The 144179-nt window shown below is 43.6% G+C and overlaps 5 protein-coding genes and 1 long non-coding RNA gene across 10 annotated transcripts in view; 2 read left to right on the forward strand and 4 right to left on the reverse strand.

The window, feature by feature from the left end:
* Window positions 1-3454, reverse strand: part of LOC134633576 (hepatic leukemia factor-like) — a 15770-nt gene extending 12316 nt beyond the window's left edge. Inside the window, exons 1-2 of one of the 2 annotated variants that reach the window (XM_063482436.1) lie at window positions 2991-3454; window positions 318-674 (exon numbers count right to left, since the gene is read on the reverse strand). In XM_063482436.1, the coding sequence (XP_063338506.1) occupies window positions 318-674; window positions 2991-3123 (490 nt within the window). In that variant the 5' untranslated portion in view covers window positions 3124-3454. The remainder of the gene's footprint in view (window positions 1-317; window positions 675-2990) is intronic. The other variant, XM_063482437.1, reaches the window with a different exon arrangement.
* Window positions 3455-20458: 17004 nt separating this feature from the next.
* On the reverse strand, window positions 20459-61638 carry stxbp4 (syntaxin binding protein 4). 3 transcript variants are annotated; one of them, XM_063482425.1, is made up of 21 exons: window positions 61392-61638; window positions 51104-51177; window positions 50833-50928; window positions 50658-50727; window positions 48918-48992; window positions 43866-43951; window positions 42967-43120; window positions 41667-41799; window positions 41242-41348; window positions 40768-40993; window positions 40386-40467; window positions 38784-38863; window positions 38269-38365; window positions 37354-37478; window positions 36205-36294; window positions 36044-36109; window positions 28433-28612; window positions 26922-27035; window positions 26461-26510; window positions 22196-22332; window positions 20459-22053 (listed from the first exon to the last, which is right to left on the reverse strand). In XM_063482425.1, the coding sequence occupies exons 1-21, from the start codon at window positions 61445-61447 to the stop codon at window positions 22040-22042; spliced, it is 2112 nt and encodes a 703-aa protein (XP_063338495.1). In that variant the 5' UTR covers window positions 61448-61638; the 3' UTR covers window positions 20459-22039. The 3 variants fall into 3 exon arrangements, with proteins under 3 accessions (XP_063338495.1, XP_063338494.1, XP_063338496.1); XM_063482424.1 differs by having other exon boundaries at window positions 26922-27038; window positions 61392-61637; XM_063482426.1 differs by lacking the exon at window positions 61392-61638 and adding an exon at window positions 51464-51606 and having other exon boundaries at window positions 26922-27038.
* Window positions 22342-36114, forward strand: LOC134633571 (uncharacterized). The gene is made up of 3 exons (XR_010094767.1): window positions 22342-25592; window positions 26698-26806; window positions 36015-36114. It is a non-coding gene; the product is annotated as an uncharacterized LOC134633571 (long non-coding RNA).
* Window positions 58463-69263, forward strand: LOC134633570 (hydroxycarboxylic acid receptor 2-like). 2 transcript variants are annotated; one of them, XM_063482427.1, is made up of 4 exons: window positions 58463-58479; window positions 66014-66126; window positions 66855-67422; window positions 68377-69263. In XM_063482427.1, the coding sequence occupies exons 3-4, from the start codon at window positions 67030-67032 to the stop codon at window positions 69061-69063; spliced, it is 1080 nt and encodes a 359-aa protein (XP_063338497.1). In that variant the 5' UTR covers window positions 58463-58479; window positions 66014-66126; window positions 66855-67029; the 3' UTR covers window positions 69064-69263. The 2 variants fall into 2 exon arrangements, with proteins under 2 accessions (XP_063338497.1, XP_063338498.1); XM_063482428.1 differs by lacking the exons at window positions 58463-58479; window positions 66014-66126 and having other exon boundaries at window positions 66750-67422.
* Window positions 69264-79587: 10324 nt separating this feature from the next.
* Window positions 79588-88434, reverse strand: LOC134633572 (microfibril-associated glycoprotein 4-like). The gene is made up of 7 exons (XM_063482429.1): window positions 87724-88434; window positions 86008-86061; window positions 83017-83172; window positions 82647-82682; window positions 80687-80783; window positions 80401-80568; window positions 79588-80177 (listed from the first exon to the last, which is right to left on the reverse strand). The coding sequence occupies exons 2-7, from the start codon at window positions 86014-86016 to the stop codon at window positions 79924-79926; spliced, it is 720 nt and encodes a 239-aa protein (XP_063338499.1). The 5' UTR covers window positions 86017-86061; window positions 87724-88434; the 3' UTR covers window positions 79588-79923.
* Window positions 88435-110348: 21914 nt separating this feature from the next.
* On the reverse strand, window positions 110349-118674 carry LOC134633187 (neoverrucotoxin subunit alpha-like). Its single transcript, XM_063482057.1, has 3 exons — window positions 118584-118674; window positions 113424-114875; window positions 110349-111167 (listed from the first exon to the last, which is right to left on the reverse strand). The coding sequence occupies exons 1-3, from the start codon at window positions 118672-118674 to the stop codon at window positions 110620-110622; spliced, it is 2091 nt and encodes a 696-aa protein (XP_063338127.1). The 3' UTR covers window positions 110349-110619.
* Window positions 118675-144179: the final 25505 nt, after the last annotated feature.

Here is a 144179-nt window from a genome sequence, read left to right on the forward strand (position 1 = left end):
TGGTTCTTACCTTATGATGGTTCTTCAGTCTTTGTAAACAGTTTATTATCCTCCAGACAGATACTTTATTCATCCCCTGCTGGATATCCACAATATATATATAAATATATCTTTTTTAGAGTCCTTCAAGGATCCATACTGGGCTCTGCATTATTTCTGGTTTAAATTCCCATAATTCACTGCTATGCTGATGACACTGTGCTTTACCTGCACCAGGTAATACTCTGGTAATAACCACAGTGATTCATTTGAACAGCTGCAAGTGTTAAAAACATACAAAGTCATAAAGTTAATAAAACCAGGTGTGCTGGTGTTACCTGCTGCTGCCGGGCTGCCGTGCAGGCAGTTCGGGGAGACGACAGTCGTGTGCACAGAGGTGGAGGCGTGGTTGCTAAGGTCAATCACTGAGGGTGCTGGCGTGGGAGGGGCCGGTGTCATGATTGGCGGCTGGCGTGGTGGAGCGTGTGGTGGGTGGTGGTCGTGGTGGTGATGGGAGGGGCTGGAGGGGATCCCGTTCTCAGACAGAAACTCCTCCAGGTCCATGTACTCCAGCTGAAAGGTGTCTCCATCGTAGGGGAGGGTTTTGTCCCACAGCGTGGGGCCCAGGAAGGCCGACTGGGGGGCGCTGCGCTCTTCTTCTAGGTTTTTCTCCTTCTCGTGCTCTTTGCTGAAAGCTGCACAAGAACATGGAGAGAGTGAATCAGTGACAGTGTGCACAAAAACAACTTTTAGAGGTTTACAGTACAGAGCAAAGGTCTGCACTAAAAAAAGCACCAGGTGAGAACTGTGGGATCATCAAAACCGCTCAGAAGAACATCCAAAGGAGAACCTGGAGATCCTCACAGAGATGACAGAGAGCTGCTCAGAGACTGAGCTGAAGGATAAATGTGCTCAAGCTATCTAGAGTTCAACAAACTGTGCTTTAGTGCTGTATTTCAGTGTGTGTTTGCACGTTTCAGTAAACCTGCTCCTCATATTCTGTGAAATACAAAGAAACGAGGAGCGGATCAAGACTATAAATACGAAGAGCAACTGCTGCTCTCAGAATTTGTTCAGATCAGCATTAGTCACTCTGTGAAGGTGTTCTCTGGATCTATAAAAAGATATTTTGGGTTAATCTCTGTGAGCTGGTAGCTGCTGCTTGGTGTTCCACCTTTAAAGCTTTCTGGTATTTATGAAATGACTGAGAACCGTCAAACACATCTGAATTCATTTTAGGACGTTTGCTATGACAGGAAGCTGAAGCTGAACTCACTGACTCTTCTTTCAGCTCCATCGCAGCAGATTGTACCTGAACGTTTTCTAATCTCCCGTTTCAGGATGTTTTCCTGCTGCTCACATGACTCTCGTCTTATTTACCACAAACGATGGTGAAGGTTTGGTTAGGTTTGAACATAAGAAGTGCTTTGTCTGATTACAAGGAAGTCATTATCAAATATCACAGAGCTTTGTTGACCCGTCCACCACCCTGGCATCAGCACCCTGCTCTTCAGAGGCTGGTGTAGAACCAATTTTACTAAAGTTGCACTCACTGAAGTCACAAGTGAGAGTTACAGCTAACTGTGCATCAGGTTAACTCAGCATAATACAACATGGAAATGCGATTACGTGTTTTTAGGCATCTGAACAAAGAAACTGTTTCGAGGGGATAAACAATAGTAAAATAGTCAAAGACCTCTGAGAGCTTGAAAAACTAAAGTTCAACTTTTTTTCATGTGAACATCAAATGAAAAAGTAGAAATCTGAGTCATCGTTCACGGCGTTTCAGGTCTTTGACATCATTTAAAAAACCTCCAAACAGGAAAAGGTTATGCAGATATAATGACGGGGAAGCTGTACTTACTTCATCGCCCTCGGAGCATGACACGTCTCCAGAGCAAAAACTTGTTTAGCAGCCTCAGACCGCCGAGGTCAGGATGGTTCAGCGTGACCACAAGAAATCAAACATGGGCGAGGCGACAGCCTCAAACCTCCAAATACTCCGAACTCTGATGGCCTGAACCAGCAGCTGCACAACGCTCTCAATAAAGTCCTTGTTATTAACCGAGAGGCTGGATAAAGTCCAATCACAGACACCGACTCACACAAAGCCCAACAGAGTCCATCAGGAAGAGCACACACAGGTGCTGCATTACCTGAGCTTCAGTAATAACTTCCTAAAACATCTGAGATGTGAAGAAACAAGAAAACTGAGCTCTGGAATATTTTCTTCTGTGTCTTTATATTAAAGGACGCTTCCAACATGGATTCTAATCGGAATTCTAACAGTGTCAGGTAAACCTGGAGGTCATGACGTCATTTAAAGGAAAATGAAGCCGCCACGGGCTCACCATTCACTGATCGGAGCTCACGTCTACACCTGACGATACAAACTCATAAACATGTCATAAACATCACGTACAGGCCAGAAGAACAGGACCTGTGAATGACTGCGACCGGAGACTTTCACGTGTCTCACGGCGCGTTCACATATTTGACTTTCGGGCAGCTGGCTGCAGAAAAGAAGCATCTGAAGGAGAATATCGATATTTTCCGATCACTCTTCGAATTATGAACGATCAGCCCGAGCCGGGTAACATTCAGACGCTCGTTACGCAACATGAAAAACAGAAGTTCACAGCTGGGCGCAGCACGGGGCCACTTTCCTAAAATCCTCCAAAAATGACACGGAGTCTGGTTGGCAGAAGCGTCCCCGGTTCCTCGCGGGGAATTTGCACTTGTGACCTCCGTGTTTGCGAACTTCTCTGCGTGAGAAGCGAGTCTGACACACACCTCAAGTTAAAATATTGCCACACACACACATAGTCAGAGGTGTGTTTGCAGGTGCTTGTTTGTCACGGTGCGCGTGTGACCTCGGCAGACACGGACTCTTCTTTCTCCTCCTGCTGTGGAAACTTTGCTGCTGACGCACAGTTTAAATGTGACACACACACACACACACACACACACACACACACACACACACACACACACACACACACACACTTCACCTTCGTGCTGCAGCGGCAGCTTCACTGGGTTCTCCAGCAGCGACTTGAGCACTCCGTGCGTGGCCGTGGGCAGGAAGCCCGGGCTGAGCGGGCCGGGGTGTCGGGAAATCTTCTCCATCACGCCTCCTTGCATCGGGACTTCAGTCTGGGGAAACGAGCCGAGCAGAGCCGCAGGTGTGACACGGTAAGGTGAGCGCTGTCCTCGCGTTGTGTCCTCACATCCACGCGGAAAGAAATCCTTTCAGAATAAAAGCTGCTGCTCTCAGCACACACGACCTGCTGCGTGCGCGTGCGGCGGTGCCTGACCGGGCTGCGGACCGAGCACCGAGTCCATGTGTGAGAACGGAGGACTGCTGACGTCAAAGCTGGAGCTATAACCCCGCCCCGCTCTCTCTCTCTCTCTCTCTCTCACACACACACACACCTTTGCTGAGCGTTCTGCGCATGCTTCCTGCGCAGCGACAGCTTCATGTTGAGAATGTTTCCCCTGTTGGAAGTGAAGTGAAACATCTCCGGAACAAATTCTGTGATTTTCTGGAACCTGTGGAAAGTTTTTGCTCTGAAGGTGAAAAAAGAGGGCGGGGTCAGAGCTGAGGTTCACCTGAGGACTTAGGCTGAAAGCAGCTCACTGTCCGATCTGTCAGGAACTACAAGGCGCCCTGTAGGTTTAAGGGAGGTGAAACCCTGCAGTGTTGCTGATGTAATAGTTTTCCTCTTATTTTGCGGTCGCTGACAGCACGGCGACATCCAGCCGACCGCGTGAGTTATGCCTCAGTGGGAAATCTACGTTTAAACTTCCGACCTAACCACAAACCGCTCCTAACGCTTCCACGTCACATGAAATTCACATCCCGAGAAACGTAACTACGGGTCAGGTGGACGCAGCCCGCAGCCACGCCGAATGGCGAGGATGAGATGAAAAAGAGCTTTTATTTGTCAGTTGCAGTTGCCCACAACCGACATGACAGACCTCACCGACCGTACATACAATACACAAACATCACATTGGGGAGACAGGTCAGGCTAGGTAGCAAAGGAAAAAAACAGTGAAATGTGTAACACAAAAGGATATCCAGGAATGCACAGATATCAACACACCATAACACAATAAAACACAGACAAGCAACATGGGAGAGTATTCCAGTGTGTACAGCTGATCTGGGACCGCTGCAATCTTTGATCGCGCCTCCAGCTGATCCGCTGTCCACATCGGATGGGAGGTAAGCATGGAAGGAGGCGTTGGATTCGGGGGAGGGAGGGTGATAGTGCGTGTACGTGTGCGTGTGTGTGCATCCCGTGTTCAGCTGAGAGAAAGTGTCACCACGCCTGGTTAAGTGAAGGTCAACAGTCTCCAGTGGACCCAGGTGGCCTTGAAGGAGGGACAAAGAGTTCTGACAACAATCCTGTTATCATGGAGAATTTTGTGGTTCCAGTCAGCTTCGACCTTGGCAGGCCTTCAGCTGGTGCCAGTGGGATATCCGCATGAGTGAAGATGGTGAATGTTTGGGTTTAGTGCGAACAACTGCATCCAATTTCTACAGTTGGTCTAATGTCCGTCACTGGTCACCAGGTCACCAGGTCTCTCAATTCCCGTTCTTCTCCGAGATCTTATCCATTAAACAAAGTCTGAGTACTCACAGTCCTGCCCATCGTCTATCATGTTCGCCAGCCTTGTGGGATTTTGAACAGCTGTAGCTGCTTCTTGTTCTTCGATAAGCCAGGTCCGAGCCAGCTCCAATCAGCCAGAACTCTGTTATCGTGGTTCCGAATTGGTAGATGTCGTTCAATGTCCTCCATCGAGAGTGTCGCCAGACACACGACGCAACCGACCATCGAGTATCCGGCAGCAAACGTCTCCGCAGGACAATCGGGCTCTCCCCGGCCCAGCAGGGTGTCAATTCCGTTATGGGACCAGTTGATCAAATCCATAATTCTTCTTTAGGTTTTGGAGAACAAGACTGAGAAACTCTCTGAGGGTTAAAGTTAGGCGAGACTAGACAAAGACATAGAAGCAGCAGCAGGGAAGATAAGGGAGGGAGAGGGTGAAAGATGCGTCTGCCTCCCCCGAGAGCCAAAGGGAGAGGAATGGCGAGGAAGGTCACGGCGTAGCGTTAGGAGCCGTTTGTGGTGGCGTCGTAAGTTTAAACGTAGATTTCCCGCTACGGTATAAATTGGGCAAACACGCGTCTCCGCTGCAGAGGAGTGAGCACCACCCACACAGCGCCTGCAGGTCAGCGCTGGGGCGCGGTTTACTGACTCCGCCTCTGTTACAGGTGGAGACGGGCGGCTCTGTGCGATCAGTGTTGATTTTTGGATGTTTATTAGTTCAGTTCTTGTTTTGCTCAGTGTTTCCTTCTTCACTTTACTTCCTGTTTTATTTTCCCGTCTTTGACTTCACCTGTTCCGTGTCATCCCTGAGTCGGGCTCAGGTGGGCAGCACTTCTGTCTGTTTCCTTCCGTTAACGCTCATTCTGAGCGAGCTGCGTTTGGTTAATCTCTTAATGTTTCTGATCTGCAGACTAAACATCCAGAAACTTCCAGGAACAACCAAACCCTGTAAGTGTTTTCATCTCTCGTGGAGTTTAAACTTCTCTCTGCTCTCAGCAGTTAAACCTTCGTGATCTGCAGACGTGCTGACATTTTATCTCTGAAACCTTCATTCAGGCCTTTTTTATTCTTATGACATCTGCTTCCTTTAAATTTCACACACACACAGCCTGCAGAGGTATGCTGGGTCACATGAGTGGGCCGGCTTGACCTACTTTTGTCCAATGAGAGCCCGCCGTGTCCCGCTCTTCTCCCCCTCCTCCCCGCCCCTCTGTGGCCTGGTCACATGGAACCTGGCGTGCTTCAGACAGAGAAAAACAAACGCAGCCCAAGGAGGAGACAAGATGAGGGAGGGAGGAAGGAAATGAGGAAGCAGAGAGAGTTTAAGACATTAAAAATGTCAGATGAAACGTTTCAGTGAGGGAAACGTCTCCGGACTCAAACCTGCAAACATTTAATGAGCTTCAGTGATATATGTGACGGTGAGGTGTTTGGAGAATCAGGGTCGCTCAGGGCTCCGCACTGATTGGTTCAGGTTTGAAGAACACGGTTGCTCCTCTCAGACCTGCAGACCCCTCACACAGGTCCCTGCTCCAATCAGGCTGCAGCTTCAGAGCCCAGACCTAAACCCTGAACACCCCTCTGTCACTTTATTCATGCAGCTTTAATGCAGCTTCATGTCTGTCTGTGGATGGTTAGGTGTGGGTGGAAGGAAGGAAGGAAGTGAGAAAGGAAGAGTGGAGGTAAGGAAACAAGTCAGAAAGGAAGAGTGGAGGGAGGGAAGGAAAAGAGGAGAGCAGATTCTCCTTCAGAGGAGATGAAAAAAGAGGTGAGACGAGCAAAAGAGGACAGTCGTGGCACATGTAGGGACATCTCGAAAGAGTAGGAATGTTCTTCCTCCCCACTGTTGCCAACTGGTGCCCATAGGGAATCAGTGTTGTGGTTTCTCTCTGACCACCATGAACAGCATCAGAAAGTCATTTCTTCTGTCCTGGACTTTGGAGCCTCGTGAGGCCTGATCTGATGTGAAGCTCGTCTTACATGCAGCCATATGTGACGGTGGACAGAAACAAACAACAAACCCCTCTCAGCCTCGCTCTCATTAAAAGCTCCTAGCAACAGCGTTTGCTAAAGGACGGGGATGTTGTGATGACCTTTTTGAGAGGAAAGTAGGGCAGCGGCGAGACACGCCTGCTTCAGAGCGGTGACTGGGCCAAACACGGTTCTGACTCATCCCGTTAACACGCACGCTGCACCTGTGAGCGCCTCGCTAACACACCTGCTGAGGACACCTTCAGGCTGCATATTAAGGCTACGTCCACACTGGCCCGGATAGATTTGAAAACGGCGTTTTCGTCTGAAAACGCTCCGCGTCCACACTAGCGTTTTCAGTTGTTTTCACAGAGTTGTGCGTCCACATTGAAATGTCCGAAAGCGTTTACGTTCCAGTCCTGCGCATGCGTGAAACGCAAGAAGATTCGGCCTGCCTCATTTCTGTCTGCTGTTTATTTACTTTCAGGCTCTTTGAAACGTCGCGGCCAAATGTCGAGGACAAGCAACGAGTTTTTAAAAAGGACTAACAATGAGGTGGAGTTGTTGCTGCGAGTAACACAAAAGTACAAAGTTGCAAAAGCGAGTGAGAGTTAAAGAATTTGAAGAAAAGCTATCTGGAGCATGTACAGACTGATATTAATCTTTAACAGGGCTGTCAAACAAAACAGCTGTTGTATAATGCCCTCCACTATCTTAGTTTAATTGGTCACATGACTGCATCATATGACTAACATGCGTCATCGTTTTAGAAAGTCTCCGTTTTCACTGTCCACACTGCGACGGGAAAGCACCGTCTTCAAATGTGTTCGTTTTCGAGAGCGTTTCCAAAACGCTGCGTTTTCCTTGGGGAAACGCCGTCTCAGTGTGGAGGGGAGGTCAAACGGAGAGAAAACGATGCGTTTTCAAACGAAAACGCTTTAGTGTGGACGTAGCCTAAAGCTGCACTGATCAACACTAACACCTTCATAACGAAGTGTTAGAGCCCACACGGACTGATTTATGAAAATTCAACAATGCTAACCCTGTGCGCTCTCTGGTGTCCAGCAGGGGGCGACTCCTCTGAGTCTGATTGTGCAGAAGTGAGATCAGCTGTGATTCTAGAGACCGCATTACAGCGTGTGTGCGTAGGTTGAAAACCCTGTGTGTAGGCAAACAGACACAACTGTATCTATAAAAAATTGGTATTTAATGCTAAATAACAGCCTTCAGCTCTGTTACTACAGTGACCTCCCAGCAGCCATGTTATTGATCACATGATGTCATTAAAAATGTTCAGGTGAAGCTGGCCGCTACAGCTGCCTGTGTCACCATCCACCTGTCAGTCAATCAGGCCACGCCCCCAATAATGCAAACTTCACGTCCTTATACAGTAAACATGTTTATTTCTGCTGTAGTGTGAGCGTTTGGGGATTGACCCCTGCTGGATGTCAGAGGAACTGCAGGTTTGATGGTGGGTCAGGTACTGATTTTGTCTCCAGGATTTCCAGGAGCTGCTAATTGTGATCGCCTTGTTTTGTTCCCACATTAGCTACGCTGCAGCGGACGTGTGCATGCGCAGGTCCGCTCTTTGCTTTTGTCCCAACAGTTTACAACCAAATCTGCGGGACATTACACAACCTGCAAAGCCTCAACCTGGATGCTGAGAGGTCACAGATTGCATCAACCTCTCAGTTAGGCATGGATTAGAAAGCCGGGCCCAAACAGATCAGTTAGATTGGCCTGCTTAATAACATCAGTGATGATGAGTCTTACAAGGTACCAGCAGGTCAGCGCTCCATTCAGGCCAGCTTTGGTTATGTAAAGCAGAATTTCAACCCTGCAGCAGGATTATATGAGCGTGCTGTTGTTTACAGAGAACTATTAAAACTGAGCCATAAACAAGGCCTGCAGTGGAGGCGAGCTCTGGGCCTCAGAGGGAGGATGCACAGACTGAACAAATGGCTGATCCATTTCAGGAGTGCAGTTTCAGAAAGCTGAGACAAAGACAGAAGAGGAAGAGAAATATGTGATGGAGCAGAGACGGAGAACTTTGATGGGAGGAAGCAGGAAGTAGATGAGACCGTAAACCTGCCCGAGTCCAGAAACGAGTCTGAATCCGAGCAGCAGGGCTTTCGAGCGTCAGGCCGTGTTTAGCTACTGTTATGTGCATGTTTCACATTATTACTGTTTGCAGCAGCAGCACATATTCAGAGCTGCACTGAGCTGGAATCGAAGCTTGAGCCCGAGGCAGGAAGATTATTGGCTCGGCCCTCGCATGCACTATAAATACTGCCATTCAGCTCACACGGCAGCACATTCGTGCAGTCCACGGGCGACGAACACACACATCCATATGCTGCACACGACTCGCCCAATCACGTCTTCACTCTGATTAAACTCATTATCCTGCAGACGAATCAAAGCATAGAGTCCAGCGTGAAATGGAAAGACTGCGCGCGAGTATCGATCCACAGCGATGACATAACACTCCGCAGTCCAATAATAAAGCAGCATGTGGGACGGCACAGCGGTGAAATCATTCCGGCGTTTCATTCATGCTTTCTGATTGTCTCACATCCCACCACACGAACATGACGAGTCTTCACTTTCACAGGAAGTTACAGTAAATCTGTTTTTATGTGTTTCTCCCTTTTTTATTACCGACTTCTGATGAAAAATTTAAAGATTTTTCTTGGTTCTTTTTCTTCATTTTTTGTTGTTGTCCCGTCTCTTGTTTGCCTGAATTCTCATCTTCGTGACTCGTGGCTTTGGTGGAAATTTAATTCAACTTTAAACAAAATGTCAACAAACACCTGCGTGTGTTTTAATTCACTATAACCTGAAGTCATGAAGAGAAAGAACGTACAATTCAATAACATCTCAACAATGTTTATTATTTATTTTCACAGTGATCTGGAGGTTTTCATCATAACAGAGTCATATTAAAATAATCTTCTTTTATATTAGGAACAGCTGTCTGCAGATAAAGGTGTAGTTTAACTGCATGTACATGAAAACACCGTCAGCTGTGAGCCCTCTGCTCTCCTCACAGACGAATCTGAGGAAATGATTTGATTGGCTAAAAGATGTCATGTGGGATGGGTTACAACGCACGTCACTGGTGTGTGACCAGAAACAACACAAACACGTGTACGAGCGAACTTGAGCAAAACAATCTAGTTATAGCTCTGAGTCCATATAGAGCCGCGTCCAGACCCAGATCTGGACAGAGGTCCGCCTATTGGTGACCCTGACCTGACTGCTGGTTACTTTAGACCAGGAGTGGGGAACTCCAGGCCTCGAGGGCCGGTGTCCTGCAGCTAGGCTGTCGTTATCACATGACCAAACGAAAGACGACTGCAGTGATGCCAAACGTGACTCTGGTGTTCAGCAGCCACGATCCTTTTAGTCATGCAGAAGAGTTCATTTAAATCACTTTAATATTCCAAACTGATAATGTAGCCTAGCTAAGCTAGCTGGTCAACGTCGCCGCTATCAGAGTGAAACTAATTACTTCATATAAACTTTTTGTTGATGCCAGACAGCAGTGAGCCGCCCTCGAGGCCTCATCGCATCACTTCGGTCACGACGATACGCGAGGCCTGCTGGGCACTTTGGCTTTTCAACATGAAATCATAAAGTTGTGTTTCTACGGTTCTGAATAAAAACTACCGATTTGATGTATGGAGTCGCTGCTGTTGTTTAACTCGTGCAGAGCCGCCTTCTGTCCTTCTGTTCTCCGTCTGATCGATCGTTTGGATCCTCTGATGTTCCCTTTCAGGCTGCCGTGCAAGCGGCTGCAGCCAGAAAAACACTTCCTGTTAGTTTGAACAAGTTTGTGGCAGCAAACGTCACAGTGACCCTGAAGGACAATTCAGAAGCAGGAATGTCGACCTTCTCAGATTAGCTGAGCTCTCAGCATCCACTGACAAAACCTTCCTGTTGCTGGGAATAAAAGCATATCGAGCGCTCGGCGAGGCTCTCCGCGACGAGATAAAAAGCCGGAAACTGAGCAGGGACAAAAAAGGAGGCAGAGGAGCGCTGCAGCAATTTAAAACATAATGAAGGAGAGTTGAGACGGGCTGAAGTGGTCAAGAAAGAACTGCGCTCACACTGAATAGAGACAAATTACATTCCCAGAATCCTCAGACCTTCATAATTCTTCATTTTTAATGCATGAAGATTAGGGATGAGTACCGGTGTCCGGTGCCATTATAGCACCGGTTCTGACATAAACGGTAGTAACCAGACCGAAAAGCAGCGCACATTTCGGTGCTTCATTTCGGTGCTTTTTTTTTTTTTTCCTGAGATGTCATACACTTTGGATTCTAGCCAATCATTTTACCTTTACAAGGATAGTAGGCGGGCCCAGGTACGTACGTTCTTTTAGAGCAGAGCTACAGATTAAAAATGCCCAAGGTGAAGCGGTCAAAGTCTGGCTGTACTTCACAGCAAAAGATGCAAACTCAGCAGCCTGCAACAAGTGCTTTAAGCCCCACGCCCCCGGTACCGCGAGCAAAAAGGAGGAGATCACGTTTAATCGGTTATAACACGGGGTGAGAAATATAAGTCCAGACATGTGTGGTATCCACAGAAACCTCTGAATCTCAGCTAAAATGTCATATAAACCATTTCTACAACCACCAAACTCAACGAAAACAAGCCATGATTAAACGAGCAGTTATGTAAATGCGCACAAGTCCGCTAAACAAACAAGGCGAACCAGAAATTCTCCAGACTTCATGTAACCGGCTAAAGAAAAGCTGGTTATCTTCCAGAGCTATCACCAATTCCAAACACCAAGTTTCACCACACTCTGACCAAAATTCACTAAATGAGCCGCAAAAGAAGACTAGAAAAACACACCGCGGCGCAAATGCGCTAAGACAGAAATTGGCTTACCCTCCAGATTTCCTCCGTTATTTTCGCCGGTAGCCGGTAGCCACATGATTATCAGCAGTTACCATGCCTACCTAGCCGCATCAGAGTCGTTTTCTGTCAACAACCTCCATTTTAGACCCACCTATAGACACGTGACTGGACAGACGTCACATGCAGTAAATTTGGGCCCACGTGGGTTTTGGCCTTGGAACGTCTGATTGGTTGAAGTAACGTGAACGTGGCATCGTTACTGTGACTCTATTGGCTAAAACAATTAAAAAGAGGTGTCAATCATGCAAATTGACCAAAAGAAACCAAAGTTACAGCCCCTCAGAGTTTAAAGGGCCAGAGGCCAATTAAGCGCTCCATGGCAGAAAAGGCCCATTACCATGTAAATGTGTGGTTAATTCTTCAAAAACGTATTTTAAAAAAAGCATTTTTAGGCATGTTAATAAAATTAATTAATGTCTGCTCTTAAATACCTAAAAAAATCAACTGTCATGGTGTCCAATTGTGTGCCAGAATTGGACATTTTTGTACAACGTCTGGATATTCATGTATTGACAGCGCTGTAATTTTTCACTGTTTTACTTTAAAAACATAAATCTTTGCACAGATGATGTTTATATGTTGTTACGGTTCTCATCATTTTGCAGAAAAAAAGAGACTGCTAAAAATAAAAACATGAGAGGTTTTTGGACGAAGTTTGTGTTCTCCATTCTTTAAGCACCGGTTCGAGCACCGTTTAAGCACCGGCACCATTTCAAAAGTACCGATTTGGCACCGGTATCGGATAAAACCTAAAAGATACCCATCCCTAATGAAGATGTTTCGGGAGAGAATGACGCGACCTTCACAGAAACTAAAGTGCTTTTAGTTTTTCCATCATGGTGAGCGAGATGCTGCCGAGGTTCAGAGAACGTTTTACACGGCAGTAAAACAAACAGAGACACCTGCAGACGCGACTCAGGGCGCGAAAGTTTAACCTAAATGTCTTTGTGTTCATGTCAGAGACCACAAAGCTTTCTAATGCAGGTCTGTGGGACAAATACTTCTGAGTCACCAGTGCAAAAAAACCTGCAACATTAATGAAATGCAGAGCTTTTATCTCGTTAGCCTGTTTGCTAATACGTGTCTTAAATGAGACACAGTTTTGTAGTGTTTTATAGTTTATAGTGCTCATAGTTTACTGACTTTTCTGAGACTCTGAATCATTATCACAGACTTTATGTTTATTATGAAAATCCACGACAGGAACAGGAAATATGTAACAGGAAGTGAGCAGAGGAGGAGGTTGACTTTCAGGAAGTCGTGATGCTTAAGTCATGAGGCGGCGCTGACTGTAGCTCGGCTAACATCACGTGCCAAAGATGCACCGAAATGTAAACTGAAGCTCCGCCCAAAACGTAAAGCCGGGCTGTTTGCACATTAAAGCTAACGGCTAGTCGTTACTCCTGCTGCACGAGTAACACACGTGAAACAAATATCTTATTTGTTATGTGTCTTTATTTATGAGTTCTTTTTAAGAAAATATGCCAATACAACTTAAAACATCAACGAACGCCCTCTGATGGATAAACTGTGCGTCGTCAGTGCTAACATGAAGGGTGTCTCTTCTTCACTTTCTTGCTGTTTAAATGTTGACACTAGCTCACCGACGAGCCCGCCGGGCTCTTGTTAGTAACCCTGAAATGATGTTTGCTCGCAGACATACATTTACACTTTGAATTGCTTTATAACAGCTATAAATGTATATAAATATAAGTGTCACATGACTGCAGTAATGATGGAGGAGGTGGGGACGGATGGCGAATCTGCTCCTACATCTTCATCTCTGCGGTCGGGTTCTGTCTCTGCTCCACTGCCTCTCCATCACGCCCTTCCTCCACCTCTAAAGTCTCCTGAGGTGGAGGCGTCAGCTCCGGGGCGCCGCTGCTCGACCCGGGAGGGCTCCATGAGGTCGTCTGGTTCACGTGACTGTCAAAACAGAGAAAAAGCAGCTTGCTCAGCGTTATCGATCGTAGGAGGAGGAGCTGTTTTGTGAAGTGAAAACTACGAAGTGTCTTCTGGCAGCAAAATGAGATTTAAAGTTTGACTAATGTGAACTTCCTGTTTCACAGCGAGCTCTGCAGGTACGCCGTAACTCCTCTGAAACCTTACAGTGGATTCAACACTGTAACACAACACTGTGGCTGGGATCGTGTGTAGTTCCACTTTATCCCGACGTAACGAGGCCAGCAGCTCACCAAACACACAAATATCAAGTTTCTATTCAGCCTGAGAAGCTCCGCTGCTCCATAAACCCTGTCACCCCGAGACTCCACACTGACCTCTGCTCTCACCATATGGACAAGGAGACAATAAGTCGCTTCACCTCGTTTCAGAAAACAAAACAGGGCAAAGTTTCAAATGCTGCCCAGAGGACATCAGAGCAGAAACTGACACCAAACGTCTCGTTCAGAGAGTGGAGGGTCTGTGGTGATTCACGTATCACTGATGTGTTTGACAGGCTTACCGACATTCCCCTGTCCTCCTTCTGTCCATATCCAGCTATCCGTCCTCAATACGTGTCTCTCTTTTTCACTATTTGCTACATTTGCAATATTCTGTTTAGCCAGCTGGAGGATAAAGTGACTGTAACCGTACCTTTGCAGATATATTATTACTCCATCTATCTTCTCATCCTCACTAATGTGCACAAGCGCTGGTTGTTGATTCAGCAGTAACCTCTGAAGAAATAAATAAATGATGGCAATGTAGAAATGCCAAAAGCTGCAGTTCCTCTAACGTCCACTGGAGGCTCCAAACATGAGTCAGTCCTCAGAGACAGATGTAACACTCATGATGTCACCCCAAGGGCGTAGATTTGGTTTTGGCATTGGTGGGGACGGATGATTCAACCATCGAACCCTGCCCGGTTTCTTTTTTTTTTTTCCCTTTTTGTCTTTGCTTCTTGATTAAAAAAAGGAGAAATATACTTGCCTACATGAACCATCAAGTCATCATCCAATTTCACCTGTGATCTTGTATCACCATTACTCTCTGAGCTTTGTGTTGGTTCTTCTGTCACCTGACAAATAGGACATACATGACAATAAGAATAAAATGTGTAGCTGCTTCAGTGTTTCTGTCAATTTGTGCAGATCTTGACTCATCAGTAATGTTTGTAGGGTGAGTGCATTTTTAAAACAATTTGTGCAAACTGCACTACAAGGTGGAATATTTGCAAAATCATGATATTTTGTCTCAAAAATGAACTCTATGAATATGTCAGTGCCATTAGGATGAAATTATTATGTCACCAACATTATAACGTTAGACATAATTTTAAGAGCCTCTGTAAACTAATATCCTGGCTTGCTCGAGGCTCCGTTTTCTCTGACAGTTTCAATCAAAATTAGAAATGCTGCTCTGAGACTGAGAGAACTAATAGTGCTGCCTGTTGTGCAGTTAGTTTCCACAAACACGTTATTCATGGTTACATACAATTTTAGACTGATGTGGGCCAAAGCCTAGCATAGCCTGTAACGTTATTATGACGGACACATTTTATGAGTGAACTTGACTTTAAGTGACTTACAGGTTTCTTTGATAAATACTTTCTTATATCGAGGTTCTTCCTTTTCGCTGCCATCCTCCTCTCCTCCTCGCAGCGCAGGCTTGCTGCTGCTAAAACTAAACAGAGCTCCCTGAAAGGCACAGCCAATCACATTGGATATATTTGTCACATGAGGTAGGAGAGAACGTAATTTAACTCTTTCTGCACCGCTGGGTGAATGAGACGTTGACAGATCGTTTTTTTCTTTCTATTGGGTTTGTTTTTCTTTACTCGAAGAGATCAAATTATTGGTGGGGATAATTCAATAATCGCTGAATATTGGTGGGGACATGTCCCTTCCGTCCATGCCAAATCTATGCCCTTGTGTCACCCACTGGTTCCCGGAGTCTGCTCTGAGATGAACATTTCCACAATCATCGTCATCTTGGTTCCTAAAACCTGGACGTGACCACGAGGATCTTTCTCATTGGTTAATTACTTACCAATTACAACTTTTCACAGCTTCACTGCAGCTAAACAGTGTCTAAGTTCATCTCTTCCATTCAAGCTGTGACTGGACCAGCATGCTAGCAATCAATGCAATCACATGGAAGTTGTTACCAATCAGTTGGGGAATACTGGGGAATATTAATGGTTGCCAGGAGCTCCCTGATCAATCTGTAGACCTGTGAGACTTGAGCAATAATTTTCCCACCAACTGCCATCAACCTCCAGCAACCACTCACAATCAGCCAGGAAATACTGATTTTTCTCCCATGACCGGAGGTCACCAGATGGTTGCAGACCGGTCTCTAGACCTGTGTGACTGAGGCTTTACTCACTCGATCTTACAGGATTGTCACACATCCAGAACGGCAGATATGTTAACATCACGTAATCCTAAAGACACAGCTATCGCCATCTGGTGGCCTTCAGATGGAAGACAATTTTCCTCCTTTCAGAGCAATGTACCTGTTTAAATAATTACACCTGGATAGTAAAAGATGCTTCACACACTGCAGCTAGCAGGCAGTGCGTGCCCCTGTCCACATCACCATGTGCAAACAGGCTACAGTTCTGTAAAAAGGCCCAAACTCTAACCTTACCCACCATCGATTAGTCCCGTGTGTGCGACAGCTGTGTAAACGAGTGTGGTGTCTCGTCTGTATGACGCCGTTACCTCAGGCATGAACGTGTACTACTACGACTACACAGGAACGCACTGAAAAACGACATTTGCAGGAAAATCCTCCCAACCCCAGAGGACGAGCTTGAAAATGCTGATGGGGAAACACTTGACTTACAGCCTGCAGTCACCACAAACGTCGGGCTGCAGCATCCCATAATAAACAGATTGTCCATGTTATTGTTTTATATAAAACAAACGCACATTTTTGCGGTCTCACAGACACGAATTAGAGGACACAGGTGTCGTTACTGGATGTAATAAAACGTTCCCACAGAGCTGTGTCAGCCTGTTTCTGCCTCTGTGCTTCCTCTGCAGGCCGTCACATAATCACAATAATCTGCATGCGTGTGCACGGAGACGGCTCAGCGCCAGAACAGAGACACCTGACCTGTGGGTTTCACCCCGGCGGCCTGAGCGCTGCAGGGAGGCCCGAGAGACGGGAGGCAGGAGGGGGAACATCGACGAGGGACTGAGCAGCTCCTGGAAACAAACGCTCTGCAGTCGCAGTTACATGTTTTTATGCTCGACCTCCACACGACCTCAGTAAAAACACGCAGACAGGAAGTGAGAGCGCATGACTGCTGCAGGAGGAGATAATCATGTTTTTATCATGCAGCATAGTGTGTGTGTGCAGCTGACTCAGAGTGTGCGCATCCATGTGGGTTGCGGTGGGAAATCATGAAGTTTGTCAAAGCTAAAGCCTTATGTTTAAGAATAAAAACTAAAAAGATTTTTAAAAACTGGGAGCGCGCTCCTGACTCGTCCACTGAAAACACAGAATTCCTGTCTGAAGCATTTTGGGATGGACGGAGGCTCTGCTCCCACATCTTTGTGTCTGCAGTTGGGTTCTGTCTCTGCTCTGCTGCTGCTCCATCACGCCCTTCCTCTGCCAATTTGAAGCATCGAGGGTTCCTGGAGCTGGCTCGAGAACCCGGGTTGGAAAGTCTCATGGGATCAAAGTCCCGCTGAACTCTGAGACAAAGTCAACGTGCAAAGTCTGACCACAAGAAGGAGGAGACAGACGTGTGTGGAAGCTGTTTTAGCCTTATGTTTCTTGAACTTTGGGTGACTTGAAGATTGAGGATGAAATGGTTAAAAAACATTAAACAGTTAAAACTTTGGTGTTTGTTAAGGCCCGAAAAGAGAATATACACCACAGGAAGACCTGCAGAAACCCTGGAAGTGAAAATGATCGGGTCGATGGTGATTTTTTTGCCTTCATTCATTTCACACTCCGTGGGAACAGTTCCCTTTCACTCAGCCATGCTGCCGGTGAGGTTATTCATTTTTAACGTCCACAGCAGAGTTCAGCAGGGTCATTCAGACTACGCTGGGTCCATGTGGTGGTGGATGCCATCGCCACAGTTAACCATCCAGACTTTAATGATAACGAGGTTTAAAGCTACAGAGCATTGCCTTCTGAGCGCACGATGGATCTCTAACGCTACACTTCTGAAGCTTTGGACAGATCCATTTCAAACACGCAAACATCTTCTGCAGCTGACCAATCACATTAGCCGAAGATGAAGTAAGGAATGACCAGCTTCCCTGCAGATCTGTCCTGCTCCAGTTCAGGAGTAACGTCTATAAAAAGCTTCCCGTGTACCTTCATGGCGTATTAGGTTCAGAGAACCCACGATCTGGGATTTATTGAATATCCGGTGTCCTCCTGATCCCACCTGTGTGAGCACCTGTGAGGATGACGTCACACAGACAGGAAGCTGAGGCGGCGCAGGCCGAGACTTGGTCAGACGCACAGAGTAACTTCACACAGATGCATTTTGGGAGGCGAGCTGAATGAACACGAGAGTAAGCCATAGGAGGCATTGTTGTCATGGTAACAGTGTCTAAGTCGTCACAAACGAGGAATGAATGAAGCTGACGAGCCTGCTGATTGTTTCTCAGGCAGGGAGCGTGTGTGTGCGCCAGGTTTAGACAGCTTTGTGAGGACGCCGCTGCACTTATAGGGACCAAATGCAGGTCCCCACGAGTTTGCAGGCATGTTTGAGACTCACAGTGTGGTTTTAGTGGCAGGGTTACAGTTGGGTTATGGTTAGGGCGAGGGTTAGCGTAAGCGGCTAGGGAAAACATTATGTCCCCACAAATGTATGAAAACGAGTGTGTGTGTGTGTGTGTGTGTGTGAGATCTGATCCTGAAGGTCTGCGGTTTGTCTCCAGTGGTCAGATCCTCTGGAGCGATAAAACTAAACGAGAGCCAGCGTTCTGATTTTAAAGCCGAGCAGGTTTCCAGGCAACCAGCGGTGTGATGAAGATGAGCTACAGGTGAGCGTGATGAAGCTCCGGATCAGACTGACCTACTTTCTCTGCTGATTATCTCTAACAGGACGTCTGTGTCCCGAGCCGTGGTTGTTAATTATGTAACGGCGCCCACGCGCTGATGGAGGGAAATTAGGTGACTGTGTCACAAACCTGCTGAATGCAAAACCAAAGAGCTTTCTCCAGCAAATACACAGAGCCCAAAGCAGGACTCCATCACATATATAAATCTCAGTCAAAGCAGCAAGGCAGAAGTTCTAGTTAACGGTTGTAGCTGCCATCGCCTCTGAGACGAGGTTTTTCTGTTTTTTTCAGCAGCTCCACACTTAAAAGATATGATATTTTCTGTGAATTGACACAAAATGTGTATTTTTATTCATTTTTGCTTTCAGAACAGAGTCTTTACTGGTTTTACTGGAATTATAGATGCTTATCTGTTGAGCTTGCAGTTAAAGAGCCACGATCTTCTGATTTTCAAGGTTCTAAGGAAATAGGAGGAAATAGTTTGTATCTGCTGGTTTATGTGATGTCAGAGTTTAGATTAATTTAGCGAGATGGTCGTTTTCCTTGAAATAATCTCTTGTTCTTGAAAGCAAAGAGGCTGCAGAGTTGTTGTAGCTGTTTGTGCTTCTCCTGCTGTGCCCACTTTTCCACCAATCGGCTGCTAACCTGCACAGACAGCAGCACTGCCGCTGTCCTGCTCGTGGTTTGTTGCACAGATTCCTGCGCCCTGCGTAGCCAACGACCAACACAAACACAGAGCAGTAACTAAAAAATGCTCAAAGACACCAAAACAAATGTTCAGCTGACTCCAAGGCTCCACAGCATGTCTTTATCCTGTCTTCCTTCTCTCACCCCAACCAATCACAGCAGATGGCCCCGCCCCTCCCTGAGCCTGGTTCTGCTGGAGGTTTCTTCCTGTTAAAAGGGAGTTTTTCCTTCCCACTGTCGCCAAAGTGCTTGCTCATAGGGGGTCATATGATTGTTTATCTCTATATGTATTATTGTAGGGTCTACCTTACAATCTAAAGCACTCTGAGGCGACTGTTGTTGTGATTTGGTGCTGTGTAACAAACATTTAATTGAATGAAAGGTCTGAACAATAACATTAAAATCCGAAGTCAGATCTCACAGCAAACTGAAGCCTCGTCCTGTTTCTGAAGTACTTCTTAAATGGACTCAAAGACAGAACTATCCGACTCTCACACTTTGCATTGTGATGGACTCATTAATTATGGATGGCCCCCAGTGGCCCCGCGTCTGTTAAGTCCAGGAAGCCAATCAAAGCCCGACCTGCTTTGTTGTGGCTGCTGGAGGAAATAAGGAACTTCTGGGAGCTCGGGATTGGCCATTCAGGAGTTTAATTGTCCCATGGCTCTGTGTATTTGCTGGGGTTAAGAACTATACAACTAAATATAGGCTTGTGTATTTTCTGGAAATACCTCAGTGCTTTCCCTGAACTGTTAGTTTGTTTTGGGCAGTTACAGAGCTGTGTGAATCTCACAGCTCTGTGTGTTTGCTGGAAACGCTTTAAATACCCACACACGCCACCCACTTGTTTCTCACCTCGGTGTATTTCCTGAATACCTGTCATTCTTCTCGGCACCACAGCGTACCTGAGGCTTCTCCTTCCTTCTCCGCGAGTATCACCTGGAAACACCTGTGGGAACTACATCCTTGTTCCCGTGACAAACACTTCCTGGTGGTGCATTCAAGGATGCTTGGAGAGTTACCTGACAGAGTGTGTTCTGTGTTCGTTTCCTCCAAATAGACAAAGCCCTCGGGTCATTTAGAGTCTCTTAGTCTTTGATTTTTATGTATTTGTGATCATTTTGAGTCTCCTCTGGTCTTTCTGTCCCTCTGTGGTTTACTGCGTCAGCGTGGTGGCCGGCCCGAGTGAAGATGATGTGATGCTAATGAAATGCATCCAAGATGAAGAAGAATTAAAATGTTGTTGGAAATATTTGAGATAATGGAAGCACAAAATATTCAACAACAGTTCGGTCGTTTTCAGAGATTTTAATGTGGGATTTTTTTTTTTACACCTTTTACCCTTAATCTAAAACTTCTGTCAGTCTTTACGTCTCAGACAATTTCACATGAAAAATAAACCCTTTTTAAAAATCTCAGTCGCAGCCCAGCTGTTCAGAGAAAAATCACGACCGTACGTTTGAGAGCGGCTGATCCTTTTTCCCAGAGAACGCCGCGGGATCTGCAGCTTGTTCCTAAAAACACAAACAGCAAAACCTCCAAACACCATCGAAGGCCTCTTTAATCCAAGAGTTCCCGTTTTAACGCGGCCTTCGTCCTTCCTGACACGGCGTTCGCGTGCGGGGCGGCGTGCAGGTTTCTCCTCCTGTACTGTTCGATGATGCTTCGCTGGCTAATCTACTGCACAAACACGAGCGTTCAGCCACTCAGACACTAAACACTGAGCAATGAGACAGAAACTACAGTAAGTTATCTAAGCTGTATGAGCGCGCTCGTGGCGGAGCGGCAGCTACTGTACATGGCAACCTTATGATACTGTAATGTGTAAGTTTATATTGTTTATACTGTTTGTTAAATGAAGATATTTATTGAGACAGAGGCAGGGCAGGAGTCACAGGACTACATGAATGTTTTATCCACCCATCAGGTTAATCGTGAGTTTTGGCGCCATTATAACAGGAAATGATGGAAAGATAAGACTCAGATGGATTTAAACCAAAAAGAAATAACGTCTAACTGACCAATAATAAAGCTGCTGTGTGTCTGCATGTCGCCTGTCTCCTCTTTAATGGATAGACCAATATGAACTTTGCATCATCATCATCATCATACAGTGATTATTAACACCTATATGTTTTTTTAAAAAACATTTATTATACATTTTAATTCTGTGGATTTTCGTATTCGTCCACCTGAAAATGTGACGTCACGTTGAACCTGCATCGCCTGTTAATTAACGTTCACTTTTTTTTTTATGCGTTAAAATTTTGTGAAGAATCTGAAAAAGCGCCGCAGAGCCGACCTTTAAATGTTGGTCTTTGAAATTCTGGGCTTTTATTCGGATGTTCCTCAGCGCTAACTAGCTGATAATGCTAACACTGAGGGCTGAAAATGGTTACAAACATAATGTTAATTAGCAGTTTGACAAAGAAAAGTAATGATATTTAAATAAAGCTGAGTTCTATTACGAATATGAACAATATGAAAACTTTCTCTTCAGGCAATTAACAACATTTCATTGTGAATGTGGAGCTGCGGGTTTTGGTGCCGTTTCTCTCATCGATGGCCAAACTTGAAAACATTCATGTAGCCGCTCAGCTTCACAGACGCCTTCATCGAGTGAGTTAACCTGCACCAAACTCTCTCCTGTTGTGTTTCCAGGTGAAACACCTGACCCGTTCTGCAGCGAACACAGGTTAAAACGCTGGAATAAAGCTGCTGTTCTGTGTGCAGATGCTTTCATGCAGAGTTCTGACATGGCGAGTCCTTCAGCAGGAGCTGAGGAGGTGTCGGGGAGAGAGCGGTGGGGATCACGGCTGGATGGTGAAGTCCGGCCGACATCTCGACGACTTTGTTCTCCAACAGTCGGGTCGTCTAGAAGGTCAGCACTGAAACAGGGAGGACAGTCGCTCACAGCGGTGGGTCGGCGGGATCGTTTGTTTCGGCTTCATGCGGGGCGGCACACACAGACAGGAGGAGCAGGAGGAGGAGGACATGCAGACCGGCGTGCGTGGAGCTGAGATCACTTACAGTCGACATCCAGGATGGCTCTGACAGTCCGAGTGAGCTCCTGCGCCTCCTGGGCGAGTGTGGCCGCCGTCCACGGGCTTTTCTTGTAGCGGGGAGCGAGACCTTGAGACGACGCCCCGACTTTTACGTCTCCGGAGCTACAAACAGAGACAAGGACGAGTCAGAGGTGAAGTAACACAATGATCACTAACTCGGTCTGAGAGGACCTTCGTGGAGGTCGTCTGCAGCTGCAGAGCTCACAGAAGTCCTTTCATAACAAAATCTCTTTTTCTACCAAGAGAGGACAGAAAGCCCAGAGAGCGTCTCAAACAGACAACGAAGCCTCGGCAGGTCGTCCTCGCTGAGAGCACTGTGTGTTGTTTCAGGCTTCAAATACTCGATTAGTTGAGTCGAGGGTGAAATGATTGATCAGCTAATTACACAATCAAAGTCCCAGCATGGACTAAAACACAAACCAGCTGCTACCTTCTTCTTCTTCTCTGGCTTATTTCAGTTTTTTTCAGATATTTGCAGATTCGGATTTTCTAAGAAAACTCACTGACAGCAGATAAAAAAACAAACTCAGTTTTCCTTCAATGCAAAAAGTTTTGATTGTAAAAGAAAAGATTAAACTTCACAAGCTGCAGGTTGTTTTCTCCCTGAGATCACTGATAATGAGGAACTGACAGATCTGACCAAACAAAAGAAGCTGCAACAGACTTTGTATTAAATACATTTCAGGTATTTTCATTATTTTCTGGCACATTTAGCAGGACATCCATCCGTGTTTTCCCTTTTTGTCTCCCTCCCAACTGTTTCGTTGCTCATACCGAGGCTACTAGCTTGTAGGTGGCTCTCAGCCCTACTTTAGCATTAGCTTCTTTTGAATGTCCATGTCAGCTGTGTGAAGGTGATTCAAGCGCCTCATCTGGTTTGTTGTTACGGACGTTTCCATGGCGTTTCCTCCCGTTTAGCGAATGTTCTCTTTACTGGCAGCGAGGAGCTTCCACGCTAACAGCGTGTTAGCATGTAGTTGTAAGTGTGTGACTTTTTACCTGCACTGCTGTGTGTGTGCTCAATATCAGACGTACGTGAGGCTGACCGAGTGGTGACCAATCAGGACCGATTCTGGTCCCAGTGGGTTGATCGGTGCACTCTTCAAACCCTGCAGACGCTGCGTGGACCAAACTGTCAGGTCACTTCCTGCCATCTCACAGCGCTCTACTATCCTCCCCCCAGTATGAACCTGCTCCTACTTCCTCAGGGACATTTCTTTCTGTCAGTACTGTGGCGCTTATGACTAACGACCTTAATAAGACTGATATTCATGATTCAGAAAGTCACTGAGTCTGCATCAATGAGCCTTTATTTCTGACAAAGAGGACTCAAACCTCACGCCTGCGTCTCTGGACGCAGTCACGGAGGCGCTGGCTGACATTTTAGCTGCCTGGTGGCCCAGAAACAACCAGACAGGTGAATAAAAGGAAAAGCTGGACCCGGTGGGGGGGTCCCACGGTTATGAAAGACGAGTGGAGGTGTCCCACTGACCTGGACTGAAATAAAAGGAAGCAGGCAGGAGGTGTCCGAGCTGATAACCTGACCGAGTGACCCGATTCACTGAATCAGAGTTACACAAGCAGCCAGAAGGAACCGAGGAAACCACGATGAGGAGGCGATAAGAGGAAAACAGAGAGAGGAGGCAGGAGAAATCGAATAAACACTGAAGAAGAAGAAGAAGAGCTGGGGGGTTAAATTAGCGCTGAGAGGAGAAGAAAAGGAAAGATGACAGTAATAAAGGGCACAAGGAAAGATGGAAGACAGCAAAGAAGGAAAGATAGAAAGAGAAATGGAACAAAAAAAATTAGAAAGACAAAGGGAAAGACAGATGACGGGGAAAGACTTAAGGAAAGTCAGAAATAAGGAAAATGGAAAATAAGGAAAGAAAAGTTGGACAGGAAGGAAAGAAAGAGAAACGTAAGGCTCAGAGGAAGTGAACAGGAAAATGTAAAGGAAGGAAAGACGGAGACTGATGGATGGAAATAAGGAGTGAGAGGAGGAGAAATCTGCAGGAAGGAAAGGTTGTGAGGAAGGAGAGTTAAAATAGAAAAGACACGTACAAGATGAAAAAGGAAAGAACAAAAAAGAAAAAAGAAATAGGAATAATTAAAAAAGGAAGTAAAAAGAATCATAGAGGAAAAGGAAGGATAAAAGGATGGAAAGGATAATATGAGGAAGGAGAGAGGAAACAAGGATGAGAGTTAGAAAAAAGAGAAAAGATGAGGAAAAACGAGGAAATGAGATCAGGAAGTGCTGTAACGTGTGACCTACTCTTCTTTGTTGGTGTCTTTGTGGAAGTTGATCAGATGATTGTTGATAACGAGCACAAAGTGACCTCACACACGGTCTTCATTTCATAACGCCGCCGCCTCACCGCCGCTCACTGCGGGCGACCATTAACAGGAAGTAACTGCTGTCCTACCTGCACTGAAGTGGGTCAAGCTGGACCGCTGAGTGTGAGAGTGTGTGTGTGTGTGTGTGTGTGTGTAACCTGGACTAATGGGCTCTGCTCTCAGCTGGATCATTATGTGACAGACTGAGGTGTCGGGGTCGCAGTCACAGTCTATTGACACACACACACACACACACATGCACACACACACAAACAGACACGCACACACACACACACACACACAAACAGACACGCACACACACACACGCACACACACACACACGCACACACACAAACAGACACACACACACACACACACACTCACACACACACACACACACACACTAACCTGTAAACATATCACATATACTGTGCACACACACGTGAGCTGTCCTGACGGGTCAAACTGAGCCGTGTGTTTGATTCAGACGTAAACACTAAACTCACAGAGTTCACCAAGTTTATCTTGCCACTGAACCACCCTGTTCAGGTAAGGACACACACACACACACACTGATGTAAATTCACACACACAGTAATGAAACATACAGATGAAGGCTGCTTGTTTCTATAGCGACCACTTTACCAGCTCACACTGAGCAGATTGACTCGTTAGGACGGCCACCGCGTCGCTAACGAACAGCAGGCTCTCAATTATCATCAAACACACAGGTTTGTGATTCAGCTGCCGTTGTGGGGACCCTGAGCACCATAATAATAATAATAATAATGATGATGATAATAATAATAATAATAACAGTAGGAACTTGTTACCTTCACCCCAAAATCCCTCACCCCTGACCTAAACATGCCCCTAAATCCTGAAATAAAACCTTCAGCCTGCATATTTGACATCAAAACACCTGAACATGTTTGTTTTTCCACTGTGGAACAGAAAACATCACAGGTCGTCACAGCCTGTGGAGCTGGCAGCTGGCACATCTGGAAAAGCTCCATCAGTGCTGAAAGGTATGAACAGGTTTGATGCAACATGTCCTCCATGCACACGTGTTCTTCAGGAAGGCCTTCATGTTTCAGGAGACCACGCTGCATCTGTTCAAACAGCATGACTTTACAGTAGAATTCAAATTCAAAATGAGCTCATATTTTTTATTAAAATGCATCATTTTCTTAGTTTAACCTTTCAAAGTTCTACTGTGAAGAGAACATGAGTTTGCCCCAACTTCTTTGGAATCGGGTCCTTATCATCCTTATGAGGACCCTGATGAACCGTAATAATAATAATAATGATAATAATAATAATAATGATAATAATAATAATAATAATAATGATGATGATGCACTCTCAGGCTCTGTATAAGCCCATCTCAACCAGTGTTATTACTGGATTAAAAGGTGTTGGCACAAGAAACAATGACAGCAGAAAGTCAATAAGATTCAGCGACCGATGAGAGAAACCAGGTGAGCAGAGGAAGTGACCAGCTGGTTGCTGGTCGTTGCTGATGGTTTGTCCTTAATGGACTTTCCAGGATGTGGTTGCCTAGAGAACCCTCTAACCTATTTAACACCTCCTCATATGTCTGTCAACAGCTTCTTAATCGCTCGTCACCCGTTAACTTCACATTGCCATTGATTCGTTATCACTGACTCTATGTGCTCTGGTCAGCACGTCACTGCAAACCTGCCGCACATTTAAAGCATTACAGTTAGTACTGCACATACTGCAGTACATTAACATACACTACTCTTTTACCCATAGAGTTTACTGCAGTACTTTTGCTATAGTACATTTACTGAATACTAACAGTGAAGTCCTTTATCACAGTGAGGACCTCACAAGGATATATTTACAAGAACACACACACACACACTCTACCTGTAGCTCTTTGGGGGGCCGTGACTTTCGAGTAGGAACTCCTGAACATTCTGCAGAAACAAACAAACAAACAAAAAAGAAGGTTGTTTGTTTTCTTCTTTGTCTTTTATTTTGTTTTCCAGCTGCACCAAAAAATTATTTCATAAACGGAAATAATCCTGCTGAAAACATCTTTTCATGTAAAACGTCTCCTCGGTATGAGAGTTATCTGAAGGCCATGTTTTTCTCTGTCAACAGTCAACACTGATGAAAGGATCTGATTTCAAACCCACACCAGCAGCGAGCGCATCTCTTACTTCTTACTCTGTGATCTCCACTCAAAGCTCATTGGTTCCTGCTTTTAAAGGTGAGGTTTGCCATTTGGGCCAATGTGAGTCCTTCCCCTACAAACAATGACTGTGAATGAAACTATTTTTGAAAGTGTGGCTGTATCGTGATGTCTGAAAGCTGAGAAGTTTTACCTCCACAAAGCTCAGCAGTTTTCCCGTTGACATCTCGAAACCCTTCTTGGCCGCCTCGCTCTTCCGCAGCTGACACTCCAGGACGGCCGCTCTCTTCTTCAGCTCGTCCGACTCCTCCTGAGATCAAAGCAAAAACATTCAGATTCTGGTCATTTATGGTCTTCGTCTCCTCGCGTTTCCAGCTCCATATTTTTAATGCTAAACCCTAATGGAGTTTATTTATCTCGCGTTGGCCTGCGTTCATGCTCTGCATGTCTCTTTGCTCTGATTGGTCGACTTCTGGAAGTCCGTCGAGTACCATCTTTTCCGAAGTGACCCGTGTACTCTGGACAGCCTGATGGGAATAGAGGACTGATTCCATCTGGGGACATCTCGTCACGTCTTGTGAACTTCCTGTTTCATATCTCGTCCTTTAAAGAAAGTAGTCCTTACTTCCTGCCCACAGTTTTCCCCACTGTGATTACCTGCTGAGTTACCCCCCCTCAGGTGTCACCGCTTCCTCCCTGTCTGTTTAAATACTTTTGTATCAAGCTTCTCTTCAGTAAAACAAAAAGCTCATTTTTGGCTTCTGTTTCTGCTTTAACTGTAACTGGCTGTTACACGTCCAACCTTTTCAGTTTCCTTTCTCAGCGATTTTTAAAATGATCATAAACATGTTAAATTAAAAGACCCTGAAACAGGTCATTTAACTGTAAATTAGTGTTCGATGAACTGGTTCACGGAGACTAAAGCAGACACCACAAACACAGACAGGAGCCAAAGAGGCCAAACATCTTACAAAAGTCTCATTTCCTGTGCTTGTCTTTGGTGCGTGAGGAGTAAAAGCTGTTAATGAAAAGGAGGAGTGTTTGCATGCAGTCGTGCTCTGGGAGGCTTGGCGTTTGGACAGAAGCTCTTTGTTTCCAGCGTGAGCGCTTTTGTTTCTTTCTGCAGACTTTTGTTTTGTGCCGATGGCTCAGAGAAACAACGCTGAGCGGATTTCTGCAAAACCTACGTCAGAGAGGGAAGCGGCTCTGTCACCAAATACACCTGACCCACATTCAGGCCTGAAGACGAAACCAGGACCAGGAGGGGGAGCAGCAATAACCAGGCAACAAAAAGCCTGTATTTTTAATATTCCCCCTTCATTGTTCCCGTGTTGAGAGACAGAAGCTCAGGCTGCAAGCATGCTGCACTAAAGTAATAGAAAAACCATTACATGACAGAAAGGTTGCTGTTTTTTCACCATCATCATAGAAATGTTTGATTTTACGATGACTCAGCGACGATCTTTGTAGTCTTGGGTCAATGGGTTTGATTGGTGGCTGGTTGGATGGTGCAGTCAGCTGCCTTCCTGCTTCCTCATCCTTACAGTTTTATAAATGTCCCAAATAACTGAAGCTGAAAATGGTTTCACACATAATATAGAGAAATAAAAGTATTTAGCTGACCGGGACTCTGCGGTAATCGGACCGTCAGAGAGCGGCTCTGCTTGGTGCCTACCATGAACTGATCCATGTGGTGTGAGTCACCTTGTTGGCTGATGCCTGGTGCTCCATCCTCTGAGTCTTCAGCTCTGCGATCTCAGCCTCCAGCAGGTGGATCACCTCCTCGTAGTCCATCTCCATCCCTCTGGCCTGCTTCTGGGCTGCTTCAGCCAGCTGGATTCGAGTCCTCAGAGCTCGGCTCTCCTCCGCGCTGTGTTTCACTTCCTGTCAGAGAGGGTGGAGGAAGAGGAGAGGGGGAGGATGGGGTAGAAGGAGAAGATGAGGGATTACTCGGCAGAGTTTCAGTGGTGCTTTCAGGCCCTGCTCAGTGCTTTTGAGAGGCCTCCCAGGTGGTCGTGCCATGATTTGGGATTCGTGGTGTCAGGATGAGTTAGTGTGATGAGGCTCTTTGCTGTGGCCTCGGGGACGTTTCCCTGAATCAGCAGGCTGTGCAGTCGAGTCCCAGCAGGTCTGTCAGCGCTCAGCATACCTCTGTCTGTGATAAGGTTACCTACGGTTGGAGAGCAGCATTATCATCGAAACAATAAAACAAACCTCCTGCAGAACCAGGCAAGAAAGCAGTCCTACATATTTGTGCATTAAGTGCACTGAAGGACGTTTCCTGATCAAGGTCCCTCACAGTGTTACCCGAGGCCGAGGTCATGCCCTCCAGAGTGAGCAGAGTCTGCCAGCGGTCAGCATCAGTAGACGTCATCCTCTGAGGACCATGAATACAATTATAACATTTCATGACGGTGCATTGACCAGTTGATATTTCATTGAGCACTGCAGTCGCTGTTAAGACTCAGACGTCTCTGTGCAGTCACACTGTCAGCATGAGATGAGTAATGCTTGAGCTAAAAATAAAAAGTACGTCAGGTCATCGTCGCTTTTTGGCAGGTTGTTTTTGTTGGTGGTGTTTTTCTTGGAATGAGCTCTTATTGTTTGATTGTGTGTTTTAAGAGCGAGGCCGGGCCCGACTGACTGGCTGGCGCTCTCTTACGTAACAATGCTGGAACAAAAACAAGACACAGAGCTTACTTCATGTCCTCGTTTCACTCCTGGCTAATTATTTTTCAACGGAACTACAAAACGTCAGCACAGTGCCCGATCTGAACTCTGCAAAGACCACAAAGCCACATTCAGTCAGGTCAAAGTGAACAAGGCTGGGCTCTGTGGACCATTTTAAACACAACACACACCTTTCACCAGCTCAGAGTGACGCTGACATGCTGCTCTGCAAACAAACATTTTTACTTCTGTGTCAATCAGAGTGTGAACGACAGCCGTGTAACAATGAGTCACGATGTTTCTAAACCCGTTAGTTTCTCTACAGAAGCGAAGCACAACGAATGCTGCCTCCATTTTAGTCATATTTCAGTTGCACCTGTCAGCTTTTCATTCACAGTGAAGCCCAAACTCTTTGTCCACTTATCCACCTCCTGCAGCTCTAAGAGGGAGATACGAGTAAGAGCTCCCAGACCAGCTAAAGGACATCATTTCCTGCCCCAAGGCCAGTTGGACATGTCTCAAACACCACACCAACGAGGCACCCGGGAGGAACCCTGGTCAGACACCCAAACCACCTCCACTGACTGAAGACCCCAGAAATCCAAGCTAATCTCCCTTCGTAGTGTTCGGACACCCTTCAGAGGAAGCTTGTATGTCGCTGCTCTCAGCTCGTTGCTATAGGTGCAGAGTCAGCAGACATCACCCCAACACTCGCCCGAGACCCCGAGACACTCAAACTGCTGTAGTTTCAGCAGGAACCATTGCCAGAGTGGGCGCTCCACCTCTTCATGCTGACCACCGTGGCCTCAGACTTGGATGAAAACCATGAGAAATTTGGAGCTCCTTGTTCGATAAAGCCAACAGGAACACGTCACTACGTCACAACTCAAGCTATATAGATGAATAAAAGCACTACAGGCCAGAGGGAAATATGTGCTGGTATAAAGGCCCAGCTGGGCTTTGACCCCATGTGATTTTAATGCAGAAGGAGAGCCAGTCTGTACCGTGGAGGTTATGTAACTCTCAGGGCAGTGAAACAGACACCAGCAATAATTAGACACTCATAACTGGAAGCAAGTACAGTTGGCACACTGGCAGCCAATAACTGTAACCCTGCAGCGCTGAAATAAACATCACACGGTAAACTGATCTTTGGTGGCACTAACAGATCGGAGTGAACGCTGAGTTTTGTCACAACACTCAGTGCAACACGAACCAGGAAAGAAACACTGCAGGATTTCACCGGGGAGCATGCAGGACACCACGGGGCCCCCAAAACTCCCCCTCATGTAAAGATACTCATGCAGGCAAAAAAGAAATATATTTATCTGCTATAATGAGAACAAATTGTCTGAAACTGAGGGTTTACTGAGCTCTGAGTGCCTGAGATTACACACACACACACACACACACACACACACACACACACACACACACACACACACACACAGTCGAGGCAAAGAGGAAGCAGACTGGGGAGAATTTGGCAGCTCTCATCCTCCTGCTGCGACATCATATGCAGTGGAAGCTAACAGAACACACATGGAGCAAAATACGATGATTTATGAACAAGATTCTGAAATGCTGGACACACACACACACACACACACGCGCGCACACACACACACACACACGCACACACAGAGTGTGTGTCATCCATCTGTTACCTCCAATTTTCTCTAGGGCATGCATGTAATTAAAAAATCTGCAAACTGCCGTTTCAAGAATGAGATTTATGTTCATGTCCACCACTCCAGCTCTGTGGGGACCAATTTCAGGTTTTAACCTTTGGAGCGAGGACATTAATGGAAAGTAGGGACATCAAGCAAAAGTAATGAATTGGTTTTTTGTGTTGAATGGGGAAAGTTTTGGGGAAAAAAATATTTTTTTGGAAACTTTGAAAAAATGTCTTACTGGGAGACTTCAACGCTTATCTGGTCAACAACAGTGAGACATGGAGGGGCGTGACTGGGAGGAATGGCCTCCCAGGTCTGAACCCGAGTGGTGTTCTGGTACTGGATTCCCATGCAAACCACAGTTTGTTCATTAAAACACCATGTTCCAACATAAAGGTGTCCATAAGACTTGGGGACCATAGCGTCGTTTCTTGGAGCCATTTCCCTCATTGCTGGGTTTCAAAAATGGCAGTTTTGATTTTCATGAACGAGATGCTCTCATGACTTATTGAGTGACGCCACTGACCAGCCAATTGGCGCCATGCAGTCTGACGACATCACATTTTAGTACCTGCTGGAATCGCTTTGGAACCCCGGGCGACCAGGTACTAAAATAGCACCTGGTATCACCCAATGGAAAATCCTGAAAACTGTGGAGAACCGAGGAAAGTCAGTCCGAGTAGGGGCTTAAGTAGGTGTGCGTTGGGAACTCCTGGCAGAGTTGAGATCTTCAGCTTCCACCTCTGGCAGAGCTTTGACAGCATTCCAAGGGAGACTGGGGACATTGAGTCTGAATGGACCATGGTCAGCACCTACACTACTGAAGCTGCTGCACTGCGCTACGGCTACAAGGAGGTTGGTGCCTGTCGTGGTGGTAATCCCCTCACAGGTGAGGGGAACGGCTAAAGAAGAAGCACTATCCCGCTGGGATACCCTGTGGGACTTTGGAGGCAGCCAATAGGTGCCGACATGGCTCTGGATGTTTTAGGGCTGTAATGGTTGACACGCCTCTACAATATTGCGTGGAGATCAGGAGCGGTACCTCTGGATTGGCAGGCTGGGGTGGTGATCTTTAAGAAGTGGGACTGGAGGGTGTGTGCCATCTATAGGGGGATCACACTCCTCAGCCTCCCTGGGAGAGTCCATGCCAGGATGCTAGATAGTCTGTCTCTCTGAGGGCTCTGTCGGAGGTGCTTCGGGAGTAATGGGTGTCCTTATACAGCTGTTCAAAGAGCTGGATCCACATAGCCGGCAATAAGTAGAACTCGTTCCTGGTGGGTGTTGAACTCCGCCAGGCCTTCCCTTTGTCACCGATTCTGTTCATAATTTGTGTGGACAGAATTTTTAGCCGTAGCCATGTGGAGGAAGGCTTCCACTTGGTCGGTGTCAGAATCGTCTCTGCTTCTTGCAGATAACGTAGTTCTGTTGGCTTCATCAGGTGGTGGCCTCCAGCTTGCACTGGAACGGTTCGCAGCCAAGTGTAAAGCCATGGGAGTGAGAATCAACATCTCCAAGTCTGAGGCCCCATGGGAGACCCAGGAGAGATTATATCTCGGCTGGCCTGGAAACGCCTTGGTGTTGGAGGAGGAGGTTGCCTGATGAGAGGGTGGTCTGGGCCTCTCTGCTTCAGCTGCTGCCCCGCAAACCGGCCTCAGACAAGAGGAAAAAAATGGGATAGATGGAGAAATGATGGAAACAACTTTCCATCATTCCATCCAATCTGTCATGACTAACAGATGGATTCAAGCGCAGACAGTGTTCTGGCAAGCAAAAAGGTGACAATTTATTAGCACGAGTGAAACCACATTGATTTGTATGGACAGTGAGTGGGGTAGGTGTCCAGGGGATGGAGGGGAGGAAAATCCTGAATCCTTCTGGCCTCACTACAGCACAAGACACTTTAACACCCTCCTCACGCAATGTACACAAGCTGTAAATTTCCAGATTGTTTTATTTTATTTTATTTCTATTTATATAATGTACATAACTCACACACTTGCTGCACATAATGTCTTCCTTGTATATACTCATTCACTGTATATAAAGTTCTGTCTGTCTCTGTTTTTTCTTTGCACAGTCGAGGAGCGTATCAGGTCACATTTCACTGTGTGTTATACCTGTATAACCATGCACGCGACAAATAAAGAATCTTGAATCTTGAATCAACGTTCCAGCGCCGACTGCTCCGTGCAGCCATAAATAGGCAAAGGGAATAGTTGCAATCTTAACTACATTACAAGGCAGACTTCTTTACCTGCCACTCCTTCCCATGCAGTATATGAATAGTTACCTAAAATGAAACAACAGTGATAACTTTAAACTTTCTCACAACTGCAAAGGTCATGTACATCGACTTAATTCAGCACATTACCTTCGCACAGGAGCTTCCAGGACTGAAATATAAACCCAACGTGGAATTACTCAAAAAAACTGCAGTTCCTCTGATGGCCACTTGAGTCTCCAACAACCCAGAGAGCAAGTGTCGGTCCACACTCACTTCTATATATGGTCCAAATAACAACATTATGACAGCCAAAATGCTAACGAGACCAAAACCAGTGGTGACTACATCCATCTTTTATATACAGGCCATGCTTCACTCACTGCCCTCATCATAAAGAACATAATTACTGGGTTTTCTTTAAATGAAACCACGGTCCACGGGCAGCGTAATAACATCGCTGTGCATGAATGTCCTCGTTTAATAATGGAGTCCAACATGAATGCAAGTCTTTTCTTTACTTTGTGCCTCTGGAGGACATCGTTTACTGTAATTTGTGCTTCACAGTAGCGCAACACGCTGTCCAACAACACAGCACATTAAAGTCTGACCATCAGAGCAGAGTGGCTCAGAACTGGGACACACTTGCTGGTAAAATTAGACTCCTGGATGGTTTCCAGTGTAGAGTGTCCACTAAGTGTGGAGATGAGGTGTGAGTGTGTGTCTGTGTGTGTGGCTCTGTGTGTGTGGTGTATGGTTGGGTAACTAATGGTTCCCAGCGTGAGCTCTCTTCCCTCCAGCTGTGGCTTCAGGGGGGCCCGAGGGGCTCTGAGAGGCCCCCCGTCTTAAAGGCTGACTTCCATCTCTAATGAAGGAGCATGTCAGCCCGCTCTCCTCCGCCCGCCTGCTCGCTCTCCAGAAAAGGCAGCACAATGGAAGAAAAATCCCTCGCTGTGCACAAGCTGTACAGCCTGGCAACGCGCGGCGGAACAAAAGAGCAGTGGCCGGTCCCGCTTCTACCCAGACGAAAGGTTTTTGTGCTCCCTGAGAAACGACACTCACATTTGCACCGACGGCTGCTTCCTGCTTTGTTTGACTGTTATGTAATAATAACATAACGTCTCCATCTCGAAGCTGGAGGCTGCGCTGAAAGCTGCGGCGGAGCCGGTAAAATGCCACGCTCAGACAAAGGATATTAAAAGCACTTCACTTATTCAGGAGCACCAACGACTCACACCTCCATCGACTTTTACTGAAAAGCAAACACCATGTCCAAAACAGGCTGAACCTGGATCCGATTATAATAATAATAATAATAATAATGATGATGTCCAGGTGATTTATCTGCATGCAAACACAGTGTGAGTGTGGAAGGCTAAGTGACTCCAGCCTGGAAACCTGATCAAATCCTCCCTCAGAGGATTAAAGGCTGTCAGCTTAATTCAGCTGTGCAGGTTTGTTAAATATGCAGGCAGCGCTGAAGCTGACAGTCGTGATCTGCGCCCTGATGTGACTTACTGCAGGCAGCCAGGACATGTCTGAGCAGCTAACGTTGCTTAAAACCTGCTTTTATACCAGGACAGATGACAGAGACGTAAAGTAGACTTCAGAATATTTTAAAGTGTTCTTAGAGTTTGTGAGTCGATACAGTGTCTCTGCACCTCAGGTGCACACTGAAGTGGCTCAAATGGATATTTTGAGTCAAGTTAATACTTTAGTCCTGCATTCCTTCTGATGGTCAGCAGGGGGCGTTTCCCCTGGATGTTCATTAGCATGGCCAAAGTTTCTAATAGTGAAGCCACTGGATGAACAGACTGCTCTGACACTCAGTTCCACACAGTTTTTTTTTACTCTTTTAACTGTATGATGTCATAGATGGGAGATATCCCAGGACCCACCCATTAGCCTTTTGTTCGCAATGGGCGGGGCTAAAATAACCTGTTTCAGACAGAGGATGAACTGAGGGCCTGCACCAAGGACCAGAATCACATAAAGAATGATTATTATGAACTGTGTGTCATGCAAAGCTGCTCTGGCAGAGTCCAAGAAGAAAAAGGTTTCACTATGAAAAAGCAAAGAATAGAGAAAGTCCAATGTCTGCAAACCTGCCAGCACTCGGCGAGAAGCTAAAGGTGCGACTGCAGAGCAGGAAGTGAACGCTCAGCTCTGCGTCCTCCTCATCTGCTCCTCGGGTCTGAAACTCAGATAAGGAAACGCCCCGTCGGCCTTTGTTGTTATGGTGCACTTGTGGGCTAAATGTAGATATTGATTGATTTATGCAACCGAGCGGGAGCGAGAGAGGCCGAGACCCTTCAGCTCTGAATCACAACAAACACAATGTGGGGAGGAGGAGGAGGAGGAGGAGCTATTCTAGAGCCCAAAATAAAAAAAGATTCAACACGGGGCTCACAGTCCTCCCACACACACACACACACGCACACACACACACGCACACACACACACACGCACACACACACACACACACGCACACACACACACACACGCACACACACACACACACACGCACACACACACACACACACAAGCTCTTTATCATCACACCTGCAGGTCGGTTTGTGTGTGTGTGTGTATGAAGGGCTCCACCTGCTGATCTCTTTTAAAAGAAGCACCTCGTCTCACACACACTCCTGACTCCCCCCACAGCCACTGACCAAAGCATTACCTGTGTATGACTTCCTGTTTTCACACATGTGCACAGGTCGGATGAGTGCAGCAGGCGTGACTCACCTGTTTGACCTTGCTGAGCTCCTCCTCCATCTGATGGTGGACTCTCTGAGACTCGACCAGCTGCTCCTGCAGATCAGAACAGACACATTAGAATATTTATTGAAGCCGACTTTTCTTTGGATATGATTGAATTCTACAAAATGACTCAGGTGTGAGTCTACCTGCAGCCTCTTGATCTCCCTCAGAGCCTCGATGTGCTCCTTCCTGAGCCGCTCCATCTCCTCCAGGTCCTCTGAGTCCGACAGTGACGGCTGCACAAACACACAAACACATCAGAACGATTCGTTAGCATCTCGTTAGCGTCCCTCAGGTGAGTGTCAGGCTGAAAGTGCCATAAATGATGAAGAACGAGTGAAAGCAGCACATTGAGGCTCGTGTGATGATGACCTGAACATTAATCACGTCTGTATCCTCTCACAGATGCAGCTGCTGTTGCTCTCAGGTCCATCGAACCTGTGTGACCCCACGTGACCTGTGTGACCCCAGCACAGCACACGCTCTGCTGATAGGACCCTCCTGTTCAATGACAGTATCCACAGTGGAGTGGACGTGGAGTCATCACGTGCTCCTGTTCACTGGAACCTGGATGATCCTCAGTCTGATTCATTGCTAAGATTCCACCTGCTGAATCCAGGTGATCTCAGAAAACCACCAGAGGCAGCAGTGAGTCAGTCCCCATAGACTCCCATATTAAAACTTTACAGCAGTGTTTGTTCTGTTGGAGACTTTGGGAGCATTTTTAATGACATCATCTGATGACATCATCACTCATACTGTACTAACAGACTTATAAATATAGCGACTGCTCACCATGTCCACGTTTTTTATTTTGTTTATAATCATCAAAGTAAAACTGGACTTTTAAATGCGAGAGCTTTAAGGTCACTTTTTTTATTCTAATAAACAATAAAATGAAATGATAAAAATAAACAAGCAGAATCGATTAGAAACGCCGCACAGGGAGCATCGTTCCCACCCACACCTTCTCCAGGTGTTCACTGCTCTGTTGCTGTGACCGCCTCCACCCTCTCCGTGCTGTAGGACTGACGGACACTGATGACCCCCCCACACCCCCCACATACTTTAACATACTGTAATATTCTACAAACACTGTTTGCACTGCAAAACTGAAAACTGTGTATTTAGTACTCTGTTGTGTTTTTCCTGAAGGCTGCATATATGTGCATAAATACAGGAGGAGTCACTCAGCATCTTTTCTATGAGTTTAAAGTAAATTACAGTAAAAAGTTGTTTATGAAGTTCAGTAACTGTGTGACATCAGACGTGTGCGCTGTGCTGCACGCTCCTACCCTCGGGTCGCTGGGCGACTCCAGCAAGCTGAACAGGTCGTCGGACGTGAAGCGAGACCCGAGCTGCGTGACGCCCAGCTCCTCCAGCTGAGGCTTGAACAGCTCCTTGATCAGGCTCTCGAAGTCTGGGAACAGAAAACAGACGTGTGCGCTCAGCAGGAGGCAGAACGCCGACCCGAGCCTCTCTGAGGCCGAAGCAGCGACGAAACCTGCAGATCTGCGTCCTGCACTTGACTTTCATCTTTAACGCTGCCGCGCCACATCACCAAGCCTCCTTTAAACTGTGCAAACAGTCAATGAAAACACGATATGGATCATCTCTTTTCTACGTTTCAACTCTGATGTCCAGCAGCAGACAAAGACATTTTATTCTTTCTACTGAAGCTCTCTGCTTTTCCTTCACTTTTTCAAACAGTCCAATAAAACCCACAAAGCAGAATAAAAGCTCTAAGTTAACACAAGTGAGCAGAAAGTGTGCAAAGCTCGAGTCACTGCGACGTCAGAAGAATCGAGTCTCAGTTTCCCAGTTTCACTTTGTGAAAGGAAACTGAGAAGGACACAGGTGAAACCAGCGAGGGCACAAAGGAGGGAAGGAGGCGAGTAAAGCCGAACGCAGTTGAAACAGAACTCCAGATAAAAACATCCAACAAGGACACAACAGGAAACCTCCTGACTGCTGGAGACCAACATGGTCCAAACACAGCAGCACAGTCATCAGTTTACCTCAGAGCTGCGTTTAAAACCTTCAACTATGAAAAGAAACAAGAGCTAAATACAAATAAAAGAAAATCAAGTACTTTAGTAAGTACTGCAAGTACTTTAATCTTCCACTCCACATGATGTACTGCACAGGTGTGAGGATGAGGGACACCTGCAGGAGGACAGCCACAGGTGAGCTGAGCGATGATGTCTTACCTGTGAAGGCCACCGTCCCAGCCGGATCAGCTCGCAGTCTGGACCGGAGCGCCTGCCGCTGAGCGTCGGAGGGCTTCAGGCCAATCAGCTCCAGAGCCTGGACACACACACACACACAGATCGATACACAGCTCACATGGTGCAAACACACACTGACAAACAGCCGCTGACCAATGAGAAGAGAGTATCGGCTCATGAATTGGTTCAGCTGACGCGACCTTTAAACAGTCTGGGTGTTGTGTCGTGATGAAGTACACAAACACATTTTGTGTTTTGGTTGGATTTGGGAACAAGAAGGTTTTTCCTCTGTTCCCATGAAGCTGAATGATGTTTGTGGCGTTCCCGTCAGCGTGCAGGGAAATCATCACCTCATTCTGTCACACTGAGGACTCCATAGTTTCTGTGCAGATTTACGCGTTTGGTTGTTTTCTTGCCTCCTGGTTGGTTCATCCTGCTGACTCTGCTGTTTCAACGTCAGCGTGAAGCGTTCAAAGGTGCGAACCACAAACACTCACCTGCTCCAACCTTTCTATCTTGAGGCGACAGCTGTCGCTGAGGGAGCTCTTCCTCTGAGGAGGCTGACTGCTCGGAGACTCTGGAAGCAGAGGAACACACACAGTTACTGCAAAGACACAAAACAACTACAAGGATCCAACAAATGCTGATGAAACGGCAACACACACAGAAAACAGGGAGAGAATGACACGAAAGACGTAACAGTCCACAAAGACACAAAAGAAAACTCAAAAACGGAATAAAAATACACAAAATATCCACAAATCAACTACAAAATGATGCAAAATGACCATAAATTGTGACAGAGAGATGCAACAATCACAAAATGTTCAAAAATAATTACAAAAGATATTTAAATAAACAACATGAATGAACCATGAGGAGCCAACGAGTATAAGAATCACATGTTTACTACCACGTAACCACAAAACCTGGAAATTTGAATTTAAAACGATCGTGTAATATTATTCATTGATACATATTTAAAGGTCGGTGCCCTTAAAGGAGGAGGTAACAATCGCAAAGAAATCATGAAGTCATTTTAAATATTGAAAGAAATAACGAGATAGTAAGTAAATGTAAGTTCTGCCTAAATTCTGTGTATTTTACAGGAAAACAGACACGAATTATACTTTAAATAACTTTTTAATCACTGTGTAGTTTCATGATAATTTTGCAGAAAACCATCTCCTTGCATCTTGTACTCTCTGTGATGCGGCTGTTTGATGGAGCAGGTTTTATTTTTCCTTTTATGTTCTGTTGTCCTTTTCTTTTAGTCTTACTCACTACTTACATTTGTTACAGTTTCATTATTATTGTCATGAATTATTTCCTGTATAAACCTGATTGTGCCCACCTTTAAACATTTGTAGGTAAATATAATGAAACTGTAATTGTAAATAAAATACATTGGAATTCTGTTCATTGCAGGGCAGTTATGCCTCCTTTATGCCAGATAAATAACAGAACACAACCCCCCTGTGTCTCTGCAGGTGTTGTTACAGGTGTGTTAGCTCTGTGACCCTAACAGCATCTTCTTCAGCCTCAGACATCACCATGGAGACGCCACAGGTCAGACTGGTTTGCTGGGACAGCTGGAGCCTCAGGTCGTCCATCAGACAGAACGATTTCCCACATGGACAAAGACCTCAGGCCTCCTCACGAACCCAGTGATGCTCCGCACCTCTTCAGCCAGTCACAGGCCAGACCTCCACTTACCTCACTTCCTCCTGTGACAGGAGGACGCACCATCTGCCCCCCAACCCGTCTTCCAGACATTTATTAACAGCTCACGGCGGCTCGTCTGTGCACACACATTTGCCTGCATATGTTCACATTCTCCTGATGCTGCTGTACGATTTCCTGATGTCGCAGACACCTGTGCATCCAGAAATGATGTCACAGATTTCCGTACTGCGTGAACTTCGGGTCTGAGCTACTTTATGCAAATCAGAGCTGTCGAGTGTCTGGAAACTCTTCCAAGTTCCTAAAACTACTGAAAACCTCTGGTCTCCATCCTGCATGGTGTTAAATGCTGTCACAAAGCTGCAGGTGAACAAAGTGAATAAACCACAGACGTTTCCTGAGCGGTGGATACGTACCGGGGTTGGTCTCAGGCAGGCTGTGACTCTCCGGAGGCGAGGACACACGTGTCTGCTCTGCTCTGCTCGGAGACACTCGCACCTGCATTCACACATTAACAGAGCATGTTAATGACTGTGTGTGTGTGTGTGTGTGTCAGACGTCAGATATGCTCACGTGTGACTCTGTTCTCACATTAAACTGACAGTTTAAATAAAGAAGTCGCTCTGATGATCAATGAAAAGTTTTCTGTGTTTTTAACATGTTGTCTGTAAATCTTTGATAAAGCGGTGCTGAGACGTCCTGCTTCCTCTCTAATCTAACTTTAAAGAAGGGAGAGCTGAAATCTGTGTCCTGTGTTTGTACAAACTTTTATTTGGCTCTCAGAGTCGACGCTCTGACCTGGGTGACGTTGACCGACGGCAGAGTCTCGCTGGCGGGGTTTCGGCTGGAGGTGATCTTGGTAACCACGGCCGGCTGCTGAGGCACGGTGCCCAGGACCGGGGCCCTCATCTGGGGTCCACCCCCACCACCAGACCCCTGCAGGGAGATGGGGCTGTGGGGCCCGCTGCTGGAGCTGGAGGACGACCTCCGCCTGATGAAGGCAATCTCCACGGTCGGGTCGGGTCTAGAACACAAGAGTTAAACGTCTGGATTTAAGTGATCAGAGACAACCTTCAGTTTATGTTTCTATTCAGTTTTTATTATTTACTAATATTTTCGATCTTATGGTTTCTGAATATTAAACAATGCTGTATCTTTGAAAAGCACCTGAAACAACAGCAGCACGCAAACAGCTGCGCTGTGTCTTTATGTCCTTGCTGTGTGCTATCCTGTCATTTGCATAATGTATGTTCGGTATCAGGTGTGCCGTACCTGAGTTTGGTACGTGTCAGGATGCCCCTGGCCTCCTCGTATGTCACTCCGATCAGCGACTCTTTGTTAATGGACACCAGCTGGTCCCCAACCTGCAGCCTGCCGTCCTGAAGCAGCAAAGTCAGACAGGAGCAGTGAGACCGCGTGTTCAGCAGCATGCTCACAGAAACACTATCAATATAAGTTGGTATGATTACTATTAGATTAGCATAAAACGAGTGCTGTAGTCTGGCCTTTTGCTGGCATGAAGTTGAGTCTACTGAGGACCGACATGTCACCTTATCTGTTATCAACCCACTGAATCACCAGTGGATCATATCAGATGCATTTTTACTGTCCGCTGTAGACACAGCAGGCTGCCCAGTGGGGTTCTCACTGAATCCAGAATGATCGGAATCAAACCACCGGACCACAAAGATGCTGACCTTCTGGCAGTCTCCTCCAGGCGCGATTTCCTGAATGAACACCATTGGTCCTTCGGGACGGTTGGCTCCGCCCTTGATGATGAGCCCCAGGCCTGTTCCCTTGGCGACACATATCAACTGAATGACACTGTCACTGAGGACACAGAGAGAGAGGCGGTATGACAGAGAGCGTGATTAAAAAGCACGCTGTCATAATCTCTAACCCTCCTCCAGCTTCAAACTGCTGAAGAGGCTTTTCACTATTTTTAGTGGCTGCTGGTGTTTCCATGCAGCTGAATCATAGTTTATTATGTAACAAACTGCCTGGAACAACTCAATGTACTCGTAGTCAAAGTACTGCAGTACGGCAGCTTGATTATGGATGTCAGTACTGCGTTCTACTAACATGTTATAACTACAGCTAACCAGCCTGCAATGCTCAGGCTGGGACATTAAACTGATATATACCATCATTAATCAATAATATGATCCAGGCTCCATCATCACGAGTACTTGAATAGATGTGGATGCTGACTCTGCTGTCCTGGATGAGTTTTAATAAAAAAAGTCTAAACTGATCTTTTGCCGCTTTGCTCTGGTCTGAGAGCACGTCGCTGTTTCTACATCACTTTAACACTTTTTTATTTCTGTCTTTATGAATGTCATGGTTCCCGTTTTATTTTGATAGTCCCTGTCCTGTGTGCAGTGTATCTAGTTTTGCTTCCCCTTGTGTCGTTAGGTCTCATTCGTCCCACCTGTTCACGTCCTCTCATTTGTCCTTGTGTTTCCTCGTTAACCCTCATGTTCCCTCTCCGTGTGCTGTGTATGTCTCATCATGGTCCCAGGTTTCCGAGCTCCACGTTCGTTGTTCCTAGTTTCTTAGTGTTTTCTAGTTTTGTTTTTGTATTCAACCTTTTTCTCCAGTGATTAAAGCTCCATTATCAGTTTAGCCTTCGTCTGAGTCCTCGTCCTGCTGCCACACAGCGCTACATGACAGATGTGACGCAGGGGCAGCGTGTAAAGAAGGAGACGCACTAAAACACCAACAAGTGGCAAAGAAAGGACTTCACAGATTAGCAGCTGTGTTGGTTTTATTAAAAACTCTGAATAAATCAGCTGGAAAGTAAAAATTACTCATGAAGACTCACTGCAGGACGGGTTTAGCTCTCTATGCGTTTTTATGTCTCTGAGACTATTTGAAAATGTATTTTAATAGTAAATATAAAACAGCCAATCAGAATCTGTGTCGAATGTTTTGTGGTTTGCAGGGAAGTGAAGGCATCACTGTGAGAGGGAGTTATTTCTGTTCTTTAGATCCTACCTGAAGGCGTGCACAGGCGTGTGCACGGCGTAGGCGGGGTTAGCGGGGTAAGGGGCGGTGTGGGTGTAGGCCGTGACCCCCTCTTTAGGACTGAGGAGCTGGGGGCTCTCTGACCGGGAGGAGGAGGAGGAGGAGGCCGTGTCCGTCAGCTTCCCTTTAAAGAAACGAGAAGAAGAATGAAGAGAGGTGAGCAGGAAGACGTGGGAGAGAGAGAGAGAGAAGAAATGGAATGGCAGAGGGAGGTGGAGGACGATGGGACGCGGCGGGATGGAGAAAAACTGGAACACGGGATCAATTTAGTGACTCAGGACTGAAACTTTGTACTTTGTGAGGGCCAGACTGACTTTATTTTAGAATAACAGGATTTTTAGAGTGTGAAGATATTTTGGGAAAATGTGGAGATTTTTGAGAAGTGGTGATGTTTTTGGAAAGGAAAGTCGGAACACCTTTGCAAAATTATTATTTTTACTTCTTTTAGAACTTGGGGACATTTTTGGGTCAGAACATATTTAGTGAGGATGTTTTGTCCACAGTTCTGTGGCCTCTGTGCTCATTTAAAATGAACATGTGGTGACCCGAGACTGAGGTCAGCGTTATGTGAAAGCAGCTCGCAGAGTTATTAGCAGTGCGTATTTATCATTTTATAGATGTTGCTGTTAATCTGTGAAATACTAAACACAATGGAAATGAAAAATTTAACTTCTAATGGACTTTTTTTTAAAGGACTGTTAGTTTTGGAAAGTAACCACAAAGCGATTTTGTAACATGCTGTGAATTTTCAGGCATTTGAGCTGTTGGAGTAAAGTCGTGTCTATCGTCGTCACGTCTTCAGAGGGCTGTCTGAGGGTTCGGTTTGTTCTGGGTCGAATGTTCATGTCTAACGTGATGGTGGGTTTTACCTGTGGACAGCTGCGTGGGAGAGATTCGTCCTGAAGCCGTGATGTGGTTGGAGCTGTACTTCTCCATCAGCTCAGCGAACTCCCTCCTGAAGGACACATGAACACATCACAGCGCCCTGTTTCAGATTCACTTCTCAAAGACCCTCGTCCTAACCTCAAACCCAGTCCTTGTGGTGAAACTGAAGGAATTAAGGACATTTCTGTCTTCTCCAAGACTTTAATTCACATGTAAAAAACATAAAAGAACTGCTAATAACTGCTAAACCAGTATGGATGTCTATGCAGTTTATTCACAGGCCTGGATTTAAAATATCCGTCTGTCATTAGTTCATGAACACGAGTTTTTCTGAAGCTGCACATTCCAGGAAAAAAAATGGGTTCCAAGAATGTCTTGATTGGACGATAAGTGAGAACTCGGACAGAGTTGGGCTTTCCTGGAAATATGAAGATAAGCACTCAATGATGATTGTTGGAGGCTGTGAGCTGACATACATTAAAGATGTGCTTCATTTAAATGAGGTTCCTGCTGCGTGCTGAATGAGCTGCAGTACACGCTGACCTGCGCTGGACGGCGTTCAGCACTGGGGCGTTTGAGGTTTGAGGAGAGCGAGCTGTGAGATCTGTGAGAGTTTGTCTCCCTCACATGGACACCGAGGAAACCGGACGTCAGTCTCACTCAAACCATCAGCCATCACGGTCTGATCCGATCAGCTGTTAATGCCTTTTAAATGGGATCTGCACGATCATTGAGAAAAACCATTCAGAGATCAGACGTCTGTGGTTCCATCCACCCTCAGCTTTCATTCAAACAGCTGCTGGAAAAACTGGAATTCTTTAATTATCTTAACCCCCCCCCCCCACAGAAAACATAAAGCCAGAAGTCTAAACTGCAGCCGTCCACCGTTTCCTTTTACACCACTAACCAATCACATCAGAGATCACCTGGAGGAAAACCTGGAATCAAAAGACAGAAAGCATTTCATGAATCAGCAGGTCGACGCTTCACCCCGACGTGACGACGGAGTACATAACAGCGTTTGTATCTGTGAGCGCTTCAGTGGCGATCAGGATCAAGCTCTAAATTAAATGTATTTGAAGGATGGGGTCAAACATAGAGCGTCAGGCAAAGCAACCAGGAAGTATCACATAAAGGTCAGAGACCAGGACGCCATCCTGAAGACCTGAAGGTCATAACCTCAGAAAAACGATTCCTCACCCTCAATAAACACAAATCAATGATTCAGAGTGAAAATCAACTGAAATGTAGGAAATCAGACGTTTATTCATTAAAATAAGAAAAATGTGCTCGGAATAAACTCAATGTATACAAATCAAATTTCATTTGAGCAGACGCCGTTAAATGTAACAGTTCACTCTGTAGTTATTATAATATGGAAAATATAATTGCAAGTTAGTCAAAGTCAGCGTTTTTGGGCAGTTTTATTTTGAGTGTAAAGGCGGAGACGAAGCAGGAATACCGACGCTGGAATGAAACATGAAAGGAAACAGTGACAGGAAAAAGTCACATGTGTGTGGAGGAAAACTAAGAGAATGAGGAGGTCGAGGAACAACGGAAACATGAAACCCAGAAGCCGCAAGTTCCCGTCAGGATTGGAACCAGCTCCAGGACCAGCTCGTGAACAGCCAGCCTGCAGTGGGACAGCTTAAAGACCTCGACCAGGAAGTGAAGTGAACGACTCGGAGCTAACGTTTAGATTCTTCTGTGGGGGTGGGGGGGTTGGATGATGGGGTGGTCATGGACTGCAAAAACAGAGATCTAAATGGCTGTAGCTCAGGAGGTAAAGCAGGTCACATACTGATTGGAAGGAGCCTGGTTCGATCCCAGGCTCCTCCAGTCTGCATGTCAAGTATCCTTGGGCAAGATACTAACCCCAAGATGCTCTCGGATGCATCCATCAGAGTGTGAATGTAGTTAGAAAGCAATAAGTACACAGAAAGTGCTTATGAGAGTGAATGTGGCATGTTGTTTAGAGCGCTTTGAGTACTGTGGGAAAGTAGAAAACGCTTTATAACAATCAGTCCGTTTGCCATTCACTCAAAACATGAGAGAAACTCATCAGATCAGTGATCGATTTTTAAACGTGTCCTCAAACCACCCGAGGATCCGCCCCCCGACCGTCTGCACAACAGCTTAAAAATAATCTTCCACAATATTCCCTCCAATTCAAGCCTCCATCAATGAGCTTAAACTCCACGCTTGTTTTTCTGGTTTTCTCCATCCACCCCCCTTCCCTCCCCCCGCCTGATTGCATCACGGCGTCCTCAGCAGGAACCCGCCGTGCGGCTGCAGATAATCATCATCATTAGTTTTAGGTGTGAAACAAACGTCGGCAACATTGGAGGTCGAGCTGTGAGGCGAGTATACACACACACACACACACACACACACACACACACACACACACACACACACACACACACACACACACACACGTTTCGTAACAATAGGGATGAGAATGAAAATGTGCCAGAGGTGGGACGACCTTTCGTCTGCAGTCACAACAACACGTCACTTCCTGTCAGCTGCTGTAAGCTGCTGATCTCTTTGTTGTTCTTTAAATCAGCTTCTGTTCCTCCGCGGGCTCTGACCCGCCCCCGTGGCCTCTGTGCTCATTTAAAATGAACGTGTGGTGACCTGAGACTGAGGTCAGCGTTATGTGAAAGCAGCTCGCAGAGTTAATAGCAGTGCATATTTATCATTTTATAGATGTTGCTGTTAATCTGTGAAATACTAAACAAAAACCATTTATAGTTTTATTTTAACACCAATCTGTCCCCATAGATTAGCTGCATTCAGCCAATCGTACACAGCAGAGGTGTCCAACTGGCTGCGAGGACGCGGAGCCTGCAACATTGTCGACCTCTGAGCTCGACCTCAACACTGATGATTTTAAAGCGACTGCACCGGACGTCCAGAGTGACTGCAAACTCAGACATATCAGCAAATGTCTGCAAATACCTGCAATCAATCTGAGTTAGTCTGCAACAGGAGACGCAGCTCACCTGTGTTCTGGTTGTAAGGTGCAGCTCCTGTTAAAGTGTTCCAGCTAAATCCTGCAGCACCGCGTCACTATTTCTGTTTGACCTTTGAATTGTTGTTTCAAACCTGCGAGCTTCTGGCTGGACTCAGAATGTAAGGAGATACAGTGGCTTGCAAAAGTATTCGGCCCCCTTGAACTTTCCCACATTTTGTCACGTTACAGCCACAAACATGAATCAATTTTATTGGAATTCCAGGTGAACGACCAATACAAAGTGGTGTACACGTGAGAAGTGGAACGAAAATCATACATGATTCCAAACATTTTTTACAAATAAATAACTGAAAAGTGGGGTACATAACATTTCTCTGTTAGCCAAAATTAGCATCCCTTTAATATGACTGTAAACTGTGGATACAACTTTATAACTAAACTAGCTAGTTAGCTAATTCTCCAGCTCTAATTAAGTTGTGTTGTTAAAAAAAGCTGTCAGTACATCAAAGAACCACCTTACCATCACCTACTGGATTTACAAGGCTCCTGTTTAGAGTCCTGCTATTAGCATTTTCCATTTTGGTTCATTTTAATTAGTGCTGTCAGCGTTAATCTCGTTAAAATGACATTAACGCCATAACTGTATTAACGCGGCAAACCTCCATTAATGAGTTGCCGCGGATCGCCCTGTGCGTGGGGCTGGACGGCGCCAAGATGCCAACGTGCTAACGTGCGCAAACTCATTGATACTGTGCAGCCCCACGCACAGGGCGATCCGCGGCAACTCATTAATGGAGGTTTGCCGCGTTAATACAGTTATGACGTTAACGTCATTTTAACGAGATTAACGCTGACAGCACTAATTAAAATGAACCAAAATGGAAAATGCTAATAGCAGGACTCTAAACAGGAGCCTTGTAAATCCACTAGCAGGCTTGGCTGGAAAAATGTGTAATAAACTGTACTACTGCTCCACAAAGCAACAGCACCTGTCACTCAAATAGGCCACGCCCCTAATGATGCAAACTTTAAACCTATAAACAGTCGAGCTATTAAAACAGGTTATAACCATGTTTATTTCTTCTGTAAAGGTTTAACATGGGAGTCTATGAGGTCTGACTCGCTGCTGGAGCCTCTGCTGGACGTCAGAGGAACTGCAGTGTCAGTGACATTTTTCATGTTTGACCCTTGTAGTGAATCCAGTTCATGAAAACAAATAAAACCTATATCCTGCTTTCACAGACTGAGGGTACAGTTTCATGACGCAACTGTCTCCCCACAGAGTCTGCTGAACGCCCGGCGAGCCAGCAGGATGTCACCAAGGCGGTCTGATCCCTGGTCATGTCTCTGTGCTGAGCAGCTGCAGCTCTTTCCCAGAGCAGAGACCCTGTGGACAGACAGTCCGGTGTCCCTATTGTGTCACGCTGTGTTTGAGCTGACGTGGAAAAGCACAGGGGCCAGCAGAGTGCCAGGTCAGTTTACCTCACACATCACCTCACAGCTCGCTCCAAGGACGAATCAAACCACTGACGAGCCTCGTTTCCAGGAGCACGGAAAGCTGAAATCCCATCCTCAGAGCTGCAGAACGTCAGCGTCGTCTCAGTGGGAATAAAAGCAGATTCCATCTTTATGAAGAGCCTCTTTAGAAAAAGCTTAAAACCCGACTTTTCCTCCACTCACACTGAACGAGGGAGCGTAAGAAGCTTAAATGATCCATTCAGTCATTAAAAATGTGACTGGAGAAGTGTCTGCACACCTGAACTTGTGACCCTGAACACTTTAAGGCTCACTTGTCTGTCCACCCGCTGCAGGAATATAACCCCGACTGTCAGCATCAACCCCCCAGCCTGGCAGTCACCCCTGCAGCTCAGCTCAGATGTTCTGTTCTAAGATGACTTTCAATCAGCTGCTCTGCTGATCACAGATCATCACCGTCAGACAAACCAAGTTCATCCTCAGATAACCTCAGAAAACTTTGAAACATGCTCAGCTCAGCCAGACAGAGAAAAAGCAGTCAAATCAGAGGGATAATTTCAGAATAAAAGCACCTCCTTACCTGGATTCCTCATCTCTGGCGATCAGCAGGGACATGTGATTGGAGAGCGAGGCCGTCCTTAAGATCTCCACCGCCCTATCAGGAAGCAGAATCGAGCAGTAAACATTAACAGTGTGTGATGGAAGAGAAAGAGTCCATGTGTGAAACTCAAGGACATCTCTGCCTGTTAGAAATGTCCTCTGTGGACCTGTTGGACAAGTAGACTGCAGTACCACCGACAGCCACTAGATGCTGACAGCAACTGACTCGAGCCCAAAAGTCTCTGTTAACAGTAACCTAGTCATCATGAACTAACCTCAGTCCTGCAATAAGTGGGCTGGTTGTTATTTTGGACATATTTTGCTCCTACTTAAAAGTTCAAAAGAACTTTAGTATCTGTCGTGTGGCCGATGATCGATAGCTGTGATTGTCGTTCCATCTACGACTTTCGAGCCTCTGTTTAAAGAATGAAACAGATTTTTAAGTTTAACTGGAACTGTGATACTTGGTTATCATCAGTGTTTATGACGTTGGTGTCTCCAGCTAATAAAAACCATACTTCAGCAGGTAGGCCGAGTACCATCCAGTGTCACTTTTGACCAGTAAGTTTCATCATCGACATTTTTTCTGATGAAAACAAGATGATAACAAAATAAAATCTAATCACAAGGACACAAACTGTGATGAATCAACACTCTGTCAACGAATAAAAATGAGATGAAAATATTCTGGAGAGACAAGATCCAATCAAAACTGATTCAGCTGAGCAGAAAGGCAGGATGAGTTTGGAAGTTATCCAATGAGAAGTAATCTCCTGGTGCGGCGAGGTTAGACCTGCATTTAGACTTTAGTCACCTGAATCAACTTTAGATTTAGTCAGCTATAATCAAAGTTTGCTCTCAGAATGAACACTTGGGCTGCAGTTTAAATTATCTGCAGTGTTTTAAATGTGAAGGTGAGGCTATTGTCTGTCATAGACAAAAATCAGGATCAGAGAACTGCTGCGTTTAGCGGTCGATGCTAAACATGACATAAAAAACATGAAATAGAAAACTTCCGGTTTTCCTTATTTCCTGCACATTAACTGCAGTTTCTCCCTTCAAAGAAACAGTAGGGAGTGTTTCTATAGGTCACCTGTTTAAATTGCATTAAGGCTTGTAGTTGCATCATTAGGGGTGTGGCCTCTTTGAGTGAAGGGTGGATGGTGACACAGGCGGCTGTAGCTGCTAGCTGTCTGCTAGCTTTACCTGAACTGGACCTCTGGACCATGTTTGTGCTGTCGGAGCCTTTTTAATGACATCATGTGACCAATAATGTGGCTGCTGTGAGGTCACTGTACTAACAGCTTTGGTGCAGTACATGTTTATTTTGACGTTAGCAAGATTAGCAAGTATCTGTGTCTATGCTCCCATACACTAACTCAGGTTCAAAAGGGAGTTTTTCCTTCCCACTGTCTCCAAGTGCTTGCTAATAGAAGGTCATGTGATTGTTGGGGTTGTTTTCTCTGTATTATTGTAGAGTCTTAATTTATAAACTAAAGAGCCTTGAGGCGATGTCATTTTTACTCAAAAATGCCAACATGTTGATGACCTTAAAGCAGATGTTGAGGCTGCAAAAGTTCACGTGCAGCATTCACATAAAGTGTGATGGACACCAACACTCTGCAGTCCGTGCAGCTTCACAATTCAAACAGTGCAAATAAACAAGTGATGTGAGACCGCCATGCTGCATTTTCTAAAATACCTCAACAGTGAGACTCACCTCTCATTGGTCACCCCTATCAGGCTGATGTTATTGACATCCAAAATCAGGTCACCTGACTTAAGCCGACCTGGAACAGAGAGTGACAGACAGACGGACGGAGAGAAGGCAAAGTGAGGGAGGATAACAGTGTCTGTAGTAACCGATGCACAAAAAATACCAGAAGAATAGCTACCATCCAGAGCGGCCAGCCCACCAGCGATCACTCGCTTTATGTAGATACCAAACTCCTCTCCTGTCAGCTCTCTGTAGCCCCCAATTATTTTAACACCTGTGAACGCACACAGATGAGCTCCAGTTAAAAAAGAGCCTGGCTTTCAGGCTGTACTGGCTCTTCATCTAGTTGTAACAGGCGATCGCAGCATTTTCAGATGCTGAGCTGCGGCTGAAGGAGGAGCGGTTAATAAGGATTCAGAGGTCAGTAAGGTCGAGGGAAAGATGCTCACCGAGTCCCTTCTTGCAGTCGCAGAACTCCAGCCTCTGTACGGCTCGGCTGATGCCGTGTGGGCCCATGATCGTCCTGGCAACAAGCAAAAACACAACAGATTTAAACACATATCAACATCCTCCCTCAGCCAAAGCCCCTCTCGCTCTGTTTCCTCAGAGCGCCGCTGCACAAAATAATCAAATCATCACAGGATTTTGGCATTGTCTCCCTCCCTCCCTCCCACCTCCACCCGGCTACGTCCAACCAATAAAATCTGTCGCCTCCTAAACGACGAGGCGGTTGAACCATGTGGCGACCTGGATGTTTGGAGGCTCGGGCGGACACAAACAGTGATTAGAAATAATCAAAGGAACATTACGGAGCAGTTGTTTTGTGCTTCTGCCGAGAGATTTGTGGGTGAGAAGGTTTCAGATTAAAGCTGAAGAGACTCCTCCGACATGGTGAACATGATCCTGCTGTCTGCTGGTCGTTCTCAAGTCTCAGCTCAGAGTCAGCTCAGAGTCAGCACAGAGTCGGTCTGAGCGGCAGTTTGAGTCACATGCCGGTGTCTGAGCGTTTCAAAGGTTCGTGTAGAGGCAGCAAAGCCTGTCACAGACAGACTGACATGAATACTCGAGACTGGGCCCAGAGGTTTTTTTTAAATCTTTGGGCTCTAAGCTCAGTTTGATGCCTCCCTCAAACGCCCACCAAAGACATCGAAACAGATGCTGTGTCAGTTTTATGGGAGTAACAACAAGAGAGAGCTGATCCTTTAATTTGGGTTCACTTACACTCAAAATAATCATGCTGACCACTTCCAAAAATAGCGAATGAAAGGTCACATGGTGCATCTGCTGTTTTTTTTTTCTCTCTCTCTCTCTCTTTAGTGACACACATCTCTGCACAGATGACACGTTTTTTCATACAGCGGTCATGAAAAGGATCCAGTTAGTTCTTTGTGTATTATATTGCCCCCTTGAGGACTGACAATAATCACTTCCACCTAAAAGTCTTCAGAGGTAAAACCAAGGACCAAATAAATTCTGCAACTTTACCTGGAAGGTCTTTTTTTTAGGTTAGGAAAGGTTTATGATACTGTGCTTCCCTGTTTCATTTAAACTTAATTTACCAACCAGCTGCGAAGAGAACGCTTTGCATACATATTTTGATTTAACAGTCATGTTTGCAGTTTAGATGGTTAGGTGGATGTTTGGATGGTTGGTTGATTGGATGTTTGGATGGATGTTTGGATTGTTGGTTAGTTGGATGGCTGGTTGGCTAGATGGATGGTTGGATGCTTGGATGGTTAGTTGGATGGTTGGTTGGATAGTTGCATGGTTGGATGGATGTTTGGATGGTTAGTTGGATGGTTGGTTGGATAGTTGGATGGTTGGATGGTTAGGTGGATGGTTAGTTGGATGGTTGGTTGGATAGTTGGATGGTTAGGTGGATGGTTAGTTGGATGGTTAGGTGGATGGTTGGATGGATAGTTGGATGGTTAGGTGGATGGTTGGATGGTTAGTTGGATGGTTGGTTGGATAGTTGCATGGTTGGATGGATGTTTGGATGGTTGGATGGTTAGTTGGATGGTTGGTTGGATAGTTGCATGGTTGGATGGATTTTTGGATGGTTGGTTGGTTGGATGGCTAGGTGGTTAGTTGGATGGTTGGTTGGATAGTTGCATGGTTGGATGGATGCTTGGATGGTTGGTTGGTTGGATGGTTAGGTGGTTAGTTGGATGGTTGGCTGGATAGTTGCATGGTTGGATGGTTAGGTGGATGGTTAGTTGGATGGTTGGTTGGATAGTTGGATGGTTGGATGGTTAGTTGGGTGGTTGGTTGGATGGATGTTTGGATGGTTGGTTGGTTGGGTGGTTAGTTGGATGGTTGGTTAGATAGTTGCATGGTTGGATGGATGGATGTTTGGATGGTTGGTTGGTTGGATGGTTAGTTGGATGGTTTGTTGGCTGGATGGATGGTTGGATGGTTAGGTGGATGGTTGGGTGGTTAGTTGGATGGTTGGTTGGATGGTTAGGTGGATGGTTGGTTGGATATTTGGATGATTAGGTGGATGTTTAGTTTTATGGTTGGTTGGATAGTTGCATGGTTGGATGATAAGGTGGATGGTTGGATGGTTGGTTGGATAGTTGCATGGTTGGATGGATGTTTGGATGGTTAGTTGGATGGTTGGTTGGATAGTTGGATGGTTAGGTGGATGGTTGGTTGGATAGTTGGATGGTTAGGTGGATGGTTGGATGGTTAGTTGGATGGTTGGTTGGATAGTTGCATGGTTGGATGGATGTTTGGATGGTTGGATGGTTAGTTGGATGGTTGGTTGGATAGTTGCATGGTTGGATGGATTTTTGGATGGTTGGTTAGGTGGTTAGTTGGATGGTTGGTTGGATAGTTGCATGGTTGGATGGATGTTTGGATGGTTGGTTGGTTGGATGGTTAGGTGGTTAGTTGGATCGTTGGTTGGATAGTTGGATGGTTGGATGGTTAGGTGGATGGTTAGTTGGATAGTTGGATGGTTGGATGGTTAGGTGGATGGTTGGTTGGATAGTTGGGTGGTTGGATGGTTAGTTGGGTGGTTGGTTGGATGGATGTTTGGATGGTTGGTTGGTTGGTTAGATAGTTGCATGGTTGGATGGATGGATGTTTGGATGGTTGGTTGGTTGGATGGTTTGTTGGCTGGATGGATGCTTGGATGGTTAGGTGGATGGTTGGGTGGTTAGTTGGATGGTTGGTTGGATAGTTGCATGGTTGGATGGTTAGGTGGATGGTTGGTTGGATATTTGGATGATTAGGTGGATGTTTAGTTTTATGGTTGGTTGGATAGTTGCATGGTTGGATGATAAGGTGGATGGTTGGATGGTTGGTTGGATAGTTGGGTGGTTGGATGGATGAATGGATGGTTGGAAAAAAAACAAACAGCAAAGATCCAAAGCAGCATTTGCTTTTGGAAGCTGTTGCTGTGAACCTACAAGCTGCAGGTAAAGAAGCTCCCAGAGCAAGAGAAACAGGCCAAACTGAAACTGTGCAACCAGAATGAGGTTCCTACATCTTGGAACTAAAGAACACATGGGTAATATCATCGATAGAAACAGGCCACAGAAGCAAGACCCAACCAAGTGAAGCCCACTCTCCAGGAAGTAGACATACCATTATCCTGGTCTACTGTAAAGAAAGGAGAGTGTCCCACAGTTTGACAGATGAAAGTAAAACCATCCAGCAGAATAAATAGAATAAAGCAAAACAACTTTAAGGTTTTGAGTGGCTCATGATCAGAGTTACAGAAAATCATTCCAATGACACTGAGTCACTGTTGTTTAGTTCATTCAGATTACGTTGGAACATAGCTGCCCTGATACAGCGCGGGGAATAATAATTCCATCTCCTGCTAAATCTGTTTATTTCTCAAATTTTTATGGAAGTTGTATTTTAAGAGCGATACAACCAAAAATCCAGAAAAAAACCCCCACATAACATAGAAATTATAAATTGCTTTTAATGCATTTGATCTCCAAGCAAAACATGACTTAGTACTTGGTGGAGGAACCGCTGCTTCTGCACAGCAGTGTGATGTTTCTTGTAGTGGGTCTCCAGATTTGCTCACATCTTGTCTCTCTCTGTAGAAACTCTCTGAATCCTTTAGGTCTCTTGGCTGCTTGGAAACTTGACTGAGCTCTGGGGACTGGGTTAGTGGTAATATGCTTCTTCTTTAGCCACTCCTTTGTTCCCTTAGTGGTATGTTTGTGTCATTTTTATGCTGGTGAATAAAACCAACCACTATCCATCTTCACTGTTCTGGCTGATGGTACATCGCCTTGTCAATTGGCTCCTCAATGTGGTGAAGTTGTTTCTCCAAAGCCTTCTCCGAATTATTTAGATGGTCACTGATAGACGTAAGACAGGCCTGTACATGTGTCGTCTTGAGTGTGGGTACTGCAACACTTTAGTCCATTATGGTGCAATGTGTTACCAATGATGTTCTTGGCCTTCAGATCATTACCAGATCCTCCTGTGTAGTTTTGGGCAGATCCACCACTCATCTTGCATGGAGCTCCAGACTATGATGCTCATTTGATGCTGACGTCCTAAGACAGCTCTTTGGTCTTCTCCGCGGTGTGAAGAGGCTAGAATGGATGAAACTGATTCTGTGGACAGGTGTGTGTTATACACACCAATAGCGATTTGGGATCAGGAGGATCTGTAAGTGACTGATTGACTGAAGTCTGTGTGCCACATGGGTTAAAAGCCAGTCTGTAGGAACGTGAATTCTGGCTGGTTTATTTCACACACTGACATGTAAATCATTGTATAATTTTTATCTAATGCATTTCCTCCATCAAAAACTAGCATAAAAATCTGTCTGTGAAGGTTCTCAGTCATCCAGGTCATCGTAGTCTTTCCAAGCTCCTTAGACTACCATAAAAATCGGAGACTGTTCATTTTTCTGTAAGTAAGCAACTCAGCCGGGATTAAATAGTTATTTCCTCCACTCTGTGTGCTGAGAAGCATTTGAGGATGTCTACCAGGTCCTGAGACGTCGCGTGAGGACGGTTTTAAAGCTGTGATATTATCTCAGTTCTTCAGAAGCTTTGAGCAGCGCAGCTTTCAGGGCGACCCTACATATACTGTGTTATGTAAGGGATAATGTACAGTGAAGTCAAGGTCACACTGTGAAGAGGATTAGTTTGAAATCATAATCCATCTTAAGGAACCAAATATATTGTAAGGAGACCCGATGCATGCACATCATACAGCCGAACAGTTTTCTAAGCAGCAAATGTCAGTCGAGCAACCAGCTACTAAAAATCACTTCTACATATGCTAACCAACTATTTCGAGATGATTCATCAACAAAGTAGATCAATAATTAGCAAAATAAAGTCACGCAAAAACCAAATGGACTCAGTCGATGCTGATAAATGAGAGTCTACGTTTGTCGAGTTACTCGGCTTGAACAGAAACTGACCAACACATTGGGACCACAGACTCTTTCCCACCATCCCAGATGAGTCAGTTTTTTTGTTTATTGTACTGTAACTGTTAGATGTTAGCTGAGGGCCATATTGGAGTCTCCACCTTTCTCAAAGGTCATCTTTTTCTTTTTTCCAGACTTCACAAAAATTAGCACAAAACCACAAAAAACATGGAAGCCTCTTCATGACAGCTAAAAGAAACGTAGGTCATTTCTCAGCAGCTGTTTCATAAACTGAAATAAATTTGGTGTGTAGACCCGGCACTCTATCTGCTGTTAACGATGAAGCGTGAGTTGAGCAAGTTTTTCCAATTGGTGCTTAAATCAGGTGACCAGCAGGCTTCGTTAAAAAATTAAGCCAGCGTGAACGCCTGCAGCTCCTTTAAAGGCGACTCAGTCATGTTAAAATGTCCAATCATATGGCTGCTGTACGGCTAACAGCTCCAGTTTTGGTGCACAGTGAAATTCTGTGTCCTAAAGATGGTGTGGAGTCTGGTTTTATTTCATTTATAGATTTCCATTATAGTTCATTTATAGTTTGATTTTTCTTTTGGCCAATGAGAATCTCTCCTGTCAAATACATCAGTGCACACATGAACTCAGATCTAAATGCTCAGACTCACTCGGGTATTTGATGCATTCACTGTAAGCCTGGATCAGTACAGCAAGACGCTGCCAGATCTGATCACTCTGCATAACCTTTGGCTTCCGCCTGCCCCCAGCTCAGCGATGAAGAGTCATTATCGTGAGTTAATCTACTACAGGTAAAACAAACGTACCTTTCCACATCAGTAACCTGACAGCAGCAGCTCCCCCAGCCCCACAAACAGACGACAGCAGCTGACAATGTGCAGCGAAGCCAACTGCTGGGACACAAGGGAGCAATTAAACTGATCACTTAATACCTGATAATCTGCACGACCTGTCGCAAATGATTAACATCCCACAGAGGCCGGGCGCCAGCGAGGACACGCTAACACCGTTGCAGAGCCTCCGGACCACCATCGCCTACACCTACGCACCTCATCTGTAGCTTTACCTGCAGAAGAAACAAACCTTCCACTTAAACCTGCAGTATAGTTTACTGGCTGCATCAATGAAACTGAAAGAGATGTCCCTGAGGTTTTGTGCTGTTATGTAGATATTAAACAGATCCATGTGTCACAGTTTTAACTGACTTTTTTCTATTTTTAGTAACTGGTCATTAATGAAATAATGGACCTTTCACCAGTTTAATGTTGCTGGTTTAAAGCGATCGATTCCATGTACAATAAAATTACATCTAAAGAGAAGCCTGGTCACATATTCTCCACCTGAAAACGTCTTTTACTCTCACTTCTAAAGTGAGGCACATACTTCAGATGTTCCAACATCTGACAAAGTTTTATCATTAACTGAGCCCACCTCAGGGTCTTTGTCCACAGGCAGCTGTTTTCGCACAGATGACTGAGCGTTTTACCTGATGGTAGGTTAAAGTCTTCTAGCACTTCCTTCACAGTCATCATCAGCTCTTTGTCCACTTGTTAAGGCCTACAGAGGAGTAGACTACACCCCTGGAACCTCCGGTCGCTTGGGAAAAACGTGTGTTCCCGGAGTGGTTGCGGATGGTTTCAGGAGGCTTGCTGGGTGAGATCGGTTGCAAAGAGGTTGCTGCACCAAAAACCTTGCAACTGCTTTGATCACAGGCAGACTGCTGCGATCAGCTGAAGTTTTTAATGGAAGATGCAGACCTTTCTGCAAAATATTAACATTTACACTCTGAGCAAAAGTGTAATTTTAAAACATGCAGTGCAAACCAGCAAAGGTGGAACTTTTACTTTGAAAGTGAAAGGTCTCCAGTTTGTGTCAGCATTTTCACAGTGTCACTAGCGCTTGGTGAATCATTCTTCCACGTGATGCTGATTCTGCTAGAGACCAAAGCAGCACCGTGCACCTCTCTGCAGCAACCAGCTGGAGAGTTACACCAACTTGTATCTGAGACGTCACATTAGCAAAATGCTTCTTTAAATCCAAAAACCAATGAGGACTGAGAACTGAAAGGCAAAAACAGCCGAATTCTTATTTGTCTTCTTCTTGATTAGCTGCATCCTTGCACTGTATGATTTCATCACACAGACTAATTCCACTTAGTGAAGTCTCCTCTAAAGTTTGGGGAAATAAACTCAGCTGGACAATAAGGTTTAAGTTCAGACGTAACTTCTGCTGTAAAGTTGGACATTTTAAGCTGAACATCCTTTATGTGGACATTAAAAGAACTGCAGTTTCTGTCTCTTTCCACTTCATTTTTCAGCCCTTGAAGTTGCTGCTTGAGCGTCACCCCACCGGCCCCAAGAGCTTTGAAAGCCAGGATTCAATTTCATTCAAATGTTCCAGCAAAGAGAGGATCACATGAAAATGAAGGAAGAGAAGGAAGTGAGTTCAGGTTTGAATGTTTGCTTTCAGTGTTGTGTTAAATATCTGTGCAGCCAAATGAACAGATAACTTCTTTTCTTTAGTCTAAACTGATGAAAATGCACGCTGATCCGTGAGCTATGCAAATGTGCAGAGAGCTGCACCGCGTGAGGATTACTGTTTGGTGTTTGCATATTTAATCTGCTCCTGTCTGTTTGCCGTCATTCTCTGTATGTTCAAGTGTCAAATAAAAGCACGAGAGTGGGAACACAAAGAGGAGACTCCCTGCGGTGAAGCGCAGCAGATGTGTTCCCCAGCATGAGTGATGGTTATGGATCCATACGCTGACAGATTATTAGCAGACACAGGAAGCTGTGCAGGAAACCCGAACTGCTGGCTCACGTTTCACTTTCATGTCTCATTCATAGCCAGTACATAAAAAGAAGTAAGGGATGCTTATCATGGAGTGTGTTTGTTTGATTACCAGCAGTAATGCTGTTTAATACACTCGAGCTGAATACTTCATAACGCTGTAAAACTGCAGTTCCTGTTTTGATTTCTCCAACATTCAACACTTCAATGTGTTTCCAGCACCTTGTTGAATCTGTGCCATGGAGAGTTAGTGCAGTTCTGTAGCCCTAACACTGGTCCTAACATGGTGTGTATAATAACGGTGAGTCTACATTAGAGCTGCTTAACCTCCTAAGACCTGAACTCTTCCATGGCATGCATTTTTAATTTCTCTTCGATATTTGGGTATTTTGGGACCCGATAAATGTAAAAACAAAGAATCACCAAATTTTTTTTAACCAATTTTTGTTTCTAAGAAAAATGAGAGCCACATATGAGGATATTCGTTTTAAATTTTGATAAAACAGAGGCAGTATAATGTCCTCGTAGGTGGATTTCAGGCCCTTGAAGCAGAAGGTTTTCACAGAACTGCAGCAGAAGTTCTTCACATTTGTAAAGCTGTGTCTGAATAAAGCAAAGTCTTCTGCAGTGAACAAGACCAGAGTGGAGTTGTTTGTCCTTAAGGCACAGCAGCATGTTTGGATGAAACCAAACCTCATACCGACCATGAGCACGGTGGTGGAGGGATGATGATCTGAGTGCACCGTAAACTTCTTTGTATACCAAAGTAATCTAGAGCCAGTGTGAGGCCGTCTGTCTCACAGCTGAAACTTGGACCAAACTGGGTCATCAACAGGACCGCAGCAGATTTCCAACAGAACAACTGAAAAAGAAAAGAACGGAGCTGCTGCAGAGCTCAGAGAGCTGTGCATGAATGAATGCTGCAAACCTCAATGAAATGAAGCAACGCTGAAAAGAAGAGTGGACCAAAACTCCTCCACAACCCCCTGATAGACTGATGAGATGACACAGAAACTATCACTGCAACGTACTGCTGTTGAATCGTGGGATGGACTCAGTTTTTCACAGGATGGCAGACTGTAAAGAGTTTCTTTCTCTGAGGAATGTAGTTCTGCTCTGTGGAGACCTGGTGTTGTTCTCTCAAATACATTCCTGCAATAAACCATCAGTCGATCTGAGCTAACCAGGTGATATCCACGCATGTGTTTACGCCTAACCTGGCGAGTCTGTCCATCAGCAGCAGGTCCCTTTACAGCCGTGCATTTTTATCTCTTTCTAAACCCAGAACGTGGTTGTTGTTTATTTCAGTTCCAGCTAAAATAATGGAGGTTAATAACGTTCGTCCAGAGGAGGCAAAACCAAAGCGTTCTGTAGGTGAAACCATAGAACGACTGTCACTGGATGTCTTTTCATCAGGGTCACTCAGGGTTTGATCCCTCGATGCTCCAGTCTGCATGCCAAAGTGCCCTTGGGCCAGACACTGAACCCTGATGGACACTGTGACCGTGAATGTGTGCCTGCATGTTTTAGACAAAACATCGATTCAAATGTGCGTGAGAGAAGGTGTAAGGATCAGTTAGAGTAGAAAAACATTACATAAGGACTGATCCTGAGGCACGTGAGCGTGCTGATCCCTGTACCTCTCTTCACCCCACTGCGGAGGTAGACCGGCAGGAGGTCCGGACTAATTCCTGACCCTATGTCAACTTTTAATGCCTTTAATTTAAATTATCCTTCCACAACTACAGATGATATGATTGTTTTCCTACAATCAAGCAGCTGTCCTGTTAGAGGGCTGATGACGCGTTAAGTTGTAGGTCTGTGACCTGAGAGATGGTGGTCAGAAATGGACTATTTTATAGTAGCAGCCCATAATCTCAGAGTCCGTGCAGCTATTAGTTTGTTCATTTTAGAATAAATTCTCTGGTTTGAGCTTCTCGGCTGTGCACGTTTTGTTAAACTGTGCAGTTCTAACTTGGCCTATCGAAAGCTTTCATGCATGCAAAGCGATGCAAAGACGAGTAACAACAACAGAGAAAATTCACAGGAATAAAAAAATTAAAATTAAATTACAGGATTAAATCATCTGTACTTGCAGCCAAACTTTGGTTCTCATTAGCTAAGAGTTCATTCTGCTCGCTCTTTCACCCGACGACAGCAGCACTGTTTTATCTGAAATGTTTGACCTTCAGGTGCAACATGAGTAAATCAGAGCACTGGAGTAAAAAAAGTATGTGCCACTAAAATCTGGTGGAAGGCAAAACAATAGAATAAGAATGGAAATCCGTGCGGAGCAGCGAGCGCTGCATTGTCCTTTAAAGCGTCTCTGACCCAGAACTGCGTACAAGCATGTGGACTTAAACTCCGCGGCATCTGGCGCCAAACAGCCTGTAAACCTGCTTCACCTCTGAAGTCTGCGACCCACATGAGCAGAGAGCGAGAACGAGGCAGAAAAACAAAAGCACTGAAGCATGTACAGCAGACAAGTTTCTCCATTAAAACAAAAAGAGAGAGAGAGAGAGGATGGAGGAGGAGGAGGAGCAGAGGAAGAATTAGCTTACCAGTAGAGTAGAGACAGCCCATCGAATCGCTCAGCGTCCTGGGGGAGGAATGGCATCGCACGATGGCCTCAGACAAACAAATAAAGAGCTCTCACACACAAACACACACACAAAGAAAAAAACACAGGAGCGAGACGAGCGGCTGAGAGGAGGAGACGATGAGATGAGAAGAGACGGCGGCGGCGGTTCAAACCGGGACGGTGTGTGTGACCGCACAGAGAGGAGAGGAATGGAAATCCGCCTAGACAGGGAGAGACACGCTTACCTTTACTCACTAATCCGCGCTGATACCCGTCCCTCACACACACACACACACACACACACACACACACACACACACACACACACCAAACTTTAAAGTTTCCTTCAGCTGCAGGATGAGAGCATTAAACAGGAGATTAAATGTGTTGAAATGTAGCCTCTGTGGGTGAAGATCACCTGTAAGGCTCACATTTAACCTCCAGACAAATGTTGGAGACGGTTAGGATGCTCTCCTGGTTCATACGTCATCACAAAGTTTGAACTCTTTACACCACTGCAGCTGAAATCTAGGCCCAGTCCTCGTTAGCTTCCCTCAGCTGTAATAACAGCAGTGCGAGCTGCTCACATCAAACTAAAGTGTCAGACGTGCTTACTGTTTCACTCCCAGCTGCTGAGCAGTGACTCTGCTGAGCCTGATACTCACATCATGACTTTAAAGCAAAGACTGGACTTCTCCTTTTAAATGTACGTAGTTTGTTGTCCAAGATGGACTTTTTTCATATTTGGGTATAATCCATGACTCAACACATTTATCACTGACAAAGAACTTAGCATTGAAGCCAGGGCTGCCCTTTGTCACCGATTCGGTTCATAATTTTTATGGACAGGATTTCTAGGCGCAGCCAAGTGGCAGAAGGCTTTCACTTGGGTGATCTCAGAATCTCATCTCTGCTTTTCGCGGATGATGTGGTTCTGTTGGCTTCATCGGGTGATGGCCTCCAGCTGCACTGGAACAGTTTGCAGCTGAGTGTGAAGCGGCGGAAATGGGAATCAGCACCTCCAAATCTGAGGCCATGGTCCTCAGCCGGAAAAGGGTAGAGTGCCCACTCCGGGTCAGGGACGAGACCCTGCCCCAAGTGGAGGAGTTCAAGTATCTCATGGTCTTGTTGACGAGTGATGGGAGAAGGGAGCCGGAGATCAACAGACGGATTGGTGCTGCGGCTACAGGGATGCGGACGCTGTACCGGTCTGTTGTAGTGAAGAGAGAGCTGAGTGTACAAGCGAATCTCTCAATTTACCGGTCGATCTACGTTCCTATCCTCACCTATGGCCACGAGCTGTGGGTAGAGACCGAAAGAACGAGATCACGGATACAAGCGGCGGAAATGAGCTTCCTTCGAAGGGTGGCTGGCCTCTCCCTTAGAGATAGGGTGAGAAGTTCAGCCATCCGGGAGGGGCTCAGAGTAGAGCCGCTGCTCCTCCACATTGAAAGGAGCCAGCTGAGGTGGTTCGGGCATCTGACAAGGATGCCTCCTGGGCGCCTCCTGGGTGAGGTGTTCTGGTCATGTCCCACCGGGAGGAGACCCCGGGGCAGACCCAGGACACGCTGGAGAGATTTTATCTCTTGGCTGGCCTGGGAACGTCTCGGTGTTCCCCCGGACAAGCTGGAGGAGGTGGCTGGGGAGAGGGAGGGGTGGGCTCCTCTGCTTAGGCTGCTGCCCCCACGACCCGGCTCCAGATAAGCGGAAGAAGATGGATGGATGGCTATAATGTATGTAACACACTGTGTCATTGCTACAAATATATAGATAAAAATTTAAAAACCAAGCCCTAAATTATTATTACATTTTAACTGCTCATTATCTACATCTTTTTGAGGTTTGATCATTTTTTGATCCTGCTCCCTTGCAGCACGGTGGCACGGTGGTTAGCACTGTTGCCGCACAGCAAGAAGGTCCTGAGTTCAATTCCAACATCAGGCCGGGGTCTTTCTGTGTGGAGTTTGCATGTTCTCCCCGTGTTTGCGTGGGTTCCCTCCGGGTACTCTGGCTTCCTCCCACCGTCCAAAGACATGCAGCTTGTGGGGATAGGTTAATTGGATAATCCAAATTGCCACTAGGTGTGAATGTGCGAGTGAATGGTTGTCTGTCCCTGTGTGTTGGCCCTGCGACAGACTGGCGACCTGTCCAGGGTGTACCCCGCCTCTCGCCCTATGACAGCTGGGATAGGCTCCAGTGCCCCCCGCGACCCTGAAAAGGATAAGCGGAAGCGAATAGATGGATGGATGGATGCTCCCTTGACGTGATTAAAGGTGTTTCCCAGGGTTCAGTCCTGGGGCCATTATTATTCACCGGATATGTTAATAATGTTGATCAAGGAGTATCGAACACTAATTTCCATTTTTATGCCGATGACACTGTGATGTATTCCACACCTCAGCTCCAACAATTATTTAATACTGTTCAGCAAACTTTGTGCCGTTCAAAATTACTTTTCAATGCAAAAAAACAAAATTCATGTTGTTTCCAACACTAAATTAAATTTTTTGACTTTTCCACCTATCACAGCTCTTCGCGGTTGGAAGATTGATTTGGTATCTAACTCTTGACTGGTGATTCTCTCTCCTCCCTCCAAGTCTCAAATCAAACAGCTGGTGTCATGAACGGCTGTGTGCAGGCAGGATAGGACCCAAATGCAGACTCAAAGGCGCGATGTGAACACAAAACACGCAGCTTTATTTTCTGGGAAAAAGGCAATACAAATCGAAACTGGAAAACCATGAGGGAGATCGCGACACGGGACTGAGGGAGACACTGATATAAATACACAGAAGGATAACGAGAAAGAGAAAACACTCGGGGAACACAGCTGACATGAATAACCATAACGAGACAGGGGAACCAAAACTGAACAGAATGAACATGGAAACATGAGCCCTTCACAATAAAACAGGAAACAGAGGAACATGATGCAGGACAGGAGGAGAGGCAGACGAGAGGAAGCGAGGGAACATGAGGGAGAGAGAGAGCAGACATGACGGGCTGGGAAACAGATAAACATGGCGGAGTAAAACACAAGGAGGGGAAACAAGGCCCAAGAACTCACATAAGCACAAACAGACACTCAGAGGGCAAAGACACAAGGAGGAAACGCTAAACAGAACAACCTAGGTACTACAGAATAACTTTAGACTAACAAAGTGGACGAAATGACAAAAACACCAGAGAACTCAGAACGCTGGGACCCTGGACCATGACAAGGTGGAAAAAAACTGAAACTGAAATTCAGATTTGTCTTTTGAGTGAAGTCAGTGTGAAAATTAAACCATTAGGATATTCTCATTTAAACAAATGCTTAATATTTGAAACACTCAAAGATCTGAATGCAAATGTGTTGTTTGTTGAATTATTTGGTGACACTGTTGAACTTTTTATTTATATTTTTGTGATCAATGATGTTTCATAATTTGTAAATTTAGTTTTTTTCAGGTCACCTTGTAAATGAGATTTTAAATCTCAGTGGGTCTTTCCTGGTTAAATAAAGCATTAATAATATAATAAAACATTTATGACGTGCTTAAATTTCAGATTTCTTATGAACTCTTTAACGTCCAGCGTCTTTGTTTTCACTGAGACTGAAAGCTTGGAGTTATTTTTAATGCTGCTCTTTACAGACGAGTTCAATGAGACAACAGAAAAGGACACGAGTGTTTTACAGCTTCACCATCTTTCTTTTATGATTTTACAGCTTTATTATCAGTTTCTGTTTGAGCAGCAGTGTGTCCTCTTTTATTTTCAGCTAAACTCTGAATCTTATTTTTATTATTAATCTCTGGTGCTGGTGAGTAACTGAACAGTTTTTAGTTCCTTCTTTAATGTAATATGAAATATTTCCAGTTCTGAGCTGATATTTATACAATCAAACACTCATCTGTGTGAGTCACAGGAAGTGTAAAGCAGGAGAAATCAGTCTTAGAAGCTCCACACCTCTGTGGAGCCGGCCAACCCACAGCTCAACAGAAACACCGAGATTTCGACACATCCTCATTCTTCATCGTGTTTGTCCCCACAGAAGGAAACAAGTTTCACCCTCAGGTCATCAGCAATGACGCATCAAAGACGACGGCCGGCGAGAATATCAGTAAATGTGACGACCTCTGACCCAGAAACGCGCGAGCTAAAACCACAGAGGTCTGTTTGTTACCTGGTTCCATGGTAACCAAGCAAACTATTAACAAATCTGGACTGTTTATGAGCGCAGATTCACGGGTCAAGGAAGTGTTCGTGCTCTTAAACACTGATAAAGCTCACGTATAAACAAAGCTTTTTAATATATATCTAACTTTATAACAACATCATGAGGTCAGAATCATGGAAAGCAGCTCTGGTGGAGTCTTAGAGAATAATAAAGAGCAGTAAAGCAGTGAAAAGCAGAACAGGCTGTTAAGTTTTCAGTAACTTGGACGCCTGGAAAGGATTCCCTGTAAAATCTAAATATTTGTATAACCAGTTAAATGCTGGTGCTAAAGTATGTCATGTTACTGGTAGCACTCTTGGCTGAGTAGTTTTCCTCGGCCTCTCAGTTTGTGAAATGTGTTGTGAAATGTTTTTGACTCTGACTTTGTTCACACTCTGTACCAGCCTCTGTGGCGCAACGAGCTGACCAGGAAGATCCTCCTGCGGGAGACATAAATACCCGACAAAGATCATTCCTCCTCGGACACTTTATGAATGAACGGCTCCTGTCAGGACTGGTGAGTACTGGATTCATCTAATCTCCTCTGATTGTCTGGATCAGATGTGGAAACATACACAGTCCTGTTTAATAATCTGTGCTGACATTCTCAGTGTAGACTTTTTAAAATGCCACATGCAAACTATAAATAAATATCCTTCCATGCATGTTTTTAAAAATGTTTTTAGTCAAAAACATTTTTAAAATGTTTATTTTGTGATGTTATGATAGAGCTATCTGTGTTTATTGTAATTTAATAACTGAATCCTGTAGCTGGGAACTTCATGCCATTAAAACTTCATGTTGATTGAATATTATATGGCACGATAACACAGTAATGGCACACTTCTTTGTTAAATCAGAATCAGAATACTTTATTAATCTCTAAGGAAACTGTGTGGGTTACAGTTGCTCCAAGACAGTAACAGTAACAGATTAAACTATTTAAACAACACAATATGTTACAGATTTTACACATTTAACAAATTACACTCATTCAATTATAAATGTCAAGAATATTGACAAGAATATTACAGATGTGACAATGTATATGACTGACATTTGACTCTAACTTGTGAACTTTGAATTTGCTGTTTTACTGTAAAAACAAGTATTTTGATTTCATCATACATTTTTTTCTTCTGTTTGTTAAATATTTTGGATCCCAGCATGTCTCGGACTTGTGAAAGAGTGGAAGTGATTCATGTCATCTTTGATAAAAATCTAAATTCTGCTGTTTTAAAACAGAAAAAAAGGAAGAACGTGAAAAGAAGAAGCTTCAAATTTCAAGAGTTTGGAAACTTTCCACGGTGTGGTCACACAGACTTCCCCCCTCGTTCAGATTTAACCACCAAACCCACAGATATTTTTAACAGTCAAACTTAAGAATAAACTTCAAGGTTTTTCTGCCTGAGTCACCAAAATGACCTCAGAGCCAAACTTCACCACCGCCTTAAACCTCACCACCCCCACTGCCGATGGTGGCTGCCCACCTGTCGGTATTGGGCTGGAAGGTAAGATCATGCCACCCGTCCTCATCATCGATGTCATTCTGGGGCTGCTGGGAAACCTGGTCGCTCTGTGGATCTTCTGCTTCAAACTGAAGGCGTGGAACCCCAACAGCCTCTTCCTCTTCAACCTGGTTATCGCAGACTTCCTCGCTCTAGTGAGTCTACCTCTGAGGATCGACGCCTTGCTCAGGAGTCACTGGGTGTTTGGAGACGGCATGTGCCGGATCAACCTCTTCCTGATGTTTTCCAACCGTTCGGCGAGCATCGCACTCATGACCGTGGTGGCAATTTATCGCTACTTTAAGGTGAGAGAGTCCTCGTGGTGATGGAGTTGTAAAAATGCTTAACAAAGTTTTTTGTTGCACCTCGTTGGGCCACATTCCTGGTAAAGAGAACAAACCTCTGACTGCATTTCTGATATTTTTGAATCACGGAGTCCCAACACGGGAAACTCGTGTGCCGCAGATCTATTAAAGTGATACAGGTTGTTTTTATTCATGGGGCTCCAAACAGGGAAAAGCTGGTAGTAATAGCTTGATGTAAATAGCTTGATGACATAACTGGGTAAAACTAAAGGAGATGTAAGCCAACATGGGTAAACAGCTGGTATGGTTAGGTAGCGGTATAAAGAGTAGCCCATTCAGCTAAATTAATGGATAAATAGCTGTAATCATATTCTACAAGTCATTTATAAATGAAGCTGAAGGAAGCCTAAGCTGAAGGAAGGAAGACTGAAACTGTAGTTAGGAAGTTAGGAACTTTACCTGATTGAGATCTTTGAATCCATCCATCCATCACCTGACACTGTGACACGAAAACTGGTTTCCTGTTTAAAAATGATGCAATAACCCTGCGGGATAATAATGATTGGCCAATCAGCGCCATGAAAACAATTAATTTCACCATCAAACATTTTCAAGATTCAAAAGATGATTTAAACAGAACCTGCAGCTTTAGTTTTGGCACTATCCAGACATACCGAAAACAGGAACATGTTTTGATGTTCTTCTGCCCCTAAAACCCAGGAAAACCCGTCAGGTGACGGTGCAGGGTGTGCCAAAATAACTTCAGGTGTGGGTCTACCAGCTGGTTAGAGAAGTTTATAATTTAGCCCCAAATCTGATTTTTTTGTGTGTCTACTGGAGGAGACACCAAACTAGATGATGAGAACAGAAACAACAGTTCCTACTTGTTTATCCAGATAAGTGTATTCAGGTGGAAGTTTCAGAACCGGTATCATCAGTGTTGTTTTCTTCCAGGTGGTCCATCCTCACCACCGCTTCAACCGCATGACCAAGCGACAGGCGGTGTTTGTGTCGCTGTTTGTCTGGCTGCTGGTCATCACGCCCCGGGTTCCTATGCTGGCTTACAACCACATCAAGGGCAGCGGCAACACAACCCAGTGCTTCTTTTTCACGTCTTACAAAGAGGCGTCGCGAGCCATCATCATCCTGGTGGCCATGCATCGCATCCTCACCGTGCTGGAGTTCATCTTCCCGATGGCCATGCTGCTGTTCTGCTCCATCCGGATCTCCAGCTTCCTGAAGGAACGACGTATGGGCAAACCCGACAAGGTGCGCAAGGCGATGCGAGTGTGCATCGCCATCGTTGCAGTATTCATGGTATGCTTTCTGCCCACCACGGTGACAACCATCGGAGTGTGGCTCACCCGCTCGTACCGCCCGTGGGACTGCACCAGCTTCTACATATTCACCCAGCTCAGCATCGTGTCTCTGGGATTGAACTTCCTGAACTCGGCCCTGGACCCAATCATCTACGTCTTCTCCAGCTCCATGTTCAGGAAGGCCCTGGTGGGTGCGCTGCCCCGTGCACTGCGCTGTGGGCAGGAAGCCGAGGACAACAAGACGTCTTCTTCGGGAACTCAGTCAACCACCCAGGAGGAGATGAAACCCATGAGGACTGATAGAGGAAGCGAGGCGAAATAGTGAGCTGCTCCTTGCTAATAAAGACTAAACCAAGCAGTGAAACCTTTTCCCTGCTCTGATTTCCTTTATTTTTGTGTAATTTTGCATAAAGTTATACCTTTGGCTTGTTTTCTGATGAATCTGAAAATCTGTCGCATAACCATGTAAACATATATTCAGTCAAGTTTGAAATATTTTTCCTGTTGAACTCTTTAAATGTAAGTGTCTGGTGCTATATTTTTTTATATGTTCTTTTTTTAAAATTTTGATAAAATAAATTACATTACAAACAGAAATAAAAAAAACATCACCGAGGTCTCAAAACCTGCAGTTCCTCTGACGTCCAGCAGAGGCTCCAGTAGTGAGCCAGTGTCCATGGAGTCCCATGTTAAAACTACAGCAGAAGAAAACATGTTTACAGCCTGATACTGAAACTGTTTTGGTCTCTGTGCATAAGTCAGCTTAAAATGTTTTTATAATTTACCTGTTTGAATTGAATTAAAGGTATATTCAGCAATTTTTTTTAGGTTATTTAATAGATATAAGGATTCTGTACTCATAGATATCCAGAATCCTGTTGTTGTGATTTGGTGCTATATAAATAAAGCTGAACTGAAATCCTGCAGCTTTCAAAGGCAAACAAACACTGAGACTTAAACACGAGTGACCAGAAGTTTGCATTTTTCCTGTTTGGATTTTACATACAATTTATTCCCACCACATAATGGAAACCAGTGATCAGTTCATTTTGAAAGAACACATCGCAGGACATAGTGCCTGCAGACCACCTTTTCTCATCAGCAGTTCTAAAATATCAGAGTTCTGCAGAGGCCTCGTATCACCCCATATCTCAGCCTTCAGGTCCTCTTTTGTGGAACCAGTTTGGATTCAGGACACAGACACACTCTCAACTTTAACATTAGCCTTAAAACTTTCCTTTTTAATAAAGCATATAGCTGCTGTCAGCATAACTGACAAGTCACGATTTACTCAGCTGGAGTCAAAATTATATGACAGCAATTCAGTGACTTTTCAGTGAGCTCAGTAAACGGTTAAAAACTGCATCAAAGATTCATTCATGCATTTTGTTATAAAGGTAATAATTTTCAATATTAAACCTGTATCTGTTATCATTATGGCGTGCTATAATATTAATATCTGCCATAAACTATCATCCAGCATTCAGATATTTTATGCAGAATCCCAGCAGGTCGCAGCCAGCAGCCAATTATCTTTGTTCCTCATGCTGAACTTCAGCAGGTCGCCATGACCGTGTCTACAAGTTTAAATGCACTGAGCTGCTGCCGTGTGATTGGCTGATTAAATATCTGCATTCATAAATAAAGTAAAAATGAACCCTTTCGTGCATAGTGGTCACCACAGTGGACAGCTATTCAAAGGCTGTTTTCTTGTATTTGTGTCAGTGTTGATGGTATACTCAGGATTTTTTTTCTTAAGTATTTTTATTCATCTTTTTAAAATACTTAATAAATAATAAGAAAAAATCCTGATTGAGGTTGTCATAAGTCATGCATGAAAGGGTTAATAAATAAAGAGTCTGGCGATTGGTCCACAGCAGCGACATCAACATGTAGTTTTTGTGTTTCTGCCTCCCTCTAGTGTCTGACTGTGTTCACACATGGAGGCAGTGAGATCCCCTTCCTCCTGTGCTGCAGGTGTAAAGTGACCAAATTACAAAATGTTTAAAAAATATTAAATATAATCCTCTTCAATATAATATATGGAAACTGGATATTATTAAAAGTGCAATTCACCCTGAGCTATCATTAAATGTTTGGTAGTAAAGCCGAACATCTACTGTGACATCGTTTTATAAAGGTCATGCAACAGTTGTGAGTTTTGCATATGTGGTCTCTGCAGTCGTGAGTGGTAGAGAGACAGAGACGTACTCGTACACTGTAAAACATAACTGTGCTTCATTAAAAATATGAAGTTAGCACTCAGTTTTAGCAAGTTATCAGTAATTTTAGTTCAAAAAGCTGATCCACTCAGTTTAGTTGCCTTAAAATAATAAAACTAAGTAAGCTGGTGGAATGTAAATAAGTACATTTACTTAGTTACATTCTATTGGATTCCATCCACAATCTGACACGTATCATAGGGTCGCAACAAATTGTTGGTATGTGTCGGGAATAACAACGTGAACCTCCGCCCCAGTCTCAAGTCTCCAAGAGGTTTTCTTCCAAGATTGCCCTGTATTTGGCTCCATCCATCTTCCCATCAACTCTGACCAGCTTCCCTGTCCCTGCTGAAGAGAAGCACCCCCAGAGCATGATGCTGCCACCACCATATTTGACAGTGGGGATGGTGTGTTCAGAGTGATGTGCAGTGTTAGTTTTCCGCCACACATAGCGTTTTGCATTTTGGTCTCATCTGACCAGAGCACCTTCTTCCACATGTTTGCTGTGTCCCCCACATGGCTTGTGGCAAACTGCAAACGGGACTTCTTATGGTTTTCTGTTAACAATGGCTTTCTTCTTGCCACTCTTCCATAAAGGCCAACTTTGTGCAGTGCACGACTAATAGTTGTCCTATGGACAGATTCCCCCACCTGAGCTGTAGATCTCTGCAGCTCGTCCAGAGTCACCATGGGCCTCTTGGCTGCATTTCTGATCAGCGCTCTCCTTGTTCGGCCTGTGAGTTTAGGTGGACGGCCTTGTCTTGGTAGGTTTACAGTTGTGCCATACTCCTTCCATTTCTGAATGATAGCTTGAACAGTGCTCCGTGGGATGTTCAAGGCTTGGGAAATCTTTTTGTAGCCTAAGCCTGCTTTACATTTCTCAATAACTTTATCCCTGACCTGTCTGGTGTGTTCTTTGGACTTCATGGTGTTGTTGCTCCCAATATTCTCTTAGACAACCTCTGAGGCCGTCACAGAGCAGCTGTATTTGTACTGACATTAGATTACACACAGGTGCACTCTATTTAGTCATTAGCACTCATCAGGCAATGTCTATGGGCAACTGACTGCACTCAGACCAAAGGGGGCTGAATAATTACGCACATAATAATTCTCTTCACCAATGTTCCCTCTAATTTTTCATGTGTCTGAGCGAACTCACAAACTCCCTGAGCGGTCCCTTGGACCACTGTGAGCAACAGCAGACGTGTGCACTGTGGTCACAGCAGCATCCAATCCATCAAAGTTACATGGTTTATTAAAATAATCAAATTACAGCATTTACATTTATGTTAGACAATTTTTAATTAAATGCTTTATCCCACTTACAATGAAATTTAAAAAAAATCTTGTTTGTGACCTGTGTAGTATGTTAACACTATTGGAAGTAAAAATGATTTGAACTCCAATTTTGAAAACACAACTTTATTTATTTATTTATTTTTTTGTTCTGACTTGTATTATTAGTCTGAGTCTGTGGTCTGGGAGAGAGTCCTGTAACTCTCTGTCTGCAAAATACAGTATATAATGACCAATGTTGGGCACCTAAAAATGCAGCCAAGGCGTTTTTTTAAATAAACATTTCAAACTATTTACAGAACAATCAGCTGTTCTGCATCAAATTTGATGCCACACAAATTATTTGTGCCACTCCAAAAAATAATTTCTGTCCACTATGAGATAAAGGAGAACAACAGCCTGATACCTGCAGGCCTGACAACAGATGTATCACTCCTGTAACACCTGTAACTAGGGATGGGTATCGTTTAGGTTTTATCCGATACTGGTGCCAAACCGGTACTTTTGAAACGGTGCCGGTGCTTAAAGAATGGAGAACACAAAATTGGTCCAAAAACCTCTCATGTTTAGCTGTTTTTTTGTAAAAAGATAACAATGTTAGCCTTTTCTTCAGCTATAGGGCATATATGGTATCACTCTATGCTGGAAGCGGTGCTTAAACAATGGAAAAAACACAAAATTGGTCCAAAAACCTCTCATGTTTAGCTGTTTTCCACTTTTTCTTTGGTCATTTTAGCCTTTTTGGCCAGGGTGAAGGGAGTATCTGCCATCAGACAAGAAGACAGCCGCATGTAACTACGATGGTATCTGCTAGTTCACCTTACATGCATTAATGTAATAACGTGGTTAGCCTACTCAACGTAAATTACACACGAACAACATTAAGCTACTCACGCAGAGAAGAACGGCTGCTGCTGCCATCATCATCCTCATCATTTCTGCTACACTGGCAGGGCTAGGGGCCAGGACTCTCCTCTTCGGGTTCTTGGGGGATGTTGCTAACTCCGGGTCCGATAACAGGCACCACACCCGCAGTAGATGTGCTCGGTGTGAGGTCTCACAGCAAGCTATCAAATACGGTGCATTTCTCGGCTTTTAAAAAAAACGCTATGCGTCGCCAGGTGTTTCATCAGATTCGAGGAGTTACCTCCTTTGCACAGTATCACAGTATCACCCTAAAGCACTTGTTGCAGGCTGCTGAGTTTGCATCTTTTGCTGTGAAGTACAGCCAGACTTTTGACCGCTTCGTCTTGGGCATTTTTAATCTGCAGCTCTGCTCTAAAAGAACGTACGTACCTGGGCCCGCCTACTATCCTCGGAAACATAAAATGATTGGCTAGAATTGGCTCAGGAAAAAAAAAAAGCACCGAAATAAAGCACCGAAATGTGCGCTGCTTTTCGGTCTGGTTACTACCGTTTATGTCAGAACCGGTGCCATCATGGCACCGGACACCAGTACCCATCCCTACCTGTAACATTCAGCAGTCGCCTCATTGTTCTGACACACACAACAAAACTATTGACTAACTACACACTAACTACACACTAACTACACAAGATTTGCGCTAAACGTCGCAAATCTCTCACATCTCAAAACACCGCCGCAACTCCTTAAACTTCCCTCTTCTTAAACAACTAGATGCCATGTTGCCATATCATTTTTTGATTGGTCCACATAGTACATTTTTCCACCAATAGGAAAGGCTGGGGGGTTGCTCACAGGCGGAGAGTGCTTTTCCTTATAAAACGCCGTTTTAACCGTTTCTTCCCGCAGTAAATATAAACAACGACAGTATTCAGGAAAAACCAAACATTGCATATATATTTTTTTTTTTATCATAACTCTGGTTTTACGTGGCCGATCAAAACAATTTAAAAACTGGTATAAAGTCCACACTTTTCCCGTCAGTTGTTCCGTCTGTCCTGCTCACATCTCCAATGGTTGTACACGTTGTCATTAACGTGGCTTCACTCCACATCAGCCACGCCGCTTTGCTAAAACTCCGGTGTCGGCACATAAGGACGCTGTCATAGCCTGTCAACCACGTTGATTGGCTGCGTATATACGAATGTGAATCGCATCATTGGCTGGACTATGGGATAAGGTGGCATCGTTCTAATCCCATACGGGAGCAGCCAGTCACTTACTGACTAACACGGCAAAACAGATTTGTTAACGTATTTATTTTAATTTCAATTCAGGTTAGATTTTTTTTTTTTTTTTTTGTGCGCAACACAGATTTTCTGTGTGCAGAGACCGTGCCAGCAGTGCGCAATTGCGCACGTGCGCAGCTTAGAGGGAACATTGCTCTTCACTCTGCTGACCCATGACAAGAGATTCAACCCCCATTATGAGCACCTTCTACAGAGGCACCATTGAGAGTATCCTCACCAACTGCACCACTGTGTGGTATGACTCCTGCACTGGGTCCTGCAGGAAAAAAATGACAACGGGTAGTGAAGAGGATTGCAGGGACCTCTCTTGCCCCCCTCCCCAGGAGATCTACTGCGCCTGCCTCATCTGGAAGGTCCTCTCCATTAAAGGTGACTCCACTCATCCCTTCAACAGCTTCTTCAGTTTGCTGCCATCAGGAAAGATACTGAAGAGCCTCCGGGCCAGAACCCGCAGACTGAGAGACAGCTTCGTCCATCAGGCTGTCAGGATGCTGACCATCTCTGAATCGAGAAGGGGGGCCCAAGGGTACATCTTTCGCCATCTTACAATGCTGTGATTGCAGTCATTCCCCAACTCTCTGTGAATGGTACTCATGGACATTCGAGAATCTGTGTCTTTGATAAGTAGTCGTTGATCAATGGTCATAAGAATTTGCATACTAACAATCATGGAACTAACCCCCCAGCCCATTGTTCATTCAGTGGTGTTAGTTTCCTTCACTGTGCAAATGTACTGTTTATAAGATTGGGGAAACCTGCAGTCAGCTGAGACTGAGGAAGTCACCTGATGATGATGAAACGTTTCTCCCACTGAAAACGTCCAGATGAACAGAATCAACCTTTTCGAATTTACTTACCTGGATGATTGAGCATGCATCAGGACATTATTTTATTAATATTTTTGAAATGATAGCAGCACAAACAAAAATTTTTGCAGCACAAACGTAGCACAAATGTTTGACATCATTTTTCTTTGATTTCAACCAGGCCCCCCACAGCTGTGCGCTAGCTTATGTGGTTGCAGTTCTACAGGGATTTAAAAATCTGTGTCTGTATACGTGTGTGTGTGTGCATCCTGTGTCCTTTCACCCAGTTAATAATAATAATAATAATAACTTTATTTATAAAGCGCTTTCAAACAAAGTGCTGTACAACTATTTAAAACTAAAAAGATAAGTAAAATAAAAGCGATACATAACAATACAGGTAAAAGACACAATACAAGTTAAAAACAGTAAAAATTTAAAAACTAAAAGTGATAGAATTAAGACATGTAAGATAGGGTGAACAAATGTGTCTTCAGCTTAGTTTTAAAAACCTCCACAGAGCATGCCTGCCGAATATCTTGAGGGAGGGTGTTCCACAGAAACGGGGCACGAAAAGAACAAGCACGCTCTCCAACTGTCTTTTTTCTGGCTCTAGGAACCTTTAGAAGGCCAGAGTCCTGGGATCGGAGAGCACGGGATGGAACATAAAGATGTAAAAGGTCGGAGAGGTATGAAGGTGCCAATCCGTTTAAAGCCTTGTAGGTGAGCAGCAGGACCTTAAAATCTGCTCGAACCTGACAAGGTAGCCAATGCAGAGAGTTCAGTACAGGGGTAATGTGTTCAAATTTCCCAGTTCTTGTTAAAATGCGAGCAGCTGCATTTTGCACCATCTGTAGACCTCTAAAACTTTTCTTTGGTAGCCCAGAAAGAAGAGCATTACAATAATCAATACGTGAAGACACAAATGCATGGATAAGAACCTCTGCAGTGTCGCTTGACAAAACTTGTCTGATTCTGGCTATGTTCCTCAAATGATAAAAGGCGGTCTTTATTATCTCTTTTACATGAGACTCGAAAGAGAGCACCATGTCGAACCACACGCCCAAGTTTTTTACCTTGTCCCTGCAATTTATGACACTGTCATCAATTCTCAAGATGAAATTTTGGGACAAGTGCTGAAATTTGTGTGGCCCAATGACCATCAACTCTGTTTTATCAGTATTTAGGAGCAAGAAATGATCCGATAACCAGCCCTTAATTGCAGATAGACAAGATTCTAGTTTAGAGACTTCAGCACAATTTCCAATGGTTAAAGGAACATAAAGCTGCAGGTCATCAGCGTAACAATGAAAAGTTACATTAAAAGAACGTAAAAGATCACCAAGAGGCAGCAGGTACATAGAAAACAGCAACGGTCCAAGTACAGAGCCTTGAGGGACCCCGTGCCTCACTGCACAGGTCTCGGAGAGATCATTTTTAAAACTAACAGTCTGAGACCTCCCAGACAGGTAAGATCTCAGCCATGATAAAACATTTCCTGTAATTCCAATAAAATGTTCAAGCCTATCCAATAAAATGCAGTGATCCACAGTGTCAAACGCAGCACTTAGATCCAGCAGTAATAAAACTGAAGTGCGATCGTTGTCTGCATTTACCAGCAGATCATTTACCACTTTTACTAAAGCTGTTTCTGTGGAGTGATTTGGTCTAAAAGCAGACTGAAATGGTTCAAACAGATTGCTTGTTGACAAACAAGCTCAGTGAGCTGCTTAAAAACCACTTTTTCAAAGACTTTAGATAAAAAAGACAGATGTGAGATGGGTCTATAGTTTGCGACCATGTCAGCATCCAGTCCAGGCTTTTTCAAGATCGGCACTACCACAGCTGATTTAAAACATTCAGGAAAGCTGCTTTTACAACCTTAGTTAATCCAGACAGAGAAATAACCTTGAAGTCAGAGAACAGTTTATCAGCACCAGCAGGCAAAGCAGCCGAGTAGTCTAATGAACAGCTCGAGGAGGGAGTAATCTGATTCCTAAGTGTTTCAGCCCTTTCTCTGAAAAACATAAGAAAGTCATGAGCTATCAAATTAGAACAGCAGAGAGTTGACTTACTCTCTGTAAGTTGCGACACTGTGTTGAATAAGAGTTTTGAGTTATGTTTATGACTCATGATGAGGTTTGAGAAATAATTTGCTTTCGCTGTCGACATCGCTGATTGAAGAGAAGATAATGAGTCCTTCCAAGCCTGGAGAAATACTTCTAGTCTGGACGATCTCCAGTGACGCTCTGCTTTTCTACAAAATCTTCTCAAGTTCAAGAGCTCCTCGTTTAACCAAGGCATAGGGTTCCTTTTTTGACATTTTAACTTCTTTACGGGAGCAACAGAGTCCAGTAATTCAAGAAGTGTATTATTAAGGTTCGCAGTCAAGGTGTCCACACATAGCTCCTTGGTAAAAATAGGGTCCAACACATCAGGTAGGTGTAATTTAACTCCAAGCAATGCTTCGGGGCTAATATAACGAGATGATCTGAGGGGCAATTTTCCCCTCTCATAAGCTGGAGATTTAGGGATTAAAATATCAAACAAAATTGCTGAGTGGTCTAAGATAGGTAAAACACAATTTTCAGTCATTGATACATTCAGTCCGTAACCCAAGACAAGGTCTAGGGTGTGGCCCTTACGTGTTGGGCCAGACACAAATTGTGTGAAGTTTAAGGAATCAATTACATTTAAGAAATCTTTGTCCAGGGGTTTATCCTCACAACACAGATGAATATTAAAGTCCCCCAGTATAAGAATCCTTTCATAGTGAGCGATAAAACATGTCAAGAAGTCTGAAAATTCCGAAATAAACGAGTCATTATATTTAGGTGGACGATAGATGACTATAATTAGAACCACGGGACAGCTTAAAGTCAGGAGTTGGGACTCAAATGAGGTAAAAACACCAGGACTTTGTATCTGTTTGCATTTAAAACAGTCTTTGATGACAGAGGCTACCCCGCCTCCCCTCCCAGACAACCTGGGGGAGCTGAAGAAGCTGGCATCGGAGGGGCAAAGTTCCAGCAAGGGTGCCACTTCACCAGCGCGCAGCCATGTCTCCGTTAGGAACATGACGTCCAGCTTATGAGTATCAAAAAAGTCCCGAAGAACATGAGTTTTATTTGATACAGATCTTGCGTTTAAGAGAGCTAATTTAACTCTCTGTCCATCCGTGGTAGCAGGCAGTAATTGTAGGTTGTTTATATTTGCTCCACCTCCCCTCATATCCCGTCGGCATGGCGACCAATAAAGCAGCGTTGGGTGAGCGCGCTCCGATGACGTCGGGTAAACAGGAAGAAGGCAGCGCTGTTTGAGGCCAAAATAAAGTCCTAAATGGCCTGGGTCGCCGATGGTAAGGACCCGCCGCATCCGAGTTCTGACCCGAACACGCTTCCCAGAGCGCGTTCCGCGCATACGTCCACTTCTCCAGCGCTTTCGTTTCGAAGGATTCCAGGGGGGATCACGGCGATGCAGTTCCTCCGGTACCGACGCCGGAGGCGGCGGGAGTCCTCCACATCGCTCGCTAACGCTGGGAAGCTTCAGCAGTGAGTCACGGATATTAAGCAGCGTCTGTCGCTCATACGCCAACAAAGAGTGGGTTTTTAAAACTAGCAGGGACACCACTAAGAACACAAAACATAAATATTGCAGAACCGAGAGACGGCGTGCCATGACACCCGGCGCCATCTTTCACAACAGTAAGCAACAGTCCTCCAGCCAATGCAGGTGTCCTTGAAGGACGGGGTTGGAGAGACAAACCACAGTCCTGTTATCAGGAAGAAGAATTTGTTGTTCTGGAGCTGAATGAATGAAGGAGATGGTTGTTTGGGTTAATGCTTCTCCAAGGTCTTATCCATATGGCGTTCATTTAACACAGTCTGAGTACTCACAGCCCTGCCCATCGTCAATCATGTTGACCAGCCTTGTGGGGTTTGAACAGCTGTAACTGCTTTCTGTGTTCTTTGATAAGCCAGGTTCGAGCCTTCTCCAATCAGCTAGAACTCTGTTATCGTGGTTCCAAATGGGTAGATGTCGTTCAGTGTCCTCCATCCAGAGTGTCGCCAGACACATGACACAAGCAAACGTCTCTGCAGGACAATCGGGCTCTCCCAAACCCAGGCTTCTCAATAGGGTGTCAATTTCATTAAGCGACCAGTTGATCAAATCCATAATACTTTAATTTTTAGAGAACAAGACTGAGAGACTCTCTGAGGGTTAGAAAGTTACACGAGACTAGAGAAGGACATGAGAAGCAGGAAAGAGAAGGGAAAGGAACAAGATAGGGAAAAGATGTGACCGCCTCCATCAAGAGCAAAGAAAAAGACCATGTCTATTAGATTTGTCATTGAATATATTTATTAAGTAACTCTAGAAACTCAATATTTGTATTTTTGCCCCTGAAGAAGGTGGAGCTGTAGTTTATGACTGTAAACACTAGAGGGCAGTAGAGAAAGACTGAGGAAGCACAGAGAGCACATCAGCTGATTGCTTCTCCTTTAATATCAGGATGCATCAACCATTGGATTTCGTGAGGCTTTTCCACACAGCTGCTCAGTCAGACTCTGACTGCTGTTCTGAAATATTCACGTCATCTACTGATTTTGAAATTATTACACAATAGAGGAGAGAAAAGAGAGAGACCAACATGTGATGTTCTGTGTTTGTCCTGCAGATTTACTGCACAGGACGGATCTTCATGCTGATGGTCTTCAGGGAGTAGTTATGACCTTTCCACAATGCCCACTCCACTCCGACAGCATATAAAGTGCTGTCAGCTCCCCAGCGATACGCTCCATTGGGGTTTGCTAGGTGACAGCTGTTGTACCAGAACGCTCCCTGGAAACTTTTGGCACAGTTTCCTGGCCAGCTGTCCTGGTCTTTGTCAAACGTAGTGAACTTCTGTCCGTTGTGATAACTCAGTCCGTCTGCTACAGAAACACAGATGTACAATCACAACATTACCATTAATCCCAGTCAGACTGATCAGCAGGTATACTGGGAGTGTTCTCAGTGGACTATTTTTGGACCAGCCTCCTGTATTTGAGCTCCTTTCCCCAGGCACTGATTCATGACCTGCTGTTCCCACAGACTCTCCACAAGAATCCAGCACAAGATGTCACTTTAAACTTACTTAAATATGTATTCACCCACCTGCCCCTCCATCAGTGAATCCAGACACATTCAGCCTGTAGCCGTCAGACTCTCCACCGATGGAGAACGAGAAGTAACGAGCAAACACTTTGTTTCCATCAAAATCTTCCATGTTGACCATCAGCTCGTACCTTTTTCTCTGCATCAGGTAGAAGACATTTTCCAAACCTGGAAAGAATCACAAACATTTTAAACTCGTTGATCAAGTCTTTATGCTTATACCACTACCCCTGAAGGTTCTACTTTATGAACAGAGAACTTAATGACTGATAAACAGGACCCTCACCGAGCCAGTACTCTCCAGCAGCGTTACCAAAGCCCGTCTTGTACTGATCCCAGGGTCTGTAGAAGTTCACCGAGCCGTCCAACCTCCTCTGGAACACCTGGGGAGGAGGCAGGAAGGTGCTTACTACACTCTAAAGAATGATCCATGGGGTTAGTGAGGAAAATATTACATTGAGTGTTTTTAACATAAGAGATTTTGTTACAACTGTGGGTTTCTACAGATGTTGTTGTGGTTTTAAATTGATGCATGTTGATGTTTAAACCAAAGGGCTAGTTCACCTTGAGGATAAAACTGTTTAACTAGCTAAAGTATGTTCTGGAGAGGTGGGCACATTGATCCAAATATCGACAGTATTGATTTGGTATCTACACTTTGCTTCTATTCTCTTAGTTCAGTGCGTAGCCCAATGAATTGTGTTAAATCAAAAAGTCAAATTACTGAACATTAGCATATGAAAGTTCAGCTACTGTTGCCACTGTTTGTGCACCATTTCTATCTATTGATGTTTGGGATTAGAAAGTTGGGCCATCTTAAAACAGTTTAGATGCTTATTTAGTTTTATTTGCTTGTTTTTTTTAACACCATAGTTTAAAAGGTTTGAAATGTTCTTGCAGTGTAGTTTGCCTTAAAAGTTTGCATTCTGAAAAGAGACAAATAAAAGAAAAAGCCATGTCTGTTTTTTGCAAGCATTTTTTTCATAAACACATTACAAAATGATTGTGTGCACTTTAGTTCTGAATTACCCAAAATTTAAGCTTGTGTAATTTAGACCAAACTTTGGCTAGTTTTAATATATGAATTTGAGTCGTAAAATCTGCAAATTTGAAACACAAAAAGAGACTGATCTCTTTTTACATTAAACATTATATAACATTATCGATTTAGACATGACCATGGAGGGGAATATCTCCCTTGTCTTTATTGGGAGTGTTAGTGCTCTTTTAAATTTTAAGCCAGTCTGCGAACACATCTGTCAAGAAGTCTGTAAAACAGTGACATATGGACAAGTTCATGTTGCTGTTTAAATAAATAAATCTCCACAGAAACAGAACACTTTGAGCACACTGGTCATCATAACCATCCACATTAATAATGTTTTAGTTTCTGGCTCAAGGACAAATTATTGGTAAAAGCCAGCGAGTATTTGAGTTCATGCATTCATTTTAATCTTGCCGTGGCATTTTTGTATGGGTGTTTTTGTATGGGCGTGTCTGTTTTGAACATTGGTTTTGCAAGAAACAATGTTAATATAAATGTGGAATTGCTATGTGTAATTTATTGTAACTACATGTAAATAAGTTGCTAACAATAAAATTTATGTAACAATGTGCATGGACAGTTTTTAGCAGGAAAAAAAATTATAATCTAGAATAATTAAAATTGAAATAATTTAATCACTTTATATCACCAAAGCTTTTCACTGAAATTAAGTTGTTTGACCTTAATTAAGCTTTTAGAAGAAAAAGTAAATCATGTTGTTTGCAGCAGAGTAACTGAGTTGGGCTAATTATAAAAATGTCTCACTGGATTTACTCAGTTGTGGCTGAGTTGGAATTACTGAAAAACATCAATTCAAACTGTTACCTTTGTTTTTTGATTAAGTTTAGCCTCATGGTGTATATAGTGTAGTGGGGTTAGGGTTAAAAACATCAATTAAAAAAACTAAAACAGTAAATATTTAGTATGAAATGAGAGACTGAAGGTGGCACAATGGAGTGGTCATTATAGGACTGTCGCCTCACAGCAAGACGGGCCTGGTTTTAATCCATGTTCTCCACGTTCTCTCCAGGTACTCCGGCTTCATCCAGTCCAAAGACGTGCATGGGTAAGTAGGGATGGGAATTAATACGAACCGATCGTTTTGATTCTCTTATTGATTATCATTTTGCTCTCACACCATCACTAAGCAGTCTAAGCACTTCAGACAACCAGACATGAAGCTGGGAGTTTAGATACTCACCGTCCACTGTCCTTGTGAGTCCATGTCACAGTACACCTACACACACAGACACACACACACACACAATGATTACAAAAAGTGAAAGATAAATACATCAATAATAAACATATGATAATACATTATAACATGTGATACACTAAATCAAAGTGCCCTCTTGTGGTGAGTGAATGTGCTGCATGTTGGCTGGAGGAGGTTTGGTCTGGAGAATGAAATGATTTTGGTGCATTTTTGGCCTGAAGACCAAATGAATCAATGAAATCACAAAGGAAATGAATCCTCTGCATCTTTGGATGAGTCATGATGGTCTGAAGTTTGAAAATAACAACACTAAAAAATCAGCTTCTCATTAGAGTAAATAACTCCAGTCTACCAGGACAGCAGACGTGGCTCCAATGGGATAGATGGTGTACACTCCACTGGTTCGACTGGTGTCTTGGTTATAGACATCGCTGCAGTCCAGTGGAAGGATGAAAGGTTCACAGCAGGTCATCAGAGGAAGCAGGAGGAGGATGAAGACTGACAGCAGCTGGAACAGAGGAGGTGTTCTTATTTTACTTCAGTCAAAGCTGCATGTAGAGCTGTAACGTTTGTGACTGTCAGACTGTGGTGGTGCCACACAGATATGGGCTCAAATTGTGGTCATAAACATTTTGTACTTGTAAATCAGTTTTGTATGTGTAAAAAGAATTTGTGTGTGCGTAAAAAAGATTTGTATGTGTAAAAAAGATTTGTGTGTGCGTAAAAAAGATTTGTATGTGTAAAAAAGATTTGTGTGTGTAAAAAAGATTTGTGTGTGTAAAAAAGATTTGTGTGTGCGTAAAAAAGATTTGTGTGTGTAAAAAAGATTTGTGTGTGCGTAAAAAAGATTTGTGTGTGTAAAAAAGATTTGTGTGTGTAAAAAAGATTTGTGTGTGCGTAAAAAAGATTTGTGTGTGTAAAAAAGATTTGTGTGTGGACTTAGCCAAAAACCCCCTGCAAGTTACACGTACGAATTTTGACCCTATTTTTCTTCCTTTCATCTGATTGGTCAATGTCATGTCAATCACAAATGTAACTATCCAATCAGAGAACAGATGGGTTTGGCTGTCGGAGGGACGCTTTTTTGAACTGCAGGTCCTTGAAGGGTAATACAGTTTGAAGCTGGAGGATCTCTATATAAATATCCGATAGCAGCTAGGTCCGCTAACTTTCAGCAGCTGTTGAAAGGAGAAAGTTGTGGTATGTCAGTGGTTGGAAATACCATCATTACTTTAGGATTAGTTTAACACAAAGTCAGGGCTGACCCGGGACCATGGCTGTGAGTCACAGTGCGCAGCATAAAGGTCCTTTCACATCGGACACAGGATGTGCTGCTAATGCTAACTGCTAACTAAAAGCAAAGGATCCAGAATTTGTTGCGCTGGCTGCTGGGCTCTGTGGGTTTTTGCAGCAGCTCTACCTGTACTAGATGCACCTGCTCCTTGTCGTTTCTATCTCTGACTTTATGTCCTCTACAAGAGTTTTTTTTTTTTTTGCTAGTTCTTCAAATGTTCAATAAAAACATGTATGCTAATTCATAAGGAAGAAAGCTTTGTAATTTCCAAAACACTGCCCCCCCCCCCTCCCCCCGCGGTCCGCAGCGCTGTTGAAAAGGCTGTGGAAGTCCCTGTATTAAGCACGTAGACCTGTGACACAAAAATCACCAAACTCAGACGACCACAGACTGTTTTCCTTCGTGGTGATGAAGGGAAACGCTGGGTTGGCATGTAAAAGGGCATTTATTCCCTTCAAAGACCTGCAGTTCAAAAAAAGCGTCCCTCCGACAGCCAAACCCATCTGTTCTCTGATTGGATTGTTACATTTGTGATTGACATGACATTGACCAATCAGATGAAAGGAAGAAAAATAGGGTCAAAATTGGTACGTGTAACTTGCAGGGGGTTTTTGGCAAAGTCCACACACAAATCTTTTTTACGCACACACAAATCTTTTTTACACATACAAATCTTTTTTACGCACACACAAATTCTTTTTACACATACAAATCCTGATTTACAAGTACAAAACTGATTTACAAGTACAAAACTGATTTACAAGTACAAAATATTTATGACCACATTTTGAGCCCATACACAGACACAAACTATAGAGGTTTTGTATCATGCGTATGTCGCTCAAGAGCTGGCCGCCATATTGGACTTGATAAGTGGTAGTGATCACGTCCGAACACTCATAACAGGTTTACATAGAAATGATCACTATTGTCCCCCTCACAACGCTGATATTCTGCTGCGGGGTCGAGTGCAACAATCATAAAGGACAGAAAGAGGATCTTTTTTAATTCCTTTCCTGTTTCAGAAGAATACAAAAAAATAACTGATACAGCCATCAAATACTATAACAGTATAACAGTTATAAGTTACTTAACTTTTTAAAATCAACTGCTGTTTCAAACAATATTTGACCATGTTACATTTTTACATTTTAATTTTCTCTTTCTATTTTTTTCCTCCTCACCTGACGTCTCACTCCTGAACTGAAGTTAGGGTTCTAACATAAGAAAGCCTACATGAACATCTCGGTATTGTCACAATTATTTATCATCAGCAGATCAGACATGCGACCCTCTGCTCATGTTAGATTCATTTCAAAAAAGTTTCAGTAACAGCCTCAAATAGCAGCAAACAGAAGCCAACAGCAATACTGATGGAAAATTACAGATATCCTCAACAATTCACTTTAGTATGACTGTCATTAATCACAAATGAGCTACGCTGACTCATTGACAGTCTAATGGATAATGCAAAGAGACGTGTCAATGTCAAAATGTGATTGAAATCAGGTAAATACCTGAGCAGGGACCGAGTCACAACTTTCAGTGACTACAGATCCAGACAGAATCCAGTTTGATACCCATCTTGGCATAAAATCAGGGAGACATTGTTAGTCCCAGAGGAATATTGAGTGAAAATACTGATAACCAGTCAAACTTTTGTAGCCCTCCAGATCTCGTCCATTATCATTTGACAGGTTGTTGATAAGATAATGATATTAATTATATGGTGTGAAATCAGAGAGCGTGCCAGGGTTACTCTTCACAACAGTAAACACACCCTGAGGGTGTGTTAACAACCATCTTCACCCCTCCCACATAACCTGCGAGATGTTAGTCAGAAAGTGTTTTGCTTCCTCTGAGAGTGTAAATACACTAGTTTGTTTACTCATAGTTTATCTCATCTACATAATGTTTAGCAGGTTTTTCATTATGTTTTTGGGATTATTACATGTTTAAAATGGCTGACAAGTTGTAAGCGGTCACGTGTCTGCAAAACCTCTATAGGACCGATATATATTCAGTCAGAAATGTAAAGATTTCACTTACCTTCATCATTGCAATTCTGTTGAATTGATGTGATGAAAATCTGATGACTCTGGGCTGTAGTTATAAGCAGAAATCAATAATTACTGATACAATACAAAAATGTGGTTTAAAGTAGTTGCATTAAAGCATGGAGACAGATCTCTATAAGAAAGCCACAAATCCCATCTCTTCTTTTTGCAGATGATGCGGTTCTCTTGGCTTCATCAGTTGATGGCCTCCAGCTCACACTGGACGGGTTTGCAACTGAGTGTGAAGTGGTAGGAATGAGAAATCCTCCAAATCTGAGGCCATGGTCCTCAGTCGGAAAAGGGTGGAGTGCCCACTCTGGGTTAGGGTTGAGATTTTGCCCCAAGTGGAGGAGATCAATTATCTCGGCGTTTTGTTCATGAGTGACGGGAGAAGGGAGCGGGAGATCGACAGATGGACCGGTGCTGCGATGTGGTCACTGTACCGGTCTGTCGTGGTGAAGAGAGAGCTGAATGTAAAAGCGAAGCTCTCAATTTACCGGTCGATCTACGTCCCTACCCTCACCTATGGTCACGAGCTGTGGGTAGTGACCGAAAGAACGAGATCGCTTCCTCTGAAGGGTGGCTGACCTCTGGCTTAGAGATAGGGTGAGAAGTTCGGCCATTCGGGAAGGGCTCAGAGTAGAGCCGCTGCTCCTCCAAATCAAACGGAGCCAGATGAGGTGGTTCGGGCATCTGATAAGAATGCCTCCTGGGGTCCTACTGGGTGGGGTGTTGCAGGCATGTCCCACCAGGAGGAGGCCTGGGGCAGACCCAGGACACACTGGACAGATTATATCTCTCGTCTGGCCTGGGAACGCCTTGGTGTTCCTCTGAGCAGGAGGAGGAGGTGGCCGGGGAGAGGGAGGTCTGGGCTTCTCTGATTAGGCTGCTCCTCCTGATCTCCACATGAGTCTCAGTCGTCAGGACCTCACACAGCCCCAGAAATTTCTAATTTAAATTCAGCCTTACAGGAAACCGTACTGATTCTCTTTCAACCTCCTCCAATTCAGCTTAACTGCCACACTGTTTTCAGAGAGAGACATTTAAAACCTGCAAAACAGCTGTTGTATTACTTTTGTTGACATAACTCGCTCCCTCATCTGGTGTGCTCATCTCTGGGCTACTAATCTGTGCTGCTCTTGGTCGGTACTTATTGAGATGAAATGACTGCATCTTTGTCTATAAATTAGGGCACTGATAACTCACCCAAAGACTTTCCGCTCCCGTGGGCACATTTCTGCCAGTGCATTATCAAGCTAATTTGTCCTCTGGTTTTCAGTCACTGTGCCTCTTCAGTAAACCCCAACAGCAGCGTTTTGATGCCAAAAGGTTTTATGCTGCTGTAGACAGTTACTACATGTGGCCCTGAATATAACGACAGCTTTGACTGAACTTTCTAGCATGAAATGATCCTGTAGCAACTCCTTTGTGTTCTAGCAGGAATACATACTCTTAGGATGAGTAAGGCATTAAGGCAACACTTCTTGTGTTCATGTTAAAGGAAAATTGAGAACACACACACACACACACACACACACACACACAAACATTTTCTAGAGTCATCAAGAAAAACTAAACTTACTGTGATAGCGACTGAAGCCTTCTAAGACTAAAAATAGATTTAAATACTTTGTCAAACAGCTGTTGAAAAAGTTTCAAATGAGAAAAGGAAAAAGGAAGCAATCTCTTTTTTTCAGTTTGCTCTTACTTTGACAGATTTCTTCTCAGCTCCACACCAGGATTCCACCTACAGCACAGACTCAAACAGGGTGAGGAAGGCAGAGGCCACATTTACTGGAAAAACAACAAGAGTGACTCCAGGATCTTCACCATTCAAAGCTAGTGGGTTCAAGGGTCTGTTTACATTTTACCACAGGGAGATAACACGACTACGAAATATCCAGTTTTATTTATACAGCACCAAATGACAACAACAGTCGCCTAAAGGCATGTTATATAGTAAGGTAGACCCTACAATAATACATACAGAGAAAAACCCAACAATCATATGACCCCCTGTCAGTGTTAAGACATTATGAAAACACATTGAAAGAATACAAAGACAGTCAGAGTTAGTTCGCAGCGCTACGTGCACGGGTGAGTGATCGGATGATACTCACACCGAGGCGTTGTAGTCAGCTTTATTTATACTCAAGCATGTTTGCGTCACAGACACATGTAGGAAGAGATAACATACAACTCCTTACAAGGTGATAAGCATAAAACATATACGTTCAACTGTCACAACAGGAACTGGTCAAGCCTATCTTAAGGGGAACAGAAGCCAGTTGGTTCCTGTTTCCAACGGCAGAGTAGGCTTATGTATTTTTCTTAGAAGTCAGCAAGGGCTCACGTGCATGTGTAAGTGACAAGATACATGTAGTATAAAATATGTGAACATCATTGACAAAACATTAAGCAGTTGATTAAATAAAATCTCTTAACATTCCCTGCTGTTGTTCAAATATTTTCTACCTACTTCAACTTCCAGTCACTTGTGTATACTTTTTCAACCAGAGTATCATTTAGCAAAATTAATATGATCAACATTTAGCTTTGTTTTCACTTTGTTGACAATAATTAAAATTGTCTTCTTCTTCAGAGTCTGTGTTTCGGTCCTGATGTGTAAGCAACATCATCGTCTCTTGATGAAACGTAACATGTGGTGTGATGGCAGTTGCTATGAGTCTGTTGATTAATGCTCTAATGCAGGGAATACAACAACATCCACATAGAGTGAGTATTGCTACAAATACAGCCATGGACACCAGAATTGATGACACCAGATGTGTGTTTGTCTTAGTCAGATTCAGCTGTTTAGACAAATTTCTAGCAGATCCTTGTGTTGGCATAGGTGTCCAGTCGTTTCCAGTATAGGTGGAGACTGTGTCCCAGCCTGGGTTGGTGGCATCTGAGCTTGACAGGTACCAGTCATATCCAGGCCACTGGCTCCCTAAGTATCCTCCGATATGGAATGAGTTCAGGGGAATCCATACTATTGACGAGAAGCTAGTTTGGTTGTAGCACAGGTACAGGTCTGCTGTGGTTTTGACCTGTGTTGCGGCCGTTTCGTTACAGGGGTTGAATCCATTCACCTGGCTCTTGATGGCCACCAACCACAAGAGTGTACATAGTACTGTGATGACAGGTGTCATTGTAGCACTTTTATTGTCTTTAAATATTCTTTTGTTTTGTGAGTGAGTTTCTTCTTGACCCCTTGTCACTCCCAGGGCCCCTGGTGAGTAGACCTCAGCCAGAGGAGTGGGATCCCAAGTGTTGCCACTGATCACCCTACTCCCCACCGAGCGAACACCAGAGGTTAGGGAGGACTGGAATCTAGGCTGTTGCTCACTTTAGTCTGACGTCGATGAATCCTGGAGTAGTTCGACCTTCTTCGTGTGGCTTTGGTGGATCCAGGAGGACTTGGTAGGGTCCTTCCCACCTCGGGGAACTCCAATTTTTCTTCTGGAGCCCTTTTATCAGGATCCAATCACCTGCCTTCAACCTGGAAGATACTGGAGAAGAGTCACACAGCAGTTTGTTGTTCAACACAGTTTCAGTATTTTCTAGCAACTTTGCCATCCACTCTGCTAGAGTAGTCTCTCTAGCTGATTTGTTTACTGGTTCACTCAGTATTAGTAGTGGGAAAAGGTCTTCCATGAATTATTTCAAATGGCGTCAATTTTTGTAAGCCTGCCATTCAGGCCATGGTCTCCCTGTTACTTCCATGCATTTCCTCAGTCTCTGTTTTATCGTGCCGTTAGTTCTTTCCACTAGTCCGGCACTTTGTGGGTGGTAAGCACAGTGGTGTTTGATGCTGAATCCTAGTGCTTCAGAAACCTTGCTGATTACTTCATTAACAAAATGTGTGCCATTGTCAGATCTTATTAGATTTGGTATTCCATATGTAGGGATAAAATGATTACACAAACATTTTGCCACTGAGATTGCATCATTTTTCTTCACTGGGTAGATTTCTGGCCACTTTGAGAATACGTCTATGATCACTAGAGCGTCTTTTGAACCTTGGCTTCATTTAGCTCAATAAAATCCATGTGAATGGTATGAAATGGGTGAGGTGGTGTGGGAAAGGATGTGGCGGCGTTGGGAAATGGCCTCTCTTTGGCCTTAAATTTCCCTGTGCATTATGTTTTTGGCATATCATGCATGTACTTATATATGCTTTGGCTGAGTTTTCAAAATTTTTTGAGTAGAATTGAATTGTTTAGAAAGAATAGCTATCTACCATCCCTGCTGTTGACAAATGGCAATGCCCATGTGTCACTAATGCTGCTGTTTTATGTAGGGACTTAGGTAGAATAGGTTTCCCATTACATGTCATGATATCATCTTTCAGAATTGCGCCATCTTTTAAACACGAGGATTTTTCATTTTGTGGTGCCGCCTTTTGTTCGTTTTTAAGGACTTCTATTGGTATCAGGGAGCACGAGGTTAATGTAAGAACATTTGTTTTTTGCTGTGCAGCCTCTTTTTCCTTTGTAGATGCAGCACTACATATTACTTAAGGCATTTTGGACAACTTCTATTTTGTTTTAAAAGAATTCATGTATCTCACACATGTTACATATGTCAAACCTCTAAGTTGGGAAAAACTTGGCATTGCTTACAGCTCATAGCTCACAGCTCTAAAACTAGGCATTAGCAAATCATATGCTTAATCATTATGTGTCACTGTGATCCAGAGGCATGATCACAAATTTGTTTCCAAAAAAACAAAATAATCAAACCAAAACAAAACATACATGAGTCAGGACACATAAAAAAGAAAAAGCTGCTGTCAGAAACAAAGCAGAAGTGTAAGGAAAAAACTGAGCTCACAGACAGCTGCATGTATAAGCTTTAATATCATGCAGCTTCTGCTCTGAAAAACAAAAAATTAATACAATATAAAAAGTGTGTAACTTTGCTCATTAGCTTGGTAGTGTCCACATATTTAATTCAACTTCTCAAACCTGTAGCTTTAGCTTTTGTATACAGGGTTTGGCTTATTAGTTGTTAGTATAGGTTTGCTCTTCATCTTAACAAAATCTCATCTAGGATGACAGGTTTACAAGCAGGTCAAGTGTCTCTATGCACTCTTCTCATTAATATTATGTCATTATTAATATTATTATTAATAATTATTTTCTCTTATTTCTATATAACATCAATAGTATATTACAATATACTACTATACTACAAATATACAATAGTCTATTATAATATTTCATATATATTTTATTATGTATCCATCGAGGGCTGGGGGTGATCTGCAGTTTCACCCCCACCCAAGCCGGAGACACACTTTCCTTAGCTGAACAATGACACAGCCTCAATATACCTTATGGATTTTTCTTTTTCATTTGATATACTTTCGTGTGAATTATCTGGATTTATGCATTCTATTCATTCTAGGCACGTTCGTCATGCCAACTATATTTCATTGTTAATACCAGTATACAGGTTGTTATCCTTCCTATTATTAGTTGGAATACATTAGATAAGCTCTAATTTAATTTAACCTTTTGTTTATTCCACTACATTCCTCTTTACAAATTTTAAAATATTGCAATTCTTAAATACGTTTTGTTTTCCTTTTAGGATTATTTTTTATTTATTTCTGCTTGGGGGGTTTCTTTTAATTTAGTCAATGCGGAGGGGCTACATTTTCCCTCCCATGTAGGACATTTAGTTTTCTTTTGGATTTCTCCATCTACATGCACTAATTTGTCCAGCGCCTGGACATTTTTTCTCTAACCACTGCTCGTCAGCAGTGAGTTTTGAAGCTTCGTTACCCATTTTAATTTTATTTAGTCGATGCAATATTTATATTTTTTATTTATTAATACTACCAACACACACACTGTGGGACGTTCTGGCACTAGAGTCAGAGGAGGTTTATTAAGTCAGCCTTCTACCCTGAACTAAATTCAGGGCGGACTTAATTTTTATGCGTTGATGCGCAACCTTTCTCTTCCTCACCATTCAGTACTCACAGGAAAACACTAGGAGTAGTGCAGGAGCTTAGAGTTCCTATTCAATGAAGCACTTACTCCTCAACAAACATACAGCGCGCTTAGAAAAATCCTATTTTTATTTGACACTCTCATTACCTTTCACTCCCGGAGTGAAATGAAACCACGAGCTACCAACCTCTCTTTTGTTGCGGAATGGGCCCACACAGGGCGAATTATCCCGTCTTACACAGGCGAGCGTTTACGTGCGGGTCCACACAGGGCCCGGTCCACACAGGACGTTTTACAATAGGACACGTCTGTCCTTTTGGTCCACACAGGACGTTTTACAATAGGACACGTCTGTCCTTTTGGTCCACACAGGACCCTTCTACTTTGAGCAGTGTCAGGCTAAAAATCGATTATTCAACGCAAAGTGTTTCTGGCTGCTTTATATTCACCTTCAATGTTGCGCTGTGTTCTTTTTTCCGGCGTCACCGGGTCCTGGCGTCGTGGACCTGCATACGACACTGGCCAGTAGGCGAATCTACGACTCTGGGCTTTTCCTCGCTTCGCTGGAAGCGGTGGTTGCAGTGCAGGTACTCACGACGTCAGGATCCGGCGGCTCCGTCTGTGAATAGTTAGATGATATAATAATATCAATCAACAATCCGGCTCGAAGGACCAATTAAATGTCAGTGTTAAGACATTATGAAAACACATTGAAAGAATACAAAGACAGTCAGAGTTAGTTCGCAGCGCTACGTGCACGGGTGAGTGATCGGATGATACTCACACCGAGGCGTTGTAGTCAGTTTTATTTATACTCAAGCATGTTTGCGTCACAGACACATGTAGGAAGAGATAACATACAACTCCTTACAAGGTGATAAGCATAAAACATATACGTTCAACTGTCACAACAGGAACTGGTCAAGCCTATCTTAAGGGGAACAGAAGCCAGTTGGTTCCTGTTTCCAACGGCAGAGTAGGCTTATGTATTTTTCTTAGAAGTCAGCAAGGGCTCACGTGCATGTGTAAGTGACAAGATACATGTAGTATAAAATATGTGAACATCATTGACAAAACATTAAGCAGTTGATTAAATAAAATCTCTTAACACCCCCTATGAGCAAGCACTTTGGCGACAGTGGGAAGGAAAAACTCCCTTTTAACAGGAAGAAACCTCCGACAGAACCAGGCTCAGGGAGGGGCGGGGCCATCTGCTGTGATTGGTTGGGGTGAGAGAAGGAAGACAGGATAAAGACATGCTGTGGAAGAGAGACAGAGATTAATAACAGATATGATTCAATGCAGAGAGGTCTATTAACACATAGTGAGTGAAGAAGAAACACCCAGTGCATCATGGGAATCCCCGGCAGCCTACGTCTATTGCAGCATAACTAAGGGAGGATTCAGGGTCACCTGGTCCAGCCCTAACTATATGCTTTAGCAAAAAGGAAAGTTTGAAGCCTAATCTTGAAAGTAGAGATAGTGTCTGTCTCCTGAATCCAAACTGGAAGCTGGTTCCACAGAAGAGGGGCCTGAAAACTGAAGGCTCTGCCTCCCATTCTACTTTTAAATACTCTAGGAACAACAAGTAAGCCTGCAGTGTGAGAGCGAAGTGCTCTAATAGGGTGATATGGTACTACAAGGTCATTAAGATAAGATGGGGCCTGATTATTTAAGACCTTGTATGTGAGGAGCAGGATTTTGAATTCTGGATTTAACAGGGAGCCAATGAAGGGAAGCCAATACAGGAGAAATTTGCTCTCTCTTTCTAGTCCCTGTCAGGACTCTTGCTGCAGCATTTTGGATTAACTGAAGACTTTTCAGGGAGTTTTTAGGACTTCCTGATAATAAAGAATTACAGTCGTCCAGCCTGGAAGTAATAAATGCATGAACTAGTTTTTCAGCATCACTCTGAGACAGGATATTTCTAACTTTAGAGATGTTGCACAAATGGAAGAAAGCAGTCTTACATCTTTGTTTAATATGTGCATTGAAGGACATGTCCTGGTCAAAAATGACTCCAAGGTTCCTCACAGTGTTACTGGAGGCCAAAGTAATGCCATCCAGAGTAAGAATCTGGTTAGATACCATATTTCTAAGGTTTTCAGGGCCGAGTACAATAACCTGTTTGATCTGAATTAAGAAGCAGAAAGTTAGCGGCCATCCAGGTCTTTATGTCTTTAAGACATTCCTGCAGTTTAACTCATTGGTGTGTGTTACCTGGCTTCATGGACAGATAGAGCTGGGTGTCATCTGCATAGCAGTGTAAATTTATGCTATGTCTTCTAATGATACTGCCTAAGGGAAGCATGTATAATGTAAACAGAATTGGTCCTAGCACTGAACCCTGTGGAACTCCATAATTAACCTCAGTGTGTGAAGAGGACTCTCCATTTACATGAACAAATCTCCACATCTATTAGATAGATATGATACAAACCACTGCAGCACAGTACCTGTAATACCTACAGCATGTTCTAATCGCTCTAATAGGATATTATGGTCAACAGTATCAAACGCTGCACTAAGGTCTAGCAGGACAAGCACAGAGATGAGTCCACTGTCAGAGGCCATAAGAAGATCATTTGTAACCTTCACTAAAGCTGTTTCTGTGCTGTGATGAGCTCTGAAACCTGACTGAAACTCTTCAAATAAGCCATTCCTCTGCAGATGATCTGTTAGCTGTTTGACAACTACTCTTTCAAGGATGTTTGATATGAAAGGAAGGTTGGAGATTGGCCTATAATTAGCTAAGACAGCTGGGTCTAGAGATGCTTTTTAAGTAAAGGTTTAACTACAGCCAGCTTGAAGGCCTGTGGTACATAGCCGATTATTAGAGATAGGTTGATCATATTTAAGATTGAAGCATTAATTAATGGCAGGACTTCTTTGAGCAGTTTTGTAGGAATGGGGTCTAAAAGACACGTTGATGGTTTGGAGGAAGTAATTATTGAAGTTAACTCAGAAAGATCAATTGGAGAAAAAGAGTCTAACTTAACATCGATGGTACTGAAAGTAGCTGTAGATAATATTACATCTGTGGGATGATTATTGGTAATTTTTTCTCTAATTATTAAAATGTTATTTGTGAAGAAGTTCATGAAGTCATTACTAGTTAATGTTAAAGGGATGGTTGGCTCAACAGAGCTCTGACTGTTTGTCAGCCTGGCTACAGAGCTGAAGAGAAACCTGGGGTTGTTCTTATTTTCTTCAATCAGTGACGAATAGTAAGATGTTCTGGCTTTGCGGAGGGCTTTCTTATAAAGCAGCAAACTATTTCTCCAGGCTAAATGATGATCCTCTAAATTTGTGACACGCCATTTCCTCTCCAGCTTACGAGTTATCTGCTTTAGGCTACGTGTTTGAGAATTATACCACGGAGTCAGGTACTTCGGATTTGAGGCCTTAGTTTTCACAGGAGCTACAGTATCCAGAGTCGTACGTAGTGAGGAGGTAAAATTATTAACAAGATGATCGACCTCTGTTGGAGTAGCGTTCAGGTAGCTGCTCTGCTCTGTTTTGGTTTGTAGGTGTGTGTGTATACTGAGAGACAGCCAGGTTCATAATGGATATAAGGAAGTTTTTTTAAGAAAGGAGCCACATTCAGGTAAAAGTGTAAGATCAAATGATCTGTCAATAAAGGATAATGTTGGATTAGTGTTTCAAATTTTATATCTTTTATTAGGTGTACATGTGGTTTGGTTATTTGCATTTTGGTTGAAAGTAGACTGAGAGAGGACTTTTTTATTAGTGATCTTAATAGTATTTTTTTCATATTAATGCAATTTTTTCATCTAATTGAATCTATTTGTGTATGATTGTTAGGGATGGGTACCGGTATCCGGTGCCAATATGGCACCGGTTCTGACATAAACAGTAGTAACCAGACAGAAAAGCAGCGCACATTTCGGTGCTTTTTTTTTCTTGAGATGTCATACACTTTGGATTCTAGCCAATCATTTTACGTTTCCGAGGATAGTAGGCGGGCCCAGGTACGTACGTTCTTTTAGAGCAGAGCTACAGATTAAAAATGCCCAAGGCGAAGCGGTCAAAAGTCTGGCTGTACTTCACAGCAAAAGATGCAAACTCAGCAGCCTGCAACAAGTGCTTTAAGCCCCACGCCCCCGGTACCGCGAGCAAAAAGGAGGAGATCACGTTTAATCGGTTATAACACGGGGTGAGAAATATAAGTCCAGACATGTGAGGTATCCACAGAAACCTCTGAATCTCAGCTAAAATGTCATATAAACCATTTCTACAACCACCAAACTCAACGAAAACAAGCCATGATTAAACAAGCAGTTATGTAAATGCGCACAAGTCCGCTAAACAAACAAGGCGAACCAGAAATTCTCCAGACTTCATGTAACCGGCTAAAGAAAAGCTGGTTATCTTCCAGAGCTATCACCAATTCCAAACACCAAGTTTCACCACACTCTGACCAAAATTCACTGAATGAGCCGCAAAAGAAGACCACAAAAACACACAGCGGCGCTAATGCGCTAAGACAGAAATTGGCTTACCGTCCAGATTTCCTCCGTTATTTTCGCCGGTGTTCCAGATCAACTGGCGTTTAGATCAACTGGCGTTGGTCGAACAGATGTGTGACAGTCTTGCGTTTCAGGAGCTGCTACCCACAAACCAGCAAAAAAACCCGCCAAATGTGTCATCTGTGACACTTGTGAGGTTATCTCAAACACACTCCGTCAGTCTTGATGCTGTTGAACAACAAAATGTTTAAAAATGTTGCGAGTTTACCTGGTGATATTCTCATGCGCGACGCGATCGCGAAAACAGCAAACAATTAACACCACGCCGATGTTGTTCACAGGACAGCGAGAATAAACGATAGGGAGACTCTAGTCGTCGTTATCGTCCCCCTCACACGTTTTATTTCTCCGGTTTCAGCGTTTTTGCTGCACAACTAAAGCGTGCAGTTTACTTTGTGTGCACTAACATGGACTCGAATCAACCAGCGCCACCTCTGGCTAAGTGCCACAGCCTACAGCCAGATCAACTTGTGACACACATCTGCAGCACGTTTGAATTCGTTTCATGCACAACACATTTGTACCTTTTCAATTGTGTGTTTGTGCGTCATGCAAATAAACCTTTGAAATGAATGAAATGATATCATGTATCTATTTTGGACCACATTTGTAAAAAATTCCAAATTATATACACAAAGTCATAGGAATCACCACCCCTGTTCATCATGATCTTAATATTTTTTGCCCATAAGAAAAACGTCTTGAACAAAAATGACACATCAATATTTCATTAGTGTTGTCACATCACATCCTGTAAGCATAGTCTGTCTGTGTCTTTTCTCTGCAAACAAACATTTTAGAGGTGGTAGTTATATACAGTCTGTATAAGTGTGGTTAATCCAATAAACATTTGTAAGGAGATGGCAGTTACTGTGAATTTACAGCAGTTACACAGTGATTGGTAATAAACAGTCCCCAAAACTTGCATATGATCTTCAATTTGGAATCCATCTACTGACTATCACATAGCAGCTGGAGCAGTCTCCAATGGAGGTGAGTCCACTGCTGCCACCTGTGGCCAAGTGCCATAGCCTACTACTAGATTAACTTGTGACACATCTGCACCTGCTGCTATGATCACATTGAGTAGAGGCTGAGTGGCTGCACTTACACCTGGTGCATTCAAATCCACCTACAAACATGTTGAAAGATGCAATGCCAGCAATGTGGATTGACAACACTAAAAACAATCATTAAGCAAAGACAACAGGGATCTCTTTTTTCATGTTTATTTGGCATGCACAACATTTGTAGTCGCCTTCTTTACAGGTGAAGTCCACGAACACTGTATGGTACCAATTTGCACAGAAGGTACATTCAATCTGCAGGAAAAATTAGATCAGAGTCAGAATCATTCATCTGACGTCAGGCTGTTGAGTGAAGCAATTAAACATGTTCAGATGTGCAGGTACTGTAGATTTCTATGCAAAAGCCTTATCTGTGAATCTGTCAATGTTTTCATGTGTCCTTTAGGTGCTCCAGTCTCTTTAAAGTGCAAAGGCATGCAGGTTACGTGAACTACAAGTTTTCTGTTGGTGCATCAAAGTGACATTTCACCCAGTGATGTTTAAGTAACCCATTCAAGGTGTTTCCGTCTTAGGTATCGATTTGGTGATCTTACACACTTACACATAAAACGTGCGAGGGGAACAATAACGACGACAAGAGTCTCCCGATCGTTTATTCTCGCTGTCCTGTGAACAACACCGGCGTGGTGTTAATTGTTTGCTGTTTTCGCGATCGCGTCGCGCACGAGGATATCACCAGGTAAACTCGCGACATTTTTAAACATTTTGTTGTTCAACGGCATCAAGACTGACGGAGTGTGTTTGAGATAACCTCACAAGTGTCACAGATGACAGCAGTAGCAGCTCCTGAAACGCAAGTCTGACACACATCTGTTCGATCAACGCCAGTTGATCTGGAACACCGGTAGCCATGTGATTATCAGCAGTTACCATGCCTACCTAGCCGCATCAGAGTCGTTTTCTGTCAACAACCTCCATTTTAGACCCACCTATAGACACGTGACTGGACAGACGTAACATGCAGTAAATTTGGGCCCACGTGGATTTTGGCCTTGGACTGTCTGATTGGTTAAAGTAATGTGAACGTGGCATCGTTACTGTGACTCTATTGGCTCAAACAATTAAAAAGAGGTGTCAATCATGCAAATTGACCAAAAGAAACCAAAGTTACAGCCCCTCAGAGTTTAAAGGGCCAGAGGCCAATTAAGCGCTCCATGGCAGAAAAGGCCCATTACCATGTAAATGTATGGTTAATTCTTCAAAAACGTATTTTTTTAAAAAAGCATTTTTAGGCATGTTAATAAAATTAATTAATTTCTGCTCTTAAATACCTAAAAAAATCAACTGGCATGGTGTCCAATTGTGTGCCAAAATTGGACATTTTTGTACAACGTCTGGATATTCATGTATTGACAGGGCTGTAATTTTTCACTGTTTCACTTTAAAAACATAAATCTTTCTTTGCACAGATGATGTTTATATGTTGTTACGGTTCTTATCATTTTGCAGAAAAAAAAGAGACTGCTAAAAATAAAAACATAAGAGGTTTTTGGACAAAGTTTGTGTTCTCCATTCTTTAAGCACCGGTTCGAGCACCGTTTAAGCACCGGCACCGTTTCAAAAGTACCGATTTGGCACCGGTATCGGATAAAACCTAAAAGATACCCATCCCTAATGATTGTCAGTCCAAAGAGGGAGAGAGGAAAGAGGGAACGTGAGGAGAAATTACAAGGTCAGGAAGAACCAGGTAAGGAAACAGACAGAGAACAGTGACAGGCACAACAGAAACTGTTAACCTGCTTGAGAGAGTTGACCACCAAAAGTGATTTGCCAACCTCCAGGTGAGGCGACACAGGTTAAAATAAAAGAAAAAATCTGCCATAGAGCCATAGTAGCATCTGCAATAAAGATCTTTTTATACATAGTATACATTGTACCATAGGCAAAGTTGCCTCCATTTTTATAATTTTTTTTAATTAATATTTTGTACATTTGTACATTATAAGGACTCTTCTATTTTTGGAGTGTATTTTTTATGTATCTGTATTATATTATACATACACAATAAAAGTGAATCTCTGTCCAAAAAATACACTCAGTTTACTTTTTACTCACTATGAGCATCATTAACAAATTTCCCCGCGTGGGACTAATAAAGGTTATCTTATCTTATCTTATCTTATTCATTATTCTCCCCCAGTAATTAAGGTTAGGATATGTATTTTTTTTTCATTACAATCCATTCTTTTTTTGCAGCATTTAAATAACCTTTATCAGATTTGATGGTTTTGTTACAGACGTTTCAAAAAAATATTTTGCTTTTCTTTCACAAATGTGGAGATTAAATTGTGTTAAAATTTACAAAACAGTGTTGTAATGTTTTGTGACGAGGACCCAGGCACAGAGAGACTTGATCAATTCAAGAATCTTATGATTTTTTAAATTTTTTTGAAATTATGATGACTGATAATGGAGACAAAGACAACAGACGAGGAGGACAGGGAGGAACAGGGGTTTAAATCCACCAAGGAGACAGTCAGAGGGAACTCAGGACAACTGGAGACATTAAGAATGCAGTGACTGACAGAGACGGGGAAGAAGTCTCATCGTGTAAAGTAAAGTTTATCTTGCTTGGCTGGGCAGCTCTCTGGGTGCTCAGCACCCCCAAAGCTCTGATCCTAGAATCGCCCCTGTCTCTTATCATTATGGCGTGCTATAATATTAATATCTGCCATAAACTATCATCCAGCATTCAGATATTTTTATGCAGAATCCCAGCAGGTCGCAGCCAGCAGCCAATTATCTTTGTTCCTCATTCTGAACTTCAGCAGGTCACCATGACCGTGTCAACAAATTCGGTTCGATCCCCGGCCTCTCTGTCCTGGTCGTTGTGTCCTTGGGCAAGACACTTCACCCTATCGCCTACTGGTGTTGGCCAGAGGGGCCGATGGCGCGATATGGCAGCCTCGCTTCTGTCAGTCTGCCCCAAGGCAGCTGTGGCTACAACCGTAGCTTGCCTCCACCAGTGTATGAATGTGAGTGTAAATGAATAATGGCATTGTAAAGCGCTTTGGGTGCCTTGAAAAGCGCTATATAAATCCAATGCATTATTATTATTATTATTATAAAACTGAACCCTTTCATGCTTAGTAGTCACCAAAGTGGACAGCTATTCAAAGGCTGTTTTCTTGTATTTGTGTCAGTGTTGACGGTATACTTGCAGATAAACCACTACATTGGACACTGATGTGTCACTCCACACCTTGCCACCCACTGGTCGTTTCATGTTACTATAGATGTATGACGTGTTTCATTGTAATTACTGTTATCTAACCTCCTAAGACCCGAACTCTTCCACAGCATGCATTTTTAATTTCTTTTTGATATTTGGGCTTATTGGATATTTAAATGGCTCATAGTTACTTTATTTTATTATATAAGTAATTTAATTTAGCTTGTCCTTCTAAAGAAATAAGTTAAATCTCACAGTTCCAGCACCGTTTCAAAAGTACCGATTTGGCACCGGTATTGGATAAAACCTAAATGATACCCATCCCTACCGCAGTGTAATCCCTTCATTTCAACAAAGTAACTGTATTCTAAATACCACCTTTTTAAACGGTAACTGTAACAGAATATAGTTATTCATATTTTGTATTTTAAATACGTAACGCTGGTACATGTATTCCGTTACTCCCCAACACTGATTATTTATGTTAGTCCCTTCTGTCCCCTAGACCAGGGGTGGGCAACTCCAGGCCTCGAGTGCTAGTGTCCTGCAGGTTTTAGATCTCACACTAGGTCAACACACCTGAATCACATGATTAGTTCATTACCAGGCCTCTGGAGAACTTTAACACGTGTTGTGGGGGTAATTTAGCCATTTGAATCAGCTGTGTTGCATCAAGGACACATCTAAAACCTGCAGGACACCGGCTCTCGAGGCCTGGAGTTCGAGACCCCTGGCCTATATGAAACAACGAATACAAATTACAAATTGTTTCAACAGAAGTACCATCAAAACATGACAGGAAGGTTAATTGAAAAGATAAAATAAATACCATCAATGTGCCAGGTGTCATTTGGACCATGGCTTATGTAATTCTAAAGACCACTTGCATCTATATCCCTCATTATTTTAGAAACATCATCTCTACAGTAACAATAGATTTTACTCTGAGCTCAACAGTAAAAGAAGAAAATACTTGATTATATTAACTACACTCTATAGAAACCAACCTGTAACAAGGCTCCTCTGACATCCTTTACCTGCTTTACCATTGCCCTGATTCCTTGTTCAGGTGACCACTGTTTCATCTCACTCTGAAAAAAACCCCAAATAAACAATTGAATGTTTTTTTTAATTAATAACTAGAGCAAATAACATTTATTGTTTCTACACATAACACAGATTTCATGAAAAGATATATTTTTTGCACTGATGTTTTAACGCTTACCTCCACAGCTTTGTGGATTCAGTGAAAGGTCGTTGGGGGCATCTCCACTTCAACCCTAGAAGTTTTAAAACTCTTCTCAGAGTTTAAATGTAATCAACACATGCTTGTTAAAAGTTAACTTCCAATATATAAAGTTTCTAATTAGCACAATGACCAAATAAAACATGTGGCAGTGTTAACATAGGCAACCCCAAAATATTTCTGCTGATTGAACTGTGGGATTTAACTTATTTCTTTAGAAGGACAAGCTAAATTAAATTACTTATATAATAAAATAAAGTAACTATGAGCCATTTAAATATCCAATAAGCCCAAATATCAAAAAGAAATTAAAAATGCATGCTGTGGAAGAGTTCGGGTCTTAGGAGGTTAGATAACAGTAATTACAATGAAACACGTCATACATCTATAGTAACATGAAACGACCAGTGGGTGGCAAGGTGTGGAGTGACACATCAGTGTCCAATGTAGTGGTTTATCTGCAAGTATACCGTCAACACTGACACAAATACAAGAAAACAGCCTTTGAATAGCTGTCCACTTTGGTGACTACTAAGCATGAAAGGGTTCAGTTTTACTTTATTTATGAATGCAGATATTTAATCAGCCAATCACACGGCAGCAGCTCAGTGCATTAAAATTTGTTGACACGGTCATGGTGACCTGCTGAAGTTCAGAATGAGGAACAAAGATAATTGGCTGCTGGCTGCGACCTGCTGGGATTCTGCATAAAAATATCTGAATGGTGGATGATAGTTTATGGCAGACATTAATATTATAGCACGCCATAATGATAAGAGACAGGGGCGATTCTAGGATCAGAGCTTTGGGGGTGCTGAGCACCCAGAGACCTCTGACTGTCTCCTTGGTGGATTTAAACCCCTGTTCCTCCCTGTCCTCCTCGTCTGTTGTCTTTGTCTCCGTTATCAGTCATCATAATTTCAAAAAAATTTAAAAAATCATAAGATTCTTGAATTGATCAAGTCTCTCTGTGCCTGGGTCCTCGTCACAAAACATTACAACACTGTTTTGTAAATTTTAACACAATTTAATCTCCACATTTGTGAAAGAAAAGCAAAATATTTTTTTGAAACGTCTGTAACAAAACCATCAAATCTGATAAAGGTTATTTAAATGCTGCAAAAAAAGAATGGATTGTAATGAAAAAAAAATACATATCCTAACCTTAATTACTGGGGGAGAATAATGAATAAGATAAGATAAGATAAGATAACCTTTATTAGTCCCACGCGGGGAAATTTGTTAATGATGCTCATAGTGAGTAAAAAGTAAACTGAGTGTATTTTTTGGACAGAGATTCACTTTTATTGTGTATGTATAATATAATACAGATACATAAAAAATACACTCCAAAAATAGAAGAGTCCTTATAATGTACAAATGTACAAAATATTAATTAAAAAAAATTATAAAAATGGAGGCAACTTTGCCTATGGTACAATGTATACTATGTATAAAAAGATCTTTATTGCAGATGCTACTATGGCTCTATGGCAGATTTTTTCTTTTATTTTAACCTGTGTCGCCTCACCTGGAGGTTGGCAAATCACTTTTGGTGGTCAACTCTCTCAAGCAGGTTAACAGTTTCTGTTGTGCCTGTCACTGTTCTCTGTCTGTTTCCTTACCTGGTTCTTCCTGACCTTGTAATTTCTCCTCACGTTCCCTCTTTCCTCTCTCCCTCTTTGGACTGACAATCATTAGGGATGGGTATCGTTTAGGTTTTATCCGATACCGGTGCCAAATCGGTACTTTTGAAACGGTGCCGGTGCTTAAACGGTGCTCGAACCGGTGCTTAAAGAATGGAGAACACAAACTTTGTCCAAAAACCTCTTATGTTTTTATTTTTAGCAGTCTCTTTTTTTTCTGCAAAATGATAAGAACCGTAACAACATATAAACATCATCTGTGCAAAGAAAGATTTATGTTTTTAAAGTGAAACAGTGAAAAATTACAGCCCTGTCAATACATGAATATCCAGACGTTGTACAAAAATGTCCAATTTTGGCACACAATTGGACACCATGCCAGTTGATTTTTTTAGGTATTTAAGAGCAGAAATTAATTAATTTTATTAACATGCCTAAAAATGCTTTTTTAAAAAAATACGTTTTTGAAGAATTAACCACACATTTACATGGTAATGGGCCTTTTCTGCCATGGAGCGCTTAATTGGCCTCTGGCCCTTTAAACTCTGAGGGGCTGTAACTTTGGTTTCTTTTGGTCAATTTGCATGATTGACACCTCTTTTTAATTGTTTGAGCCAATAGAGTCACAGTAACGATGCCACGTTCACATTACTTTAACCAATCAGACAGTCCAAGGCCAAAATCCACGTGGGCCCAAATTTACTGCATGTTACGTCTGTCCAGTCACGTGTCTATAGGTGGGTCTAAAATGGAGGTTGTTGACGGAAAACGACTCTGATGCGGCTAGGTAGGCATGGTAACTGCTGATAATCACATGGCTACCGGCTACCGGCGAAAATAACGGAGGGAATTTCTGTCTTAGCGCATTTGCGCCGCTGTGTGTTTTTGTGGTCTTCTTTTGCGGCTCATTTAGTGAATTTTGGTCAGAGCGTGGTGAAACTTGGTGTTTGGAATTGGTGATAGCTCTGGAAGATAACCAGCTTTTCTTTAGCCGGTTACATGAAGTCTGGAGAATTTCTGGTTCGCCTTGTTTGTTTAGCGGACTTGTGCGCGTTTACATAACTGCTCGTTTAATCATGGCTTGTTTTCGTTGAGTTTGGTGGTTGTAGAAATGGTTTATATGACATTTTAGCTGAGATTCAGAGGTTTCTGTGGATACCACACATGTCTGGACTTGTATTTCTCACCCCGTGTTATAACCTATTAAACGTGATCTCCTCCTTTTTGCTCGTGGTACCGGGGGCGTGGGGCTTAAAGCACTTGTTGCAGGCTGCTGAGTTTGCATCTTTTGCTGTGAAGTACAGCCAGACTTTTGACCGCTTCGCCTTGGGCATTTTTAATCTGTAGCTCTGCTCTAAAAGAACGTACGTACCTGGGCCCGCCTACTATCCTTGTAAAGGTAAAATGATTGGCTAGAATCCAAAGTGTATGACATCTCAAGAAAAGAAAAGCACCGAAATGTGCGCTGCTTTTCGGTCTGGTTACTACCGTTTATGTCAGAACCGGTGCCATGGCACCGGATACCGGTACTCATCCCTACACTGCGGTGTTTCCTGTTTCATATATTAGGCTATGCCCTCTCTATTTTTGGTTTCCACGCCGGTGGAAATCCAAACAAAACACACATTAAGAGGCTCTAATGTGTCGCAATCTCACGGCCCATGTTACCCCTACTTGCGGCCGCATAATGACGTGAAGAAATATTTTTAAAAATTATTGTTCAAGAAATGACTTAATATGAAGGCAATAGGCAGAGTGTTACAGGCATCGCCCTAAACAATGTAGCCTGATGGGCAGTGTAGTCCGTGCTGCAGGGAGAATAGACTGCCATACCCATAATGTGTCTGTGGCGAGGGAGGGAGAAAAAGGAAAAGTACGAGCTGTCACCGAGCAGAAACGGGAGCTGGAAGCATGTAAATATAATAATAACCACTGCAGCCAAACAGGGTGCCTGACGAGCCCAGTTGTAAGTAAGCTATTAACCCCTCTCAAGGCAGGCTTTGCATATTTGCAACAGTTAAAACACTAACAACCTGATTACCCCACATACACATTTTATGAGTGTTTTGTTTTTTTGATAATTTTCCACAAATATCAAATTTTTCCTGTAACTAAAACTTAATTTGAGCCTGAGAGGGTTAAGACTCGACTGTACACCGTGTTCGTGTTTTCCTCTGAAACAATAAGCTCCGTTGGAGCAGCCTTTCAACGCCTCTCTCTGTCTCTCGCTAGCAAAGTTGACCCAGACAACAAAGTAAAGCTAGTTTTCGGCTACGAGCCCGACACGAGCCCGACGTATTAGTCAGAGGTCCCTTTACTACGGTTCGGAGCCGCGGACCTGTTTTATATACGCGCGGAATAGTTTTCTATACGAGATCGCTGCAAAAAGTGCAGCCTTACCTAATGTCCACCTACTGTTACTCATTTATATTAAGATTTAAACATCTAGTTGGTATTGGTATGGAGAGTAGCCTTCAGTAATAGTAATAAATCACACAGCAATAGTACATTCATGTAGTTGTAAAAAGCATGACAATATATTAGGTAATCCAAAGTATTCAGAATACGTTACTCTCATTGAGTAACGTAACGGAATACGTTAGAAAATACATTTTGGGGCATGTAATCTGTAATCTGTAGTGGAATACATTTTAATAGTAACCTTCCCAACACTGCGTATGAATGAATATGAATAGTGAAGGAGGAGTCAAGATAGCAGTTTTTAAAAAGTTTATTTCCTGCGAGTCTTAAAGTTCAGGTTCAGACTGGCAGTTAACTTGAGGGAGAGCCAAGACCAACATAACAAACAAAACATTTGTGATAGAAAATAAAAGGAACGTACATAACTCCAAAGAAAACAAAATATAAAACTTACAATAACATACCTAACCAATACATAAACAAGAGAAAACAAGGGATCACAAAAAAAGGCAGCTATCCCAAGATACTTCTATGAGGCTGTTCTTTTTTTTTTTTTTTTTTTTTTTTTTTAAACCTGTCCCGTTTGGTTCTTTTGCCATCAGAATTATTGTCTAAAGGCGAAGAAAGATGCCCAACGGATTTACTTTACCAAATGGACCATCCCAGCCTTGCCGTAATGGTCCATTTGATTTACCTTTTATTGTTTATTTTATTTTCACTTGCTGAATACGGGACAGACTTGACTGGAGGAGAGAATGTGGAGAAAGAAAGAGGGAAAGAAAAAAACCTGAGAAGAGGGACGGGGAAAAAGGGCAAAAAACAAAAACCAACAGAATAAGCAGACAAAAAATACATATATCGATCACCTGGATCACCTGTTGAGAAAGAAAAAAGAAAGCAAGCAGAAGAAAACGAGAGTAATAAACAAGATCACAATGATATATGAGAATATGACAGTAAATACTAAATATTAAACATTATTGTGCAGCACGTGAGATCGACAGCGCACAGTGTGCTTTGAGGTAGGAGCCAAAAAGGGTGTAATTTGTGTGTGTGATCACCCGTGTGTACACCTGTGAGCATGAACGCGCTTGTTTTTAAAAGGTTCCTTCATGTAATGATCTGCTAGAGGGTGTGGGGGGCCACTGCCCCGACCTCCAGGGCATGAAGCAGGTATGGAGGAGATCAAGACTCCAGACATCCAGAGGCCCCCAGAACACAAGAGACCAAGGAAGACCAACAGAGGGGCAGCCGCGCCACTGTCCCAGAAAGAGCTGAGGAGAGTCCCAGATGAGGGGTCACTCAGCAGCCGCGGAGCAGAAGCCAGGGGGGGTTGCAGTGACGTGCCCGTGAGCTCCGCCGGCAGCCAGCTGTGCCTGAGTGGCCGAGCCCCGGGCCGTGAGGCCGAGGGCACCCCATCCCCAAAGTGGCCCGAGCGAGCCCCAGGCTCCAGGCCCCAATAAGCAGCCGCCAAGGAGTGAGCCGGTGGGTACCTGGGCGCCCACCCCCGGAGACAGAGAACCACCAACGCACCGATGTCTGAGGGCGTCCGCCACCGGCAGGGGAAGTGGTGGGGGGAGATGGGCCTCCAAACCTTGGAGGGCCTGAGATGTCCTCAGAGAGGTGGCGTCTGATACCCAACCTGACATATAGACACAGACAAACAGGCACACACAGATACAAACATCTATTCCCACCCTCATGCTCTCATATACAATTGCTCAACACTCACCCAACGTGGAGACAGACATAGAGAGACGCTGTACACACAATCACACTCCCCAAGCGTACTCTAAGCCCCGAGTCTAGGTACCCTTGCCCCTGGAGGGGGAAACTGCACCCAGACTCAGGTGGTGTAACCCTTTTCCCTGCGGTGGGGAGAAGCAGACCGCCCCGACTCCGCAGCAGCAGGGAGGCCCCATACACCAGACCCCAGTCGGACGGCCAACTCCTCCTCTTAGCCCCCCTGCTCCAGCAGGCCGCAGAGAACGGGGGTGTAGGAAGACTCCAAACCTCCCTCCACCCGCTCATATGTACTGTTGATGTATATGTGTTCTAAGGTGCATTTAAAACCCAGGAGGGCATGGAGCCACCTGCCAGAGCAGCAGGTAAGCATATAGCCCCTCCTGCTAGCCCTCAATGCCTACATGTATTTAAAATTGAGAGGTGGGCAACGACGCCAGGGGTGAGGTGTACACCCTGATGGTAGTTTGGAATCCGTGTAGCGTGCCCACCTCCAAGATCCTATATGTATGTGTAATGAGAGTGTGAGTAATGTGAATGTCTAAGTTGTGGGATAAAATTGAGGCAGAGGCAGCCAGAAGGGGACAGAGGGGGGGGATGTCTCCTCTGCACCCTGGTGACACACCCCTACCCCAAGGCCCTGCATGTGTGGGTGATTGTGGTGGAGCGGGAAGAGGGAGGCCGCTGGAGATGGGGAGGGAAGGAAGGGATGGGCAAGTGACCCCTCCCTGGGGCCAGCTCCCCCGCTGACCCCAGTAGGCACCCCCATGCTGTGCAACCCGCCAGGGAAAGGGGGCCCAGGCTGTTCAAGAACAGGGCTGCATGCACTGTACTAAAAAGAGGGGGGGTCACGAAGACTCCTGACCTGAGGCCTTTGTCGATGCTTGTCAGACTCATCTGCTGGCTCTATTTTGGAAAAGGCTGTGATGCCCCGCATGGAGGAGGCGGGTCATGATGCCAAGGAACTGGCTTGAAAGGTGGCTGAGCCTGCTCCCGAGCTTCCCCTCTCCACACGCGGGAGGCCCTAATGGCTCAGAAAGAGGACTCGTCATTAGCCAAATCTTTTGCCGCCGTGGATAAGAGTGATGGTCTGACGGGAGACAGGAAGCAGACATTTGTACACATGTAATCACTTTTTATTGACTATAATGTGCTTATCCACATGATTCACCGAAGCAATTCCTCTGTGGAGAATCACTACGGCAAGCATTACTAATGCCCTAATCAAATTTTTTACCACCTTTTGTCTCCCAAAAATGGTACAAACAGACCAAGGGAATAATTTCTTATCCCGAGGATTTAAACGGACTTTAATCTCCCTTGGGATTTCTCATTCTGTGTCCAGTGCTTACCACCCAGACTCGCAGGGTGCACTTGAACGTTGGCACCAAACGCTTAAGGCAATGCTGAAAAAGTACTGCCATGACACGGGCAGGAGTTGGCATGAGGGTGTCCTGTTCGTGCTCTCCTAATCGTCATGTGTAACAATGTGTGAAACATGTAAGCTCAGTATTTTGGGATTTTTCCCTTTGGAGAAACAAAATGAAAAACTGTAAGATGCATTGGGCTACGAGTTACTTTTCCACTAACTTTTTGTCAGAAAAATGGCACATTAGTCACACAGGAAAATTCTGAAAATAAAATCATCTGAAAATGTCTAACATAACGGAAGTAAAGGAAAATAAATGAGGTAAAATGTATCTAAAAAATGAGAGTACATAAAATAAACACATTATATGATTTGTTTAGTTTTTTTATTAAAACTTTATTAAAATTTAACAGATTTACACAAGAGTTCAAATGTCAAATGTCTGAATATCAATCAAATTAGCAACAAAGATCATTTATTATGGAAAGAAATATGAAAAGTCAGCTCCAACGATAAAAACTTCTTCAAATATAAAACAAAAGAATAAATGTCTTCTAATTAATCAGCTGATCAAATGCAACAAGTTAAAATTAAAACATCAGACGAATTATTTTCCACTCATTCTAATCTCAGGAAAAAAATAATAAAAAGAAAAAGCAGAATCCATCAAACCATCACAAAAAAAGGAAGCTTGAATTAACAAATCATGAACTATTTAAAGGCTTTAATCAGGATTAAACTGCAGGATCAATGAAAGAATAAATGACAAAAAAGAGAAAAGGATCACTTCAATCAATCTGAGGGTCAAACAACACAACACAAAAGCTGCTTCATGCAGGAAACCATGGAAATCTGCAGGTGAGGCCTTCACCTCCTAGGACCTGGCATCCACATATGTGGACATCACATTTTGGGTTATCTAGACCAGAATAATATATATGGCTCTACAAGGGCCTGATATCCACTTACAAGGACATTATAGTGCCACTGTTCTATCGAAGTTTTAAACAAATGTCCTCATATGTAGATCTCACTTCAGGTAATCAGGTAAAACAAAAAAGAATCAGGTAATTATTTATTTTTTGTTTTTTTGTTACATTCATCAGGCACCAATCAGCCCAAATAGCAAAGAGAAATTAAAAATGCATGCAAAATGAAAGAGTTCGGGTATTAGGAGGTTAATGTGGGACCCCATTTATGTGAACACAAATCCAAATATATCTAGCAAAATCAATCTGTTTGTTTTCAGGAAAAGATGCTCTAAGTGTCTGTAAGCTGTGATCATACAGGCTGATTGGTTGTCATAAATTAAATAACTAAATGTGACCGACATGATGGCACATTTATACAGCACTGGTGTAAAAAGCTGGACTGAATTCAAACTGAATGATGTGTCATCAAGTTTACAGACAGAGCAACACGGAGCTGTTTTTGCTGCAGACCTTGAAGGCTGGAAAAACAGGCTCAGAGAACTTGGTCCTGAAGGTGTGAATGTGACTCAGTTTATTAAATGAGACTGTGTAGTAGGACAGAGTCCCTGCAGGCCAATCCAGAAACACTCCCAGTCGGGGGCAGCCAGAAGGTGGAAACGGGTGTTTAGTGGTCTTACTATCATGCTCTGCATAGTAAGTTGGCTCTGGGTCCCATTTAAAGCCCAAAGACCAGGAGATGTTATTCCACCCGAACCCAGTCAATCTACCTCGTCCCTTTCTCTCTAATTTTCTGTAGCAAACAGCAGCAGCAGCATCTGCACCTTTGTTCATATTCAGCTCTACCTCCCAGTAATGGCGCCCAGTCAGAGCCTCTCTGCACAGAATGTGAGGCCAAACTTCAAATCTCTCAGGATGGTCGGGATACGACTGACACTCTCCGTTTGTCACCTTTTTGTTTCCCTCAGACAGGATGAGGTTGTTGTTTACTGTGTTTGGATCCACGGTGAGACCACAGGCATCTGATGGAGAGAACGAGACCTGATCAAATTCATTCAATTCATTAATTCATTCATCGATCCATCCATCCATTCGCTTCTGCTTTTCCTTTTCAGGGTCGCGGGGCGCTGGAGCCTATCCCAGCTGTCATAGGGCGAGAGGCGGGGTACACCCTGGACAGGTCGCCAGTCTGTCGCAGGGCCAACACACAGGGACAGACAACCATTTGCACTCACATTCACTCGCACATTCACACCTATGGGCAATTTGGATTAATCAATTAACCTATCCCCACAAGCTGCATGTCTTTGGACTGTGGGAGGAAGCCGGAGTACCCAGAGGGAACCCACGCAAACACGAGGAGAACATGCAAACTCCACACAGGAAGACCCCGGCCTGATGGTAGAATTGAACTCAGGACCTTTTTGCTGTGCGGCAACAGTGCTAACCACCGTGCCACCGTGCATGATGATGTCACTGACTGAATCTGTCCACTGCAGATCTGCAGTCTGTTTTTAACATGTCAGATCTCTGTCCTCAAACCTCAGCTTGTCTGAGTTTGATTATGATGATGGATTTTATCTGCGTGTTTCTCTGATTCTGTGTTTCACACTGTGCTGCCTTTGAGACCTGATCAGAATCACAGTTCAGCCTAAACATTAAAAGGCTTTATTAACAGAAAGTTACTGTTGTTAATAAATGCAACAACATGTTTAGGAACCTAAACCAATCAGACTGATCCACTGACAGCACTGCTTTAATAGTTCCTGTCCTGAAATCCATTGATCTGGTGGCAGGGGAGGATGCTGGACAGGCCTGGCACACCCAAACATACAGTGAGGGTGTGCTGGGAATGCCTAGCAGAGGCCCTAGTCCGCGAGATCTTCAATCCACTTCTCCAGCAGAGCTTCAATAGTATTCTGAGGGAGACTGGGGACTTAGTTCGAATGGACCATGTTCAACATCTCCATTATTGAAGCCGCTGCACTGAGCTGCGGACACAAGGTGGTTGCTGCCTGTCATGGTGGTAACCTCTGAGCACAATGGTGGACACCAAAGGGGGAAGGAGCCAGAGGTTGAGGTTTTCATCCTGGTCATGGAACACTGGACCAGCTCTTTATCCTCTCAAGGATACTTGAGGGTGGATGGAAGTTTGCCCAACCAGACTACATGGGTTTTGTGGACTTGGAGAAAGCATTCAACCGTGTCCCTTGGGGTGTCCTGTTGGGGGTGCTCCGGGAGTATGGGGTGTCTTGCCCATTGCTATGGGCCATTCAGTCCTTATGCAACTGTTGCAAGAGCTTGGGCCGCATAGCAATAAGTCGGACTCGTTCCTGGTGGGTGATGGGCTCCGCCAGGGCTGCCCTTTCTCACAGAATCTGTTCATAATTTTTATGGACAGAATTTCTAGGCGCAGCCAAGTGGCAGAAGGTTTTCACTTGGGTGGTCTCAGAATCTCATCTCTGCTTTTCGTGGATGATGTGGTTTTTTTTGGCTTCATCAGGTGATGGCCTCCAGCTCACCTTGGAATGGTTCACAGCCGGAAAAGGGTGGAGTGCCCACTCTGGGTCAGGGACAAGTTCTTACCCAAGTGGAGGAGTTTAAGTATCCCGGGGTCTTGTTCATGAGTAACAGGAGAAGGGAGCTCAACAGATCGACACACAGATAGTTGCTGCGGTTGCAGTGATGCAGACACTGTACAGGTCTGTTGTGGTGAAGAGAGAGCTGAGTGTAAAAGCGAAGCTCTCAATTTACTGGTCAATCTATGTCCCCATCCTCACCTATGATCCCAAGCTGTGGATAGTGATCGAAAGAATGAGATTGAGGATACAAGCGGCAGAAATGGGCTTCCTCTGAAGGGTGGCTGGCCTCTCCATTAGCGATCGGGTGAGAAGTTTGGCCAGTAGAGCCGCTGCTCCCCCACATCGAAAGGAGCCAGTTGTGTCGGTTTGGGCATCTGACAAGGATGTCTCCTGGGCGCCTCCTGCGTGAGGTGTTCTCCCACCAGTAGGAGGCCCCAGGGCAGACCCAGGATACGCTGGAGAGATTATATCTCTCAGCTGGCCTGTGAACACCTTGGTGTTCCCCCAGACAAGCTGGAGGAGGTGACTGGGGGGAGGGAGGTCTGGGCTTCTCTGCTTGGGCTGCTGCCCCCGCGACCCAGCCCCAGGTAAGCAGAAGAAGATGGATGGATGGATAGTTGGATCAATGGGAATAATTTCACTTTAAACAGTTCAGATAATTTTAAGATGAAAGAGTATTATTTTGTTAGTACTTACAACGCATGAGATCTCTTCTGTATGCCACCTTTTCCACATCAGTGACATCAGGTCCTGAGAAATCTTCAGTGACCAGGTTTGTGTTCCTGTAGTGGTAGATAGTTGCTCCTTTGTATTTGTCATTTTCAATGGCTGTTATAAACAGTCTGCTGCAGTTTTTCACCGCTTCGGCCTTTTCTGTCATCTGCTTTATCACCTCGTCTGAGCGGTACCATTGGTCCTGGGTAGGTGGAGTGTTACCATCAGTAGCTTCCAGTTTCTTTTTCTCCAAGTAGTCAGACATGTTCTGCAGATATGGGTCAGTGGATTTCAGGGAGGTGAAAACAAAGCAGAGAATTTCCTCTACTCCTGGTTTAAACACCTCTCTGTCCAGCTCCGACTGATCTGAGATGATCTTTGTTCCCTCCATCATGTCTACAAAGTACCTGATGAGGGTGACTTCTCTCTCTTCATCTTTGATCCACTTGGTTAATCTCTCCTGACTGAACGGTGACTTGTCTCTGTCATCAAACACTTTCACTAATTCCTGCTCATCTTCCTCACCTGCCCTGATGGAGGGAAGTTTCTCAGCCATTGTTTCCTGGAGTGAAGATCTGAAATACTCACAGAGCTTCTTGAATCTGCTCAATTTTTCTTGTATCTGTGGAAAGCTTCGCACCACTCTGTCCTCCAGCAGATCATTGCAGCGTATTTCCATATTATCAAGGTCTTGTAGGGCATCTTCAATCTTTCTAACAAGTCTGGCACTGATCTCTTTCTTCATCTCAGCAGCTTCTGGATGTAATTTCTTCAGAGGCATCAGTGTGACCTTCAGTGGAACACAGTTTTCTCTGTTTTCTCCCAGTAGTTTTGGAAGTTGGATGTATGTCTTCACTGCATCTTCAAATGTTACAGGGTTGCTTTGAAGAATGAAGTCTCCATAGAACTTGCAGGTGAATTTATCCGTCACAGCTTTTTCTTCATCATTCAGCTTGATGTCAACTTTCCCGTCAACATTAAATGAGGGGATCTTCTCTATCACTGCTTGCATGCTGCCCTGAATGTTCTCAGTGCTGCTATCATCTAACTTCTCACTGTCAAACACAAAGAAAGCATTTGCTCCATAAAGGATTCCTGTGACTACATGTGTCGCCAAATGTTTCACATCTTCTGCTTCTTGAGTGTTCTTGGTTTCATCAGGAGTCAACATCAGCTGTTTGAATTTGGTGGTAGCTTTGTACTGAAGTGTGACTCGAGTCTGATGGTGAGATTTCTTCTTGTCATTCAGATATTTGGCTAATCCTTCAATTTCAATGAGTCCACTCATCAAACTGGCCTTCAGTGAACCATTAACATCCAGCAGTGACAACTTTTTTTCAATGGAATCCGTTGCATTGATGTGAAACTCATTGCTGTGCTGATTATTCTCCACTGACTTCTCCTGCAGCATTTTAGCATCCCACAGTGTGACACCTTTAAGACATGAGATCAACAAAATGGTTGTAAAATTTAAAGAAGAATAATATCAGCAGTTTCAGGTTAATCAGGATTTTATTTCATGTTACACAGTTTATTTACACATACAAATCTAAATTTCTTAGTTAAGACACCTCTGAATTAATTCAATAAGTTTCATAATTGTTTTATAAGCTCAGTAGTTTCTGCACTACAACATATCATAGTCATAAATATATGGCCTGTAAAGGAGCTGGCAATTTTAAACATTTCTAAACACTTAATCCTGGGAACATTACACATGTTATTTCATTTAATAAAGGTGACAATCACAGAGTGCTGAAAAATTACACTCCAATTTAAAAAAAAAAAGAAAGTATTTCTGTGATTTTTTTTTCAACTTGTGTTTTGCAGTCAGGATTATGATCTGAATATTGTGCCAAGCTTTTCCAAGAAGATCTTTATAAATTCTCTATAGGCTCCTCTTCTTTGTGTGTTTCTTTTTTCTGTTTATTCATTAACTTCTATTAGTTTTATGTTATTGCAGTGCATGTGTATTATAACAATGTCAAGCTCAAAGGGAGGATATAAAAAGCAAAGAAAAGATTGACAGAAAGACAAAATAAAGGGAAGAAAATAGGAGAAAATGTAATAAAAGGATACATCTGTGAAGGTTCTCAGTCATCCAGGTCATCGTAGTCTAAGGAGCTTCCAAAGAAAAGCGTCTGGACTTCTTTAAGTTGCTTGAAGACGTTTCACTTCTCATCCGAGAAGCTTCTTCAGTTCTAGGGTCAAATAGTGGAGAGTCCCAGATTTGTCCCAGAACTGAAGAAGCTTCTCGGATGAGAAGTGAAACGTCTTCAAGCAACTTAAAGAAGTCCAGACGCTTTTCTTTGCAAGCTCCTTAGACTAATATAAGGATAGTGCATAAAAGGAATGAGTGGTTAACTGCTGCACATGTAAGAAAAAAACCAAAAAAGCACAGATACACAAATTAATATCACCCAGGCCATCAGCAATCCCCAAGAATACCGAAGAACATTACCCTACAGCCAGGCTACATGACAACAACAAGGGAAGAGGGAGGGAGGGGGGCCCATATGAAGCACCGACAGCCAGATGCCAGCTACCTTGGCATGAGCTGAGACCAGGGCCTCATATTTTATTACAGCGATCACATGTTGTAGATATTGAAGATATATACATGCTTCCATTGGACAGTATAATCACAAGTCATAGCATACATTTTCGCTGCTATGCAGATAACACCTGACTCAATCTATCCGAGCCCATTCTCATTCCCAACTTTTAACATACCGACTATTTCTCATGTCCCGAGGCATCCCATGGGAACGTGAAAGGTGACCTTCCGCATTCCAATGATACGAGCCGGATTGTGGATGAAATTCAATAGAAATTGCTCCCGCTGTGTATTCCAGCCCTAACCCTAACCTTATTCCTAACCCAAACCATAATTTTTCCCCTAGCTTTGGGAGTGAGAACGTGTTGTCTATCCATGAAGCCAGATAACACAGACCAATGAGTTAAACTGCAGGAATGTCTTAAAGACATAAAGACCTGGATGGCCGCTAACTTTCTGCTTCTTAATTCAGATCAAACTGAGGTTATTGTACTCGGCCCTGAAAATCTTAGAAATATGGTATCTAACCAGATTCTTACTCTGGATGGCATTACCTTGGCCTCCAGTAACACTGTGAGGAACCTTGGAGTCATTTTTGACCAGGACATGTCCTTCAACGCACATATTAAACAAATATGTAAGACTGCTTTCTTCCATTTACGCAACATCTCTAAAATTAGAAATATCCTGTCTCAGAGTGACGCTGAAAAACTAGTTCATGCATTTATTACTTCCAGGCTGGACTACTGTAATTCATTATTATCAGGAAGTCCTAAAAACTCCCTGAAAAGTCTTCAGCTGATCCAAAATGCTGCAGCAAGAGTCCTGACAGGGACTAGAAAGAGAGAGCAGATTTCTCCTGTATTGGCTTCCCTTCATTGGCTTCCTGTTAAATCCAGAATTCAAAATCCTGCTCCTCACATACAAGGTCTTAAATAATCAGGCCCCATCTTATCTTAATGACCTTGTAGTACCATATCACCCTATTAGAGCACTTCGCTCTCACACTGCAGGCTTACTTGTTGTTCCTAGAGTATTTAAAAGTAGAATGGGAGGCAGAGCCTTCAGTTTTCAGGCCCCTCTTCTGTGGAACCAGCTTCCAGTTTGGATTCAGGAGACAGACACTATCTCTACTTTTAAGATTAGGCTTCAAACTTTCCTTTTTGCTAAAGCAGGGTTTGGCAACCCTGGGCACACGTGCCACAGTTGGCACGCAAAGGGTCAACTGATGGCACGACCATAGGTGGACTGGCCATTGGGCATTTGCCCAGTGCCATATTGGCCCAGTTTATTTTTCTTATCATTGTTGTGAGGAGACCATAAATAGCATTTGTATTTTCTGTTGTACAGTTCATTTGCTGTTATGGATAAAAAGTGTCTGTTTTGTTTCAAAATGTCTGATAACTATTCGCTGATAGCTGCCAACATTTGCAAACAAATATAATTCTATAAAGTTGTTTTATAAAGTGTGTAACTGTTAATATAGAGCGTTATTAAACTTATTGCTAATGCAATCATATGACACATTGACTTCTGAGGAAATTTTAGATGGCACTCATCATCAGAAAGGTTGCCGACCCCTAAATAAAATTGAATTGATCATTGATGGTTTGGAGAAAGTCATTATTGAGGTTATCGCAGAAAAATAAATTAGAGAAAAAGAGTCCAAAGAAATATCTAGTATTGCAACAGCTGTCCATAATGGTACGTCTGTAGTTGGTTATGATTTTTTTTTTGATGTTTAAAATTTAATTTGTGAAAAAGATTTTTATGGCTTAGCTTGGATACAGCTAAGCCATTAATACCACCATAACTGGTTGGGTTTACATTGTTCTTTGGTGAAATCCAACCAAATGATGCCTTTACTTTCCTTTTTTTCAAAACAGTGCAGTTGGTTCTGATGGTGACTTAAGTTGCCTTCCATGTGCTTCAGTCACTGTTTATAGTATTCCCTCGCGACATCGCGGTCCACCTTTCACAGACTGGCTACATTAATTTATCTGTAAATTTCTTATATCACAAGTTTCCGCATCCTATTTAATTTTTTTTTAAAGTTTAATTATTTTTGCAGTAAAATAAGCATTTTCTAATTTGCAACAACATAAATACTGTCTTACTGCTGAACACCACATTGCTGATCTAGGCTGTGGATCAATGTGTTATTATATTAAGGCGTTTTACATGCGAAATGCCCCGCACCGCCTGGTTGAGGCTACGGACTCAAACGATAGCTTTTCCCTCAACATGTAAGGATGTGTCTCAAACGTGTGTTTAAATGTGTAGAAAGGGTCTATAAGAGTTTGAGGAGGGGTTTTATCACTTAAAATGTTAAAAAAAAAAACAAAAACAAATATAGTTTCTACTCAACAGAATTCCACCTATGGCTGTGCTTCCCGGAACGTGCAATAATTGAGGGAATACTGTACTTTCACATTCATCAGAGAACTTTACTGTGTCTTGATTTTCTTAAATCAGTATGAATGAGATGTCCCACCTGCCCAAACAAACACCAAAAACAGAAAAACCAAAAACCAAAACTTGGGTTGGTGACAGTTTGAACAACAACTTTGCAAGTCCCATTTTACCTGGGATAAGTCTGTCGCTCCTGGCATCATAGAGCATCCCTAAAGTGAAAGGTCGACCCAGAGCAGCCACCTCCATAATGTCTGAGGCCATGTCTCCTATGTGAATTAAAATATTCAAACACATGGGTTTAAAGAAGAACAATGAGGAACAAGATGTAAACATAACAAAACAAGATTCTGCAAATAAATCTCTGAAAAGCATTTTAAAAAACAAAAACATTCACATAAAAAAGAGGATCAAAATTAAATTAAATTAAAAAATAGTGAATGAAAAGAGGTGTTTGACACTTTGAAGCATGTCAATATATATTTTCATAATTAGTTCCACTCGATGTTCCCCAGGTTGATGCATGTTGCTCTTTTTGTGGTTTCTAACCTTACAAACCCCCAGACAAGCACATATTTCCACTAGACCTCTAGCATCTTCTCTCACTCAGAGACGCATAAAATGATACATAAAATGAAGTGTGCTACTTCTTTTTGTAAGGGAATTTGACACACATATAGACAGTAATTGATAATTCATAAAACACCTCTGTTCATTCACTATTTTTTAATTAAATTTAATTTTGATCCAATAAAAGTGAAACTTAATTAAAAACATAGGTTTTAAGTTAACAAACAAAACAAAACAAACCTCAACCATTGGTAACCTGGTTCAAATAGGAATGAATGTCCTGGTCCTTAGAGCTGTACTAAGGAAGGATAGGTCTGACGCTTAGAGGAACATTAGAAGGGGAAACATTACTTTACCTTTTTTACCTTTTATGATGAGCCGCAGCACCTGAGAAAGTTTTAGGTCTGCAAGTTCAAAAGGATGTCAGTAGATTAGAAGTTAAGATGAAAGAACTGGAGCCACAAAGGTCGCATACCCTGTCTGAACCTGTTTTATACCACATTGTTATGTGACATTAGACACGTAGTGTAGCAGCACAACATGTCCGGTGTTTTCATTTTCTCTGCTCTAAGCCCATATATGGAGCAAACACAAAACCACGTATGAAGAAAAGATGCTGTCTGTGGTGAATGGGGAGATGTTGCATGTTTTACCCCTTGTTGCTACTTCAATCATGAAACTGATCAATGATCAGCTGATTTCTCTCTTGTTTGTTTATCGCCCACTTTGCGCCAGAAAGAGGAAACCAGCGGAGGTCGCTCCAAACAACAGCAGCACGTTTAAGCTTGATCAGCTGTTGTTAGAATTTATTTAATATTAATTAAATAAATTTAAATTTAAAATAATTAAATTTAATTGAGAGGGAAACATGCAGATGAAACCAGCCCATATGGAAAAGATATATATAAATCTTATAAAGTTTGTATCTGTCTTGTGTAGGGATGGGTATCGTTTAGGTTTTATCCGATACCGGTGCCAAATCGGTACTTTTGAAACGGTGCCGGTGCTTAAACGGTGCTCGAACCGGTGCTTAAAGAATGGAGAACACAAACTTCGTCCAAAAACCTCTCATGTTTTTATTTTTAGCAGTCTCTTTTTTTTCTGCAAAATGATAAGAGCCGTAACAACATATAAACATCATCTGTGCAAAGATTTATGTTTTTAAAGTGAAACAGTGAAAAATTACAGCGCTGTCAATACATGAATATCCAGACATTGTACAAAAATGTCCAATTCTGGCACACAATTGGACACCATGCCAGTTGAATTTTTTTAGGTATTTAAGAGCAGAAATTAATTAATTTTATTAACATGCCTAAAAATGCTTTTTTTAAAATACGTTTTTGAAGAATTAACCACACATTTACATGGTAATGGACCTTTTCTGCCATGGAGCGCTTAATTGGCCTCTGGCCCTTTAAACTCTGAGGGGCTGTAACTTTGGTTTCTTTTGGTCAATTTGCATGATTGACACCTCTTTTTAATTGTTTGAGCCAATAGAGTCACAGTAATGATGCCATGTTCACGTTACTTCAACCAATCAGACGTTCCAAAGCCAACATCCACGTGGGCCCAAATTTACTGCATGTGACGTCTGTCCAGTCACGTGTCTATAGGTGGGTCTAAAATGGAGGTTGTTGACGGAAAACGACTCTGATGCGGCTGGGTAGGCATGGTAACTGCTGATAATCATGTGGCTACCGGCTACCGGCGAAAATAACGGAGGAAATCTGGACTGTAAGCCAATTTCTGTCTTAGCGCATTTACGCCGCTGTGTGTTTTTGTGGTCTTCTTTTGCAGCTCATTCAGTGAATTTTGGTCAGAGTGTGGTGAAACTTGGTGTTTGGAATTGGTGATAGCTCTGGAAGATAACCAGCTTTTGTCTGTGAAGGTTCTCAGTCATCCAGGTCATCGTAGTCAAAGGAGTTTGCAAAGAAAAGCGTCTGGACTTCTTTAAGTTGTTTGAAGACGTTTCACCTCTCATCCGAGAAGCTTCTTCAGTTCTAAGGTCAAATGGCCGAGAGTCCCAGATTTAAACCCAGTGGGAGTGTCCCCCCAAAGAGGGACAAAGGACCCCTTGGTGATCCTCTAATCACATGAGCCAAGGTTTGACTCCCATCACCCTCTGGAACACAAACTTGGAGTAATCAGGACCCTACACCACCGGGCAGAACATGTTCCCTCTAAGTCTGAGGGAAAAAAGAAGGAACACACACATGTAAAGGAAGCACTCAAAACATGTGGTTATCCCAACTGGGCGTTCATGAAGTCAGCAAAGATGCACAGAAAAGAAGATCAGACACCAGCGAGCGAGGATAAGAAAGACAGATGCAACAACGTTGTCATCCCCTATGTAGCCGGTGTATCAGAGAAACTCAGGAGAGTTTTCTCCAAGCACGACATCCCAGTGTACTTCAGACCCAGCAACACACTCAGACAGAAACTGGTTCACCCGAAAGACAAAACCCCAAAACACAGACTTAACAACGTGGTGTATGCTGTACAGTGCAGCGAGGAATGCCCAGACCTCTACATTGGAGAGACCAAACAGCCACTTCACAAGCGCATGGCACAACATAGAAGAGCCACCTCCACAGGACAAGACTCAGCAGTCCATCTGCATCTTAAGGTCAAAGGTCACTCTTTCGAGGATGCCAATGTTCACCTTTTGGACAGAGAGGACAGATGGTTTGAAAGAGGAGTGAAAGAGGCCATCTATGTCCACTGTGAACGACCATCTTTGAACAGAGGCGGTGGTTTACGACACCAACTGTCTGGCATCTATAATCCAGTTTTGAGTTCCCTCCCCAGATGCCTTAACGCCCACTCACATCCTGGGCCATCTGACCTCAGGAATTCACATGACAGGGTGGGGCCAGGTTTAACAATGAGCTCACCCGAAACCCTGGCTGATTAGGTCCCACACCCACTTTCACACCTTGGCTCATGTGATTAGAGGATCATCAGGGGGTCCTTTGTCCCTCTTTGGGGGGAAACTCCCACTGGGTTTAAATCTGGGACTCTCGGCCATTTGACCTTAGAACTGAAGAAGCTTCTCGGATGAGAGGTGAAACGTCTTCAAGCAACTTAAAGAAGTCCAGACGCTTTTCTTTGCAAACTCCTTTGACATAACCAGCTTTTCTTTAGCCGGTTACATGAAGTCTGGAGAATTTCTGGTTCGCCTTGTTTGTTTAGTGGACTTGTGCGCGTTTACATAACTGCTCGTTTAATCATGGCTTGTTTTCGTTGAGTTTGGTGGTTGTAGAAATGGTTTATATGACATTTTAGCTGAGATTCAGAGGTTTCTGTGGATACCTCACATGTCTGGACTTATATTTCTCACCCCGTGTTATAACCGATTAAACGTGATCTCCTCCTTTTTGCTCGCGGTACCGGGGGCGTGGGGCTTAAAGCACTTGTTGCAGGCTGCTGAGTTTGCATCTTTTGCTGTGAAGCACAGCCAGACTTTTGACCACTTCGCCTTGGGCATTTTTAATCTGTAGCTCTGCTCTAAAAGAACGTACGTACCTGGGCCCGCCTACTATCCTTGTAAAGGTAAAATGATTGGCTAGAATCCAAAGTGTATGACATCGCAAGAAAAAAAAAAACACCGAAATAAAGCACCGAAATGTGAGCTGCTTTTCGGTCTGGTTACTACTTGTGTGAAACTTGTATGAAAAGCATACAAGGATGAAAACAGATATAAGATTCCTTGAAAAATTATATAAATGAAACTTGTATGTTCTGGATACTTACTAAAACAATATATTAAAGTAATGAGAAAGTGGCCACTTTCATGAGTAAATCATATAAGTTTTTACTATTACTTTTCCATATGGGAGCAGATGTCCTTACTGAATCATCAGAGCTGAACTGGTGATGGAGAAACAGGTTCACCTTTTAGGTGACATGAATGAGTTGAAGGGAAGTTATGAACTGTTTCTGAGAGACAAATAACACCAGGATCCTTTTCTAAGTAGCTGACAGCTGGTAACTGTGCAGGGGCGGGTATAGCAAAGTTTTGCCAGGGGGGCAGGTAGGGCATTAACAGGGAGAGGGGGGCACAAAGACATACTTTATTATTCTCATTTAAAATGTCTGGCTGTTATTAAATAATTATCTGACTCTTGTGAACAAAGTTTTCATCTGATGTAAAATGTATAGAAATCATACATATACCAACAAGACAGCGTACATCACTGTCACAACAGCGTTTTTTTTTCATTCAAACGTGGTGGGCCGGTCTCTAGTCAAAATGCCCGGGCAGATTTTTCTGTCCCACTCCAGCCCTGGGCACGACACGCAGTGAATTAATGTGAGAAGGTGCATTTAAAAATAAATGGCCGGGCCAGCGGTGCACATCGCAAATTAGCTCGCATAGACAGATTAGTTGTGCCACTTCTTAATGACGGTATCTTAGCTAACAACCCCAACTACCAGATTCAACTTGTAATTGGCTAAAAATAACTTAGCCAAGTTCAAAAGGATGTCAGTAGATTAGAAGTTAAGATGAAAGAACTGGAGCCACAAAGGTCGCATACCCTGTCTGAACCTGTTTTATACCACATTGTTATGTGACATTAGACACGTAGTGTAGCAGCACAACATGTCCGGTGTTTTCATTTTCCCTGCTCTAAGCCCATATATGGAGCAAACACAAAACCACGTATGAAGAAAAGATGCTGTCTGTGGTGAATGGGGAGATGTTGCATGTTTTACCCCCTGGGGTCATGTTCAGCACTGATGTTAAAGTAGTGTAACGTGTGTGTCTGTGTGTGTGTGTTTATGTATCTGTGTGTGTATTTAAATTCTTCCCTGTGGTCACAACATCAGCTCAGACATGGAGTCTTATGTTTCACAATGTTTATTTCCAGGTGTATTATTTGATCCAAGTAATAATTAAACTAGTGATACATTTTATCAGGAACAATTGTTTTTCTGAGCAGCATACAGTGTCTACAATGTGTAAAAGGCTGCTATTTGTTACTGTCAATGATTTCTTTTTTTTTTATCTACATGACTTCCTTTTGGTTTCTAGACGAACAAGCTAGAAAACAGGAAATGCAGCCTGTGGTTGAAGCCGAAAGTCTATCATTCAGCAAATGTCTTGTTTTTTGTTATCAGCACACAGCAGAAAGTTGCAGACAAAAAAAAATGTTACTGTGATCTGTGTGCATGACACATTTTTACATGATCTGCCTGTAGTGGGTCAGAGTCCTATGTTTTGGGCTATTTTAAGGTTTCATATTTTAACTATCCCAACCAACCAATACATACTTATTATTATTACTTACTTATTATATTGTTAAGCACTTGGATTATTGTAACTCACTGTAGCACTGCAGCATCATCTGTCTGGAAATGTGCTATATAAATAAATTTGACCTTGACCCTTGACCCCGACCTACTGAAACTTGTATAGCAATATATAAGTAACAAATAAGCTACAAACAGGCAGATACATCATAATAGCTTTCCCCTATTACTATTGTTGTCACAAAACAAAACCAAATTTTAAAAAAGATCTTGATGCATGCTCAATCATGGAAATCCCCAAAAGTTTTGTTCATCTGAATGTACCGTTTTCTGTAGGAGAAACATTTCGTCACTCATCCAAATGGCTTCTTCAGTCTCAGCTGAATACAGGTTTCCCAACTTTATTAACATAACATTTGCAAAATGACTGAAACTAGCACCACTGACGAACAATGGGCCGTGAGTGGCGGCTCACATGACTGAGTTTGCTACAAATCACCATTAACTGCAATGATGATTGGAATTACAAAATACCTATGAGGTTTTTAAACCTATTTTAAGGTATCAGTAAGATTGTCCTAACTAACATATTCTGCAAGAAACATGATCTTACTCTGCCCCTATTTTCAACCCATATTCTGGGACTTTGGAGTCTAGACACCAGTTGCTAAGGCCTCTTCCAAAATTCAGTAGTTGATTTGGCTTCATTGTTTTAGGATCCATTGAGTATGAAACACACCTTATGTCCAGTCTGCTCAACATCACTTTAGCATGAAAGAGGGCATTGACTGCACAGAATCAGGGCCCGAATTCTGATTAGGGGGAAGACTTAGGCCATGTTTTCGTCATTACTGTGGTTCCAGTGGTTCGGGCGAATTTTCCTGGTTGGATAGTTGATGACATGTGGAGTGGTCATACACCAGGAAAAAGCATGCCAAAAGCCCATGGAACAGTTTACTGCCTAGCTACTAACTGCGCATGGTTGGCGGTTCTGGTGCACTGGGAGCTGTACTTAAACCAGCTGTAGACTAAGTGCTCTAGATGCCTTGCTCACTTACTCTCATATAATATGCACATTCAAATGGGGTGGTAGAAGAGGTCACACAGCTCTGAGCATATTCCACCCAACCAAGCTGCAAACTGCTAGTTGGCTCGCTCTGCATGGCCGTTGGTCTGGGAATGAAAACCTGAGGAAGGGTCACCTTAGTACTGCAAGCAGAGTATAATTCCTACCAGACCTGGGAGCTGAACTGAGGGCCAAGTTGGAGACTATGTCAAGTCGGATGCCATGGAGACGGGACAGACGGCCGGTGAGATACTGAGCAGTTTGGATAAGGAGACAAAATGAACTGCCCAGGAGAATCAATCAATATGGCTAAGTATTCCTGTGTTACCAGAGGATCCGGGAAGGCCGGTCACAAAATCAAGGGCAATCAGAGACCATGGATTAATTGGAATGGAAAGAGATCTGAGCTGGCCTGCAGGTGCAGGTTTTAGTGAGTAAAAATCTATAAGAAACAGTCAAAAAATCCTTTGCAGTTTTTTGGTTGCAGAACTGTATAATTATTACATAATTATTATAATAATTATTAATACAACTAAACAGAGAGATCATTAATAACCCTAACCCATTAACTGGAGCAGCTATCCTTTGCATTAAAATCTCCAACAGAGAGATTTTCACTCTCTGCAGGAGTGTAGATAAAATTCATTCCAAATTTTTTGCCTTTGCTTCAGTTAAGATGTGTCTTTAAATCTACGATACCTTTTTTTGTTTACATAGTTTATTCACAATAGTTTAAAGACATTTTCTAAAATAAAGCATATCATCATCCGTTGTTTGTGAAAACTGCAGGTGTCAAAAACAAATCAGCAGATCTATCACAAATGATAGATACAGACTCTTTTCAGAGGTAGAGGTACACTTCATGTACTGATTAACATACAGTTCAAATACATTCTATTACCGCGGAAGCACTAGCTGGTAGTCAGGCCATACGCGTGTCCTTATGTAGTTGAACATAATCCACAAAGTCCGCTTGTAGGTGAAAACAAAAAGGCAAACATTTATTTCCACAGTCTTCAAATACAGTAATCTGTTTGAATGTTGCTGTACACTGCAAAACACGGCAAGAAAACTGTTTGACTCCACAGCTAGTTAAACCCCCCGTTACTCCACAGTGCCGATCACGACCGCTCCCCCGTGCACAGTTACCATGAATTAAAGGGACAGTACGTAAAAATTAAATAAGGAAAGAAAATACAATTTAACTGCAAATATTACACTAAATAAATTCTAAAGTAAAAACTGAAATTCCCCATTATCTTACACTTACTCTTATCCAAAATAATTCAAATCAAATTATTAACAAATATAAACTCTGTGCAAACTGAGTAAAGTAAGAGATAATTAGATCTGCATTTGGAGTTTGTGTAGAATTGTGAGGTAGAGAGGTAAGTGAGGATGGGGAGAGGTAAGTGACGGAAGTGACGGACAAGGTAAGCGACTCATGTTGTAACTGACGTCAGACGCCGGAGATTTTGGCGGAAAATTAAAGCGAATGGTAGTTTAGATTTGAATAAATTCCTTTAAGCTTCAGTATAACCAAATACACTTATCAATTGTCTTATAACTAACAACATTTGTCTAAATCATCTCCAACACCCTGGAGAACAACGGGGAGAGTTTAGAGGCTCTCCAAGATTACATTGATCAGTGCTTTCAGGATCTCGTGATGAAGAAGGCTCAGAGTGCAGCTTCCCCGGCCAAACCTGAGACGCCGTCGTCGAAAAGACTTCGCCCGGCAGATTCCCCCGGCACAACATCGCCAGCCGGCAAAGATATTGTCGACATACTGGAGTCAATCGGCCAACGACTGTCCAGTTTCGATGCAAGGCTGTCCTTGGTGGAGATTCTTCACCGGGAATTTAAATCCTTGCGAGAGTCCCTGGAGTTCAGCCAGCAGCAGGTGGAAACGCTCGCTGCTGAAAATGCCACGCTAAGGGAGTCGGTGAAATGTCTCACAGACAATGTTACTCAGCTAAATAGAGAAAATAAAAAAATAAAAGAAACAGTTATAGATCTACAAGCTCGTAGCATGCGTGATAATCTGGTATTTTCTGGTATTCCAGAAGCCGCTGGAGAGTACGCGGAGACTACGGTAAAAAGCTTCATCAAAACCCACCTGAAGCTGCCGGAGGACACGGTGAAGAACATCGTCTTTGATAGGGTGCATCGCCTCGGCCCCATTCGAGCTGCGGCCGGGAGACCACGTCCTGTCGTGGCCAAATTCGGCCACTACAAACAAAAGGAACAGGTGAAAAGCCGCGGCAGGGAATTAAAAGGAACGGACTTCAGCGTGAACGACCAGTTCCCCAAAGAGATCCTGGAACGACGCAGGGTCCTCTTCCCAATCCGACGCAACTTTATCCAGAAGGGCTCCCGCGCTGTCATCGCTGTGGACCGGCTGTACGTGGACGGACAGCTCCACCGCGACCCCGACATCACTCCGTGGCTGTATTAACTTCACACCAGATAAGAATCCGCTACACCCTTTCCCCACCCACTCACACTAACTTGCATTAACATCTGTTTAACTTACTAGTATCAAATCACATCTTAGGTGTGATTTCATAGCAGAATTAACACCATCACTCTCCGTCAATGGTTTGATCGGAATGTTTCCGGATTTTTTTTTTTCTCTTCTCGTTTTTTGTTCTCTTTTTTCCCCCTCTTGTTTTTATGCTGCTCACCCTTGTCCTTGGTTTCTTTCTTTCTTTTTTCTTTCTTTCACTGCTTCGATCACCTGCTTCCACACTCATCCACAAACAACATCCTTTATTTGGACACATACGCACAGCATGATCACGCACAGCCATGCGCTCAACGGCAGCACATTTACATCAGACAGCGCACACTGTCGTATAGGATACACACACTTAAACCAAGCGTACTCATATTAGTAAATATGCACACACATAGTCAGACTCAGGGAGCATCTCACCACACATTTTTTCTCTCTCCCCCTCTTTTTATTTACGAACAAGTGATGTATTCTCTCCACCTGTCTAAGCGACACACACAGCGCACACCCCTAGTTATACAAACACATCTATGGGTGCACTAAGATTCGTTACATGGAATGTAAATGGAGCTGGCTCCAGAGAAAAGAGGTTAAAAATATTTAACCAACTCAAAAAACTACAGGCAGATGTTGTTCTTTTACAAGAGACCCACAGACCTCTTAGAGGTTCGAATGAACTTAAAACACCTGAGTTTCCTAATGTGTTCTCAGCTTGTTATAATTCTAGACAAAGGGGAGTAGCAATTTTAATCCATAAAAAAATTTATTTCACAGTACTCGATACAGTTATAGATCCAGAGGGCAGATTCTTAATCATTAAACTATCTATACTTGATAAAAAGCTATGTATTGTAAGTGTATATGGTCCAAATGTTGATGATCCCTCATTCTTTCACGGTTTTTTCAGTGCACTCTCTGAACACTTAGATGGCACACTTGTTCTTGGAGGCGACCTCAACCTTGGACTAAATGAAGAAATGGATAGGCTCAATACAGCAGGAACTCAGCGTAATTGGCAGTCCATAAATATAATCAAACAGTATATGAGCGACTTTGGTCTTTGCGATGCATGGCGCTCCCTTCACCCCACCAGTAAGGAATATACTTTTTTCTCACATGTCCATCACTCCTACTCTCGTCTGGATTATTTTTTGGTCAGCAGCTCACTGCTGAGTGACATTTCAGACACTGAGATTCACCCTATAGCTGTCAGCGATCATGCTCCTGTATCTTTAACACTAATGCACAAGAATAATACTACGCCTAGTAAAAACTGGAGATTTAATACATCACTGCTTAAAGATGAAGACTTTATTAAATATTTTAAAAAAGAGTGGACTTCATATTTAGACTTTAATGACACTCCCGGAACATCAGCTTCTGTTCTATGGGAAGCAGGGAAAGCTGTGATGAGAGGTAAAATAATTTCTTTCTCATCACATAAAAAGAAAAAAGAAAACAAAAATATTCAGGAATTAGAAAAAAACCATCAAATCACTAGAAGAAGCCTATGCGTCCGACCAAGATCAGGAAACATTGAACAAAATACGCAAAACAAAACTAGAATTAAATGAGATAATTGATAAAAAAACAAAATTCTTAGTAAAAAGACTACGCTTACAAAATTATGAACATGGTAATAAATCCGGTCAATTTCTAGCAAACCAGCTAAAAATAAATAAAGAAAAAACAACTCTATGTGCTGTTCAAGACTCATCTGGGAACACAATATATGACCCGAAACAAATAAACAACATCTTCAGGGATTTCTATAAAACGTTGTATTCACCACAAATAAACCCATCTAAATAGGAAATTGATCAGTTTTTAGACAACATAACTCTCCCAAAATTATTAGACTCTCAAGCAATGGCATTGGATTCGCCACTGACACCAGGTGAACTCGAGGAAGCCCTGATAAGTATGCCCAATAATAAGGCTCCAGGTCCAGACGGCTTTCCTGCAGAATTCTACAAAGAATTCTGGACGATTTTAGCCCCAATTTTTTACAGAACGCTGTTGGAAATCAAAGAAAATGGCAGACTCCCATCAAATATGAATTCTGCAAACAATCTCCTGCTAAAACCAGGCAAAGACCCTGTATATCCCTCAAGCTATCGTCCAATATCCCTTATAAATGTAGACCTTAAAATAATCTGCAAAGCTCTCTCGAAGAGACTAGAGAAAATAACCCTCCTCTTAATTCATCCTGACCAAACTGGTTTCATAAAAGGTAGGCACTCATCAACAAATACACGTAGATTACTTAATTTGATAGACTACTCATACAGTAAAAACCTTGAAACTACAATATTTTCTTTAGATGCAGAAAAAGCGTTTGACAGAGTTAACTGGAAATTTCTATTTGCAACTTTACACAAATTTGGTTTTGGATCTTCTTTCATCAACTGGTTAAAAATATTATATAATTCCCCAACAGCTTGTGTCAGAACAAATGACCAGACATCCTCCAGCTTCTGTCTCCTGAGGGGCACCAGGCAGGGATGCCCACTCTCCCCTTCACTGTTTGCAATTTTTATTGAACCACTAGCAGCAGCAATTAGACAGAATTCAGTAATTAAGGGCATAAAATGCAAGAACGTGGAACATAAAATCAGCCTTTATGCGGATGATGTGCTACTCTTTCTCCAAAATTCACAAACCAATATCTCTGGGGTGATTGAATTGATAAACTCTTTTGCAAGAATATCAGATTACTCAATTAACTGGTCAAAATCTACAGTCCTTCAGATTAATTGCTCCTTCCATAATTCCTCTTCTACTCCACTGCAATCGGGAAATATAAAATATTTAGGTATTAATGTTTCTCCCAAGCTTGCAGATCTAACTAAATTAAACTATATCCCACTTTTAAAGAAAGTAGAAGGCGATCTGGCTAGGTGGAAATGTCTACCCATATCACTCATGGGAAGGGTTGCCGCTATAAAAATGATGGTCTTACCAAAAATAAATTATTTATTCTCAATGATCCCAACTAAACCGCCACAAGATTGGTTCAGATCTCTAGATTCATATATGTCCAAATTCCTTTGGAAAAATAAGCCCCCACGTATAAGCTTAAAAACACTACAAAAGACCAAGGATAAAGGAGGATTAGAACTACCTAACTTTCAGCACTACTTCTTAGCCAACAGGCTTCAGTTTATCTCAGGATGGCAAAAACATACCCTCTTAGATGAACCTTGGCTAGATGTAGAACAAGCACTTTGCAATAATCTAGAGATTTCAGATCTACCATTTATCAGCTCAAACATTCAACGACATGAATGCTTCAAAAGCGTCAACATTAGCTCCTCTCTGACAGCATGGTGGGAGTTTCTGAAGTTGACAGAGTCTTCATTAATCCCATGCAAACGTACACCTATCTGGAACAACCCTGACATATTACAAAACAATAATATGATAAACTTTTCAGATTGGAGTGGTAAAGGAATCAAATATTTAGAACATATACTAGAAGGAACAGAATTTATTTCATTTGACAGACTAGTTACACAATATGGGATCAACAAGAAAAGATTTTTAGAATATCAACAAATTAAATCCATAGTAAAAAAGAAATTTAAACCGGGTCAAGTTGAACTACAAACACCACCAAGTGTGGTTCAATTTCTTACTCTTAAAACCCCCAAATTACTATCCAAAATATACAGAATGCTTTCTAAAATAGATGAATCAATATCACTTCCTATTGCAAAATGGGAAGCGGATTTATCAGTTAACTTAGACCAAAACTTCTGGTCTCAGATTTGCTTAAAAACCTTTCATCTAATTAGAAATCCCAGTCTTCAATTAATTCAATACAAAATACTACATAGAGTGCACTATACAGGTCATCGGATGTTCAAGATGGGCTTTACGTCTACCAACAACTGCTCACACTGCCAAACCAATTCACCGGACAATTATATCCACGCTCTTTGGTTCTGTCCACCAGTTCAGAAGTTTTGGCGTGAGATATGTGAAGACTTATCGAAGTGTCTGAAATGTAACATTCCAACTTCCCCTTTAGTGTGTTTGTTGGGCAGCTTAGATAATGTCACTTCAGAAAAGAATATAGCCCACATGGTTTTCACTGCCCTATGCATAGCCAAGAAAACAGTCCTCATGAACTGGAAAAATAAAAATAATCTTAATTCTAACCAGTATAGAAATTATCTATTAGATTACATTAGTCTTGATACAGCCTCTGCCACCACATCAGATCAATTGCTCTGGGCTCGTTTGATCAGCTCCATCACCTAGTGGGGGTGGGGGTCATAGTTTGGTCCCACCTTCACTGTTGTGATTGGTGTGGGGGTAGGGACAGGCTTAGGGCGTCGGGGGGTTCCCCAGGAGCATCTTCCTTGGGGGGCTCAACCCGGGGTAGCGGTCATGGCCAATTAAGGGCTCTGTTGGCTCTTAGGTGATGGTTTCCTCGTGGCTGCGTGCAGCGGGGCTAGGGGAGGGTCTGTGCTGACGGACGTGGGTTACTGACCTGGTAGCCTGGCTGCCCCTGGGTGGGTCCGGGACGGGCGTGAGGTTCTGGGGGCGCTCCGTCTCTGGGCTGGGGCCCTGGCCGGGCCTCGGGGGCTCGGGTCCTGGTTGGTGTGTTGCTGGGGTTGTGGGCGGGTGGGTATATGGGGGCCCAGCCCTGGCGCAGGGCGCCGCCAGTGCATCGAGCCACCTGGGGGACTCTTCAACTGGTGGGGGAGGTTGTCACATCTTGCAGGAGCTTTCCTCTCCTCAGGAATTCTCTCTGCAGGAGGGGGAGATATAGGAGAGGTGGAGGAAGATCTCAGCCTGGGCGTCTATTGTCTTGTGTAGTCTGGAAGATGAGTGGATGATGGGGTGGGTGCAGTTTTCTCTGTAGTGGGGTCGGGTGGGCTGTCCCGGGCTCTGTGGGGCCGGGCGGCGCTGCTGCACTGGGCCCTGGTCTGGATGGGCCTGGGCCCCCTTTCCCTGGCGGGTTGCAGAGTATGGGGGTGCCTACTGGGGTCAGCGGGGGAGCTGGCCCCAGGGAGGGGCCACTTGCCCCTCCCTTTCTTCCCTCCCCATCTCCAGCTGCCTCCCTCTTCCCGCTCCACCACAATCACCCACACATGCAGGGCCTTGGGGTAGGGGTGTGTCACCAGGGTGCAGAGGAGGCATCCCCCCCTCTGTCCCCTTCTGGCTGCCTCTGCCTCAATTTTATCTCACAACTTAGACATTCACATTACTCACACTCTCATAACACATACATATAGGATCTTGGGGGTGGGCTCACAACACGGACTCCAAATTACCATCAGGGTGTACACCTCACCCCTGGCGTCGTTGCCCACCTCTCAATTTTAAATACACGTAGACATTGAGGGCTATCAGGAGGGGCTATGCGCTTACCTGCTGCTCTCTGGCAGGTAGCTCCATGCCCTCCTGGGTTTTAATTGCACCTTAGAACACATATACATCAACACTACATATGAGCGGGTAGAGGGAGGTTTGGAGTCTTTTCACACCCCCGGTCTCTGCGGCCTGCTGGAGCGGGGGCGCTAGGAGGAGGAGTTGGCCGTCCGACTGGGGTCTGGTGTGTGGGGCCTCCCTGCTGCTGCGAAGTCGGGGCAGTCTGCTTCTCCCCATTCTCTTTATGTCTGTCTCCACGTTGGTTGAGTGTGGAGTAATTGCCTATGAGAGCATGAGGGTGGGAATGGATGTTTGTATTTGAGTGTGCCTGTATGTCTGTGTCTATATGTCAGGTTGGGTATCAGACGCCACCTCTCTGGGGACATCTCAGGCCCTCCAAGGTTTGGAGGCCTATCTCCCCCCACCACTTCCCCTGCCGGTGGCAGACGCCCTCAGACATCGGTGCGTTGGTGGTTCTTTGTGTCCGGGGGTGGGCGTCCGGGTACACACCGGCTCACTCCTTGGTGGCTGCTTATCGGGGCCTGGAGCCTGGGGCTCGCTCGGGCCACTTCGGGGGTGGGGTGCCCTCGGCCTCTCGGCCTGGGGCTCGGTCACTCAGGCACAGCTGGCTGCTGGCGGAGCTCACGGGCACGTCACTGCAACCCCCCCTGGCTTCTGCTCCGCGGCTGCTGAGTGATCCCTGATCTGGGACTCTCCTCAGCTCTTTCTGGTATAGTGGCGCGGCTGCCCCTCTGTTGGTCTTCCTTGGTCTCTTGTGTTCTGGGGGCCTCTGGATGTCTGGAGTTTTGATCTCCTCCATACCTGCTTCATGCCCTGGAGGATGGGACTGTGGCCCCCCACACCCTCTAGCAGATCATTACATTAAGGAACCTTTTAAAAAATCAAGCGCGCTCATGCTCACAGGTGTACACACAGGTGATCACACACACAAACTACACCCTTTTTGGCTCCTACCTCAAAGCACACTGTGCGCTGTCGATCTTACGTGCTGCACAATAATGTTTAATATTAAGTATTTAGCGTTATATTCCCATATATCATTGTGATGTTGTTTATTCTATTACTCTCGTTTTCTTCTGCTTGTTTTCTTTTTTCTTTCTCAACAGGTGATCCAGGTGATCGATATATGTATTTTTTGTCTGCTTATTTTGTTGGTTTTTGTTTTTTGCCCTTTATCCCCGTCCCTCTTCTCCGCTGTTTTTTTTTTTTTTCTTTCCCCCTCTTTCTTTCTCCCTTTTTCTTTTCCCCTGTCCCATATCTAGCAAGTAAAAATAAAAAAAAAATAAAATAAACAATAAAAGGTAAATCAAATGGACCATTACGGCAAGGCTGGGATGGTCCATTTGGTAAAGTAAATCCGTTGGGCATCTTTCTTCGCCTTTAGACAATAATTCTGATGGCAAAAGAACCAAACGGGACAGGTTTAAAAAAAAAAAAAAAAAAAAAAGACCTTTATCTTATACACATTCATTAGGGTGCACACTTGGGCATCTTTTATTTAGCATGGTTATACCATTGTGGATTTTGCTATATAAATATGCTCAAGAGTCTGTCATATGTTTGACATCGAACTAAAAACTTAAAAAATATACATATACTTTCAGTGGGTAACATTGCATATTTAAAGAAAATGGTTTTGGATTACAGACGAGTCACGGGTCTGCCGCACAACCTCGCACTGGCCCCAGGGGCACAGCAAAACTTGTAAGCCCTAGTTCGGCTCCCGAAAAAGATGCTCGAGTTGTTGCTGTATCTAAAAAAATTAGTTCTGATATGTTTTATTTTTAATGTTACTCAAGGCTGTGTTGAACAAAGTGAGTTAGCACAATTTAAATTCCAAAAAATTACTGGTCACTGAAATGACTGGCATCTGACGTGGCTAGTCTGTCCCCGGGGACCTGGTGAAAGGTTAAAAAAAAAAACTATCTATGCTGTCAACAGGTATGTATTTTTTTCAAAATAAATTCTCTTCCATCTTATGCACTTGAGTACACTGATTTAGCGATGAAACTCAAAAAGTGGGATAAATCCACACACACACACACATATAAACAGTATGGAGAGAGTTAGGGAGGAGCTCATTGAGTATAAGTATAGAGAGGAGGACTTCCATTGTGCATCGTCTTGAAACTGTTCATGTTTGTCCTTGTAACATTTAACATGTAACACTTTTCAGAATAAATGGCTGAGAAAAAAAAACATCAGAGTTCAGGTAAGTTCACTGTTCACCACAACTAAACAGTATCCTGTTTTTGTTTTTGTTTGTTTGGATCTGAGATGAGCTTCAAGGGTCAAATTTCTGATTGGATAAAAATAAGGTAACAGCCAAGTGTCAAAGAACTGTAACGCCTCTAAAAGCCGCTTAAGGCCGGTTCTAAAAACAAGTCAGTCCCTAAAGGCTATTTGTCCCACAGATGCTAATTCAGGTAAGACAACTCAAGTCTGACGGAATGTGTATAGAAGGTTTTGGGATTGGACCTCTGTCTCATCTTCAAAAACTAACTTGGTTGTTACATTATAGTAATATTGAGGAAACATTTAACAGTTGGAGGTTGATCATGGAGGAATTCAATTCATTTCAATTTTATTTATATAGCGCCAAGTCACAACAACAGTCGCCCCAAGGTGCTTTATACTGTAAGGTAGACCCTAAAATAATACATACAGAGAAAAACCCAACAATCATATGACCCCCCTATGAGCAAGCACTTTGGCGACAGTGGGAAGGAAAAAGTCCCTTTTAACAGGAAGAAACCTCCGGCAGAACCAGGCTGAGGGAGGGGCGGGGAGGAGCAGGATTTTGTATTCTGGATTTAACAGGAAGCCAATGAAGGGAAGCCAATACAGGAGAAATCTGCTCTCTCTTTCTAGTTCCTGTCAGGACTCTTGCTGCAGCATTTTGGATTAACTGAAGGCTTTTCAGGGAGTTTTTAGGACTTCCTGATAATAATGAATTACAGTAGTCCAGCCTGGAAGTAATAAATGCATGAACTAGTTTTTCAGCGTCACTCTGAGACAGGATATTTCTAATTTTAGAGATGTTGCACAAATGGAAGAAAGCAGTCTTACATATTTGTTTAATATGTGCGTTGAAGGACATGTCCTGGTCAAAAATGACTCCAAGGTTCCTCACAGTGTTACTGGAGGCCAAGGTAATGCCATCCAGAGTAAGAATCTGGTTAGATACCATATTTCTAAGATTTTCAGGGCCGAGTACAATAACCTCAGTTTGATCTGAATTAAGAAGCAGAAAGTTAGCGGCCATCCAGGTCTTTATGTCTTTCGGTGTCATCTGCATAGCAGTGAAAATGTATGCTATGTTTTCTAATGATGCTGTCTAAGGGAAGCATGTATAATGTAAACAAAAGTGGCCCTAGCACCTAGAACCCTGTGGAACTCCATACTACATATATACATATATATAACTGAAACACCCATCTCGCCCCTGCGGGTGGTTTATCCTTCAAGCTTGGGTCCTCTACCAGAGGCCTGGGAGCTTGAGGGTCCTGCGCAGTATCTTAGCTGTTCCCAGGACTGCGCTCTTCTGGACAGAGATCTCCGATGTTGTTCCCGGGATCTGCTGGAGCCACTCGCCTATCTTGGGAGTCACTGCACCTAGTGCTCCGATTACCACGGGGACCACCGTTACCTTCACCCTCCACATCCTCTCGAGCTCTTCTCTGAGCCCTTGGTATTTCTCCAGCTTCTCGTGTTCCTTCTTCCTGATATTGCTGTCATTCGGAACCGCTACATCGATCACTACAGCCGTCTTCTTCTGTTTGTCTACCACCACTATGTCCGGTTGGTTAGCCACCACCATTTTGTCCGTCTGTATCTGGCAGTCCCACAGGATCTTAGCTCGGTCATTCTCCACCACCCTTGGGGGCGTCTCCCATTTTGACCTCAGAACTTCCAGGCCATACTCGGCACAGATGTTCCTGTACATTATGCCGGCCACTTGGTTATGGCGCTCCATGTATGCCTTGCCTGCTAGCATCTTGCACCCTGCTGTTATGTGCTGGATTGTCTCAGGGGCATCTTTACACAGCCTGCACCTGGGGTCTTGCCTGGTGTGATAGACCAGAGCCTCTATGGATCTTGTGCTCAGTGCCAGCCTATTACCCCAGCAGGGTACCTGATCACGGGCAGGGCGTAGGTGTTGATGGCCCGGATCTTGTTCTTACAGTTCAGCTGACTCCTCAGGACTTGCCTGACCCTCTGCAGGTACTTGGTGGTTGCAGCTTTCCTAGCGGCCTCTTCATGGTTCCCATTTGCCTGTGGGATCCCCAGGTACTTGTAACTGTCCTCTATGTCTGCAATGTTGCCTTCTGGTAGCTCGATCCCCTCAGTTCTGACTACCTTCCCTCTCTTTGTTACCATCCGACTACACTTCTCCAGTCCGAACGACATTCCAATGTCATTGCTGTATATCCTGGTAGTGTGTATCAGTGAATCGATGTCTCGTTCACTCTTGGCATACAGCTTGATGTCATCCATGTACAGGAGGTGGCTGACAACCGCTCCGTTTCGTAGTCGGTATCCGTAGCCAGTCTTGTTAATGATCTCACTGAGGGGGTTCAGGCCTATGCAGAACAGCAGTGGGGACAGAGCATCTCCTTGGTAGATCCCGCACTTGATGGTGACTTGTGCTATGGTTTTGGAGTTGGCCTCTAGTGTTGTACGCCACATCCCCATTGAGTTCCTGATGAAGGCTCTTAGGGTCCTGTTGATCTTGTACAATTCCAGTATCCAGCTGTGGGGCATTGAGTCATGTAGTACTGAGGCAGGTTATTGGTCGGTAGTTGGATGGAACCGGTCCCCTTCTTGGGGTCCTTGGGGATCAGGACCGTCCGACCTTCGGTTAGCCATTCCGGGTGTCTCTCATTAACTAGCAGCTGGTTCATTTGTGCTGCCAGACGCTCGTGGAGTGCAGTCAGCTTCTTCGCCCTGGTGCTGTCCAACTCTTCATACTGGAGACCCTTTCTTGGATGTCTGCCACTGTGATGGTTACTGGACCCTGTTCAGGGAGGTCGCTATGGTCTGCCCTCAGATCCACTAGCCACTGAGCATTGCCGTTATGGGTTGCATCCTTCTCCCATAGGCTCTTCCAGTATTGCTCCGTCTCCAGCCTTGGTGGTGCTGTTCTCTTATTGTTCCCTTGCCACTGAGAGTACACCTTTGCTGGTTCTGTGGAGAACAGCTGGTTTATTCTCCTGCCTTCTATCTCTCTGGTGTACCTTCTCAAGCGGCTGGCCAAGGTTGTGAGTCTTTGCTTGGCAGTTTCCAAGGCCTCAGGTATGGACAGCTTGCTGTATTTCTTATGCACCTTCTTTGTCGCGCCTTTCTGCAACTCCGTTAGTTGGCTAACCTCCCTTCGTGCTACTTTGATCTTAGCCTCTAGCCTCCTTCTCCATGGAGGGTACTGCCCCTTGTGGCTGTTCAACTTGTAGCCAAGCATCTCACTGATCACTGCTGCCGTATTGTAGATCAGCTTGTTAGTGTCGGTAATCGTGGTTGTAGGTATCATCCGTAGTGCTGCATTAACATCATCTAGCAGACCTTCTGAGGGTACTTCACTAGGGGTGCAACGATACTCGTATCGATATTGAACCGTTCGATACAGTGCTTTCGGTTCGGTACGCATGTGTATCGATCAATACAAGATTTTTAATTTATTTTATCAACTTTTCTTCTGACGATGCTGTCTGTGTTGAGAGCTCAGTGGATCTGCGTTCGACTACTCCGCCTAGGCTGCACTGTCGAGCGCAGATCCACTGAGCACAGCGCAAGCTAGCAAGACAGAAGCTTAGCTCGTTGCAACATGGTAAATTGAACCTCCCCCACCCTCATTCAGATCTGGCCTTTGGAACTATTTTGGTCTTCATGTGAAGTATGACCCTGAAGGTAAGCGCATCATGGACAAAAGTAAAACAGTATGTCGGATGTGCCACGCAGTGTTCAATTACATTGGTGGGAACTACTGCGTTAGTGCAGTTTGCTCGTTAACGTGTTGACGCTGTCCAGCCCCACGCACGGGGCGATCCGCGGTAGCTCGTTAACGGAGATTTGCCGTGTTGTGGCGTTAACGTCATTTCAGATTAACGCTGACAGCACTAGTGGGAACACAATGAATATGACTGCACATTTACTCCGACATCATCCTAGTGCAAAGACAAGTGGAAGCAGACAAAAACAACAAGCACGCATGCTACAGACTTTACCCGAGTCATTTAGACAGCCGTTAGCACATGATTCTCCTTATGGGGACCTGATATGTTTAATATGCTGCTGAAAGTATACCCCAGAAGAAGCGTATAGTATAGCTTTTATTTTGGAAAGAGCCATTTCTCTGTAATAAACTCTCTTTTCCAAAGATGAGGGATTTCTCGATCAGATATTTATTTTTTTATTACTTTGTCATTTCAGCAACATTAAATTTAAAAACTGTACTTTTGAGTTAAAATATATATTTATAATTTTAATAAATGACAAATTAAAAAGGCATGAACATTTTTTTGTATCGAAAAAATATCGAACCGTGACACCAAAGTATTGAACCGAACCGAACCGTGAATTTTGTGTATCGTTGCACCCCTATACTTCACGTAATCTTGGTAACCGGCTACGGGGGATCCAGGTTTCAAGCTTGGCCATGAGGTCAGGTCAGTTCCTCTCGCACTCAACGATCCTTCTCCTATCGCACTTGGGGCTATGTACCCAATCTCGGGTGGGGGTGATGATATCTCCCCCCTGACCTGGCGTCCTGACTCCTCCTTGCCGTAGCATTTATGTTGTACCTCGTCAATCTCTAGCTGTGAGAGCAGTCCCTTCTTTCAAATGTTGGAACACTGAGCTACTAGTTGTTTCGCCGTCATTGTGGATGTTGGGTATCGAAGAATCCATAGGTCCCTCATCCTATTCATGTAACCCCTTCCGCCAGGGTTACTTGCATAGTAGAATTCCAACAACGCCCTGTTTTCGTCTCTTGCCCACCGATGCCTTCTTGTTCCAGTAGCCCACTTGTCATCAGGGTGCCCTGGTTCCTCAACACCTGACGCGGACCTTGTTGATATATATATATATATATATATATATATATATATATATATATATGCATGTGTATATATGCATATGTGTGTATATATGCATATGTGTGTGTATATATATGTATATATATATATATATATATATATATATATATATATATATATATATATATATATATAGGGTACCCAACATATATACCCAACATCCACAATGACGGCGAAACAACTAGTAGTTCAGTGTTCCAACATTCGAAAGAAGGGACTGCTCTTACAGCTAGAGACTATACGTATATATATATATATATATATATATATATATATATATATATATATATATATATATATATATAGTGAGAGAGAGGGAGAGATAGATAGATATGTTTTCTTAGGAACATGAAAAATGAAGAAACATTACAAGTTCATGGAAAGTTTATAATCTCATTGTAAGTGTTAAGAGATGCAGTATTGTGCAAAAGTCCTAAGCCACTCCCTATTTCTTCATATGTTGCTTCTAAGGAGCCAGAATTTCTTGTCGTTCTCCTTATTTCTGCTATATATATTGTATGCGTGCCTAACTGTCTCAGTAAATTACTTCTCCATTTTCCTAGCAAAATATAAACAAATTTGGCTCAAGAGTACTGTTCACATTTGCCCATTTCTTGACTGGATGAATGCCACAGTCAGCATGTTCCACACTCAAAAAATAACTATTTGAATGAAGATAAAAAAATAATGGAAACGTGATTAAATTGCTTCAGTGTATGGAATTCTGTTATTCCAACTTAATGCAGTTGAGTCCAACTTAATTTAACTGATTTGAGCCAATCCATGCAATTTACCTAAGTGAAACAAAAGTACTTAATGTTAGCAGAAAGCCTTTTTTCCTCCAATTACATGTATTTATAACAAATTTCACATAGCTGCCACTCCATCCATCCATCCTCTTATCCTTATCAGGGTTGCAGAGGTGGTTAGAGCCTATTCCAACTGTCATAAGGTGAGAGGTGGGGCACAGCATTGACAGGTCACCAAGCACAAGGCTAACAGAGAGAGACAGACAACCATTCACACTTATGGGCAGTTTAGAATCATCAGTTAACCTAACACCACTAACTGCATGTCTTTGGACTGTGGGAGGAAGCCAGACTACCCAGAGAGAACCCACGCAAGTATGGGGAGAAGCTTCTTCAGTTCTAAGAGCAGTTGGTGGAGACTCTCCACCAACTGCTCCTTAGATAATCATAATGAAGCAGTTAATTTTAAGCTGTACATTCATCTGGCCATCAGCTGTCACAAGAGAGGACTGTGTTGCAAAGCTTTGAGTAATGAACATTTTTTTAATACAAGCTTCAGAAAGCTTCATTTGGCCATCACTAGAAACTGTACAAAAGTAAATAGGCAGTTCACCCCTTCTGCTCCAGTGATATTTACAAGAGTACACAACTTTTTACAATACTATATACAAAACCTAGTTGTTCTCAGGACACACATACACACAGGATTAAATACTACGAGTTTGGAGGCTGAGGATAGGTGTTGTTGTCAGTTGCTGCCAGGGGAACAGCTGCTGAAGACAACTGGCCAGTTGATAGTGGGCCAATCAGCAGCCAATCAGTCAAAACCAGCCAAAAACAGCTCACCCAATCAGAAGGAGTACCTGCAGACTCTTAAAGGTACAGAACGCACACACGAAACACAGTCCAGACATACTTACACACACACACTGAAGGGGTGTCCAAATTCATAGGCTGCATCGTCCTGAGGACCTGGCCTTCGCGGTCTTTGTGGGCCGGGTCCTCCAAAGGCTGGGTAGGCCGGAAGTGAGCGGCTGTGAAATTGGACGGTCTAGCCTTCAGTGTTGCGTCACCGCTGTCTCGGTGCAGTTTAATAAACTCAGCCGTCTGCTCTTTGTATCTAAAATACAACAGGACACTCGAGTAAATTCTCGAACGTCTCACACTTCTGTTTAATCACTTTTCTGTTTGACGTTTATTCAGCTGTGTGAAAACTATAGCTTTAATCTCAGCCAAACCGATTTACTCAGGAACAAATAAAACACTGAAAAAAGCTAAGTAATAACATTTTTAAGTTATGTAACTGACTTATATATCATGTTTAACCTGAGTAGCGAAAGACCGCAGGGGGTTTGAAAACGATGTGCCGGGGGTTCGCTGTTATCGCCCCGGCTAGCTATCGAGCTGATGGGTAACAGACGTCTCCGAAAACGTCGGAGCGCTTTTGAAAATATGTGATGTCTTCATAAACCGAGCAGATATTTGAAGTTTACACAGCCACATTCTCGCCTGAAAATATGTTAAAAGTTTATTTTGTGACCCAGAAAGAGCAATAAGAGTAATATTAAAACTAAGTAGCGGCCGCCATTGTTGGAAACTGGAATTGGTTGAGCGACGCTATGAATTCTGGGATATGGTGGGCCACGAAGGATACACCCGACACATCCTTCAAATCTGGGGAAATGAAGGACGCATTTGTCGGCTGCATTTGTCGGAGTCTACGAATTTGGACAGCCTTCGTTGCGTCGCTGTGACGTAATCGGCCTTCATATGCGTCCTCAGGAGGATGCAGCCTCTGAATTTGGACACCCCCTGGATTGGATTAACAAATCATGAAGTATTTAAAGACTTTAATCAGGATTAAACTGCAGGATCAAAGAAAGCATAAATGGCAAAAACAGAGAAAAGGATCACTTCAATCAATCTGAGGGTCAAACAACACAATACTGCTTCATGCAGGAAACCATGGAAACCATGGAAGTGTGCAGGTGAGGCCTTAATGTGAGGCCCCATTTATGTGAACACAACTCCAAATATATCTAGCAAAAACAATCTTTTAATTTCAGGAAAAGATGCTCTAAGTGTCCTTTAGCTGTGATCATACAGGCTGATTGGTTGTCATATATTAAATAACTACATATGACCGACATGATGGCACATTAACACAGCTCTGGTGTAAAAAGCTGAACTGAATTAAACTAAATAATGTGTCATCAAGTTTACAGACAGAGCAACACGGAGCTGTTTTTAGTCCAGGCCTTGAAGGCTGGAAAAACAGACTCAGAGAACTTGGTCCTGAAGGTGTGAATGTGACTCAGTTTATTAAATGAGACTGTGTAGTAGGACAGAGTCCCTGCAGGCCAATCCAGAAACACTCCCAGTCGGGGGCAGCCAGAAGGTAGAAGTGGGTGATAAGTGGTCTTACTATCATGCTCTGCATAGAAAGTTGGGTCTGGGTCCCATTTAAAGCCCAAAGACCAGGAGATGTTATTCCTTTTTCTTTTTTTTCTTTTTTTTTTTTTTTGTCTGTCCCATTTGGTTCTTTAGCCGTCAGAATTGTTGTCTAAAGACCAACAAGGATACCAAATGGATTTATTTTGCCAAATGGATCATCATGGCATTGCCGTATTGGTCCATTTGATCAAACTTTGTTGTTATTATTTATTTTATTTTCAGTTGTTACAGATGGGACAGACATGATTGGGGGATAGAAAAGGGAGAAAGAAAGAGAGGAAGGAAAAGAAAAACAGAAGGGAAAAGGGACAGTGAGAAAGGGCACTTACAAAGACAAAGAGAGAAAAAAAAATCTCCTGGATCACCTGTTGAGAGAAAAAGAAGAGAAAACAAGCAAAAAAACCCCAAAACAAAACAAAACAAAGCAACATACTAAACACAACACCATCACGTTAATCTAGCTAAGTGTGAACAGCAGTAAATACTAAATATTGAATGTTGTTGTGCAGCACGCAGGACAGACATCGCACAATGTGCTTTGAAGTAGCAGCTAAGAAAGGTGTAGTTTATGTCTACGAACAGTGAACACCCGTGTGCACACCTGTGTGGATCAGCGCGCTTGTATACAAAAGGTTTCCCCATGTAATGGTCTGCTAGAGGGT

This window comes from Pelmatolapia mariae, linkage group LG8, assembly GCF_036321145.2.
Source record: "Pelmatolapia mariae isolate MD_Pm_ZW linkage group LG8, Pm_UMD_F_2, whole genome shotgun sequence".
Classification (NCBI taxonomy): domain Eukaryota; kingdom Metazoa; phylum Chordata; class Actinopteri; order Cichliformes; family Cichlidae; genus Pelmatolapia; species Pelmatolapia mariae.

Excerpts from the sequence above, each read along its gene's own strand:
- stxbp4 (XM_063482424.1), bottom strand. The coding sequence starts at position 61,447 with ATGCCATTCCTCCCCCAGGACGCTGAGCGATTCGATGGGCTGTCTCTA. Across the intron at positions 40,468-40,767 it reads CGTCGGTCAACGTCACCCAG|GTGCGAGTGTCTCCGAGCAG; the intron begins GTCAGAGCGTCG and ends GTGTGAATGCAG. Across the intron at positions 28,613-36,043 it reads AGCTCAGCAAGGTCAAACAG|GAAGTGAAACACAGCGCGGA; the intron begins GTGAGTCACGCC and ends CCTCTCTGACAG.
- LOC134633570 (XM_063482427.1), top strand. The coding sequence starts at position 67,030 with ATGACCTCAGAGCCAAACTTCACCACCGCCTTAAACCTCACCACCCCC. Across the intron at positions 67,423-68,376 it reads CAATTTATCGCTACTTTAAG|GTGGTCCATCCTCACCACCG; the intron begins GTGAGAGAGTCC and ends GTTTTCTTCCAG.
- LOC134633572 (XM_063482429.1), bottom strand. Across the intron at positions 80,784-82,646 it reads ACTCACAAGGACAGTGGACG|GTGTTCCAGAGGAGGTTGGA; the intron begins GTGAGTATCTAA and ends CCTCCTCCCCAG. Across the intron at positions 80,569-80,686 it reads TGCTGGAGAGTACTGGCTCG|GTTTGGAAAATGTCTTCTAC; the intron begins GTGAGGGTCCTG and ends GATTCTTTCCAG.
- LOC134633187 (XM_063482057.1), bottom strand. The coding sequence starts at position 118,674 with ATGGCCTCAGACATTATGGAGGTGGCTGCTCTGGGTCGACCTTTCACT. Across the intron at positions 114,876-118,583 it reads GAGCGACAGACTTATCCCAG|GTGTCACACTGTGGGATGCT; the intron begins GTAAAATGGGAC and ends CATGTCTTAAAG. Across the intron at positions 111,168-113,423 it reads CAGAAGAGATCTCATGCGTT|ATGCCTGTGGTCTCACCGTG; the intron begins GTAAGTACTAAC and ends TCTCTCCATCAG.